This window comes from Cupressus sempervirens, chromosome 9, assembly GCF_028749045.1.
Source record: "Cupressus sempervirens isolate cs-2001-9-10 chromosome 9, ASM2874904v1, whole genome shotgun sequence".
Taxonomy (NCBI): Eukaryota; Viridiplantae; Streptophyta; class Pinopsida; order Cupressales; family Cupressaceae; genus Cupressus; species Cupressus sempervirens.
The window spans coordinates 86777246-86921424 of NC_143126.1; the positions used below are offsets into that span (position 1 = coordinate 86777246).

The 144179-nt window shown below is 35.8% G+C and overlaps 1 protein-coding gene across 2 annotated transcripts; it reads right to left on the reverse strand.

Moving 5' to 3' along the window:
* Positions 1-18713: 18713 nt before the first annotated feature.
* Positions 18714-107299, reverse strand: EMB2423 (telomere length regulation TEL2 family protein). 2 transcript variants are annotated; one of them, XM_089799120.1, is made up of 13 exons: positions 106952-107299; positions 106617-106645; positions 91986-92088; positions 91084-91267; positions 65909-66103; positions 60033-60190; positions 53048-53327; positions 36183-36397; positions 35980-36078; positions 35295-35866; positions 34202-35007; positions 33920-34118; positions 18714-19242 (listed from the first exon to the last, which is right to left on the reverse strand). In XM_089799120.1, the coding sequence occupies exons 1-13, from the start codon at positions 107103-107105 to the stop codon at positions 19075-19077; spliced, it is 3162 nt and encodes a 1053-aa protein (XP_089655246.1). In that variant the 5' UTR covers positions 107106-107299; the 3' UTR covers positions 18714-19074. The 2 variants fall into 2 exon arrangements, with proteins under 2 accessions (XP_089655246.1, XP_089655247.1); XM_089799121.1 differs by having other exon boundaries at positions 33903-34118; positions 106952-107260.
* Positions 107300-144179: the final 36880 nt, after the last annotated feature.

Consider the following 144179-nt stretch of genomic DNA (forward strand, 5'->3'; position numbering starts at 1 on the left):
AACTTGGTGAGGTTCTGATACTTAGAAACCATTGTCAACACTCAGCATCATCATGCTCTCAGTAGACATAGAATCTCAGTTCATACTAATCACTTCCAAGTAGTATGAACTTGGTCAACATAGGTGACTAAGTGAACACTACGAAACTCGACATATAAATTGAATTACTTGGTTGACACTGCATAGCTCAGTCAACACTATCACTATGAGCTCAATATAAACTGAATCACTTGATTGACACATCTTGGCTTGATCAACACTAGATTCACATAATTGATGCTACGAACTAGGTAAACATTGGAGAACTTAGTTTGCACTGTGCAACTCAGTAAACACTATGAAGTTTGCTAATCATCAACTCAATAAATACTACTCGATGCAAACTGAATACTATTTCTAGAACTCAGTAGCAAATGTAGAACTCGGTAGAACCTAAATTACTTGATTAATACAATAAAGTATAAGATAAGTTCAGTAGCTACTAAACATTTGATTAAGTGTGTGTCACTAATAAACAAACTTCACTATAATGTCAAAAAGGTTAGGGTTAGGTTTAGGGTTAGAGTACGATTTAGGGTTAGAGTTTGAGTTAGGGTTAGGGTTATAATTTGAGTTAGGGGTAGACAGAGCATTAGAATTAGGGTTAGAGTTAGAGTTAGAGTTAGTGTTTGGGTTAGAATTAGATTTAGGGTTAGCATTACAAATAGATTTAATGTTACAATTAGGGTTTGAGTTAGAGTTAATGTTAGAGTTAGGGTTAAGGCTAGAGTTTTGAGTCAAGTTTAAGGTTAGGGTTAGGGTTAATATTAAAGTCCAATTACGGTAGAGTTAGATTTACAGTTAGAGTTAGGAGTGGGAGTAGGGTTAGGGTTAGCATTAGGATTAGGGTTAGGGTTAAAGTATAATTATGGTAGAGTTACATTTAGAGTTAGAGTTAGATTTAGAGCTAGAATTAAGGGTAGGGGTAAGGTTAGGGTTAGGGTTAGTGTTATGATTAGAGTTAGGGTTAAGGTTAGGATTAGAGTTAGGGTTAGGGTTAGGGTTAGAGATAAGGGTAGAGAAAGGGTTTGGGTTTGGGTTTGGGTTTGGGTTTGGGTTAAGTTTAGGGTTAAAATATGAGTTAGGGTTAGAGTTTGAGTTATGGTTAGGGTTATAGTTTGACTTAGGGTAGACAAAGCATTAGAATGATGGTTAGCATTAGGGTTAGGTTTAGAGTTTGAGTTTGAGTCAGGGTTTGAGTTTGAGTCAAGGATATAGTTTTGATTTAGGGTTAAGGTTGGAGTTAGAATTATAGTTACAGTTAGGGTTAAGGCCCAATTATTGTAGAGTTAGATTTAGGGTTATAGTTAGGGGCAGGGGTAGGGTTATAGTTATAAATAGGCTTAGAGTTAGAGAAAGGGTTACACTTAGGATTTTGTTTAGAGTCACAGTTATAGTTAGGAGGGGAGTAAGGGTTGGGATTTTGGATTATATTTATTATTATATAAGGTGGGCTATATAATAATAAGTATATTATCATGATCATGGATAAGATTAGGGGAAAAAGTAGGACCATGGTTAGGATTACAATGTTCCTTAAGTAGTTTTATGATTTTATTAGTTACATTTATAAATAGACCATTGATTAATGCCATTTATGCTTAGATTGAATAGTGTAGAAAAAAGGGCTACTAAATATTATTTAGGTAATGATTACACTTAAAATGAGTATAAAATGAATATTATACTTTATAGTAGGTTAATAGTTAGAAATAGATAATGAACCCTGTCAGATTGTTGGAAAGGGAAAAGTTAGGATTAAGTTACAGAATGAAAATCATTGGCTACTAAATGAGGTAAGACATGTTCCAAGGTTGAGTAGGAATTTAATTTCAGCAGGGCAACTCAATGATCAGGGTTATGTTGTTACTTTTAATGATAAAAATTGGAAGGTTTCAAAAGGTTCCCTTGTAGTAGAAAAAGGTGTCAAAATAGGCACTTTATATCTTTGTACAGGTCATATTATTCCTTCTACTTTGATTTTTTTAGAGAAAAATGAATGTTTAGGAATAGTTCTTGCAGTTGAGCAGGGAGAACAAATGGCTATTGTAGATTCTAATATAGCGTTGTGGCACAGCAGACTTGGGCACATGAGTGAGAAAGGTATGAAAGCACTTCATTCAAAACAAGTTTTAGTAGGTATAAAATGTGTTAATATGGATTTATGTGAAAGTTGTGTGTATTGAAAGCAAAAGAGAGTGAGTTTTGTGAAGACTGGGAAGGAAAATAAAAGTGAGAGATTAGAGCTTGTGCATACAGATGTATGGGGACTAGCTCAGGTATCTTCCCTTGGGGGCTCTCATTATTGTGTTACATTTATTGATGATGCAACTAAAAAAGCATGGGTTTATTTCCTTAGACATAAATTTGATGTATTTCAAACTTTAAGAAATGGAAATGCTTGGTTGAAAATGAGACTGGTAAGAAATTAAAATGTCTAAAATCTAATAATAATGGTGAGTATTGCAGTCATGAATTTGAAGATTATTGCTCCAGTAGTGGTATCCATAGATAGAAAACTATTCCAAGGACTCTACAAGAAAATGGAGTGGCGAAACGCACGAATAGGACTATAATGGAGCGTGCAAGGAGAATGAGGTTGCATGCAGGGTTGCCCTTATACATGTGGGAGGAGGCTGTCAATACTATTGTATATTTGATTAATAGAGATCTCTCTACTCTTTTTGGTTGTGGTATTCCAAAGGAAGCATGGACTGGTAAGAAGGTAAGTTATTCTTTTGTCAAAACATTTGATTGTGAAGCATTTGCTCGTATAGATTCTAAAAATAGAACCAAGCTGGAAGTTAAGTTAAAGAAATGTGTATTTGTTGGATATGACACTTATGAATTTAGTTATAAGCTTTGGTATTTTGCAAATCATAAAATTGTAAGAAGTAGGGATGTCATATCCAATGAGAAAGTGTTGTACAAAGATCTGTTGTAGCAACATGAGAAGAAAGAAGATGATTATGTAGTGTTGGATGATACTCCAAAAGATGATGTTCTAGCAATTCCTCATGATATGCAACAACCACAACAACAAATACCGCACACCCTAGTGAATGTTAGACGATCAACAAGGCTATGTAGAACTCTACAAATATTTTCTCCTTCTGTATACTCTATTTTACTTACTAATGTTAGTGAACCTAAATGTTATGATGAAGCTGTGCAAGTGGATACTAAGATTCAGTAGAAGTCTGCAATGAAAGATGAAATGGACCCTTTGCTAAAAATAAGACTTGGGATTTATGTAAGTTGCCTATAAGTAAAAGGGCTTTACAAAATAAGTGAGTTTATAGGTTGAAAGAAGAGGATGGAGGTAAGAAAAGATTTAAATCCAAGTTAGTTGTAAAAGAATTTGTATAGAAAAAGGGAATTAATTTTGATGAGATATTCTCTCATGTTGTTAAAATTGCTTCCACTTGCACTATTTTAAGTATTGTGGCTACTAAAGATTTGCATTTAAAGCAGATTTATGTTAAAACAACCTTCCTTCATGGTGATTTCGATGAAGAGTTATATATGGCACAATCATAGGGATTTGAGGTCAAGGGTAAGGAGAACTTAGTGTGCAGATTGAAGAAAAGTGTATATGGCTTGAAGCAAGCACCTTGGCAATGGTATCTGAAATTTGACAGTTTTATGCACGAGAATGGATATAGTAGGTGTCATTCAGATCATTTTGTTTACTTTAAAAGGTTGAATGATGACAACTACATTATTTTATGTTTATATGTTGATGATATGCTTGTAGTTGGATCTAACATGGATCACATTAAGTGGTTGAAATGTCAGTTAGCACATGCATTTGCTATGAAAAATTTGGGGGTAGCAAAACAAATCTTTGGTATGAAGATTTGTAGAGATAGAAAGAATAGGAAATTGACATTATCTCAGGTTGATTATATTGCAAAAGTGTTGCAATGTTTCTCTATAGAGAATGCTAAAGTTGTCAGCACACTTTTACCTAATCATTTGAAGTTGACAAAGGAGATGTGTCCCAAGACACAAGAAGAGAAGGATAAGATGTCTAAGGTACATTATGCTTCAATTGTAAGAAGCTTGATGTATGTTAGGGCATGTACAAGGCCAGATATTGCACATGCAATGGGAGTTGTTAGTAGGTATATGAGTCATCTAAGGCTTGAGCATTGGTATGCAGTTAAATGGATTCTTAGATATTTGAGAGGAACATCCAGTAAGTGTCTACATTTTGGGGGCTCTACTACTGATTTACAAGGATATGTTGACTCAGATTTGGTAGGGGATATTGATACCAAGTGGAATACTATAGGTTATGTATTTACTGTTGGTGGGGCAGCAATGAGTTGGGTTTCTCAATTGTAGAAGGTTAATGTGTTATCCACTATAGAGGCAGAGTATGTTGCTGCTATAGAGGCAACCAAGGAGATGATATGGCTGCAGTTCTTCTTGGAAGAATTGAGACACCCATAGAAGGATAAGTATTTGTTTATAGATAGCCAAAGTGTCATTCATCTTACAAAGAATTCAGCTCTACATTCAAAGACAAAACACATACAGTTGTGGTACCATTTCATTCGGTCAATGTTGGATGATGGATAGTTAAAGCTAGACAAGATACATATAGATGAGAATCCAATGGATATGTTTACAAAGGTAGTGACAAAGGAGTAGCTGAACTCCTATTCAACTTTGGTTGGTCTTCTAGACTGAACAAAATAAAAGAACAACAGAGTCCACAGTGGTTTGATCCAATGGGAGCCTCATGCAGTAGTGGCATAGCTAGAAGACTAGTCTTCAAGTGGGAGATTGTTGTCTAGTGTGGAGCTTGATCAGTCTTCAAGTGGGAGATTGTCAGTTTGTGGTGACTAATCAAGGAAGTACTGTACATACTTCAAAATTCTTTGGGGCCCTATTTTATCAAGATTTTGGGCCGATATGTAATAATTAATTATAACCCTAAAGCGGTAAAAATACTTGTATAAAAGAGCTTAGGGTTAGGGGCTTTTCATAGTGTGTGATGTGAATATTGCTTCTTGCACAGTATTGAGTTGTAAGGGATTACGGATTGTAATCAAGTTGTAATCACTGGATCATAATATTATTGGACTTTTTGTTTGGTGGACATAGCCTAGGATTTGGGTGAACCACGTTAAATCTTGGTGTCTTGTGTTCTCTTCTGTGTGATTTAATATTTTCTGATATTGTTTATATTTGTGCGTAATTGTTATTTTTGTTTCTGGTTTTATCCTAACATCATGTATGTCACTTGGTTGTACTTTAACATGTACTTCACACCTTTGTCAATCTAGAAGGACCCTCTTAGAAGTATGCCGACGATTGTTTCTCTGTACATTTGTGTGCTCTCTTGAATCATCATTTTCTAGTTGTGCAACTGACACTTCAAACCTTCTTCTACCATAACTTTGTATGTTTCCTTGATTTAATGTTATTCTTTGTTGTTCTCTTTCATTTTCTATCTTTTTTTGTTGTTGATGTCAACAATATTGTCTTTAATATTGTCTTTGGTATTATCTTCTTGCCTCCTCTGATTCAAAATTTAACCTAGGTCTCACCATAGCTAGTACAGAAATAATATTAGTGAATTAACATATATATTTCATGACACTAAATAATTTGTCATATAAATTAGTAAACTTCATTTGTTATAATGTATATATGATTTATTTAAGGGATACTTGATTTAGTAGACATGAGAAAAATTATAGCAATGAAGATTAATATATAAGTAATTAAATTTATATATAATATTTGCATGAATGAAGAAAATTAATATTTAAAATGAGCAAAATCAAAGTATCCATGAATGGAGACAAACAATTTAAATATTTAAAGATTGTTGAAAAACATATTAATTAAGAAGAAACGAAGGAAGTATGAACAATAAATAAGAGAATACATTGAAAGATTATGAAAATGCATTTTGTTAAAGAAATATACAAACACAAGGATATATAATTGTTGGTCTCAGATTGGTTTTGACATTTGAGTGTCAACACACTTAACCAAATTCTCAAGATGATGCCAAGTATAATACAGAAGCCAAGCTATAGTGTGTGTCGAGCCAAAGAATTCAATAAATGCCAAGTGAACCTTCGATGCCAAGTGAAGTTCAAGTGCCAAGTGATAAGTGATGCCGAGCAAACTATAGGTGCCGAGCAGAGTATAGATGTCGAGCGAGACAGAATTTCTATAGGAGCAAAGTGAGACAAAATTCCTATATGTGCCTAGCATCAGCAACTAGTAAGTGTCGAGTAACACAGAATCAGCATATGAGTTTGTATCTTCACAAACTTAGATGTAAACCTTTTTTGAGCCAACATAGGATGAATCTTGAAGGATCTTGAAGATAAGATCAAATCTTTTGCATTACCTATGTAATCAGCATGCAGCCAATAAGAAAAATGGAGAAGGCATGTAACTAATAGGAAAAGTGCAAGAATTGAGTAGGAAATGAAGAATAAATATTGATCGTAGATTCATACCTAACCCTAAGTCTTTGAAGCCTTTAAAAGGAGGATGAAACCCCATTGTATGTGTGCATGAGAGAAGTATATGGGTTAATTATAGCGAAGTTTAGAGGGGTGTTTAAAGACGTGGAAAGAGAAGAATAGCATTGCAAAATTTAGTTGATCAAGAACAGAGTATCAGAGTTTCAAGGAGAAGAGACATATCAGATCAAGCAAGGATCAAAACAGACAGAGCAGAACGAGGATCTAGAATCAGCAATTAAGGATTGCAAGTCATCAGGTCAAGACTTTTTAATACTCTCTAGCAATTGTATTAGGAATGAAAATCTTATGATGATAGGTTGGTTTAATAGCCATGTTGTAAGCCTTTAGACAAGGTGCTAAATCCTTTAACAAGGTAACATTCCAAGTGAGTGTTTGTAAATGCTTTAACCAGGTCACTTTTAACAAGGTGTAAAGTATTTAACAGGACAGGTCTTTCACAGGGCAGACCATTGGAAGTGGTCAAACTTTGTAACCTTAAACAGTTAAATATTGTTGTAGTGATACTTTGTGGGTGTCATCCCCACCCCAGTTTTACCTTCTCATTTTGGAGGGTTTATGGGTTACCAAATTCTTGTGTTATCTATTTTCATGCATGTCTTTACTTTCATGTTTATTAGACGGATTAGATGCATGTGAATGTTTTCAGTTAAAAGGTTTTGAAAAGGTTAAAGTCAGTTACTTCTGATTCACACTCTCCCCCCCCCTCAGAAGTAAACCTTCCCACTTGTAAATTCCAACAATAATTATTTGTTATTTATGAAAACATTGGATACATCATGTAAATAAATTATTTTATGAAAACCTTGGATACATCATTTTTAAAAAGAATGGTCTAAAAGACCTTTTATTGCAAAACACGTGTATACATGATGTCAAACTTTGCAATACAAAATGTCAATACCAAAAATAATAGGTAATCCACTTTATGAGTGAATTCCCAGTTTCCAATACAATAGACTAATACCCAAAAAAGGTGTTGACCTCTACCAAAAAAACAAATAACATATTTAGTACCATTGTGTTAGTATCCACCTTTCGTTAACCCACTCATGAGATCAACCTAACTGCACTCGAGAATAAGGTTGAAGAGTTTCAATATGTGGAAAGTAAACTTCGTAAAATTATCGTCAAATAAGTGAAGACTTAAATTTATCAACAACAATGTTTGACCACCAAGAATCATTCTCGAAGACATCTACTGCCAAATCCAATGGGATATATTGTGGAAGAGGAACAATTTGAGGTCTAGGTCTAATATCGTCTGGAAAAAGCTCCTCTACAAGAAGTTCTTGTGTGAACTTGTCAGTTATAATTATCATATTGAATGAAAAACTTAGGCCTGGGAGCGTTAGCCACATGTCCAATAATAGTGCCCAGAAACCATGCTCACTGGAAACCATCCTCATCAAACGAACTTCAACTTTCATCCCATAATTGAAGTTCATGTTTTATACCTTTAGCATTAACACAATAAATAAAAAAGTATTTCATTATTTTATTATAAACATATAAATCAATCCTTAACACAAAGTTAAATATTTCTAAAATGTTCATAATAAAATGCATATGGTTACATAGATGTAAACGAAGTAATATTTATTATTTTATGAAATATTTACTTTCTAATGTTTCAAATATGGTGGCATTGCCATACACTTTTGATTAATTACAAATATTTTTAGTTATAGCTAAATTATAATAAATTGCTTACTATTATAATATTTTTAAAATGGTGGCATTGCCTTCCACTTTTCAAAGATTGATGTCTAAAAATATTCTTTTAAAATGACATAAAAATAAACATAAATTAAAATAAATATATGGTTACTCTAATTTTCAAACAACAAAATTAAAAGTATAAATTTGATTTTTCTTATTTGGAAACAAATGAATTGATACTTCAATAAAAAATATGGCAGCATTACAATCGACTTTTGAAACATTACAAATATTTTTAGTTATAGCTAACATTATAATAAATTGATTACTATTATAATATTTTTAAAACGGTTGCATTGCCTTCCACTTTTCAAAGATTAAGCCCTAAAAGTTAATATGTATTCTTCTAAAATTGCATATAAAAAATAAACATAAATTAAAGTAAATATATGGCTACTCTAATTTTTAAACAACAAAATTAAACGTATCATTTTGATTTTTCTTATTTAAAAACAAATAAATTGGTACTTGAATAAAATATTTAGAAAATGGCAACATTGTCATCCACTTTTTAAATATTAATAAGATTAATTTAAATGTAAATGTAAATTAAAAGCTATTATAATCAAAATAGTAATCTAATTCAAAATAGTAACCTAAATCAATATGCTAATCTTAATCAAAATACTATTATAAATAAAAATTACTTTTGTAAATTAAAATAGTACTCATTAAATTTATAGATCACTATTTTTTTTAAAATTATTAAAACTATTTATATGACAGCATTGCCATCCATATGAAATATTATGAAAAAATAATATAGCATTAATATAAAAAATACATTGCAAAATATGAAAGAATAATAATCTACGCAAATCATATCTGAATATATAACATGCAACTAAATCTAAATAATGTATGAAACATACAAATGTAATTTTGAATACAGCAATGTAAAAATTAACAAATCTCATTTAAAATATAAAATACAACTAAATGTAAATAGTGTAACTACTATTCTAAATGTGGATAGTAATCTAAATGCAAAATAAAACTTAATAAATAAAAAAATATTAAGAAGAAGCTTACTTTTCTCTTTGATCTCCTTGTTGATCTTCAAATTTGCAATGCTTCTCCAAATTATTTATCTCCCTCTCTTCTTCCTTAAAAAATAGCTATTCTACCTCTCAAAAGCAATCAAAGCTTTGCTCTCAAAACTCTTTTCTTTCTCTCCAACTCTACTCTTCTACAAATGCAAAGCAAAAATGAAAGGACAGGGTGTTTTATAATGATAGAAACAATTCATCATCTCCCACAAAAAGGCTCTTCATTGTCCACTAAAAGACCCTTCAATTTTCACGCCCTCACTCTCCATACAAATTCAAAAGAATTTTAAAAATATATTTAAAAACGCCAACAAGGCATTATGCTAAAATAAAAAAATTTTAAAAAAATAGAACGTTCACCACATAGTGTGGACGTAATTAACACAAAAAAATTATAAATTATAAAGGTGACAGGCCACCACCCGCGTGCGCACAATTACCTTGCCAGTCACTGTCACTGACAACGATGGCAATCATTATCGTAGCCCGCAGGCTTCCATATCTTTTAAGTTTTTTTTAATTTCTTTTTTTTTATTTATTTTTAAAAATTTTAAATATATATTTTTTATTTATTTTATTTAAAAATATTAAGATTTATTTATTTTTAAATTTTTTAAAAAATTCTTAAAAAATTTGTATTGTTTTATTAAATATATTTATATTTATAGTTTTTAGATGCCTAGTTTTTCGAGTCCTATTATTTCGGACTCTATTTGGCTTCCTCTTATTTATGCCAACTATTATTTTGGGAATGTTTTTTATTGCCTTTTATATTGGCCAGCTATTATTTTGGAAATATTTTTTATTTAATATAAAAGTTTGTAACTCCTCCCTTTTTCTTTTTTTATTGACAAAGAATCTTGACATATTCCCTTGCTAGACATTTGTGTTGTCATTGTATAGAATGCCTCTTAGCGTAATAAGTTTGTAATTAATCCCATCGATATCTCACATTACAATATAATTTTGCACAAATGTGCTATTCTAATATTTATACTAACAAACTTATCACAAAAGATCTATAAGAAGATGCAAATAAATAACTATTGACTTAATATTCATGATAGTAACAAACCATAACTAAATAACAATTTAAAAAAATTGAAAATGATGAAAGACTTGTTCAAAGGACAAGCTTTTCAAAACAATTATAAAACATATATGAAATGCAAGAATGCTTATACAAAATGTTGTAATATTTCTTAATATTTAAAAATTTAATATATCACGAATAATGAATATTGATGTATCACAAATAATGTCGAGACATCTTATATAAGCAATGATTGGAAGCTTTTTCTTTCAGACATGAGACAACATAGAATAAACATATCTCAAAATTGTGAAGATTTCATGTGTTTATGCAGTGGCCAAAATGCACCTAATTAGACAATTTATATGCATTTATTAATAATATTTTTGTAAGTTTTAACTTTTAATAAATTATCTAATTAGACCTATTTTGGCCCCAGATTCGACAATATTTTACAACCTCCTCTTTTCAAAATATACAACCTATCCCGAACTATTATATTTGAAAAAAATTGAACCACTACCAATGTTACATAGAGAGCATGGCAACTACTAGTCAGATTCCAAACACCAATCAAAAGTCTACCCTCCATTTTTGTTATAATTTAATTAATTGTAATTTAACAAATATAATTATTATACTATTATAAAGTATAATATACTATTATTTTAATTTAATAAATAATAATTTGCGTAGATATTACTTATAATTTAAAAACAAATAAATTTTGTTTATATCAAATGAATTTAATGTAGTTTTTAAAAATTATTATCCTTGCCCAAGGTCATAGTTTTATTGTTGCCCAAACTGAAGTCCAACTTTGTGTGACTAACGTCAAAGCAAACAAAGTAAGTATATGGCGCCCAAAATCCTTTCTATAATCATCATTCAAATATCAGCAATACATATTCAATAATGTTAAAAAGCTAATGGGACTGGTGCGCAATGGTGAGCCGTGGATGGCGCTGCATGTATTCCTGCTGAGAGCTTGGGCTTTCGTGTGTTAGGGCCTGCGTTTTGGCACGCCCTAGCATCATTCTCCTGCTCTTCCTCGCGGTTTTGGCTTGCGTCCACTGCATGCACGGGGTCCCTTTGGCGCTGTGTGGTGTTGATGAACAGGGGGGTCCATTTTATGGTGGGGTTTGTAAGCTTTTTGCATCTTGCTTTGTTTGCATCATCATTGGTCGAGACTTTGGTCTGGGGTCGGAGACCATGGGGTTCCTACCCCAATTTTTAATGGTAGGATTGTTGAGCCTGCCCCATGGTGAATCGGGGTTTAGGGTTATCTCAAATTGCCTCTGAGGATTTGGAGATGGCTGACCCGTCGTCTTCAGCACATGTTAATAGTGGAAATCAGATGAGTAAACCTATAATGGGAGATGGGGTCCCACCCTCAAATGGGATTCCTCGAATTAAAAAGGCAAATGGATGTTTGGAATCTGAAGACCAGCTAGTTCTAGTTATTCAACCTGAGCAGATTTCAGAGGATGTTGAATACTGGCAGAATCATGCCCTTATCTGCAAATTTTTGGGCCTTCGTCTCTCCTTACCTGTGTTGGATTCCTAGGCGCGTCAGGTTTGGAACCCCGAAGGTGATATGGAGATCATTCTAGCAGCGAATAATTACTTCTTCGTTATCTTCTCTGGCATGGCGAATCAGAATAGGGTATTTGAAGGAGGCCCTTACTTCTTTAACCAAGTGGGGCTTTTCATCAAGCCTTGGCACATGGGCTTCAATTCAACCGAAGAGATTCCATCAAGGGTCCCTGTGTGGGTTCGTTTGCTGAGGCTTCCGTTGGAGTTTTGGAGGGATGATATTCTTCATTCAATCTCATTACTTCTTGGAAAACCTGTGGGAGCGGCTACACAAACTCAGGATTGTAAGGTAATTTCTTATGCTTGTATTTGTGTTGAGGTAGATTTAACTAATCCATTACCAGATTCTATGGAAATACGCTTGGGATCTTCTACTTGGATCCAACAACTAGATTATGAGACTCTCCCTTTCAGATGCCGAATTCGCCATGAATATGGTCACTTGCTCTGCAAATGTCCTAGATTTAAGCCTACTACTTTGGATGCCTCTGGGTCTCTTAAGGGGGACAAGGGGAAGGCTCTTGCATCTACTAGACCTACGGATAATGAAGAATTTACTCAGGTTAAAACTAGGAATAAAGGCAAGGGTAAGAAGAGAACCTGGCAAGAGAGACACAATGATGGTACTTTTAACAGATTTGATGTTCTTGAAGACCTAGTACAGGAGGAAGGTATTCCAGTTGAACTTTCTTTTAGGGATAAGGGTCTGCATGAAGTTCAGGAAGAAGAGGCAAAGAGGGAGGATCAGTTACTATCGCTAGAAGATCCTCAAAGTGTACAGATTGATATGGATCTACCTCCTCGGGTTCAGGATACCCAGGAGCCCCAGGGATCACAGGTTATGATGAGTTCAATTGAGGTGGTACCAGATCCCCCTGCTCCTAAGGGGGCCTCAGATTTGGCCAAGGGCAACAAAGCAGCAAAGCCCATCCTACTTTAGGGTTACAACAGAAATCTTTTAAAAAGGGGTCTATGGAGATACTGTCAAGGAGTGGCAGAAAGACTGATCAAGAGAGGGTCAAGATTATGGGGGATACTTTGGTTGAGTCTGGGCCTTTGAAACCCATTGATTCCTATTTCACCCACCCTCATAAATGATTGTTTTATCATGGAATGTACGGGGGTTGAACAGCATCCCTAGACAAAAGGTTGTTCGTAGATTAATTGATTCTTAGTTACCTGATGTGGTTTTTATTCAAGAAACTAAGCTTATAGTGGATGGTTTGGCCAATTGTGCTTTGCAAATTTGGCCTAGGGCAATTGGCAGGGGGTGGGAGCTCGGAACAATTTGGGTGGGGTTGCTTGCTTCTGGAACCCAAGAAAAGTTCTTCCCTTATGGTGGATTTCTAGTCGATCCTCTATCTCTTTGGTTGCATCTTGTTTGGCAACTGGGGAAAGGTGCCTTTTATCTAATATTTATGCTCCTATTGATATTTCAGGAAAGTCAAATCTTTGTGCTCATATTAGCTACATTCGAGACATGTACCCATTTCTCCAATGGATCGTGGCTGGTAATTTTAACTCCATTACTAGCTTAGATGAAAAATGTGGAGTAGCTAGGTTGGACACCTCTGCAAATCTCTTCAAGGATATGATTGACTCCTTGAATCTTATTGATGTGAAGCCAACTAATGGTGTCTTTACATGGAATAATAGGAGGTGTGGTGTTGAGGCTATCACAGAAAGGCTAGATAGATTTTTGGTTTCTTGTTATTGGATGAACAGCAAGTTGATCACTAATTTAGAAATTCTAGATTGGAGAGGCTCTGATCATTGGCCTATCAAGCTCTCAGTGACTGCTTATAGAGTCACCAAGAACCCTTCTTTTAAATTTCAGTTAATGTGGTTAAGAGATCAGTCTTTGTAGGATCTTATGATGGATTGGTGGTACGAGGGGATGCCTACCCATGGGACGGCAATGTTTACTTTCTGCAAGAGGCTTCAACATGTTAAGTACAAGCTTAAGAAGTGGAATAAACAATGTATTGGGAACCTACAGGCTCAAAGGATAGATGCTCAGGCTAAGTTAGACAACATCACTCGATTGATTCGGGACCAAGGGAGAACCTTTGATCTAAGTGAAGCAGAGTCCTTGGCTCTTAAAGGATTAGAAGAGTGGGAGCTTCGGGAGGAGATCTTCTAGAAGCAAAAATCTCGTATTGACTGGCTTCAGGAGGGGGACAGGAACACTGCATTCTTTCATAACTCGATCAAGGCTCGGAGACAAGGGAATTCTCTTTCCTCCTTGGTCTCGCCTGAAGGAATTCATCTTTCTTCCAATGTTGATATTTCCAGGGCAGCAGTCAACTATTTTTCAAATCTCTTTTCTAAGGAGGATCTTGATGCTAGGGCTGAGGAGAGGGCAATCTTGGATTGCATTCCTCACCTAGTCTCTGTGGAGATGAATGAGGCCCTTTTACGTCCTATTTTGCTATCTGAAGTGGAGAAAGTGGTGTTTAACATGAAAAAAGGTAAGGCTCCAGGCCTTGATGGATTTCCGATTGAGTTCTTTCAAGAATTCTGGAAAATTATTAAGTTTGATCTCCTTGAGGTGGTACAAGAGTCTCATAGGAATAAGCAGATGCTCAAGTCTATGAATTCTACTTTTCTAGCTCTCATACCTAAGCAGGAGGGGGCCAATCAGTTGGCTCATTTTAGACCTAGTGCACTTTGTAATGTTGTCTATAAGATCATCACCAAGCTGATTGCGGAGAGGCTTAAGCCACTCCTCAGCACTCTGATCTCCCCAGAGCAGGGGGGTTTTGTTGAGGGAAGACAAATTTTGGATGGTGTTGTGGTTGCAATTGAAGCTATTCATTATATGGCTAATTCGAAGGAGAGGACTATGTTCATGAAGCTTGACATGGCTAAGGCTTATGATAGGGTGACCTGGGAATTCTTACAGAATGTTCTCCTGGCATTTGGCTTTGCTAAGGAATGGGTTAATTGGATTCTGAGTTGTGTGACCTCTTCTTTTTCTATCATTATAAATGGAGAACCATCAGATCTATTTAGTGCTTCTCGAGGACTTCGGCAAGGGGATCCGTTATCTCCTTATTTATTCATTATCATGGTTGAGGGTCTTGGAAGATTTATTAAATCTGGGTTATTCAAGGTTGGAGTTGGAATGACTCTCTTCCTTCCTATTCTCACCTTCAATTTGTGGATGATACTGCATTAATGGGCATGGCCAGAGTTAGCGAAGCTATTAATTTCAGAAGAGCCTTAGACATTTATCTTAAGGCTTCAGGTCAGTGTATTAATGATGACAAATCTTCCATTTTCTTCTTCAATACCCCTCAGCCTATTCAAAACAGGATTGCTAGGATCCTCAGATTTCATATTTGATCTATTCCCCTGTTATACCTTGGAGTCCCCTTGGTTTTGGGATCTCAGTATAAAGTGTATTGGCAGGGGATTTTGGATAAATTCCGGAGTAAAGTCAGTCATTGGACTTATAGGTGGCTTTCATCTACTGGTAGAGTGATTCTTCTTAAGACTGTGGTGCAGTCTCTCCCTATTTACAGGTGTTGTGTGCAAGTTCCCCCTTCTACCTTTGTAAGAGATTTTGATGCTCTTTCTCGATAGTTTCTTTGTTCTAGTACCCTTCTCTCATCGAAGTGGAGTTTAGTTAAGTGGGAGTGTGTTTGTAGGCCAAAGTATGTTGGGGGCTTGGGTCTTAGGTCAATGGCACTTGTTGTCATAGCTCTTGTTGCTAAGTTGTATTGGAGGTGGTGCAACAATCAGCACTCAGATTGGGCCAAGATTCTTACAAGTATTTTCCTAGTGGGGATAGTCCAGATGTGTCGCGCCTTGCTTTGGTGGGTAAAGGTTCTTGTGTTTGGAATAACCTTAAGAAAGGCGCTCAGCTGATTAAGGAAGGCTTCTTTTGGATTTGTAATGGAGACTCGAATGCTCTGTTTTGGCAGGATTCTTGGGATGGCCATCCACCCATGACCTCTAGCTTTCCCCAGCTTCAACCTCTCTGCAACATTTTCACTGATGCTGGTTGGTTTAAGGTGGAGCATTTTAAGACTGTCAAGCATTTGGGATAGGTGGAGGTGACTTGCTAGAAGGATTCTCAGGAGTGGCCTATCGGTGGCTCTGATGAGGATCGCACTCTTCTTGCTCAGGTGTTGGAGAATAGGTTTTGTAGTTCTCTTAAGGGGAGGGATATTCTGGCTTGGGATCCTTGCCCAAAAGGCAAATTCTCTGTGGCTCAAGGTATGCTATGCTGGACAGGAACCTCAATGGTACAGTTGAAGTGCACTGGTGGAAGAAGGTTTGGAATAACTTTTCTTGGCCCAAATGTAATTTCTTCTTATGGTTGCTGGCCTAGAAGAAATGTCTTACATGGAAGAATCTTCACAAAAGAGGCTTTCAGGGACCTTCTGTTTGTTTTTTATGTTCATATAATGAGGAGTGTATCTCTCACTTATTTTTTCTCTGCCCCTTTTCGAAGGAAATTTGGCATAAATGGTGGGAGGCTTGGAGTCATAGCTGTATTCATGCAACTTCTCTCATTGACTTCTCAGAAAGTCTGGGCCGACCTCCAGCGAAAACGTCTTTCTTGCAAAGTGCCTGGACGGTTGGGCCAATTTTTATTCTCTGGAACCTTTGGTTGGAGAGGAATCGCAGGATCTTTTGTGACTCTAAGTTAGATAGCCTACAATTGTGGAGGAAGATTCTTAGTAAGCTGTAGTAGAATTTTTTTGCTAAGTGTGACATGTCCGAAAGTATAGATCCTGGGGAACAAAGTATTGTGAGGAATTTGAGCTTGGATGGCAGTAATCGGGGAGGCACTCTTGGAAAACGGCCGTGCCATGGCAAGCAACGTGTTTGTAGGGATGGGCGATGGTCCCCTCCCCCAACTGGGTTCTTGAAGATTAATACTGATGGGTCTTCTCGGGGAAATCCTGGTCATGCTAGTATTGGAGCTATAGGTAGAGGTAATGATGGTGGTGCGGTTTTTACGTTGTCTACTTGTAAGGGTCAACCTTCTAATAATCTGATGGAGGCCCTTGCTATTAAGATTGTTGTGGAGAGAGGATGTTCTTTAGGCTGGAAAAAGATCATATGTGAGTCTGACTCGCAAAGTGTTGTTGAGATGTTGAATAACCAGAGCTTGGAAAGGGTTAATTGGAGATTAGCCTCTTTGGCCAGACAAATACTGAGCTTATGTAGTTCCTTGGACTCTGTTTCCTTTCGTCATATCCCTCGCGAATGGAAGAGAGTTGCGGATTGTTTGGCGAAGTGGGCTTCAGAGAACGTGGATAGTTGGGATATTAATGGAAGGGATGAGTTACCTCGGGAATATCGGGAGATTGTTGATCAGCTGATTTTGGACGATAAGAATATATAGTGCTGTTGTGGGCCTTTGGCCTTTGTTTTGTAATCTGGATTTGAATGAATAAATTTTTACCCATTTTTCAAAAAAAATATTAAAAAGCTAATACCATATCGTATGGCCTAAACAATAGATGATTTACCAATGAACAATAATATGACACTATCAAGAGCATGATTGATACCAAACGGTATGGCCTCTAATAACGATGATTAACCACTGAACAATGATACAATAGAATGAAATTATCAAAAATTTAATATCAGCTATGAAATTCATAAACTCGCTGAATCACCAACTGGAACTTAAAAACTGCAGCCTACCACCAACGGTTATCTCTGAATGAAACTATCGAAAGAAGTGGGAAATTTTCATCCAGTCCAAATACCTCAAGTTCGAATAGGTGAAAACGTAGTCTCGTATTTCCATAACTTTCAGAATTTAATAAACTAGCCAATAAATAATCCCTTATAAGAAGTAAGGACCAAATGTGTCAAATATATCATATATGTGGAAAATTAACCATTAACCCCACCAGAAGTCATAAAAGGCAAGTTCGGCAGCAGTGCCCAAGCTTTCTCAAGAAAGGCACGCTGCTATACTCGGCTCAAAAAGTCATTATGGAAGTGCAGAAAATAATGGAGAGAAAAGAAGATGAAACACAAAATTGATGGGAAATTTTATCAGCAGCAACAATTGTCATTTAGACTGTGTACGTCCACAATAAACACTAACCCCAATCTAGGCCAAATGCATCCAGGAATGGAGAATAGGATGCATAAGTACTGCACAATATGCCCATTATTATTCCATGTTACTATGGTCATTGTACTTTAGCAGAAAACCTATCTACATGGCGATATTTGCACACAGATAACCAAAAAGCTGCGAATGAAGACTGTCTTGCTGTAATTAAAGCAAGCTCTGATTTTTCCTTTCTCAAAAATGTGTCAGTATATGCAATAAAAGGAGGCCTGCCCTTGAATATTATAATTGTTGCACAAATAATTATGTACAAAGGAAAGAAAACTTGCATGCCTGTAAGAGAAGAGGATCAAGAGCTACTAATTAAAAGGATACATCACGAAAATGAGGGCCCTGTTTTCAGATGATTCAAGAGCTCTTAATTGGATGCCCAAGTTATCATTGTCTTAACTCCGTATAGTTGATATATATGCAACAATTTAATTATAAATCATTTTTTATTAAAAAATAAGTGCAATTTAGCGTGAATAAATTAGGCCCGTTATAATGACAGAGCCAATAGGGAGCACAACATTTGTACCCCTGCTCGCTTAAGATAGATAGAATTCAAATCATTGGCTCATACCGAGAATTAGAAGTGCTTTAAGGCTTAGTATTCTCAATTGGAAAATAAAATCAACAAGTAAAAGAGTACAAATCACAAATGTATAAGCATTGAATTATATACAAGATCGATAACTTTCTGCAAAATGAGCTTAACATTAGAACTCTGACTAGCAAAATCTCCTTGAGTCTTTATCACTAGAAGTTCAATGCGACCAAATATTGAAAATATTGTAATATGCTCCAGACCAAACTGCGAGTAGCAAGTCAAAACAATCTAAATTGGTGCAAACAATTTTACATGTACAAATTTGGCGATTCGTGTAAAGAACATATGATGTGACTCACATGAACAACTTTGTGAAGCCTGTTGATGCTGCTAATTAAAACTCCAACGAAGACACACATAAGTAAATATTAAAACCATATTACAGATTGAAAATCAAAGCATGTTCAACAGTGTCACATTTTGATTTGACTGGATATTTTAAATTCTGGCAGTATGACGGAGTGTTTAGGTACATTATTCGATATATTACCATGACAAACCATAGATTCATCTACAGAGTTCATTAGCCTGAAGGTCTGAAAAGCCATCTCTGAATGAAGTTCTATGCATGCCGTAGCCATCTGCAAAAGCATGATTCCTTAGATACCACTATAAAGTTAAAAATATATATTTCAGAAGTAAAACCAATACCAATCATAACAGGGAAAAGGAATAAACCGGAAAACTGAAAAATAAAATAAAATAAAAAAGGACTTAATCAGGAAAACGGGACTCCAAAAACTAGAAAAATATGTTAAGAAATTGTTATTTTTTAATCTGAAGGTTACAATATTGCAAAGAGAGAGGGTGGAGAAATGAGAGTATGGTTTGAAATTTATCATCAGAAATAAATTTTATTTAGAACCTCGAGACTACTTCCCTTGACTTCGGAAGACTTCCATTGTACCCTACACACCTCAAGACCTGAAAATGGAGTACATCTCAAGGCTCAAGCTTAAATGCCAACTCCTCTTTACATCATTCTTGAGTTTATCACTACTCGTAAAATACAAGACAAAAACTTAAAGATCAGATTTTTCAAATGGATAAATCTAAGGATTTAAATTTTGGTGAAGCCCAACTATAACAAGTACTAATCATATCATGAGTACCAAGCACATGGTGCTAACTTTAGCCATATGAGGCCGCCTTTAACCTGCCTGCATTAATGGATTTCTTGCCCATTCATCTCAAAACTTTCTAGGCTGACTTATATACATCTTCCTCTATATTGCCATTTATAAATGTTGTCTTTATTTTCATTTGATATAAAGACCAACCAAAATAAGATGGAACTAGAGAAGTCGTCTCACAATAATCAAGCTTCTCTTTTTGAGAGGGCAGAAAAATTGGTCTTTTACCTTTCTACACTCCCATACAATGCATGCCTCACCTTGTACAACAATTAGTTATTGACTTTCCAATAAGCCTTGGAAAATCACCCAAAGCATCAATCAATATAATGATATTAAACTCATCTGTCATGGCATCTTATCACACTTGTTTGAATTTGCCTCTCTAGAAGAATTTGCCTCTTCTACTTGGCTTGGATGGTTTTGCATGCCCTGACCCTCTTTCTTTCTTTTTATCTGTAGACAAATTTCTGGTTATATATGCCTTTTGAGGTACATTTTGACATTAAAAAGTACCTCTTAAGTATAGAATTTAATTTCTTGAAATAATTAGATTCTCATCTTTGGGTGTTGGATTTTAATTCCTATTGCAATTCTTTGGAGAATCTCAAACTTTGCAATTATTTTGTGCCTTGACCATTTTAAATCTAAGATGCATGAATCAGAATGTCCTCTCAAACTTAAGCGTTCTCAGATGCATTTCAGCATGGAGAAATTTGTGGACTTAGAACAATCTCCTTTAAATTTATGATTTCTCTTGGTACTTGCAGACTTACGCTCATGGGTGTCGATTGCCTTGTGATCAGAGGGTTTCCACGACTTAGTCATTTATTCAATTTTACACATTCTGAACCAAACACTTCTATGTCCCCTTTTCTATTAGTGCTCATCAGCTATAGGACAGTCTTGCCAAAATAGACTTACACAAATTTGCAATACTTAATCAGGAAAAGTTTCAGAATCAAAACCTTGAAAAAAAGGCAGGGGAACTATTCTGCTCCAAACTTAGCCAAAATCACCAGTTCTCACCTTGAACACACGGAACTTCGAGAGACTGACACCAAAACCAACAAGTGAACAAAAAGATAGGGGGTTCCGATTTGCTATCGATGATGTGTGAAAAGGTCACAACAGGTGTCAATAGTAAAGTCAGCCTGGTCATGGTTTAATAATTACCAGTAGCATGTACGGATGGCCGACTAGGATTTTCCAAATTATTAAGTGTATTTTGCTTCTACTTGTTTAGCCCTAGTTGGCCCCCGATCAATTTATCTTAAATGCTTTTATTTGTCTTTATTTGAGTTGGCCTCCTTCTGGGGATGTGATTTGTGGTATAAAGCCCTAATCTCAGACAAGGCATGACAGCTCACCCTTCCCAAGATTGCTTGTCCACAAACAAGTTTTAGGAGACTTGTAACCTTGAGATCCTCATTGCAATATAAGTAGCTTCTGTTGCACAACTATGATATTAAGTTGGTATTTGAAAATTTGAAAGCATTGTAATTTTAAGACAACTTTTCTCTAATCTTCCTTTTCTCATCATTGTAAATGTATAGGACCGATTGGGTTAATCGTAACACAAAGTCATGAATATCTATTTCTGTTGAACTCAAGAAGAAAAATATATACTAAGATTAAATTAGAAGTATGACACACATCTATGGCTTTAAACCCAATGTTTTTAACTGAAGTGAATATATATTTTTTGGTTCATTTTTGTTATTCGCATCCTGTTGACAGCTTTACTAGCGTGGGGTGACATAAGAAAGGTTAGTTGTTTGGAATCATAATGAACAGAGAAAAAAAGGCAGATAAATGGATAATGATAAGGTTCCCCAGAAGGCATGTATCACAGACACTAGCTTTAACATTTGTGGTGGTGACAGGAGAGATTTATCTTGCCCTATAAAAAAAATTATGTCCCAAAAATCTGGACAATACAAGGAATGCAAACAGAATGAGATACATACTGTGACACTGAGGAAAAATGAGATAGGATGAAATATATACAGTGATATTCTGTAAAGAGAGACCAAGCCTGCATTTTAGCATGAAGAGATCATAGAGATGATATTGTTGATACAAGTCTCTGTGTTATGTGGTGTGTTATCGATGCTTACTTCTTTGGGGTTATGATGATATGAATAAGTATCCATCTGGACTTCCTTCCCCATATGTTGCTTGCTCTTATTGTATCCTCTGGGGTATAAATTGACTATGTAAGATAAATTTGGATACAGTTCTCTGGACAATTGTTTTCCTATTTCTCTTGCAAACATTAGTAGGGTGAATGAAAAGGCAGTAGGCAATTAGGGAAAGATGAATGGAAAGTGGGTGGTATCTACAAGGACCATTCAGCAGATCAGAAGGTGTATATTCGAAAACATGACAAACACCAAAGGAAAGTCTTAATGGCAAAAGGCTTCGCTACCAAATTCAAGCCAGCAACTCGTACATCCAATGCGGATGTGCAGCTGGATGCGGTTCTGATGTGGTTTGCATCAAATGCATCCAGAGTGCATATGGGTGCCATAAGCACTTTTTCACTTAAAAAAAAAGTTTAAAGTGTTTTTAAATATTGTTTTCCATAAAACCCCAAAACGGCCTTTTATGGGGATCTTGCTAGACTTACTATCAAAATATTTTTAGTAAGTCACCCAGTCGAAACCACCCATCATCTTCTATCATCGAGATCACTCCTCAACTATCATATTTTTTATTCCAATATTGTTAGGTCATTTTTGTAAGTTGGGTGCACTATTGGTTATAATTTAATTATATTTACTAAGGTCACTATTTTAATTGAAATTGGTTAATGGACACCTTAGTGCTATAGCTCGTTGGTATTAGGATGAAAAGTTTTAAAACATGGGCACATGAAACATGAACCTTGTGTATCAGGATACTACTTTATCAATGAAAAGGTTGCTTTTGGAACAATGGGGGAGTTTAACTAATAAAGTGACTTTATTATTTGTCAACTTTAAATTTTAACATAAATTTGCTTTATGAGAAATGAAGTCTTTTAAGTGAAAGGTGTAACCAATAAGCTACATGGTGTTTGGTGTGAAGAACACGCTTTGGCTATAAAATATTATAAAAGTGCATTCCTTGCATGAAGTCGATTCATTCTATTGTGTTTATGTTTATACAAATTGAGAGAGTTCAAGGGTTTGGCATTGGGGTTTGAGCAATTGGGAAATTCCTCCCGTTGGTTATGCACTTTGAGTTGGCTTTCATTGCCAATGAATTGTGTTTTCTGATTTCATATCTGTTGTAAGTAATTCTAGAACTTTGCAAGGAATTTCGTTGAAAGATTGTGAACATATACAGTTGATGTTAGCAATTCTGGAGCAGCTGCCTGAGCTGGCTACTAATCTGCTGTTACAGAACATTTTTTATTGTATTATTGCAGCATTGTAAATGCACCGGTAAACTTAGTAGCAGACTGTTATTTTAATTTCAGACTTCTGATCTGATTGCTATGATAGGTCAATATCAGCGATCAAAATGCAATAATAATGTTTGAACTTGATAAGGAATTTCTGAATATGACATTTGACTTTGATCTGATTCCGAATGCAGAGATGGAACAATTTATTGTTTTCAATGGTGCTATCTCTTGCATCCTCAATCGGATATATATAATCCAATGGACGAGTAGACATGCCTATTCAAATGATGAGACATGATGGTTTATTATCATTTGTTTCCAAGAGGCACGATTATAACTGGTTGTTTTCTAGTTCACTATAAACTTATTTATAGTTAACTATAAACTAACACAGGTCTCATTAGTGTTTACTTTGTATTAACAAGATCAGATCAATCATTAAGGTAAACATAAATACAACCAATGCTAGATCGATATATAAGAGATAAACGAATGTTTCATACTTGTCAACAAGGTGATCAGTCAGATCGCTGAAGGAAGGACAGTCAATTTGGATCACGAATATAATTATGTACGTATACATGTATAACAGTTCACAAAGTGAACTGTTATACATGGTTATCAGTTCCACATTCTTCAAGGCTGACCGACACTATCACATTTAACACTCCCTCATAGCTAGGGAAGACAACAGAGTTTTAACTATCAAGTCAGCGTGATAGTTGACTTCACCTTACAATGTTGAATACAAGTGTACATTATCAAAAAGATCGCAACTTTCAGTACTATGCATAGGTGAGGCCCATGGAGTCATATGACAAAAGAGTTTACACATTAAACATCTTATAAATATATAATAGTACAAAATAACAAATTTTGAGATTTAGTATCAATGAATTACATTTCAACCATACCAAGTTTCTTTATGAGGTGCTCCACTTTAACTCTGGAAAGAAGCTTAGTAAGGATACTTGTAGTTTGATCATTTGTACAAATATATTCCAACTAAACTGCTTTCCTTTCAACCATATCCCTCACATAGTGATAAGGAATCTCTATATGCTTGGATCAATCATGGAAAACAGGATTAACTAGGAGCTTGATGCAACTTTGATTGTCACAATGAATAGTAGTAAGTTTCAAGAACTTTCCAAACAATCCCACAATCAATCTTCGAAGCCATAGAGCTTCTCTAGCTCCCATTGCGGCTGCAATGTATTCAGCTTTAGTATAAAACATTAGCTTTGCAGCTTCCACAATGGTTTTGTTTTTTCTCTCAGCTACCCCATTTTGTTGAGGATTATAGGGTACATTGAACTCCCTCTTAATCCCGGCATTAATACAAAATTCTCTAAAGATTTTGGAAGTGAATTCTTTCCCATTGTCAATTCTCATGGTTTTAACTTTCTTTCCATATGAGTTTTCTGTTAGGGCCTTGAATTCTTTGAATTTCTTAAGGATCTCTTGTGACTCTTTGCATTTCAGGAAGTAGAGTCGAGTCTTTCTGGAGAAGTCATCCACAAAAATTACATAGTATAGAGACCCTCCCATTGATGAAGTTGACATAGGTCCACATTAATTTGAGTGGACTAATTCCAATACATTTTCAGTTTTGCTTCAACTATTTTGGAAGGATCCTTTAGTGTTCTTCCCTAATGCACACCCCTTACATGTTCCATTATGGATTGCGTTTAGTTTGGGAAGTCCTGTTACTAATTTTTCTATGGATGTTAGGGCTCGAAAATGTATATGCCCTAATCAGCTATGCCAGATTTGATTGGAGTCATGGTTTTCATTAATGAGTGCTTGTTTTGACTCAGTGCAGAGTTTGTATAGATATCCATGTCTTGCACCTATTGTTTTAGCCTTCTTAAAAGTAGCATTCTTTGGCCATGCCAAGACTTTTCCATTCATGGAAGTGACTCTATATCCATTATCTTCTAGGGAAGATATAGATACTAGGTTTCTTTTAATTCCTAGTACAAATAATACATCTTGTAGTTGGATAGTAATGCCAGAATCTAATTTGATGTTACAAGTCCCCACTCCTTTTATAGGATGTGCAAAGTCATCTCCAATAGTTACCTCTTTCTCAATTTCTTCAACCATAGTATCTAGATGTTCTCGAAATCCAATGATATGTCTAGATGACCCACTATCAATCACCCAAGTATTGACTTTATTTGATACATGACTTGATAGTGCTGAATAGAATACAAACTTCTCAGGATCTTCTTCTCTATTTGTTTTCCTAACCATAGCATAGGATGCTTGTTTCTTAAGTATGTCAGGGCATTTGGCAACATAATGTTCATATTCATCACATCTAAAACACTAGACTTGGGAAGCATCTCTCCTTTCCTTGCCCTTTCCATGAAAAATTTTCTTCCTTTTGAAGTTCTTCTTTCCTTTCTTATGATGTTTGGTATTCAGAACATCAAGGTCCTCGTTTATGGATTTTTGTTTGATTCCTTTTGGTAACTGCCTTGCTTCTTCTTGTAGACAGTCAAACCTTAGGTAGTCCAACTTCGGGAGTTATGACCTTGCACTTATGCCTTGCTTGAATGATCCCATGAGTTTGGTAATCTACTTAGAGCTATAAGGGAAAATTCTTGGATTTCTATCTCATGCCCAATGTTTGTGATAGTTGATCCCTCAGTTCTATTATTCTCATGAAGTAGGCAATCATAGATTCTCCTTTATTCATACTTATGTGATTCAGTTGTGTTTTGAGTACAAGGGTTTCGCCTGTATTATTTATCTCAAAGACACTCTCTAAAGATTTTAACATGAGGTATGTTGTCGTTTGCTTTGCCGGTATTGGTACTATGTGGTCTCTCATAGAATTCACTATTAGTTTCATAGCTTTCTTGTTATTTTCAATCCATTCGGATTTTTCTGGCACATCTTCAAGTTTCGTCCTTTTATCTTTACATATGAATCCACTCTGTGCTCATCTAATATCATCATGATTCTTAATTTCCACTCTTGAAGTTGTTGGCTCCCTCAATGGGATTCTCAAATCTAAGTGGATTTTTCATTTTCATTGTGAATGGTGGAAGTGTGACAAGAATTTTATCAATGTAGGTAGTCTAATTTCTCAAGTTTATCTTTGATCTTCCTAACTTGGCTCTGATACCATATAAATGCATTGGTAAACTTAGTAGAAGACTATTATTTTAATTTCAGACTTCTGATTTGATTGCTATGACAAGTAGATATCAGGGATCACAATGCAATAATAATGATTGAACTTGATAAGGAATTTCTGAATATGATATTTGACTTTGATCTTATATCTGAATGCAGAGATAGAACGATTTATTGTTTTCAATGATGCTATCTCTTGCATCCTCAATCGGATATATATAATCTTACGGATGAGTTCTTATATAATCGGATATAATCGTGATTTCTGAATATATAACATTTATGTCAACCATGTCTCTTATGTAATGGTAAGGAGTCTCGACGTGCTTTGATCGATTGTGGTAGACAAGATTAGCAAAAAGTTTGATGCAGCTCTAGTTATCACAATGAATCACTATGGGACTTAGTTGCTTTCCAAAGAGTCCAAATAACAGCTTTCCTAGCCATACTGCTTCGCAAGCTCCCATGGAGGCTGCCATATATTCAGCTTCGATGGAACTCAAGGCAACTGTTGGTAGTTTTCTATTGAACCAAGATATCATTGTTGATTCAAGACTAAGGCAACATCCTGTAGTACTCTTGTGATTTATGGAACAACTAGCTCAATCAAAATCAATATATCCTTCAAGTTTAATCTCAACATTTTTGTACTTCAAACCAAGACCAATAGTGCCACGTAGATATCTCAAGATATGTTTAGTAGCCATCAAATGAATCTTCTTTGGTTCACACATGAAATGACTTAAAACATTGGTGGCATAGCACATATTAGACCTAGTATTTACTAGATACATAAGTGATCCAATGATCTGTTTGTAGAGAGTGGGGTCAAAAGACTTGAGTTCACAGCTTCTTTTTTTAATTTGTGTAGATTTGTTTCCATCGGAGTTGCTATACAGGTTTGTTGTCCATCATCCCAAATCTAGTCAAGATGTCATGTGTGTACTTCCCTTGATTTAGAGAAATATGATCTTTCTTTTGACATACTTCTAGACCCTAAAAATACTATAGTAGGCCTAGAGCCTTCATTTCAAATTCAGCTATAAGATCTTGTTTGCATCTTTCAATTAAGTGATCTTCACTTGTTATGAATAGGTCATCAACATATAAAACAAGTATTAACTTCGAAAAATATGATCTTTCTTTTGACATAATTCTAGACCCAAAAAGTAGTGTAGTAGGCCTTGATCCTTCATTTCAAGTTCAGCTATAAGATCTTGTTTGCATCTTTCAATTAAGTGATCTTCACCTATTATCAATAGGTCATCAACATATAAAACAAGTATTAACATGTCACCATTAAATATTTTGAAATATATTTTAGTATCAACTTTATATTTGGAGTATCCTAGTTTGGAGAGGTAGCTATCCTTTCATACCAAGCTCGTGGTGCTTGTTTGAGGCCATAAAGAGCTTTCTTTAGTCTACATATATATAGATTCTTATCTTTTATAACAAAGCCTTCAAGTTGTTCGATATATACTTCTTTAATAATGACACCATTCAGAAATGCGGTCTTGACATCCGAGGTATATTCCATCCTTTGGATGCTACAATTGCAATAATTGTCCTTAGTGCAGTGTATCGAGCAACTAGAGCAAAGGTTTCTTCATAAGCAATACCTACCTCTTGGGAGAAACCTCGAGCAAGATTTGTTTTTCAATACTACCATCTAAAGCATATTTAATTTTGTATAACCAATTTGATGAAACAACTAATTTGTCTTTTGGCCTAGGTACAATATCCCAAATATCATTTTGTAATATGGATTGGTATTCTTCGACCATAGCATATTTTCCATAGTTACACCGCCCTACGAGACAAGGGACAGTGGGACGAGGGGGCAAGTTTCTGAGACGGGGGGATAGAGGGGCCTTGATTTGGGGACGGCAGGGGACAGCAGGGAATGGGGGGTGGCAAGGGGAGTAGGATGTATATACTATACATATGGTACTTAAAATGCTCATTATGAAAAGATGTACTACAATCATACAATATAAGATATAAAGATGTAAAAAACTTAAACATTGAAGTTTTGAACTAGAATGTCATGATTCACAATTAAATGACAAACAATAAACATTGAACATGAACAAATGAAAGTGTCAAATTATATAATTTTAAATTTATAACATATATCAGTCTTCAGATATAGAAATGCAAATGTGAATAAAATAAAGAATAGAAGGCTTTTGAACAAAGGAGAAGGAAGGAATGGGCCCCACATCCCATTATAACAAAAATAGAACCAAAAAATATTAAAATAATGTCTTTTTTTTTTAAATTTAATGTCCCGCATCTTGTTGCCGCAAGAGACATCCCGGCATCCCCCTCGCATCCCCCTGCGTCCCCCTGCACCCACAGGGGACACGGAGACGTCTCACCGTCTCCAAAGGAGGTGGCGCTCTAAGTGGCACTGCCGGAAACATCGAGACGTCTTCCCCTCGTCCCAATGCATCCTTGTCTCCAGTGTGGCCCAATTTTTTTTTTAGGGGGGGCGGGGGGACACGTCCCCGTGTTACACTGATATTTCCATGCTTGACAAGACAGCACTTCTTCAATAGTTGATGGTTTAGATTTTGTAAGCTCAATTACTAGTGCATTGTAACAAGATTTATTTATGATTTTCTTGCTTTCTCTAGATATTTTATCTGGTTTAACTTTATTTTCTTCAATCATTTTCCTTGCCCATAAAGACCTTTTCTTGATATTAGGGATGTCTCCCTCTGATTTTCAATTTGCAGATTTTCATCTAACTTTGTGATGGGCTCATCTTCTATACTAGTGGATAGTTTTAAGGCAATGTTTTCTTCAAATTTGACATCTCTACTGATTTCAACTGTTCTCTACCAAGGTATATAGAGTCTATACCCTTTGGTGTTTTCACTGTACCCAACAAATATTCCTCCTCCCCGGATGGTTCTAACTTGGTTCTCTTTTCTTTAAGTGTGTGAATGTAAACGAGGCAACCAAATATTCTGAGATGACTTAGGTCAAGTTTAATTCCAATAAAGACTTCTTCAAGAGTTATGTTTTCTAGAATTGAGTGTGGGCATCTATTTTGAATATATACAACAGTATTAGTGGCTTCCGCCCAGAATGAGAAGTGTAAATTTTGATCATGCAACATGGCTTTTGATGCTTCAACAATGGTTCTATTTTTTCTTTCTGCCACCCCATTTTGTTGAGGATTATAAGGTACAATATACTCCCTCTTAATCCCAACAGAGGTGCAAAAGTCTTTGAAATTTTCAAAGGTATATTCACCCCTATTGTCTAATCTTAGAGTTTTTATTCTTTTTGACGTTTGATTTTCCACAATTGCTTTGAACTCTTTAAATTTTAATAGAACCTCATTTGATTCTTTGACCTTTAGAAAATAGATCCAGGTTTTCCTAGAAAAATCATCAATAAAGATTATGCTGTATGAGAATACTCCTAGAGAAAGTGTTGGCATAGGTCCACATAAATCAATGTGGACTAGTTCCAAAACTAATTTAGACTTGAATTCGCTGGGAGGAAAAGGTTTTTTAACATTCTTTCCTAGAGCACATCCTTTACAAATGCCTGTATGGTTTGAATTTAAGTTGCATGTTCCAGTGGTGATTTTTTCTATATTTGGTAGTGTACTAAATCCAATATGTCCGAGCCTTCTATGCCATATTTCATTAGGATTTATCACTTCGTGACTTAGGGCTTGCTCTTGAATGTTACATATTTATATAGGGTTCCATCTCTAGTCCCTATGGTGATAGCATTCTTGAGGTTAGTGTTTTTAGGCCAGTACAAAACTTTGTCTTCATTAAAGGTGACTTGATACCCTTCATCAGCAAGTCTTGAGATAAATACTAGATTCCTTTTTATGCCAGGTACAAAAAGAACATCTTTCAATTTTAAAGTAATCTCTGTTTTTAGTTGTATACAATAGGTCTCAATTCCTTTTACTAGATAGGTGGAGTTATCTCCAATGGTGACTCTTTCAGTGGTATAACTTCCAAAAGTTTAAAACTTATCTCTGAATCCTATTACGTAACCGGATGCACCACTATCTATTATCCACACATTTTCATTCGACTTCATCTCACTTGATAGAGCTGAGTAGAATAATAGATTTTCTTCCTTTTTTGTTTCGGCTAAGGAGGCTTGAATTTTTTCCCTTTCTGGACTAAGTCTGAAGGTATGACCAAATTTCTCACACTTGTAGCATTGAACTTTGAAGAAGTCATTTCTTTTGTAATTATTGTTTCCTTTTCATTTATCATTTTTCTTTCCTTTGAATTTTCTCTTCATCCCTCTGTTATTAGAGACTTAGAAAAGACCTTGATTTTCTCCTTCTTGATTTGAAATGATCCCTCTGGAAATTAGTCTTGATTCTTCAGAGGTGCAATCATTTTTAAGTTGATAAAAAGCTAGTATTGACAGTCTATTAACGACTTGGATGAATGCTTCCCAAGATATAAGTAGTCCTCTAAGTGCTATTATGGATGATTCTTGATCTTCTACTTTGTTTCCAATAGAAGATAGTTGAGTCTTTATTTCAGAAATTCTTCCAAAGTAGGATGAAATTGACTCTCCTTTGTTCATTTTTATATTCATATGTTGATTTTTTTATCTAAGCAATCTACTTGAGCTGTTGATCTCAATGTGTCCTTAATTGTTTTAAATACTTCAAATGCTTTCTTGAGATTTGATATGGAAGGAAGAATATGATCTTTTGCTAAATTGACAATAATTTTCCTACCTTTATTATTTCGCCTTTTCCAAGTGGCTTTCTCTGCCTCGTCTTCAGGTATTGAAATGTCAGTTTCAATGAACGATTCTAATTCCATTTCTTTGAGGATAGTTGTAATTCAAATTTTCCATGAGAAGAAATTTGTTGCTCCTTCAAGCCTGTCCTCGACTCTGACATTGTTTGCCATGATGTTATTTTGTTTATTTATGACTTGAAAAAGTGTTTTAAGTAGTTCAATGATCTCTCTACCAATTAGGCTCTGATACCATGTAAAGTTCATAGATTGAATTGGTGGAGATTCAAACTATCTTAGTTTGACAGAATTGCTGTACTGGAGTGTGTATGTAATCTGAGAGCAGATTTACTGAATCTATATCACTAATAACCTTGACTGAATTTGATTAAATATGACATATAAATCTGTATTCTGAAATATATATATATATATACATACATACATACATACATACATATATATATATATATATATATATATATATATATATATACCTGATTTAGACTGAGCAGCAGACATAGTATTCATTGACTGGGATATGCATTGCCTTTGTTATTGATGTTTCTCCCAGCCAAGAATAGAATTATATATAAATTGAAGAGGCTTAGCCCATGTAGGGGCAAGACCCTAGATGAGTATGATTAGCAAATACATGTTGTTATTGGGAGACATTAATAAGATCGCAGTTCTGTTATGAACCGATACCAGGCAAGATTAACATAACGTAATATGAATTTTATATATGTATATATATATATATATATAACCAACTTTACACACATTAAACTTTTATCAGCATATATATATATATTACAACATTAGTTGGACACCACTCTGGCACTATCACAACAACTAAAGCAGCTAGTATATAGCCTACAAGGGGGGTTTAGCCTCTTCCATAGACAACATCAATAAAGAGGCTAGAGAAGAGCTTATAAAGGAGAGAACTGATGAGTATAAAGAAGTGAAGTACTGCACTGAGCAAGTTGGAAAAAGGGATAAAGAAATTGAGACACGGCATCACTAAGGCTGGGTTGATCAATCATTTTTTTCTAAAATACTCTACAAGGGGCTTGCAGGACCAAGTCATTCTAGTGGCCCAATCATCCAATCCTATGATAGCCATGGATGGGGAAATTTGGCAACAATAGAGACCAATAGTTAGTTGTAGTAGGCCCACCTACAAACAGAGCACATAAAAAGCCAGATCAAACAGCTTTAGATGATAGTACAGTGAATACACACAAATCTGACACATCTCCAAGGGATACTGAGCCTAGCAAAGACACCATAAAGTGGTTGGAAATCCCTACTACACTAGTGAAGACATACGCAGCAAGCTCAAATACAAGAAGAAATCTCCATGAAAAGTCAAGAAAAGACTAATGGGAGAAAATTGAAATCGCTATAGTAGCTCAAGCTAACCGGGAAAGGTCTCATGCCCTGATTGTCATTTCTTGAGGACAAGACATTGAATTAAAAGAAGGGATGATGTTGGCAGGTTATAGCCCACTGATAGAGCCGACTTAGGCTACTGCATATGGTATGCTGTATAGAAATAGATCACCAACCAACAAGAGAAAGACACGACCCTTCATTTTCGCATGAAGATATAATAGAGATGATATTGCTAATCCAGTTCTATGCATTATGTGTTATAGATGGATATCTCTTTTGTGTTAGTAACGATATGAATAATTATCTGTCTTGAGATCCTGATGATATGAATAAGTATCTGTCTTTAGTTCCTTCTGGATATGCTGATTTATCTTAATGTCCTTTGGGGTATACACTTAGTACATAAGATATATTTGGGTACAATTCACTGGACTATAGCTTCCGTATTTCTCTTGCCAAAAAACCTCTTTCTTCTTGTGATATGGAATGACTAGTGTGGAAAAGAGTATATCCATCAATGTTAGTTAATCTCTATGGCAGCTCAATGCAAGAGCAATTTAACATGTGTCACCAACAACACAGACATATAAAGGCCGCTCTAACAAGTGTCAGCCTCAACCCAAACATGTGGGTTTGTTAACATGCATATGATCTAACATGTTATATTTATTTTGCAGTTTGACAAAGAACGCTGGATTTTCAAATATTTATATGGCCTAATATAGCACAATATCACAGTGATGTACAGGACTAACAGCAATTGATAAAATATACATGTACCACTTATTATAGCATGATGAATGTCAAACCTGAATTGGGCACACCTATAGATGAATATTAAGGTTAAGGTTGAATGTATCATTGCCATCTGAATACAGATGACATTAAATATGATTTTGCACACAGCTCACAATTGTGGAATTTCTTTTGCTGTTATCCCGAAAGATCTAAAACTGTAAATAGAGAGTACATATTTAATAGGTATTGTTTCTGTCACTTTATTGCTCAAAGGATTAATAAATCATAAAGTTCATGCAATTCAAAAAAGTTTATATTCGAGTGTATCTTTCTGGATTAAACTGTGTAGATTTTATTTGTATCAGCGTTTCGGATTATATGCATTGCGCAATAATCCATCATAAGGATGTAAGAGAGCTGTATGAAGATCCTCCTTTAGCTATGCAAACTTGTGTGCAGTTATGTTTTCACACTTGTCATTACTGATGATCTAGTCATAGGAAGAAGTCCTCCTTTAGTCATACAAACCATAGCATTATACATTTATGTACTATTTTAAAATTATTAGAACATTTTCTTTCAGTCTGTCAATCAAAAAAGAAAAAAAGAGTGAAGTGCACATAGATTAAGAAATAGTAGGTGTTAGAAAAGACTAATAATTCAAAAACAGTATACTGAACCTGATGGTGGTACATACCGCGGAACACTCAAAATCAGAATCAACTTCAGCAATATGAAGAGCCCAATTGCGAATCCATTCCAGCCCTTGTGTAATTTGGGCATCACCCCGGCTTAAAGATGCTACTACAAATGATGGATTGAGAGATATCAATATGCGAGATGCTGCAAAAAGAGCTGATCTTCTAACATATGCTTCTGAGTGATTAGAAATCTCCCTGCACATGGAAGCAATCAATTAGCAATATTCACCACAACAATTATTGAATTTACAGAAATTTCAAAGCAGTGTATTCCCTACCGAGAACTCAGCATATCCAGAAGAGCGGGAGCCAATACTGATGCTTCTGGATGCAATGCCACACACTCCATACAGACTCCAAGCATGTATATCAGTTTTCCAAGAACCACAAAGTCTCTTCCAAGGAGATCAACACCATGCCGCTTCTTATCATATCCACTCATGACTGGAAGCATAAAAGCTGCAGCATAGGGAGGGAATCTATTTATTGACCTTGTCTGAGACTTCTGCAGTTGCCTATCCCTAAGTTGCATGGAATGGTGACCCCATCTCCTAGATTTACCCAATTTGTTCTTTCCAGAGATTGATGGAAGCTCTCTCTCATAATGACTAGACCAGCTTAGCATTCCTTTTGAATCAGAAACTTTCCTCCAAGGACCAGCCCCAGGGGTTGATATTTTACTACTGGGTAAGTACCAAGGGTTGCTGCCAGATTTTGTGGGCAGCTCGGTGATTGTAGAGAAGCTGACCCCATCTCTAAAATTTTCTCCTTTAAGATCTCTACTGTTAGAAAGTTCCTGTGCTGCATCTGCCATGACATCAAGTATCAAAAGTCGCTGACTGACATCAATATTTGGTGAGTACAGTTCCTTTGTAATGACCTCCACAGACCTTAATGGGCAGGAGACCAGCAATGCAACAAGAGAGCGATGTCTTTTTTCTTCTGCAGATTGCTCTTCTCCCTCAACAGTTACATCACTGCATCGAACATGTACAAGTGCTATGACAAGGTCAACTGCAACAATGCTAAGTTCATCTGGAACTGCTCTGACAAGCTTTTCAATGACCTCAAGTGCTCCCTCAACCTGATAATTTAGACTTAGCTAGTTTAGCAACTAATCAGACTAAACTAGTACTCTCCTTGTCAAAAAATGAGAAATAAAACAAATTTGAGGTATGGGAACAACCATTGCAATCAAATTTCTAAATCGCCCAAAAGAGCTTACAGTATCCTTTCAGAAAATAAGATCGAATATAAAACCTCAAATTTTGTATCACCCTATTCTGAATGGGGATTAAAACTAAACAGAAAGATTCCTTTCATCTAACAAAATTGGAAATGATTCGGTCTTTAAGTAGTAAAAAGACTCACAGCATCTGGATCGTCTGACTTCCTCAATGAAGCCACACATTCACTTAAATGCGAGGGGAGCTTTTCTCTTTTCAAGTCAGATTCATCATCTGACATATCATAAGGCTGTAGAGAAGATTCACTCTGATTTTCAGACTCCGGACTTTCATTGTCATCTTCATCAGTCCAATCTTGTGTGTTTAAGGTGGCTAGGTCAACAACCTCATCAGGGTCGTCCACCTTGAGTTCATTAGATTTCCTTCTATTTCTTTTGACATTCAAGGAGTTTAATTCTCTATTATCCTCAGTCGAGCTGGTTATCTTATCATTCACATTGCCACTATGAAAACCAATATTTTGATTCTCCAGGATAGGCATCTTACCATTATTGTCCTCACCAACTGGAGCATGAACAGCAATATTTGCCCTTGTATTTCTTGATCCAGCTACTCCAAATTCCCAATCAAGAATCTCTTCTGCACAGCTTTCATCATCTAGAAAGAGAGGGTTCTTTGCATCAATAACTTGAGAAAAAACCAAAGCCACACAACTTGCCATCTTACGCACTGGAGAAATTGGGCTCTCTAGCCTGCCTGCACTAAGTATCAATTTATAAGATTAGCAGGAATCATTTTCACATACGTGAACCTCAAGAACGGAATATCTGAAAACGACTAATCTTGGTTCATGTGTACAAGCAACATACAACTAACTCCTTGAAGAAGTGAATGCAACAGGTCTCCAGATGACTCTAGTTCTTGTTTGGTCATTTTCTGCAGCGACATGCCTATTGCTGCTGTAATATCTATACAAGGTAAAAGATAACTGAATTTGCATGAATTAATAAGATATGAATGTAAGAAAGGATCTTAGAACTCATGACATTTAGCAATACACCAAAAAGGATACATGACTGTTGTTCCATGGAAGTCAATTGAATAAAATCCCTTTTGGCCCATACTTCAACAAGATGTCTCACAATATTAATTTGAATATTGTTTGTGTCCTCTTGGGAGTGCTCTTTTGATGCAGGTGAAGAACGGAAGACAGAAAACTGCAGTATCCACCTCAAACAAGAAATAGGAAACACTTTCCAAAGTAAAAACCTCTCAGTAAATAATGCCCTGGAATGCAAATATAAGAACGAATCAGATAAAATCTACTTTTTCTTGCTGGAAATATTCAGCCATGTTCATCGCCCTCCTTGCAGTTCAAAAATAAGTATAAAAATATCATTATCATTTTTTTCACTCACGGATAGCATTTGACTGATTAATAAATCACGAAACAACAGTTTCTCAATGTTTCCAGCACATTGTGAAAGTTAAGAAAATTATTCAAAAATTGGTATGTGAAAAAAATGCAATTCTTTATTAGGTGGAGCACTCTCTAAACTAGCAACAATCAAACAGAATAATTTATACCAATGTTGACATCTTCCAGCTTATTCTGAAAGGAATCTCCTTGATAATTCTTAATCAATTTCTTGCTAGGTTAAACAGCAAGAGAAGAAGAGAGTCACAATATGCAGCCTCAGACCAAAGTAGGCATCTCTAAATCAAGTCTCTATCCAATAAGCTCTCAAGGTCAGTAACCATACTACACAGTAATATCACAGAAAATTAGCCCAGACAGGTAGACGAGTTGGGTTGAGTTTGTGGGTAGTTCCCCATGGTCTCGGGTTCGAATCTCTCCCAAATTTAAGAGATGAGACAACTTGTGCACAGCTGATCTCACCTGTGGGGGACTAGTCTTGCCCTAGCTCGCACTGGCTGCTGGTCATCGCTGGGCTAGGTCACAGGGACACCCCCATCTTAAAAAATATATAATAATATACAAAAATTCAATGATGATGCTCAGCTAAAAGATGGAACTCCTGTATACAGAAAACAAGTAGCATTGTTCTTAAATATGCACACAAGATCTCTTAATACAGAAGCTTCATCGGTTGTTTGAATGATCCACAAAATTAGAATTTTGACTCAAACAATGAAAAGACAAATTCATCTATCCAAAAACTCCATTAACACTGCAAATAAAATTTACTCTCTGCTCGGATTTCTATGGTTGGCCATAGATATTGCAGACAGCTCTCGTTTCAATCAGGGCATTATCACAGGCTAGTTCGAGTTGTAACATGCATAGCAGCATTGTTTCACTCACCTATGGATACTGGTAGTTATTGATAACTATACTGGAACCAACAAAAGCTATAGTTCGTAAGCAGCATTGAAGGCGGTACTGAATGAGCAATTTTCTGCATGAATAAGCTGGAGAATAGGCCAAGGATTAACTGCTGCACATCTTGCCACAGTCCAGGGAATCAGTTATTGGTAACAGGCATTAATGCCACTGCAGCATCAACGAGCCTAGTGGTTCCCAGAGTAATTTGATTTGAATCCATATCTTCAGATTTTTATTTGATTTCAGGCATTTTTCTTTTCATTGTTTGTTTCTCTCCTTTGCATCCTTTGCAGCTTCTGTCTGCAGCTGCTGTTTGTTCTCTCTGCTGTAGCAACCAGGCATCTTGCAACTTACAGGTGTCTGCAGTGTCTGGTTCTCTCTTATGTAGCGGCATCACAGGGTTTGCATTTACTACAACTGGCATGGGTTTAGGAAGTGGAGACGGTGGCCAGCTGGATGTTGTCTCCAGCTTGGAGGTCTCCAATTTGCCGGCTCCTCTCCTCATAACCTATCACCGCAAATCTCCTTCAGACACTTCAACTCTTCAGGAACTTTTGGACATGACGGATGGGCTGGAAACTGATTACACAATGCTTAAGAACTCTCTTCATGCTATCCAATCTGAGAATATTGAACTTAAAACAAGGTTTTCCCACTTTGAACAGATCTCAGCTAATGACGTCGACATTTTAGAAATAAAAAACAAGCAGTCCAAATTCGTCGCTCTCCAACAAATACTGAAAAACGAGACCAAGAAACAATTTCAGACTTACGCTTCAGCGTGTAGCAGCAGCACAGTGGCTGCTCCTCTTGCAAAAGTTGAGGAACTTGTCCGTGCTAAACTCTCAGAGGAAAGCTCTCAGAGGGAATGTGAGTTGAGCCAGAGTTTGTGATCTCCCTCCTCGGATCCACTTTCAACGGCATATTCCTTCCTTAAGGATCAGCTAGATATCTCAGACCTGACTTTGGATAGAGCTTGGTCGGGTTTTGACGACACTCTTTACCTTCATTTCCTTTCCATTGCAGATCACTTGAGAGCTCTCAGAGCTAGGAGGACGTTGTTCCATCTTCCCACAAAGGTCTACTTAGATGAGGATCTCACTAGATCTCAGGTAGCTAAACTAAAGCATTCCCAAGAACTTGTTACCGCAGAGAGCCGTGAGGGCAAGTGTACAGCCATCAGGAACTTGAGGGCATTGATTAGAGACACCTTCACTCTGGGGTGGGATACCAGAGCAGTACATGCTGCCAAATAACGATCACAAGCACCAGTTGATAAGAAGGAATTTGGTGTGCATTCCTTGCTTGTCAACTACTGGAATGACAATGGCACCTTATGGTTCTACCCAACCTTTTTCAGGATGCTCTTGGTTCTCCAGATATTCCTATTGTCACTGAGACTCATGAGAGCCCCATTGGGCCTTTTCCTGGCCTCCCCATCTGCCAGTGGTTATCTGCGTTTAGAGATGAGGTCAAATCCTCAGGTGTGGTTGCTTATTTGGTCCGCAACTGCCTTTTCAGTATGACTTTCATTGTTTACTTTGATAACTTAGCTAGATTCATGTGGATCTACGTTGGTCGTACGTCGTCACATGACAGAGATATCTACATCACAGTTTGCTATTTTCCATTGGCTTCCTCATATTATGTAGTCCACAACTTAGAGGATGGTGTCCCCTTTGGTGACCTCCTTGACTATATCACCAGGCTCTCAACCATTGGTGACATCATCATCATGGATCTGACATGGCTTGTACAATTGAATCGGATTCAGTCACCCTAGGTTGGCAAAGTGCTTTGGAGGACAGTCAGGGACCCCTTACTAGATACTGAGGTTACCAGGAGACAGGGAGACTTGGAGGTCTCTGGTATTGGTCCTGGTACACTGGTATGGCTATTTTTCAAAAAATAGTAGGCAGGGGTACTTGGAGACAACAATTCTTTTTAATAGTTTCAATAGTCTAATACTAAATACAAAATAGTAAAACTGTAAAACTAAGAGACTAAAGTAAATACTAAAATTAATGTCACATTATTATATAGTCAAATAGTTCAAAACTCACATAATCACATTACTGCATCTCATAGTCATATCTGATTTCTGAATATCACATATGATCATCATCATATCATATTTATAATCGCTGATATTATCATTACATTTTCAAATTTTAAATTCAAAAAAATATAGTCTGATGCTAAATCACTTATATGCAAACAAAGATGAAAAAACCTAGTACTGTAAACAAAAATCAGAAATCTGTATAGTATCTAAGTATGATGATGATCGTATCATCTACTCCACAAGGCTGCAATCATCCATCTCAAGGTCTTCAGCTGTCATGCTTTCCAAAACATCATCACTCTCCATATTGGATTACATTTTATTATCTAAATAAAATTTTAAATATTTCTAATTATTGTTGGTCAGGTTGGATTTTGGAATAAAAATTAAAAAATTAAAAGTTTTTCTAATGCTTTTTAAGTTATTAAATAAAATATTAAAATGATTAAATCATTTAAATTGTCATTGGTTTCAATTTTTGCATTAAAAACATTAAAATGGGGGCCAAAATACATAAAATAATTTAATATTATATTTTAAATTTATTTTTTATCAAGAGACTCCAAGGAAACTTCACTTTTTGGATTCAGAGACTTCATCATAAGTCTCCAACCTTTAAAAAAATTTGAGGCTCGTCTCCATCTCTAAGACATGCCTCCTTGGGAGGGAGATGAGTCTCCCTGCAACACTACTAGATACGGATGTCATCTACTACAACTATGTGAGTCCTTAAACTTGGTGATCCTAAACAGTCTCCCCTTCTTTTCTGGTTTCAATCTTTTCACATGCTGTCCCCATTGCGGTGGTGTGATCATTGTTGACTACGCTCTCTCTTGTGCCGCCTCCATCCAATCCATCAGTCGCTTCACCATATCTCATCTCCCCCTAGTTGATCATGCCCTCCTTAGCCTCTCACTCAGGTGCTCCCCTCTCCCACTTGCCCCCACCACCTTCCTTCCCTCTCATGCTACCACTTCTCGCACCCCCTCCACCCGCATTTCCTTTTGCTTCACTGACAGTGACTATGACCTCTTTCTCCACCACCTCTCTTGGCTACTCCCCTGGGATTCTTTCATTGATTCCGAATGCTCCCTTCATGTTTTCTCTACTCACTTTCGCTTTGTGGGAGGCCACCCTCTTCTCCATTCCCCATTGCTGCTCCTCCCTCTTTCGTAGTTCCAAGCATAGGAGCACCTGCCCCATGAATCAGTGATTTGACAAGGACTGCAAGTCCTTTCATTGCTTGATTTGCTTCGCTTTCAGCACGCTTTCCCCTCTCCTTTGCCGAGTTGAGACTCACCTACCACCACTTTCTTTGCCGCAAGAAGTGACCGTTCCTCGTTATTTAGTGTAGATACCTCTATGCCTCTCTTTTGCATTCTCTAAAACTTTTTTGGTGCACCATTTTCCCTCGCCACCCTCCCTTCACCCTAGATCTATGATCCCTCATCTCCCACACCTTCACTCTCCTTGACTTCCCTCGCTAACCCCCCATCCACCTCACCCCCAACCCCATTGCCACCTCTTCACTTCCTCCAACATCAATAACGCTATCAAATGCATGAATAGTAGCAAGATAGTGGATGAGAAAAGGTTCCAAGCATAGCTCTTCAACCTTGGTATTTCGACTTTGGATTCCTTTCTCACAGTACTCTTTAACAGAGTGGTCTACAATGGCTTTCCTGAATCTTGGTTGTGGCATATTATCTATCTAATTCATAAGTTAGGGTTGGCCTCGGACCTTGGCAACTATAGGACCATCGTGACTAGGCACACCTTTGCCAAACTCTATGCCAATGTGTTGAATACTATCTTATCTTGGGAGCTTGATTAGAGACACTGTCGGGCTAGGGGGCAAATTAATTTTCATAATGATTTCAAACCATGGACTATATTCTAACCATTTGGACTATCACTAAGGAGGCTCGACACCGCTCTACAAAAGTCTATTGGTGCTTTGTAGACTTTTGTAAAGCTTTTCACTCTATTCCTCGGATAGCTCTCTTCCAATAGATTAGGGACATTGGGATTTATGACTCTCCTAGTGGCTATCATGGGACTGTACAAGAGTCTTGTGGGAAGATTTAGGACTTCGCAGGGGTTCTCGGATCCTATTTTGAGCACCATTGGGGTGAAGCTGGGTTGCCCCCTCTCCCCTACTCTTTTTGGTATCTACATTGATGAGCTCAAGGCTTTTCTTTGAGACTTCTCCCTAGGGATGCCTGCTACTTGCACTAGGTTTTGATCTCCATTTTACTATTGATGACAATGTGGTTATTTTGGCTTCTTCCACAAAGGGGCTCCAATGATTTCTTGATGGTTTGGCTTCATTCTGTGACTTGTGGTACTTAGTTGTGAACCTAGGCAAGACCCAGGTGATGGTCTTCAACTGCTTGATGACCTGACATTTCCACTTCTACATTCAACGAGTCGAGGTCAAGATCACACCCTCCTATAGTTACTTCGGGGGGGGGTATGTTCTTTGGACCTCGTTTCAATATGAGACTTATCACACAGTCCCAGGTGAATAAGGGACTCGATTCCCTTGCTATGCTTAATAGACAGTTCTTTAAACATCACTTTCTAGACACCACGACCAAGATGTCCCTCTTGGATTCCTTGGTAAAGCCCAATGCCCTCTACGGCTCTATTGTGAGGGGCCCTGTCTAGGAAGGGCTTCAGTGATTTCTTGATGGTTTGGCTTCCTTTTGTGACTTTTGGTACTTAGCTATGAACCTAGGCAAGACCCAAGTGATGGTCTTCAACTACTTGATGACCTAACATTTCCACTTCTACTTTCAAGGTGTCGAGGTCAAGATCACACCCTCCTATAGTTACTTGGGGGGTATGTTCTTTGGACCCCATTTCAATATGAGACTTGTCACGCAGTCCCGAGTGAATAAGGGACTCAATTCCCTAGCTATGATTAAGAGACAGTTCTTTAAACATCACTTTCTAGACACCACAACCAAGATGTCCCTCTTGGACTCCTTGGTAAAGCCCAATGCCCTCTACGGTTCTATTGTGTGGTGGCCCTCTGTAGGAGTCTGACTGGGCTTCAATTGAGAGAGTTGAGACCCTCCTTCAACACATCAACAGATGTCATCGGTCTTCTCGCCACAATGTTATCTTAGAGGAGTTCAAGGCTCATCTTTCAAGCTCGAGACTATCTTTGACTTGGTTTGGTTTCTCCATCGGCTTCAAGGTATTGTACAGATTGTTGAGGGTCGTCATAGGTATTCTTACTTGGTTTATTGCTCTTCCAAGGTGGTCGTTGGGTCCAATCTTGTTGGAAGAGCTTGTTGTTGGTTCACCCAAGCCTCTTCTCTCCTTGGATCAATTGGGATTGAGATGGACTATCTTCCACCCTTTCAGTTCTCTTTCGATGCCCCCGCTCACCTCCTTCCCTCCCAATAGGAGCTGAATGAGCACATTAGCCTTGATATCTATAGGGAGTGTATTACCACGATATGGAGGAACCATTCAGGGTGACTACGCCCAAAGTTGACCTTTTGTGCAAAGCACTACATGACTCATGCCCCTAGTACCTTGCTAGTTGCTGGACTCATGCCCTCAGTATCTCTTTGGGTTCTTTTAAAGTGGGCTCTCAACGGCTTCATATTTAGACTAACCATCAGATTGACAGGGATGACAGGATTTGTTACCTCTACCCCACTAGGGAGGCGGAATCTGAGATCCATTTTATCTTTCGGTGTCCCATCTACTATGAGATCAGGGGACATTTCACTATCTTTTTCAGAGAGTGGAGGTCCCTCTCCTCTTTCTTCAACTACATTGATCAATGGTGTTTTTTCTCTATCTCCAGGAGGCCCAGCAGCTTCATGACCATACCTTGGAGTCCACGTTTTCGTTGAGGCAGACCCGTAACCTACTCAATACCTCTTTCTTCACAACTAGGTCTCCTGTCAAAGGAAGAAGCGGTCGCTCAACCCAATCTCTTTGGGTCATACTAGGTCTATAAGGCCTTACAGAGGATGCACTCAACAGCTTCACTCTTCTTCTAGCAGATCCTCCAAATGGTCTAGGACGTAGCCTTGCATCAAACCGTATCCTTCAGTTCTAGCCTACTTCTCCCCTGTGAAGAGTATCTAGTCATTTGTGGCTCTGTTCTTTTACTTTCTTGCTTGTTGTTTTCACAGACACTTTTGGTGCTCTTGTTGCTAGTTGTTGCCTTGTTGTACATTCTCCAGTCCCTTGGATCCTTGTGGTCTCTCGTTGGACATTAATAAATTTATCTTATGTGCACTGGAGCAACATGGTGGCATAAAACTTGAAAGCTCAATGCAAATATCCTATTCTAAGGGTGAGTAATAAAATGACTTTGAGAACGCTAGGAGACGTGTCTAGTCTACATAGTTGCAAACAACGTTGAACCTAAAGCTTGATCAATGAAAACTCCTACCTTTATGTTTAGAGTCTAGAGAAAACTCACAATTGTTTGTATTTTTCCTTGATTTTTTTAATATATCATATAACTTTTTTAATATATAACTTGGCAACTAGTAGAGATGCTAGTGCTTGGATAAAAATGTTACAAGAGGAATTATTGTTGCCACCAATGGACTAGTACTCCTTCCATTCCCTCTGAAAGCTTTGGTGAAGCGACAATTTAATGAATGTAGCATAAGAGCAAAGGCAAATGCCAAAGTTGAGTCCACAAGAAGAGGTTGCATTAACATTGCAATATAATATTGAAGAGTTCAACACAACACATACATCATATATTACCAGAGCATTGAAGTGCCTTGTGCTAACAAAGATGTTGGTCCAAGAAAACCATGTAGGCCCCCAACCCTTCACAGTATGGAAGGAGAAACCATGTTATTTTGATAGGATTTTTATACCTTATATTGAAACAAGCTATATGCGAACATAGAGAAAAATTGATTTGGCATGCGAAGAATATAACACTTGTGCTATGTTGTTGATAATGATGAGCCATGCTTGGATCCAAAGAATATTCATGTAAACTAAGATTGGCCTGAATTAAGGACCTTCACAAGGCTCCATACCTTCCTAGCCTAGCTAGTTCTATAATAAGCTCATCCTAGGCTTCTCTCACATTGCATAGGTTCTAAATCAGGTGAAGATGGCACAAAAAAGGGTTCAACAAGGAAAAGGGAAAAGTCTACTCATGATAAATCTTTGTTCAAAGATGATTTCAACTTGGCCATAGTTATATAGAAGTGATCTTGACTTTGCTAACACATAGCAAGCATTGGCTAATGGCATAATTACCAGGCATTCACTACTGTTACTGGTACAGGAGACAAGGATGGGTACTGCAACACCAGTTTCAAACAAGGTCAGAGACAGATGCATGAAGACAGCTATACATACATGCATACATACATACTTCAAATTAAAAATAAACTAATATTTTAAAAATATACAAAGCATGTTTAATCATACTGATATTTGATAATCATCATCATGATAGTAGAGAATATCTTTAAAAGTTAGAGCCATAATTACTTTAGATGACAGAGAAACTAGGAGGGGAATCCTATTCTTTTTATTTAAATGTAGTACGGACCATGAGGAACCTTGGAGATGACTATATTTTCAATGTATTGATAAAATTCTATGCATGTACACCTCTTAAACCTTATTATTGTTTTGTTGCATATTCTTATATCTTATGGACTTTATTGAGAAATTTCCGCCAGCTAGAAAACTTGTAATCTTTATGACAATACTAGAAAGCTACGAGTCTATTCGTGAATATGTTCAGTTCTTTTAACTTTTGTCAAGCGCATATCACCGCTTTGTAATGTCCCTCATTGACACTTTCCTCTACTTTTCCCTGGAATCCTCCAATAAGGTATGATTGATGTTGGGGAGTGTAATTGTCAACTTAATTCCCTAGTTTAGAGCCTGTAACCAGGTTGGTTTCAAAAGATAAATAAACATATAATCCAACAATGCTATGAATATAAAGTCCTAATTCAATATTCAAAGTGCACATAAGGGATTCCTTTAAAGTTCTACCAAAACAACCAACTCTCACTATGGAGCACCACTTGGGAGATCATACAAGGTGTCTTAAGCTGTTCCACCCAGCCCAAGAGCATAGTTGTACAGAGCCCCTCTGGATCAAAAGGCCTATTAAGGGTCTTTGGACTCTAATTTGTTAATCAAGCATGTAGTGTGTTCATTAGGACCATCTACGAGTTATTTTTCAAGCTAATGAAGTCATTTTACAAGGCAATGACCCAAATTTGCATTGTGAGACCAATAGATCAATTCTGGTCAATGTGGTCAACTGTGATAGAATAGCATAGGAATGATGTTTTTGAGTATTTAAGTGATAGTTGGCACATTTTAGATGTCACAAGGTTCATTGTGTGGTCAATGTATTAAGATGTCAAAAGTTGCAAGAATGTTGACAACTTTTGCAACATTTGCAAAAATGTTGTTAATTAAGAAGCCTACCTGATCAACCCATAGTTTGCAAACTCGGACTCAAAGAGTAGTCGGCAAGCCCAAAATTTTCAACTCGGAAAAAACTCGGCATATACTCAACAAAAACTCGGGGGAAACTCAGCAACTCAGAAAGTACCAAAGTTTAAAATCTCTTAAAGAAACATTTTTTTTGTAGAATACAATTATAAAATGTATTAAATTAGTAATTGACATTTCAATAGAGAAAATGTATACTTTTATAGCACTAAAATGATGTGACAAATGCATCTAATCCAATGTTTTCCCTACATCAGCATTTAACGGCTATAAATACACAAGAGTTAAACTTGAGAGTACTAACTCGGCACCTCTGAGAGTACTCAAAGAGTTTGCAAACTATGGATCAACCAAATTAAGAATTGGTTAGAATGAGTATAACTATTAATATTCTTCTTTGGGTCGAGGGTAATGGACATGGGTAGATTAATAGGAAGATACTTAATAAAAATGCTGCTTTTTACCATTTTTCTATCATTCTTACAGACCTGAAACTTATAACTCTTTGCCATGGATTGAATTTGTTCTTAGATCAATTGGAGATCAAAGTATGATGAATTTACTTCATTTTAAACTTGGTTTGAGATCTGGCCGTTAAGCATGGAGTAAGAATGGTTATTTTCTTTCAAACCCGTCAATAAACCCTCAAAATACAATGGTTAGGCAAAGATTGATAACTTGTAAATGAACCCTTGGATAAATCTGAAACCTTGGGGATTGCAAGTGTTTTTAAAGCTCTTCCTAATGGTGAAGGTGTCAGTTCAAATGGATTTGATTGGAGAAAGATTTTTGAAGCCCTAAGTGGGCTGTCCAGTAAGTTTTGCTGTTGGTGACAGCTTGTTTAATTGTTCTGAATAGTTCTTGATATATTCGAAATTTCCAATGTTTCAAGGGGTTGAATAGGGTTAAGACAAGTCTCATTGACCCCTTTTTGGAAGGCATGACAAAGATCTGTATATACTTTTAATTCTCTGTCTAGTTGATCTCTGTCAACTGTTTGCGGCAGTGACAGTTACCGTAACCGTTGGGGTTCTGATACATTTGAAGATGAACCTATATTGATGAGAAACAAAGTTGTAACTACCCCAAGTATATTGTGGTCCTTCCTAAGACTTGTATTGTACATAGAAGTAAAGGAGAATGGAGATTGAACTCTTTTATGTGCTACTGCAATGTCACAGAGAAACATGACAGCTATAATCAGAATATGTTATTGGTTCTGACAAGAGTTTGTGTACTCATTTGATTTGCTAGGAAGGGTGCAGGAAAGAGTACTTGAAGCCACATTTAGTGTTTCAAACTAGTTCAGGGGTTAAAAATCAAGAAATGGTAGATGGGCTCCTGCCAGTCTCCTGCGGCTGGGCTAGAGTAGAGGGATGAAGCTTACGTGAAGCTAAGTAGAGGTCCAAGGGGGCATATGGTCATGAGATGTCTTACAAGCCTTGTTTGCTGACTGATCAGTTATTGTTACTTTAAAACTCACATTTCAAATGAATGTCACACTTGAAACTATGATGTGAGACATTGTGAACATGGTGGTACTGTTTGGGCACCAAAGTGTATGAAACTTCCAAGTATTGGTAAGGTTATTCTTTGTGATCAGTCATTGGCCATTAGTCCTACCACATGAAGGGAGCTGCTTTGTGATTAGGACATTGTGGGAAGTTGAGGTTCTCTGAGGACTGATCAGTTGGATCTCTGTTTGTGTCTGATAAGACCAAGTATATAAGGTGTTGAGGTTATTGTGATATTGTTCCAATGGAGGTTGTTTTTTGACAACGCTAGAAGCCCTATTATATGACTTTATAAGTGACCTATCAAAGAAGGTTTTCTCAAATCCATCAATAGTATCTAGTGGATGTAGATATAGTTGGTTCCTCTTGAAAGGCTCAATTAGTGAGAGTTGTTACAAAACACATATGAAGAATGACTGTGTCTAGTTGAATGTGTGAATCCTACTAGCCTCCACATCACATGGAAAGAAAATCATCAGTCAACCTCCCAGCCCCACATGGGGTGTCACTACCAGAATTGCTCAATTAGTGAGAGTTGTTACAAAACACATATGAAGAATGATTGTGTCTAGTTGAATGTGTGAATCCTACTAGCCTCCACATCACATGGAAAGAAAATCATCAGTCAACCTCCCAGCCCCACATGGGGTGTCACTACCAGAATGGCTTCCCAGCTACTTGCATTCCTCATTTGCATTATCTCCCCTACAAAATGGGATGGCCAGGATCAAATAAACACTATCTATTTTTCTTCAAGTCACTAATGCTAAGACAAAGATTGCTCAATAGTAACAATCAAAGTAATCTTGGAACGATGCATCAAAAGAAGCAAAGAAAATATCATCGAGAACTACAACTTCATATTACATTTTAACCGAAACAGAGAATTGATTCAAAATCTGTAACATCTAGATTTTCCAGGTCTAAATTAACATCTAACATAAGCATAGAATACAATTATAACTTCAATTTCATAAGAAGGCAGTTACATCATTCATGTTCATGTGAAGAAGATTTACCGTTAAAGTCAGTTAAACGAAAAAAAATTCTTAACTAAATACTTGAAATACCTTTTAATGAAATTACTTCAGAAATTGAAATCACATACCTCGGAAAACTGAGATTGAAAATCATCTAAGTATGCTTCTGCAACCACCCGGGTTAGTCCACAAATACACTATAACAATTTCTCAAATCGACTACTATCTCAAAACTAAATATCACTATAACTTAAAATAGGGCATCACACATCATCTTACCAATTAGGGCATCAATTACGATCGATTTATTTAGGACTTTTGATACCGCTTTACCACTTAGGGCTTTCGCGACCACAGATTCAATTTAGGGCTTTCGCGACAACGGATTTTATCTTGGGTTTCCACGACGACGGATTCAATTTAGGGCTTCCGCAACCATGGATTCAACTAGGGCTTTCAATACCACGGATTCAGTCAAGGCTTCCAATACCACTGTATCAATTAAGGTTCCAACTGTCACACAATCAATTAGGGTTTCGGATTTCTTTTCCTTCCAATTGCTTATCTGTGACAATTTCTCAAGATTAGATAAATTCTTATATTCAATATTCATTTATATGAATGTAAAATGATGATAACAAAGAGATGCTTCAATTTAATCTTACCTTCTCATAAACAAAAATGATATTACCTGTTTCTGATAAACAATTGAATGCATGGCTTATCTTTGTCTGACGCATATCCGACATCTTGAGAGAGGTGAAACATTGTTAGGGGCTTAACCACCCAACCTCGGACCACAATATATCCCCACATGATCTCTAACGAGAAAGGCCCTCCCTACTCAGAATTGACAAGGAACATCTTACCATCCACTGGGTATCATGATATAAAACACGCCATACAACTTGGCAACAGGAGATCACCATAACAAGAATATGCATGAGCTATTAATTAATTCATAATAAATGATAAATATTGAGATGCCATAACTAAATACGGGTTCATATTATTGATGATTCCTTTCCCACACCTTATCACCCATCTTCTCAGCCACACAGTCGGGTGAGTCCCAAGTATCCGGAATTCTCAGAGCAGATAGCTCTAACAATTATTTAAGATGATTACATACAATCATTATTTCACATTCTGTGATTATCTTCTTTAAAGATCTCATAATTTGACAACATTCTCAAGAGTGAAACATGCATAAGCTATAGAAATGTTTTATGTATGCATCTTAAAAGTAACCAAAACTAGGAATCCATCAGTAGCATTGGGAAACAAGGTAGGCATACAAAGGTCTACTATACCATTAGCAGACTAACATTTTCTAGTTTTAACCTTGGCAAGAAGAATCTAAGTAAGATTCATCCTCAACCATTTCTCAAGAAAAATTCTAGAAGTTAAGGGTGCCTTTAAATTGTTTTCACTAGAAAGAACAAACCAGTGGTCAATATAAGCATATGCAGCAAGGAATTAAATAATTTGGTTCTTGTGCCTTTAAGATCAAATGACTATAGCCAGTAAAGAACCTTCATCTAGAAAAGATACATTCTATGGCAGCCACAAGATTCCTTTTCACTCAAATCAAGTATCAACATCTGAAACAATCAAATAGACCGGCAACTCTGATATTTATACCTGCTAATACATCCATGTTCCCTATTTTCTCTCAATTTAGACAATCAAAAGAGATGATACTATTCCAACATGGAACTTAAATTATGGAAACAAGCTCAACCCCTCCTATGGAATTCAACGAGAAACATTTCTTTAGATAGCAAATTGGAAACATATAAACTCTTTTAAAAAACTTACATTTTTGAGAAGATACTTAAGCCTAGCAACAATATCCTGTAAGTACTTACGAGCAATATATCTTGTACATTTAACTCAGTTGTTAGTTTTTCTTTTCATAAAAATGAATACCGACAGATATTGGAAAGAATATGCATCGGTTACCATTTTAAAATCCTCTGCAAGAATTCTTCTCTTTATATGGTTTACAAGTCTGCATTAAGTAAGTTCCAAAACTAGCAGATACAGCTCAAGGAAAGCAAAGCAATTGAACATGCAACTATTGTATTTGTAAAACAAAAGTGGATGAAGCTTTCGGCCAACCTATTTAGTAAAGGGAATGATTTTCGAGTCCATCCGGACCTAGGCGGCAGTTTTCATGGGAGTACAGAAATGAAAAATCATATCTAAATGCAAGGATATTACATGTAAGATGCTGTGGACGTAATGCACAAAATACAAAACAGGTACTAGTAGAAAGTGCCTCGCTCTTTTGGTTCTAAGGAAGGACAGACGTGCTGCAGAGAATAACATAATATTTCCGCTTCCTCCCCCTAATAATGCAACAAACCATCTAAGTTATTATATTCCGCTCACACACCACCTTCGAAAAAGAAGAGGGACAGGGATGGTTAAAGAGAACTGAAACTTCTTGACTTCCACACGTTATCAAGAAACTATACGTTTTCCAAACTTTAATTCAATGTAAATCAATTAAAAGCAAGAGCATAAGTTGGAAGATTATAATCGTTTCAAATTTCCAAGCATTTAATCGATTATAAACAAGGAAAACATAAAAGAATGGAAAAAGAAAAAGAGTTGAAAGATTATGACTCAAAAATTATAATAATCAAATGTTATTATAATTATTAAAATCTTTTATGTACAAGCAACATCATGTTATTAATTATTAAATTATAATGGTGCTAAATCATTTTATATTTAAAAGAACATTTGTAAACAATTATTAAAAATACTACGACAAAAGATAATTTAAAACCCTTTAAGATACGTTTTATATTTTAACTCAATTATTTTATTTAAATAACTCATGCAATTCCACAGGTGTATCCTGTTTTCAAATCGCTAGGTCCTTTACCCGTCTACCAGTGATGGTGATGCCCTGCCTAATTCTTTTCTAACAATGCTTCCACCCCTTCGACATGCTCCCTGCAAGGAATTTCTCTGTAATTAAATTATAAATTATAAATAATCATATTAGTTAACCTTTCATCTTAATTCCATGAATTTGCGATTAACGATCAACTAACATGTCATTTGCACTTGAAATCATAACGACCAACTAACTTACCATTTCACCAAATTATATCAAAATACACTGTCAACTGACTTCATGCGAACCTCAACGGCTATATTTCAAACTAGGTCAAAAATTGGGATGTAACAAAATCCCCTTGTGATGTAAGTGGGTTTTCCACTATATCCTCCTACGGTTGCTCAAGAAAATCATTAAGCTCTTATTCTTCATCCAAAAGCTTCTCATATACAAACTCAGTAGCCTATTTAAAATTACTACTATTGCATTCACTGGTTGCAGTCCATATTTTTCTCAATCATTGACAAGCTCAGAATTTCAATGTTAAGTCTTCCTTAATTAAACAATTTCCTTCACAAGACATCATTTAAGTTGTTGCAAACCTTAAATAAACTTGTCCTTCTCAACAAATGCCAAAACTTAGGTTGATTAGACTAAAGTGACCTTTCGAAAGGCCCGGCATTGCCCATAATTTTTTTATAGAGAAGCCTTCCATAGTGTCAGCATATCTTTAGGCCATCCTAATTTTTGAATAATATAAGTTCATGCCCAAAATGCAATGTAGTCTAAGAAATATAAAGGATTATATGAACTCTTAAGAGTTGGAGAGATAATGATCAAAGACAGTCCCTTGCAAATTATCCTCCCTATAGTCATAAATTTCATAAATCTTCCTAACCTGTAAAAACAAGAAACACTTCAACCTAGGTGATTGAAGATCCTGACAATTGTTCAAGGACCTATACCATCTTGTAGAATGTTGTATTTTCAAATACTTCTTCTAGCATATAAATTGAATGTGAAACTTTTCTGCAAAATTCTTCCAATAACATCGGAAAGAAAATACTGATTTTAATTCAAGTGGTTGAAGCAAGACAGGAGATCTTGTTTTGCTTCAATTATGTTTACTAACAGTGAAATTTCAAAACAAATACATTGTAGAAAACTCTTAGAAAAACTAAACAGAGGTGAACATAAATCCAGAAATAGACAGCATGCTGTTCACCATTACAAACAGAAGTTGCAATGCCCTGAATTTTGAGAAGCTAATAACCATGTATGGTGTTCCTGTAATGGATGTTATTCCTAGAAGTTATGACAATATGATGCTCAACGACCATCTCTTTGTAAATATTGATTGTGACAGACCTAAATCGGGAACCATTGACCTATCACTCATCACATCAAAGTTCTTGAGGAAAGACACTTAAGCATTTAATTTTCAGAATGTTTGTTTAAATATAAAAATGGGCACATATGCATTTTTAGCTCAAGGCAGTGATAATTGCACTGTTTCTTCTCTGAAGCTACAATAAAGATGAATCCTTGACTAACTGCAAATTCAATGGATACCAAGACAAACTAAGACCAACTTCACTAGCAAGGAGCTGTCATACCATTAAATACAAAAGCTGTCAGGAGAAGGAAAAAGAATAAAAAATAGTAAGTTAGAAAGAGAGCAAGACAAATACCTGATATTTTCTTGATTCATATATATCTTGTCAAATAATGTCCAAATCATCCAATAACCTTCTTTGTCGTTGAGCTTTAAAGCAGCCATCTCTCGTAGTAAAGCTTCAGTCCATCTCTCTGTTGCATGGGAATCTTTTATAGCTGTAGTGATAACTTGCCAAAATGTCAACCCACAACCTATCTCAACTGGTTCTGCGGAACCATGCATCACATTTTCTGAAGTAATGCATCTCCTAACATGTTGAAGAAGTGCTGGAACCATTTCAGATGCAACAATATCTGTAACAAAATATATAACATAATAATGACTCCCGTGTTACATCAGATTAGGTATAATTTTTTAAAGAACAAAGAAGAAAAACCTTCTAGAATTCTTAGAGGTTGTCCTGTGTATAGAAGATCTGTGAATCTAAATAAAGAAATTTAAATAAAATAAAAAAATTCGTGATTTATTAAGTACAGAATAAATAAATAAGTTTAAAACTAAAGTGTAAATGTTGATTAAATTTGGCCCGTTCATGGGTGTATTGGGGTTAATCCAATCTCAAAAAGGGAGAAGGCGTTATGGATACCTCTAGAGGAGGGATGGATCAAAATTAATTTTGACGGGGTGGCAAGGGGTAACTCAAGTGTAGCAAGGTGTGGATGTGTGGCAAGAGATCATAAAGACAACATAATTGCATTTATAGCCAAACAATTGCCGGATGGTACTAATAATATTACAGAATGTTTCGCTGCCAAGGAAGCTTTGGGGTTAGGAGTAAAAATTGGATGTCAACGAATAGACTCGGAAATCATTATCAATGGCATTAAGAAAGGAAAGATAGAGGCATGGCATCTGGATCAAAGTATATGGCAAACCAAGGAGTTGTTTCTGGACTTTGAGGATTTTAAAGTTTCAAGCTACTTCAAGGAAGCTAATAGAGTGGTGGATCGGCCAACCAATTTAGGCGCCAATTCAACATTGGGTCCTCAATATGAAATTTTGAGGACTTCTGTCACCTTGGAGAGTAAATAAAGAGAGGAACTTTGATGGCCATTAGATTTAATAATCCACTCATGGTACCTCAATTTGAAGTCTGAAGCATTATGATTTCGACTCACAAGGACATTAATCATATCAGGGTAAGCAGAGATTTCCATGATATCAATGTATCCCTCGCGGATATCAAAGGAGTGTTTGGTTTGCTTCGGTACCTTGTTCCAGAGAGTTCTGAGGATGTTAAATTCAAGCAAAAGGTAGGGAAAGATCATTGTTTTTCTCTAAGACAGAAATGGAGGCGAATTTTTCTCTTGGTTCGGATTCGCAAATACAGACTTATGAAGGCCAGATATCTACGTGGCGCTTGAAACACATTTTCGTTATCAATGACTCGAGCTTCTTGGAAGGCGTTCAGCAATTATTCGAGCCAGAGTATCTAGATGGTTTTTGGAAGAGGTCAAATTTGGATGTGGCATTGTTGTTTGTGGCGCTTGCTTTGATGGTGGGGGGATCAAAAGATGAGGTTCAAAAAGTTATGGCTACAAGTGTCGACAGAGAATGGCTTATGGGACTGGATGAAATTATTGAGCGAGCTATTCTAGGTGTGGGAATTGAAATGGTTACTGAACCCTAGCAACTGATTGGCAGTGGGGATTCCTCCATTCAACCGTTGGTGGTGTGGCCATCTTCAAATCCGCAGGGCGTGCATATCCCTAAAGCAGAATAGGGATGGAAATTGATCATGGAGTACCTAGCTGAGAACATCTGGGTGACGAAGGAGGAGGGGTGAGGTTTTATGAAGGTCATGCCGAGGAAGAGCACTTTGGCCCCTGGACAACAACTTTGCCATTAGATTGTGAAGAAACCTCAGATGAATGAGGGGGCGTCCACAATAGAGGGAATGTGGGTAGATGCTTCTCTGCTTTCGAAGGAGGGAAAAGACAATGGAAAGCACCGTAGGAGGGGTCAGGGATTATCGGTGGAGGATGATCGCGCAACCCCAACTTTTACTTGCGAGGAAGCGGCAAATTGGTTCAAGGAGTAGTTGACAATAGAGGTGGCAGCGCTTCTTTTTGTTATAAAGATCAGATAATGTATGGGTGGGTGTTAGTACTATCAGAGTGTTAATACTCTTTTTTTGTTTAGTTTATCTAATGGTATATGTAAGGGCAAGGGTAGTTTAAAATGTAAGGCTCAAAGCCATATTGCCATAATGTACTCTCTTTCTCAATATTGATACAAACAAATATTACCAATCAAAAAAAAAATGTTGATTAAATTTATTTTAGATTAGACTATGGAGGTCTTTTCAATTTCAGAATTTAATGATTACTCATTTGCAGAATTTTGACCAGAGTGTGTAGATTTTGATATTATGGCAATTGTGAATGTGATACCGATTCACTATTAATAAATAATGAATATTTTCGAGTCTGAATTTACTTCAATAGTACCCGATCTACTCTAGATAAGACATTAATTGATTTCGATGTCTTCTAGGAAGATCAGATTGAATATATATATTATGTTGAATGGGTGTGTCCATGAATGGACATGTCTACACATGGTGGAGACAAGTCCATTCAGGACATACCCTTTCTTAAGCACCAATTCATTACAAGGAGACACCAGATCACTTAATCGGGTTTAGTTAAGAATTTAACCTTGACCAAATGATAACATATATATGAGATAGCCGATTCTAAGGGTGATATAATCAGACTAAAATCTGATTTATTTCCTGCATTCGATCATCACCAAGAACATGAAATAATCATTGCTAATTATCTATAACCTGCATATACAGATTAGTCTATATACTTGGGACTGTTATGACGTTATGTGAATGATAAGTATAATATGCAGAAGCATATAATTTATTAATCATATATCTGACCATAGCTAGCATACGTAAACACTCCCTCTTAGCTAGGGAAGATAAAGATCTAACCAAGTATGTATGTGTGTGCATAGTTGGAAAACTCGCCAAATCCAAAAACTCGCCGAGCCCCCCAAAAGTTTAATCGGGAAAAACTCGGCCATTTTAAAAAAAAACTCGGGAAAACTCGGGAACCTAAAAAAACCGCTAAAATTTAATTCAAAATACATTTTTTTGCAAATTTCAATGAGAAGATGCATCTAATGAGTTCAAAATCACATTCTCATGCTGAATGCTGATGGTGGGAAGCATAATAGTAAATAATTTGTGTCAAACTAGAAGTAAAAACATCATTACAATCACATTTTCCTCTTCCTAGCTCTACTAGCATATTGTAACTCTCTATCTTACATAATATATATAGGCTTTTTGCCTTTTTTTTTAACCAAAAAAAAAAAAAAAAAATTTGAAAAAAAAAAAAAAAAAAAAAAAAAATTTTTCTGAAAAACTCGCCGATTTTTTGCAAAAACTCGGCGATTAGTCGGCGATTTTTCACAAAAACTCGGCGATTTTTTCTGGCGATTAAATCTGAGAAAAACTCGCCAGTCCCAAAAACTCGGCGATTAGTAAAAACTCGCCGATTATTCGGCGATTATGCCAACTATGTGTGTGTGTGTGTGTGTGTGTGTGTGTGTGTGTGTGTGTATATTACAATAGGTTCATCTATAGTGACAAGACTCGTCATATCTGAGGATATAATATGCTCAAGAATATCAACTCACGTGACATTCTTCTTATTAATCCATGATATGGTAAGTGCATTGACATCACATCTCATGATATCTAACACAACAAATCATGGCATATCCACAGAAACACTTATCCACCATAATTGTCTCACTAGCACTTGCACCCGAAAGAGGTTCAAGGGACAAAGCCGATAGAGTATTTTATAAATTTTATCATTGTCTGAAATTGCACAGATCACTAAAGGGTACAACGTATTTTTACTATGATTTATGGCATTCAACTTCCCAAATTATCTCCCTATCATGTACTATTGATTTGATTAACTTTTACATTTTAATTATGTAAGAATTTTTAATCACAATTTCGAATTATATTTCATGACGATGAATTTTTTTGTCAACATTTTGAAATATATTTCATGCTCATAAGTATATTATCTAGGTGAGTTTTTAACATGTGTTTGGAGTAATGCTATCAAATCTGCTAATAAATGGAAACTATTGCTAATAAATTCATTTTTATATGACTTTAGATTGTTAATTAAAATGAAAAATATATGACTTCCAACAATAAAAGGTATATTCTTTTTTATTTTAGAAATTATAAATTTGTTTTGTATTTGTTGAAACCTAGACTTGAAGCAACGAAATATTTGAAATGCTCTTCTAAATAGTCACCTTAAATCATTAATATAATAAATTAATTTAAATTTGTATTTAAAACTTTGCTAGATGTTATTTACTTCAATTAAATTAATTTCCATAAACTAGTTACTTAACCTTTTTTATGAGTTAAAAAATATATTTCATTTTTTAAAATTCAAATTTATTTTTCAATGGTTGAGAATATTTCTATTAGTAATCATATAATAAATAAAAGGTAAGTTACATGAGGTTTAATTTTTTTATTGAAAGTGTTCTTTCACTAGTAGTAATTGTTTTTAATTATTATTGATTTTTTGTATAATATTTGAAATTTTTTAATTTTTTAAAAGAAATATTGTATTTCAATTAAATTTTAATTAAATATTATTCATTCTATAAATTAATTGTAATTATCTAGTTTAAATTAAATTTCAAAAATATTGAACATTTTTTCTTGACTAATAGTCTTATTTTTACTATAATTTTATTTTTATATTTGAAAGTTAAGATACTTTAATTAATTTAATCAATCTTCATAAACCATCTTGAAATGTCCTCAAATTTTCAACAGAGTTCAAAAAGATTCTAGTTAGGCTCATTGACATTTTATCAAACATTTAGTAGAATAATAGAATAAGCTACTAATATTATTTGGGAGTTTCTATATCGTATATCCTATTCTCCTAGCTGATCAATGAGATGGTGTTATTTAATTAGGCCTGAATCTTAGATCGAAAAGTCAAACACTGGGACCCAATTTCTATGATTTATCAACTACACAAGTCTCTATGCGTATGGAATATATTTTATAAAAATATAATCTTGATTAATCTGTGACAATTTATTGTTAATCACATTAATGTTTTATATTGGCAAACATTAATGTTTTATATTAGCTGAACAAGTCAGTAAAACCAACGATTTTGTCAAAGAAAAAATTAGATGAACAAGTCAGAAAAACCGATGATTTTGCCAGAGAAAAACCGCGTGAGATAAAAATACAGCAAGTTTGGATGTGAGACACGGTTTGAGTGTGAGACAATAAATGATGCGTACGGTAGCGAGTCCGCTCCAAAGGAGAAGCCTATTGGCTTAATAAAGAACATAATAATCTGCAACTGATATCAAGTCTCGTGATATCTATCAAAATGTCCAAGAGATTACTAACTATCATGTCATGTCCATGACTAACAAGTCACATGATTTTCATCATGATAGAGAACCAATCATTGTCAAGTCGTCACCTTACAACGATAAATACAAGTGTTCATTATCTAAAAGATTGTCACCTTTCAATAATGTGTTGCTGATGTCACAAGAATTGAAAAATGAACCTCTTATTGTGTTTAGGCACTTGAGAGGATAATTTCATAATGGGCACACTAATTGTACTTAGGACTTCAATATGAGTTCTCATTAATAATGTCTAAACTGCTAAAACCCAATGTTGTAAATACAAAGATCTAACATTAGAATGGCTTATGAAAAAAGAAATAACACCGGCACCAGGGAATGCCAGGACGAGTTCCCATTCACCTTATGTACAATACTTCGTTATATAAATGCATCCTTCCTAATTTGTGTGTTTCTGACACACATATTCACCCAGCAACCAACTCGGGAAATTCCCACTGTTACAACGTATCCTAATCCTTGGTATCAAACCATGATTTATAAAGAACATGAAAGTCAACATTGAGGATAGGTGACTAAAAATTGCCCCCAGGAATTCTCTGTGTTAGTTCAGCCAACAAGGTTGCAGATTAACCCACTCTGACATGAAAATGTAATTTTGACTGTCTTCATATCCTCTACATTGTTTACAGTGTAACACTGATGCCAGGGAATGTTGGGACACCGGGAAGAGTTTCTGGGAGGGGGGATAGAGTGCCTCCATTTCGGTACGGCAGGGGGGTGGGGGGTCAGGTGTGATTGTGTTTTACACTATACGTATAAACTTGAGATGCTAGTTATGAAATGTTATTTCAGTATAACATAATTGAAATACTTGAACATAGCGAAACGCCAACATGAAATAGAACCATTGAACAGTGAACATAGTACATACCCAATAGTAACATTTAGAATTAAACTACCCGTCCCACTGATGGCGTGGTTGGGGCATGCCAGCTGTGGGGGTACTCGGCTATTGCAAGCACCCAGTGCAGGGACGTCCTGGGGACAGGTACTTCAAGGTTTTGGTGGGTCTGATCCCCAGGTTTCACTGATTATTTAAAAACTAACATGATTTGTGGATAATCATTCGCATTGAATCTAGTTGAACAAAACAATTACAGCTGCTTCAGAATCCAGATATGGTTATTCCAGGCACTGTATCAAAAGGGATATTTATTTACAATAGAATATATTAGAGATTTCTTTTGGCTTTTTTAAGCTCAATGTTATGTAAGAATGCCATTGCTAGTTTATGCTTTTCTGCAAAGAGTTGTGACACATTTTGCCTTCAAAAATTTCTAGTTTCCATGAGCTTAGTCCCAACACTAGAGGAAGAAACTCATTAGAATAAACCCTGTGGGTTGGCAAACAACTCCCCTATCGACCATTATTAAGAAAGCTTTTACCTCTACCTTATATATCATTTACATCAGCCATCGATATAACTATGATATTGATTAATAATTAAACATGGATAAGCTGAGTGTTTTGGAAAATGTGCATTCACAGAGAGAGAAAAGGCACTGCATGGATAGGATAGCTACTAAATATACCTGCATGCCCACGCCTACAAATCCTTGCAAAAGTTTCACCAGTAAATGTAAACACGCCATCACCCATGGTTAGATTTGAATTTTCATTTTCAGACATTTGCTTAAATCTTTCTTCTGCTGCAGCAAGTAATTGTGTTGTGACCTGCTTGAAAAGCTGACTGCAAACTCAAGTCAAGAACAAACACCTTTCTAGAGAGAAGCAATAAGCAATCTGTTCAACATAGAACCATAACAGCCTAAGTAGGATTTAACTTTAAACATTAAAAATGACATAACTGTGAGATTTGATGAAATTTTCAGAATTCTAGGCCAATTTAAATATAGATCTATAAAGAAGTATTGTAAGTTAAAAGTTAAAACCAACCATAAGTACTTGCAGATCACAAAGTTAAAACCAGCTGTAAGTTAAGAATGCTTCCACAAAGTTCTACTGTAATCATTTCAACTAAAATTTACTTGTGAATGAAAAGTCTCTTAAGGGTCACATGAGGAATTGTTTAAATGGAAAGGATTACATCCGACAACTTTTAAAGATCATTTTCAGCCAACTGTCAATCTAAAAGATAACTGATCTAATTAAGCATAGTATATCTCCACCTCAGGACCTACAGACATCTGAACAAAAAGATTGACTTGCGTGACCATTCTCACTCAAGCCTTTGCTCAAAAACAGAATAAACATTGGTCAGTTTGTGTTTATCGTAAAAGAGGGGAAATTTGTGGCAAGTCACAATTTTCACCATTTGTGTCGTCAATCAGAACAGGTCACCAGGATACTTACATGAATTATGATCAAGAGTATGCAATCCTATTCATTCAACCTTCTATACAGTTGATGCCGTACCAGAAAGATGTGTTGCAAGGGCTACTTCCTTTGGGAGTTCCAAACAAGTATACATATTCTAAACCTTCTCAAGTTTTCAGTTCTACTCAATTCTTTTCTTAGAATCTCCTGGTTTTCAGATTGTTCTCTAGCTAACCTTCCATACCACTTTAATCACTCTTTCACTTCTGCATGTGCATTCACTAAAGTGGCCATATTCCATGAGAATATTCACTTGCTTATAACTCTGTGAATAAAATGATTAAGAAAGTGGACCTCAGCTATAATACCCTGTAGAAAATGGCTAAGTTGCCGGATTCGGACCCTGAAGCTCAGGTCCAGGTCCGAATTCGAGCCCGCACGGACTCGGGAGGACCCGCAGGCCAAAATGCGGACCCTGCCCAGACCCATTGCGGACCCGCGGCAGGTGGGGCCAAAAAGTGGCCCAAAAAAGCATTAAAAACATGTTTTTTTAATTTTTTTTTTTGCCAAACTCTAAAGTAAGGCCTATTAGATGCATTTCATTCATCTAATCTCTCATTTGCTTTGTCATTTTGCTCTCTCATTTTGGTGTGGCCATTTTGCAAGTTTGAAGAGAAGGTTGTAGAGATTGTTTGTGGAGTCTCAAATCCTTCAAATAATCAGTGTTGAGTGTTCCAGGTATGCATTTGATCCTTCCTTTTGCTTCTTTCATAGTTTGTTTTTAGTTTTTTAATATTTATTGTTCTAAATTTTTATCAAGTTTTATATAAGTTTTGAAATATTTTTTTAAATTTGTTTTTATAGATTGCAAGAATCCAAGAATGAGTAGTCAGGGTTCAGTGGGTGGGGTGGGATCCCAAAGATTTAAAACTGATAAAGGTTCTCCTTTGTGGAAGTATACAACAAGAATTGAGCAATGTGCTGGTGGGGGAGGGTATATATGGAAATGCAATTTTTGCCAGAACCAATATAGAAGCTCCTATTTCCGGGTTAAACATCATTTGATAGGTCCACCAGGTCAAGGGATTTCCATGTGTGAGGGGCCCCTAGAGGGAGGTAAAAAAGGGTTGCCGGCTCCTCAAATAGCAGGCATGTTAAAAGAACAAGAAGAGGCTGATAGGTTAGTGTCAAAGGCAAAAAAAGATAAGTCAAAGCAAAAACCACCAACACCACCCTCTCAAACAATTAGTAAACCACATCCATTCCTACCTACCCCATCTATGGATGAAGATGAAATAGAAACACCCACATCCCGCAAGAGAGGCCCATTAGATACGGCATTTGAAAATGACAAGAGAGAAATTGCTGACATAAAGATTGGGCGTTGCCTCATTACAAATGGTGTTTCATTCAATCTAGTGAGATCCCCTTATTGGAGAGAGATGGTGACAGCAATAAATGATGCACCTCATGGTTACCAATCCCTTGGATATGAAAAGTTGAGAACCACCATATTGCATAAGGAGAGAAAGAATGTAGAACAGTAGAAAACCTCTTCAAACCAATAAGAGATTCTTGGATCCAAATGGGGGTGAGCATTGTCTCTGATGGATGGAAAGATTGCAAAAACCGTCCATTAATAAATGTGATTGTTGTTTACCCCAAGGGGGCAATGTTTTTGAAGGCGGTTGATTGTGAAGGACAAGTAAAGGATGCAAATTTTATTGCCCAACTTCTCATTGAATCCATAGAGTCCGTGGGAGCTGACAATGTTGTCCAAGCAATAACGGACAATGCTAAAGTTTGTAAGGCTGCAGGTGCTTTGGTAGAAGCACGATATGAGCATATCTTTTGGACACCATGCACTATCCACACCTTGAGCTTGGTGATGAAAACAATGGACAGCCAAATTGAATGGATGAAAAATGTGTATGAGGAGGGTGAGCAGATCCAAATGTTTGTGACAAACCACCATATGTCACAAGCAATTTTCAGAAATTTCTCCCACTTGGAATTATTGAAGGTAAATTTTAAACTTTATTTAGCTTCATTTATCATTTTAATTTTTGTGTCATACTTTACAAAATTTAATACATATTCTTAAATTTTTGTGTTATCAACATATCATATTAACTTACAATTTGAATTAACATGGTAATAGGTTGCTGAAACAAGGTTTGCTTCACACACAATCGTCCTTAGACGACTTGTGAGGGTGAAAGAGGCATTGGGTCAAATGGTTATTAGCAACAAATGGGGTGGATGGAAGCAAGCTGATACAGAAAAGGCCAAAACTGTAAAGGATTTGATCTTGAGTGATGATTTTTGGAATAGGGTGGAATATGCATTAGAACTCACCGAGCCCATCATGTCTATACTTCGGTATGCTGACACGGATGAGCCTTGTTTGGGGAACATATATGATGCCATGGACTCCATGCTAGAAAGAATGAAATCAGTAAGTTTAAATTTTTATACAATACTTTATCCTTGTTTATTGAGAGATTTTGATTTTTGATTTTAATTAAGTTATTAACACTACATCAAGATAACTTACATGTACATTACTTGACATCCCAGGTCATTCAGATGAGAGAGCAGGATCCTGATACCTTGTACACTAAGGTGGAGAAAATTGTTCTACATCGTTGGAACAAGATGACTACACCTTTACACCTCCTGGCATATGCACTTTCTCCTAGATATTATAGCAGTGAGATACTTGCTATTCCTGGTAGAGTGGCACCATATAGAGATCCTGAAGTTGCTGCTGGGTATAAGAGGGCACTTAACAGGCTCTTTAGTGTTCCTGATGTGGCATCAAATGTTAGGAGAGAGTTTGTTGATTTTGTCTCAAGCAAAAATGCAGAGCCTGATGCAATCAATGACCAAAGTAGATTGGATGCCATTGGATGGTGGTACTTACATGGGGAAAGTTACATGTACCTCCAACCTCTTGCCATTAAAATCTTGTCACAAGTATGTATTTAAATTTGCTTTCCTTTTCTTATGGCCACTTAGCTTCTCGAATTAGCACTCTTAAATTCCTATTGTATTGTAAAATTACTTAGCTAATTTTTTAAAATTTGTTGGTTGTCTCTCTAGGTTGCGAGCTCTTCTGCTGCTGAGCGGAATTGGAATACATACTCCTTTATCCACTCAGTGAAGCGTAACCGGTTGGGTTTGAAGAAAGCAGAGGACTTGGTATTTATTCACAACAACTGGCGCCTCCTATCACGCAAGGATCCAGGATATAAGAAGGGACCAGAGAAGTTGTGGGATGTACTCCCTGAGACTTCTGACTTGGATATGACTGTCCAAGATATATCTAGAATTGCCTTGCTAGATGTTGAGGAGGACGAGGAGGATGTGGCTACATCTGGGGCTAGTGGAACCAGTTTGGATTCCAGTTATGTGGAAAATGTCAATGATATAGATGAGGATCAAACCGTTGATCCCTCATATTTTGATGACCCATTTGACCCTTGAAGGGCATTTGCATCTTTGATAAACTATGTTTAAACATTTGTCATTGACTCATTGAGTCATTTATGATTTATCACTATGTTTCACAGTTTCAAACTTTATTAAGTCATAATTTATTATCTATCAATTTGATGAAGTAGTCTATGTTTTGAAATTCCATTTTACATTTTAGTAATTCAATGTATGATTTTATTTACAACATTAGCATAGATTAATGAGTGAGTATTTAATGTTTATCTTTGACATTTGGCATGGATCAATAATCAAGTAACATTGATATATTCATACTATGGAATGACTTAGTTTTACTTCTACAACTATGTGAGTTTTTTTTTTTTTTTTGCATATATATATATATATATATACTCACGAACCCACCCACAAACCCAAATGGGGAAAAAAAAATTGCCCGAACCCACGAACCGAACCCCGAACCCGAACCCGTCCCCGAACCCGAATCGGCGACTTAGGAAAATGGACTTCTAGGAATTGGTATAAACATGTTGATGGATGCTTCCTCGTTGAGTTCACTTCTACTCTTTTATTAGTATGAAGCATCATAATGAATGCTCCTCTCTTGTCCCATCAGGAGACCAAAATACTGATTTAATCTCTACTCAAATTCTCACTTGAAAAATTATGATGCTGAAGCATATTGTAAGACATTCAATTCAGAGTAGAACCCAGACTGATTGAAATCTTCCCTTGGCAACTTAACATGAGCATTAGCACTGACAACAATTTCGACTGACAACAATTTCGACACCAATGTCTATTTCCCCCTACAGTTGTGAAAATGATCTAGAATGAATTAATTTATACTACGTTTCATGAGCATATATCATTGGCTTTACACTTGCTCAGCATTTGTGAACTTATTGCCTACATCAATTTTAGAAATGGCATGAGAAATTTTGGTAACTAATTATACGAAGGTATAATAAATGGATCTAAGTTAAGACGCAGACAACAAATTGTCAAACGGCATCCAGCTTACAAGAGACAAGATTGACCAATTATATTGAAGCAATGGGCCAAACGCAATCTATCTAAGTAAATATTAATCAATAGCTGTCCTCATCAATAGGCATGAATATCTAAACAATAATCACAGATTGATTCAGGGTAACTTTCTAACTGATGTTGAATGCAAAATTGATCTAGTGAAAATTTCACAACATTTCATACCTATAAGTCAATAAGAATAGCTCTATTTGTTCCAGATCTGAAGAATTCTGTATGTATAAGACTACATATACTTACAAATGAAATAGATTTGAGTGAAAAAAGTATCCATCACATGAATTTTGTACAGATATTTTTTCAAAATATGGACATGGATGAATAATCTGAAATTCTAAATTCTAAGGGTTTCAGGGCTTACCATAGATGAGATAAGATAATAATATTAATGTCCAACAAAAGACCACAAAAGGTCTATGGGACTGAGAGTTTACAACAAGACAACAGAGAACAGCAGGAGCACCAAGTCATCAATTAAATTTAAAAACAAGTCATCAGTTAAATTTAAAAACAATGACAACCATTAACAAAGAACCTAGGTCAGTGTCACTATAACTGAAAATACAAGAAGCATCATGTTTGAAGCAAGATTATCTGCAGGAATAATATGAGAGAAGGATACTGAGCATGTAACACCCTCGGCGCTTCCAATCTCACTTTATCAGGAATGGATGCTACCAATTGTGCCATCCTTGAAATCTCCATATTTGCAATCCCTTCCTTGTTGTCTTGTTGTGTTTTGAACTTAGACAAAGTGCTGAGATCTAAAGCCATCCTCTTTATCCCATGATTCTCAACAAAACAAAGAGCCAAAATCCTGTTGCAATCACAAATATGTAATTAAAAACAGATAAAAGAAAATTTTCATTAACATTACATGATAAATATTATAATTTCATTTTGGTAACCCAAATCATATTTCCACATAAACACCACTAATCTCAATACCATTAATGTACTGTAGAAAACAACAATTTGTGATCAACGAACCTAAAACCTTTTTCCATTTTTAATGGAAATCTACAATGGAAAAAACAACAAATGAAAAATGCAACTTATCAACATCAGCCATTGTAGGCTTAACAATAGCTTGAATCTTATGATTCAGCATGATGTTACCAATTTCGGCTCAGGTTCCAGATAGGGTTTGGGGGTTCAGTGTGCAGACACAGTGACAATCTTTTAGAGTTAGGTTCATTGTTTAACTTAGTCTATACAAATAATTAAATATATATCTGATTTAACATTTATAAAGACTTGACATTTTCATTTGTATATATGTATAATGTTATTAACTAATAACAATATTCACTAATATTACATAATTGGTTATATTATTATAATATATATTATTATATTAAAGATTAAGTGATATCATTAAAATTTAAATATATTCACTCATATTTTTAACAGTGTGATATGAATGTGACAGAAAAAATAGTGAGGGCAAACTAAATATAATTGCACAGGAAGAAACAATAAAAACATCAATAAAGACTTCTGGATTTTTGCAAACATGAACTAAAATAAGTTTTGCTTTGTGGTGAGGAGTGTTTTTTAGGTAAAAAGACATATAAAGTGGGAGTGAGTTGGCAGAACTCGGGGAAAATATCCAGATGTGGTCTGTTAAAATTGAGGTCTGCACCATGCTTACTCAGATTAATGGAGAAACCATCAGCTGCCAATCCATCCTGTAATGACCCAAACCTACAACTCCTCTCAAATCAATATGCAGCCACTGGAATGAATCCATATGGTCAGCTGGGTGCAGTATGGTAAGTTTGAAACGCTTGTACGGATCCCAAACAGGGGTGTCCAGGCAAGGATGAAGGCCGTACGGTATTCTATTGGACACCAAATGTGCCGTACGGTGGGAGAGAGATGGTGTACGGTTAGCACTCTGGCCGTACAGTGGTATAAGGAGGCCATACAGTGAATTGAGGACAAGGCTGTAGGGTGGGCAGAGTAGCCATACGGTAGGGAAGCTATGGAGGTCGTATGGCAGGGGGCTATGGAGGCCATATGGTAGGGGCTATGGACACCGTACGGTATGGACTAAGCTGCTGCGAAATAGAGGGCCGTATGGGTAATGGATGGGTCTGGAGTAAACGGAAATGCAGTTGACAAGTTGTACGGATGGTACACCAATAAGCAGAGAAAACACCAATATTTACCAGAGATTGAATACAAGAGAGTAGATCAAATAAACAAGTTATTTCTCCAATTCGCAATATGATGGTGCTCTGATTTGCCAAATCTGAGGGCAGTATTACAGGCGATAGAATAGGGTGGGAATCCCACCGAAACCAGAAACAAGCCAAATAGAGAAGATCTTTCACTTCCAAAATGACGAACAATAGAGAATCCCAACAGGAATTCGCAGTACCAAGAAGTATAATCAAATCACATGCTGAATGACTACCTACAAGCCATGCTTAAATACCTATCAAGCAAACTTTCCAAGGGTGTACAAAGATAGCCGACGGCAACACAAACTACAGAAACAAAACAAAAATGGGTCCGAGATATATTAAATCAATCGGCCCATTTAACAATAGTTTGATTAATGATTTATTTTATAACAAGAACATTACACATCCACTCAAAGTGCACATAAATCTATTACCTACACTCAAGTCACTGATACATATAAGTCAAAGTCTTAAAAACGATCCAAAAAATCAAAAATAAATTAGAAAACATGTTCTTTTGATCAGCTTTGCTGTTAGCTTTTCTTGGTCCTGTTGGATGCATCCCCGATTTGTCCTAGAAAAATAGTCATTTTGAATGCATCTAGAAATATCCCATCACATACCGAATCTTGAGGGGTATGAACAGGACCTGGATCAGGCCACATACCCTGATAAACTAGTAGCAGCAGCTCAATAATTAAACTTTAAATATGCACTATATAATAAGACTTAATACTTGGTAATATAACAAGAACTAAGTAGCTGTGAGAGGAAACTGCTATTACGATGTAATTGGTAAAATACTTGCTTTATATTAATGGAGACCGAGAGGTCAATTTATACAAGAGATTGAACAATGTTTTCGTAGGAAACAATCGTAAAGAGTAGAAACATTCTATCCTAGAAACAGAAAACTAAATATTAGAAACATTCTAATATTTACAAGAGATTACAATAGATAACCATTAGATACTAAACAAAGATAATAGAAACTATCTATTATTGTAATACCCTCCCTTATTGGTTATCTATCCAGACCGCTAAGCTGTCAAAAAGCGTATAAAGCAGATAATGTATACTTAGAGTGCTCTGCATTGTTCGTTGTGGGGTTGCGAACCAGATTGCTTAGATAGGGCAGCTAAGCATTTCCAACATTCAACCTTCATGTGCCCATACTTGTGGCAATAGTTGCATTGAATGTTCTTTTTCCTGGAGCCTTCTGAAGCTAGAGCAGAGGACCTCTGCTAAGAAGACTGTTGTGAACTAAAACCACCTTATCGTTGTCACAATATTCAAAGATGGTTAGCATCGTTGTTTCCATGTGCCATAATTGTGACCATTGAGCTTTTGATTTCCCTCGAGCAAAATATTAGTCAGAGATGCCATAGCACGTTTTTCAATGAAAAAAGCATGAAAAACTGTGAAGGCATGTACTCCAAGGCAAAACCCAGAAGACCCGAAAAAAATGAAGAGCTGCAAAGAAGAGAGCTCAAAAAACCCAGAAGAAATATGTTGTCGGTTTTTGGATTCACTAGCTCAAAAATTAAGGCATGAAAAATCGAGGCACCCAAAAAAAATAGTCAACCCAGTTGAGCTCTCGAAAAATTCACCAAGAATCTATTTAAAAAAAATTGATCTGATACTAAAATTTAGGGTTTCAAACAAAAATGGTCCTGGCTGCAAAAAAGATTAGAAAAATGGCAATCTGAGCATGAATAACCAACAAAGGCTTGTAAAAAGCCTAGACACCTCCAAATAGGAAAAAAACAAACACTATTTTTTTTATAAAATGGAAAAAACGGACCACAAAATAGACACAATTTTCAAAGAAATTTGGACACGAATGGCAAAAGAATCTGGGCGTGAGTTGCAGAGAAATGGCGTCCAACAGACCTCCACGTTAACAGTAGAGAATAACCATCGATTTTCAGAGGATTCAGTCACGCTAGTTGCAGATAGAAGGGCGTGATTTTGCAGACCAGAAAATATTGTGGAGTCACAAACAAAATGGCGCAATTTTTTGGTAGAAAAACCTAGTCAAACTAGAGGTTTTGGAAGCAAATATTCATGAAAATAATTTCGAAAATAAAAGGAAGATAAGTTCAACCATGAAATTATAATTATTTTCGAAAAAATTTAGAGTATTGGCTTTGATACCATATTATGATGTAATTGGTAAAATACTTGCTTTATATTAACAAAGACCGAGAGGGCAATTTATACAAGAGATTGAACGATGTTTCCATAGGAAACAATCATAAAGAATAGAAACATTCTATTCTAGAAACAGAAAACTAAATATTAGAAAAATTCTAATATTTACAAGAGATTACAATAGATAACCATTAGATACTAAACAGAGATAATAGAAACTATCTATTATTTTAATAATTGCCTTGTTCAGTACGATGTCTGCAGTTTAACCTTGGGCATTCATCTTCCTTTTGCCAAATAGTTGCAACCACAAAAGATAGGATTGTGACAAGATAGAATCATGTAGCCTTGACAAATGCAGTGTTTGCCACTTGCAATGCCAAAATAGAAAATTGTGAGCTATACATCGTATAGGGAAAGACAAAAGAAAGGATATCAACAAGGATATTATTAGAAAAGAAATAGCATTAAAACACATGATAAGCCAATACCGCTTTTGTGCATCTAGGAGGAATATGTTACTAGACTAATGACTTGAATAGCCAAGTGATGAGTTTAGCAGTGTTTCCTTTTCCACTGAGTATATAGTTAGGGAAAACCTTCAAAGATGAATTTCTTTCATTCTTCTTTTGTTAATACCATACAGGAAACACAATTCTGTGAGAACTGCTTTGTTTTGTATCAGATTTATAAATGCAATCCAACTCCAGTAAACAAGTGCCCCATTTCTCTGTACATTTCATTTCAATATTTTTTTAGTGAATGGGGTTTTCACTTCCAGAATAGTTTTAAGAAAACAAGACTTATTAAATATTCAACTAGTTCTCAACGGCAACAGAGGTTTGTCTAAGAAATACTTTAGTACATGAAAATGGAACAGCTAGTGGGGCTGCTTGCAAAACTCACAACAAATATCAAGGCAACCCTTAGGGTGATCTTGATCACCTGTGGTGAACCAGAGGGCAAGGCATAACGAAAGCAACAAAAATCCTCTTGCAACTCACATATTAAGCATGGTTCTCAAACTCAGCTGGTATTCCCTGGACTTTTTGAGTTTTCCTGCTGGGTGAGTAACTTGCCCACAAGTCGCAAGCTGATCTGCTGGAGAACTCGTAAAGTAAATCACTGAGTTTCTTGACAAGATTCAGTCAATCCCAGCAAGTCCAACAAAGATACTCAGCTAGCACAAATCCACTAAAAAAAAGCATTTAACCCCTAAAAGCTGACATTGTTATGCTTGTCTTCAGAAATTTAAATCTCAATTTTGTATGTTAAGAACTTTAAAAATATATTAATCAACCTTAGGGTTAAATCATTAACATATATTGTGCAGAAAACTTTTTAAAATGGGTCTCCAATTTCTAACATTAGTTTTGTCACCTTTTGAGAGAAGTTTAATAATTACTCTATCTAAATTATCACCCAACGAACCTTTTTGGATAGCCTCTTTGTAAGCTGAGAGAAAATCTTCATAGACCCTATTTTACTAGCTCTTTAGAATTTGCTTAGTCCATCTACACCAAAGGATTTCCTAACTTAGATAGCTAGAAAAGGTTTCATCTTGACTAATGTCTCTATCCAGATTGTAGCCTCTTAAAGACTAATTTACATTGGAATAGCATTCTTACAAAGACTTCGGGCATATTTACATGTGCTAGATTTATTATCAGTCACAAAGTGATCATTATAAATATTCTGTATGTTTTAATTATCATCATCATTATCATTATATTAAATATTATTAACAATCAATATAGTCTTCTTACACTAAGTGGTTTTTAATATTTAATTAAAAAAATTGAGCTTTACGAGTTCTCCATATGACCTTCTAGCAGCTCAGTATTAAGCTGAAAAAAATCCCTTTTCTAATCATTATCCACATTTTTCGTACTTTTCATCAAAATAGCCTCAATTAGATAATAGTTAGACATAGAACAAGGATTGAATTCAACGCTGTTATTTATAAAATCACTTTCAAAGCAGAAATGATTTTCATGGGCATGAAATTAATCTAGTCTGGAATAGATTATTGTTTTTTCCTCAGACTCTTGTACCATGATGACTAGATTACCCTGCTGTTTTTCTTGTTATTTGCCATTAAATCAATTTGTGTCAGCATAATTTTTGCCCTTGATCAAAATATTTTTCATTGCCAAGGTTGCACAGAGACAAGAATACTTGGGTACTTAGGATACGGGTATGTGTACAGCTATTTTTCAAAATAGGGGACAGGTACTTGGGTATATCAATTTGTTTTAATATAATTTAATATTCTATGGGAAATCTAAAAAATGAGTTATGACGACAAATTTTCAAAACTAGAACAGTGATAAAGTTTGGAGATGTAATGTATTATTTTCAGTTTCAAATTTGCAATATGTTTGTGATAATAATATATGCTTAATGTTTTAGATGCATAACAGATAAGGGAAACTTTAAACATGAACAAGAAGATCATAAATCATATAACAATGACATAATGCAAATGATAAACTTCTGGCTTGAAGAAAAATTAAGTTTACTGTTAATCAGTATTCTATCAAAGTTTCAAATTGATTACATATTGATTTAAGCTTGATAAACAGCAAGCTGATACCCAAACAAAAATCAGAAATCTTAATCAAGGTCCTCAGTTATGATGCTCTCCACTGAGTACCCACTGAATACCCAGTACTTGGGTATGTGTGCCTGGTACCCAGTACGTTTCCCAGGGGTATGGGTACGAGAACCAATGCAACATAGTTCATTGCCCTTCCACATCTCAGAGTGCCTTTAATTAATGTAGAGCACTAAACAATTTACCATCAATTTAATATAGGTGCAAATTAATTCAAATTCAAACAGCTAACTTGCCAAAACAAACGTAAAGCTAGGATAAAAATTCCAGCCTGCCCTAAAAGACTACAATTCAATGAATAACCTAGGGGAGCCTACAACAATTAAGACAAATAACAATGCATAATACTAATCAGAAGTCAATCCAAGCCAATGAAGCAACTCACAAATGGATAATGGAGGAAGATTGTTGGTCTTCCTATTTAACTTGGAAGGTCCTCATTGTCTCTCATACTTGAAAGTGGACACTACTGATTAATTTTTCTTTCCTAGTTCTCATCCCAACATATTAAGTTTTCTTTCCTAGTTCTCATCCCAACTTATTAATTTTTCTTTCCTAGTTCTCACCCCAATGGTAGTTAGGGCTTCCAAACCAAAGAATATTAGTCCCATCTCTTTGTCCAAGAAATCTACAAAGTGATTGGCAACAGGTCAAAACTCATTCTCTCAAATATTTCCTTCAAGGAAGAAGGAGACTTTGTTCAAGGAAACAAATAGTAAATAGCTGAACTTGATCATTCCCTATTGCCTGGCATGAAAAAAGGCATGCTCATCAAATTGCCAAAGACTACAATACATTTTATTGGTCCTTCTAGGACAATTTGTAGAGAAGTTTAGGTCAAACAAGGCATAAAAGAATGAATCTGAGGGTGGGTGTGCTACCCTCACTTTTATCTCACTATTAATGGCTCGAAAGAAGGTTTTTTCAAGTGCTTGATATAATTAAGACATAGGGGTATGTTAGCATCTTACCTTGTTGTTATTATGAAGATAAGTGGCATTAAAGCATCTTCTGACATGAACCCTCTCAAGCATTAGCAGCTTGCAGATCATAGTCTATATTTCTCAATGCCTTCTTAGACAAATGCAACATGCCTATGAGAGCCCTACTTAGAAACTGCAGAGTTGTCTTTAGACAAAAATTAACCAAAGTCTAGAATATGCTTCTCATTAGATCCTTCCTTCATTATATAACTATTTTAACTACTTAATTAGAGATACAATATTACTATTTGAAATATGCTTCATATGTATAATGATGGATATTGATGGATCAATGTAATATACCAAATGGCACAACTCAATAGTACAAGCCTACCAATCTACTCAAGAATACACCGCCACCATACTAGTCAGTACAGCCACCATACTAGTTAGCACTCCCACTATACTAGATGGCACTACAATTGTACCAGTTAGCACGGCCACCGAACTAGTCTACACAACCATTGTACTAGTCAACACTACCACCGAAGTAGCCACCATATCAATTGACACTGCCACCATACCAATCAGCATTGCTACCGTACCAGTCAGCAAAACCACTGTACTAGTCAGTACTAACATTGTACCAACTCCATACCACCTCTATACTAGCACTTTACCACCATCGTACTAGCTCTACATTCCAACATACTAGTTCCTTGTTCCACTATAGGTGATCTTTTCGTACGATGAATATTGCGCTATCCATACTCGGGTAAGGGATGCTAGTTGTGGATTAGATTGTCAATGACAAGAAGATAGATCTTCAAGGGAAATGCACATGCAAGAGAGGAAATTCATAAATAATGATTTCGCTTCGGATTGCATCAATTAGATATTCAATAAAATAAGATTGGACCAAGAGCAGAATAGTGTGAGGAATTCTTCCTTCAAACTACAAAATCAAATAGGGAGGATCTTTCACCTCCGAAAAGGCAGCTAACAGAACTCCAATAGGAATTCGTAGATACAAAGAAAATACCCAATTCGCATCCTACAATAATTTACAAACTAGCCTTATAAAGGGCTTCAGGGAAGCTTCCCAAAGGATTACAAAAAGTGCCAACATGGCCAACACATTATGAAGAATAAAATAAAAAATGGGCCTAAGAGACAAATAAATTAATTGTTAAGGCTAAAAATACAAAATATTATTATAATAATTTATTTAAAGATGTTGGGGGCATCACAGTCAATGGAAGTCTTAATGAAAATGCTTGCAATTAATGTTTGTTATTTTGATGCCACAATGGTAAGAAGATAATGTCTAGCTGCTTTGTGTGCCAAGTGGATGCAAGAGGTTGAAACGCCCTCAAAGAAGCGAGGGAACTTGTTATGTGCCAAATATGGAAGTGATATTGTTACATGCAAGATATGGAAGTAGTATTACCACCGTGACTTTGTACTAATGTAGCAAGTCTATGATTAATAGAGGAACAATATAAATAACATCATAGAAAACACACAACAATGGTAGAGAATTACTTTATTGATTGTACCAAAGTATTACATTACCAACATGTTCTTCATTGTTCTGGACAACCCTTACACATAGCACTCGGATCGGTTAGGAATACCAACCGTTGTAACTCTTCAATACATCTTATTTCTTAACAAGTCTACTGATTTATTACTAATTACTTATTATTAGCTTACATTATCCCCCCTCAAAAAAGTCATCTTCTAGACGACCAAAAGAAAAATAAGCTAGTTTAGCAAGAAAACTTTCTACCCAGATGAGTAAGAAGACATCCTTAGAGTAGTGAATGTAGTGACTCCCACAAGCTATTGTCGAAGGAGTTTCAAATCCCTCTTTGTTGTTAGTTGCTTAGCTCATGTTGCCTACAAGAGTCTCAATGTATCCATTATGCCCTTTGTCATGGTCAAGTTCTCTACCAATGTGGCTCTCTCTTGTTCCATCTCGGCTTCTAACTTATGTACTCTTGTCTCCAAGATAACTCATTCTCCTTCCGTCTTAACGGTTTCCCATGTCACCCTCTAGAGCTTCAAAAAGGTAACCCTGAATATTTCTTCCATTTGTGAGCATATGGCCATTATGGTTAGGTATCTTGGGTATGCCAATATAGCCTATGGTACTCTCCATCCCTAGGTCTAGTCTTCCATATCTTTGTTGGGGCACCCATGTTCAATAAGAGCTTTTCAAATTCCTTATAGAATCCCTCCTTCATGAATTGTAATAGTAATTCAGATGTTGAGACTTCTGATCTCATGTATGCTTCTTTTGCCTATCTGACCATTTCCTGTGTGGCACGAGTAATGACTTCTAATTCAGCTAAGAATCTATGTATCGAGTCTCCAAATGGTGGTATGCTTTCTACACTTGCAATGGCCCCACCCTTTAGATATCTTGTGTGTTGGCTCTCTACCTCTGTTCCTCCCATTTCTGGTTGGTGATCCATCTCCTCAAGTTGTCCTATTATCAAAGTTGGCGAGGGTGGGTGTATCTCTTCTACTCCCATCTGAAACTTGGTCAACAAATAGTTAGCCTCATTCTCTGTATCCATTCCCATAGTGTCCTCCTCCTCAATTTCTTCTAAGGGCATGATTCCTAAAGGGACTAATGGTACTAAAGCAAGAATGGATGGGTTGGCCAAGGGCATCGATATTCTTGTTGGCATGACTACCAGTAGTATGGGTTGCGTTGTCTCCACCCCTTGCGAAGTAGTGACCAGTATGGTGTGGCAATTGTCTTGTGTGATATAATGTCTACCACCTTGGCATGGGGAATCTACTCTGTAGTAACTAAATGCGTGACAGACAAGAGTTGGGATGGCATAAGTGATATCCTCTTCACCCCCTAATCTAGGAAGGAGGATGTATTTTCAACCCCTTTCTCCACCATCTTGGCTACCCCAATCATTCTGTCAATCATACTAGTTATGCCAACTGTGTCAACTGTTGTGCCAACTCCACCCACTATGCCAATTGTGCCACCTATATCCACCTCCATATTTCCTTCCCCATTGTCATCCATACAGCAAGGGATTGTAAGACTACCCTCTATGTGTGCGATGGCCTCTTTTGGTTGCATCCCTCTATTAGATTCCTCCAATGAACTATTTTCTATGGGTTCAAGTAAGGGCCCTTCCACTACAGGCACACACGCAATGTTTTTTGATATCTCCAAAAAGTCTCCTCTCGTGCAGGTGGGCGTCGAACAAAACTCCTCCCTTCCTTCTAAACTGGGCTCTAAATTGGAAGACATGTCATCCCCAATGCTTTTCTCTTCTTCCTCTTCCTCCAAAAATCCTTCCTCCTTGTTTGTGCTACAAGTGTTGGTCGAAATATCCCATCTTATCCTCTTCATTTGTGGCTCTGCATTCCCTAACGAAATCATGTCTAAGGGTAGTCGGTAAGAGAATAGGATTATAGGGATCCAACCAATTGGCTGGAATGAATGCTCCCCAATACTGTGGTGTTACTTGTGTGCGAAGCAAAAAAAATATTATGGCATGGTGAGACATATAAAATCTCTCATGCTTCAGCTATAGGAACTCCTTTATTCTATCTAATTAGAGTCGAGCCCAATTGTAAACCTTACCACAATTCAAGTTGTTCACCTGCGGTAGCATGGAGATGGCAATGTCTGAAGTTCTACTAACCCCGTTGAATGTACTTTTTATTAGGTCCACTCCACCTCTATTGTGTGTTGGCAATGAAAATTTTCTTCACAGTCCTGCTATTATTTTTACTCCATATGCTTTCCCATTGCCTTTTCATAAAGTCTTGTCTACACATAAGCTCCAACAATAGTTTCTTGTCACTTGTGCTCATCTTGGAAGAGGGTTTTGTTGACGGGTGCCCACTATTTGGCACTCCAAACACTCTGGTGCAGTCTTTTGGAGAAAAAGACACTACTATATTCTACTACGAACACAATATGGTAAATTTGTGTCTTTTTATCATAACCATGCACCATGGTTCTTAAAACTGGTTCAAATTCCTTTAAATCAGAAATGGGCATAAAAAATTATTTTATCTACCTCAACCTTTCATAATGCAACCTTCAATGGGTGGTTTTAGTCTAGTGTGCCTTCCCACTAGTTCTTGCATTTTGTACCAGAGACTCCTTCGGACGTGATATTGGCAGCTATAATCCTCTCCTCTGTGCCTTTACCCTTGCTCTTCAATTTTGTAGAGGTCATAGTCTATTTGATTTGTTGATATTTATCCTTCCCTCTTTTACAATTGTTCATGGTTGCGGCCCTTTTAGGGTTCCCAATACTTTTCTTCACCATATTGGATACTTTCTTTAATAACCCTTCTAGTTTCTTCACTTCCCTACTTAACCCTCCAAGTCATACTCCCACCAACCATGTTGTGTTTCCTTCATACTTGTCCTAGTTTCTAATGGCTCTTGTTTTGATCTTTTCCTCTTCTTTTACAATTGTTTGTGGTTGTGCCCTTTTTAGGGTTCCTGATACTTTTCTTCACCATATTGGATACTTTCTTCACTAACCCTTCTAGTTTCTTTACTTCCTAGCTTAACCCTCCAAGTTCTACCTTCCACCAACCCTGTTGTGTTTCCTTTGTACTTGTCCTAGTGTCTATAAAGCTCTTGTTTTGATCATTTCCTCTTTGCATATAGTCTTTTATGCCATCCCTTATAGTGTACACACCGTGCATATGATAGTGTGTGCCTTCTACTCTATCACATACACAACAGCTCATTCCTGGAGTTTTCTTCCCTCGTTGCACATACACCAAGATTGATTGTACGAGTGACCTTCATACAGCAACTATTTTGTTTGTTTAACTTTGTGCAGCGGCAACAACTGGCCTTTCATGTACAGTGTGTTTGGGCTAGAGTTGAGTGGCACGTATGTCGTTGGCAACTTGGCATCAACATACTAGAGCTCGCATACGAGACCAATATGCCTTCCACCTGTATAACTTGCTACGAAACCTCTCTTCTATACAGCTATAGACTTTTTTCTTTCCTCCTTGTTCTGTTCTAACAGTTTGTATGTATCCATGCAATCCTGTAATTGTGTTTTCTTAGGGCTAGGTTAATAAGAATTGTTCTTTGACCTTCCTTTCCCTTTTCCTCCTTCCCCTCCTTACTATTTATTCGTTTCCTTATTTTTATTTCTTCTATTTTTCTACTTTTTCTAGTTTGTCTTTATATTTTTCTTGAATAACTTTTATGCAACTCTTTGTACCTTTTACTTTGTTGTGGTTGGTACTCCTTGTTGTTTCATTATTCGAACTCTTTCTTGTACATAGTAGCTTGCTTTTGGTTCCATCGTCTTCCACTTTTTTAAATTTATTATGGGATTCATTCTCTTTTTCTAGTTTCCTTTTTGAGCCTTTTCCTCTTTGTTCCGAATTTTAACTTTGTATGCATACTGACACATAAGTGCCTAGATAGGTCTAATAGCACTTATTTTCACAAAATGTTCCTAAATATTTGAGATCCAAAATTTTGTCTACCAAGGGGGTGGGTCACACTACTTAAAAAATCTCGTGTATATACCTCCCTTCGTATTTCTAGTACCACACTGCCTTGTCCCAATTCAATGTTGGAGTTATTTCTAGTACCACCCTCCACAAAGCATTTGATTTCTTCTTATAGGGCGCTACTTCCCCTTCATTCTTGTAGTTCTTGATTACCTTGTTCACATAGTCATCTCCTTCGCAAATGAATAAATTATTTGTCTTTACTACTAGCTTCAAGGGTGGTCCCAAGGCTTTTGCCCCATATTCTTGTAAATCAATTTCTTCCTCTGCTTCTTCCTTAGGTCTACCCTCCTTGGGTGCCTATTTCTTTGCTTGTTTTTTCCTCTACCTTTCTATCAATATCACATGCAATAAATCCCTCTCTTCTTCCCTCATAGAGTGCTCTTAATTTCCAATAACCGTTAATCCTTACCCAAAGTGCAAGGGAACCAAACAGAGCATTGGTTAGATGTTTGTATACTCTTGGAATTATTATTCCTTCAACATGTTTTCTTACTACTTGCTCTTCAGGATACATTATTGGCTTCTTCTAGTTCTCATCTGGTCTATAAGGTTCTTGAACTATCATTGGATCTTCTTCTATCACTTGTTGGTGGTTGATTGTCTAGTCATTTTCTCCAGCGATGGGCTACCTCAGTTGCCCATTGCACTGGCATTCATCTTTCTTCCAATTTTACCAACTTGATTAACTGTTCCTTCAGATTATCAATATCTCCCCATCTATTCTCACCTTCTTGTACCCCACATGTCTTATATAGAACTGATACCAGTATTTTATTGGTGGCTTCAGCTTGCCCGTTGACTTGTGGGTAGTATGGGCTTGACAGATTGTGGAATATGTGGTACTTCATGGTCATATTCCGAATTACCTAATTAACAAATTGTACCTCCTATCACTCGTGATTAAAATAGGGATCTTGAATGTGGTGACAATCTGTTCATACAAGAATTGGGCAATACTTATTGTGGTGTTCTCTAGAAGTGCCATAGCCTCTACCTATTTAATTAGATATTTTGTCGCCACCATAATGTACCTACAGCATCTCGTCGTACTTGTTCTCAATGGCCCTACAAAATATATCCCCCATCTTTCAAACAATTCCTAGGGTTGCAAGGGAAATGGGGGCATGCATTTTCTTTTTAGAGGTTTTCTTGTCTTTGGCAAGTGTCACAACCTAACACCCATTCCTTTGCATCCATACGTAGTGTTGGCCACTACAATCCAACCAGTATCACCTTCGAGGTTATGCCATCAAGACCCATTGATGGAAAACTCACTCGGCAAAAACCCGCCAAGCCCAAAAAAAACCTAGGGAAAAATTCAGCCAATTCTTTAAAAAACATGGGGAAAATTTCAGGAAACAGCTTAAATTTAATTAAAAATACATTTTCTTTGCAAAATTCAATGATTAAGCAACATCCAATGAGTTGATTAATTAGAACACAAAGAAACAAGAAGAGTTTAGATATAAATATAAATGCAACGTGGGTACAAAATCACATCCTCATGTGGAATGCTGATGGCGGGAAGCAAAATAGTAAATAGTTTCTATAAAACTAGAAGTAAATGTATCATTGTAGTTAGTTTCTATAAAACTAAAAGTAAATACATCATAGAAAATAGTTTCTATAAAACTAGAAGTATATAGATCATAGCAAAAGACTGAGAGTGAGTTTCAGCTACTTTTTGGCCTACCAAAAAGATGTGTGAGAGCATGTGGCTGAGCTAAGTCTGTCAAGACTCGAGAATACAAAATTGAAACCAAGTGATTTGTGAGAAAATGAGTTAGAATCATTAGAAAATCCTTGTTCCAACTTCAATTTGACCTCAAATAGCTAGGATAGGTTGTGGGAGATAACATTGTTGAAGGCATGTTGAATTTTGAAATTCGGCTAAGCCTAGAATATTTTGAAAACCCCCAAAATCAAGAATTTGCATTTTAACTCCTATGAAGCTAAAACCTATCTCAAACATCCTGACAATATTTGTACAAACATAACTGAAAGTATATTTAAATGTTATATTTGTATAAATCCTCCTGCCCCAAAGCTGGAAAAATGACTAAATCCACGTGCAAATAAGTAATGAGCTTCAAAAATGACATTTTTTGCTAATAAACGCTAAAAGAAATGTTGGTGAGAGTTATTTTCAAAAACTTGCAAGTTTTTACTAAAAGCTTGCCAGTTTTTCGAGCAGGTTTTGTCAAAAACTCATCACTCTTGATCCAGTGAGTATTTCCCAAAAAAACTTCAGGAGCTGAAAAACTCAGCAAGTTTTTAAAACTCAACAATTAAACTATGATTTTTTCATCTATGTCAAACCACATGTGTCCTCTTGTAAGGCCTTCATGTGATTTCCAGTATACACTAGGAATTTCCTCCTCCAAGACACATCTACAAAGTACGTGGTCTAGTCCCATTTTCTAGAGCAACCCTTGGATGAGTTGAAATGTCTTACATTTTAAAGCCAACTTCCTTCGTTCATTTGGTGGCATCTTAGGTGGAAATGAGGCTATAGAGAGCTATTTGTCAATGTGTTCAAAAATGCGGGTAGAATGGCTATCTCGAACAGGTAAGTGTCTAAACAATATTTGTTCAACCCTTTTGTTGGCTCACCTGATTTTATCCTTAATAGATGGTTTGCCATGACATAGCTCTTGCCAAGTCGCACAATAATAATGAAGATGAATTCCTGAAGTAAGAGAAGCCCTCTGCTGACCCTCTCTTGTATTGTCCGCTTATTCACAAGGTACAACAAAGCATGATGATCTCATAGAAGGTGAAAGGTGTGGCTCGAAGATAATGTTGAAACTTTTGAACTGCATACACCATACCTAGCGTGTAACAAGTTATTATTCCCATCTCTAATTAAACAATCAAATATCAATAAAGGATACATTACTATTCATATTCACATGAATGACAGGCACTTATAACAACTACTTTTACGCATTCAAATGAAAGGGCTCAATGACTATAACAGAATAACTAAATCCTAGTCCATGGAAAGAGAATAACTGATTTAACAATATTAACCAACATATCTTCAACTGAAAATACAATACATCAAAGTAAAGTACCCGCTAAAAAGAAGATAGCTTGAATGCAGATCATATCTCTGTCTTGTGCAAGTCTTGGCATCTAGTGGAGGGGAGAAGCATTATCAAGGGCTTAACCTCCCAACCGCAGATCCTTAAGTATCCCCACACAATCTCAACCAAGAAAGGCCCTCTCTACTTGAGATTAGGCATGGGACACCCCTATCCTCCCACTAAGCATCCTGGAGTGTCGACTAGGCAACCAACTAGGCTATGGAGTCCTTCCCATCATCCCATCTATCCAACTAATAGCAACCCTGACCTCTAGTGATCACAACAACAAGCATGCCACTAAACCTGTCACTAGACTTAACAACAAGATTAGTACTCCTTGATCACCATGAGCTAACTCAGTCTACAATATTTGTTTAAGTTCATTAACTATTTATTTTATTTCTGATTTCTTCCTCTTATCTTGCAGGTATAGCGCATTGTTCATTTACTATCAGCCCACACTCTTCATCTCAACCTTAACGGTCATCCTTCATGAATCTCAGTATGGCTGTCTGTATCCTTAAATAATCATTGTTTATCACAATCAATTACTTTCTACCTAGTATGGGCTTATGACAAATACTTACATAATGATTCCATGATATTTATTATCAATTTCCCTAACTCACTGAGAGTGCTTCCTCTTATCTCAGAGGCATATTGAAGATGCCCCTATATAAGTATCACACGGGGTTAGAGATCCTTCCAATTCTGATTTATGTTCTGAAAGAATAATCATAACAGTATGCAATAATTAACGTTGATCCTTATGCCTGCTTAATGCAATAAACTTACGCAGACAATGCATTCAATTCGGAGCTAATCCGTCTGGCTCTATCTCATATATATATATATATATATATATATATATATATATATATATATATATATATATATATATCAATATTTCTTTCAGAATTCCAAACTAGAACTTTCAGAGCCTTTTAAAATAATAAAATGGCAAGAAAAACTTAGAAAGAATGCATGACCTAATAGAGGTATTATCAACCCAAATGCTAATAAAAACTGGATTGCCCAGTATGGCTCCTTGCCTGTAGATTCTACCAACACTAGTACAAATGAATCGCAGTCGAGGAGCACGTTAATTATGAAAGAAATCACATGTGCAAACCCACAACACTGTAGGTGCAATCTCAAAAAAAGGCCAAGAGAAACACGTCACTGAATGTGCAATTTGCAACAGAGCTTATGTAGTATAAAAATGCTATTGCAATTATGGTGCATGAGACTATATGAACAAATTCACAACGGAGCAAAATGAAATGCTATTGCGGATATGGAGAACGAAACTACAAATGAAATCTGGAGAGATAAAAGAAATCGCCAAAAAAGGCCAGCATATGCAAACGCCCCCTTTGATATATAATCAAATTGCATAATAGAGATTGCCTTCTTGTTCTTGCGAGCATTCTCATTTACAAGCAAGATAAAGAAACGTGGCAATGTCATGAGTTACGCTCAAGAGCCATTAAAAGGTCAAAAATACATGTGGCTATTTCAAAAGAAATATCAATTAGGCCGCTAGAAATAAAGAGGCTCGATGACATGAAATGATATTATTATTAAAACATTGCCAAAGGTTGATAAAATAATAAAACATTGAGATAAGATGGAAATAATATATTTACTCCTTACGTTTATCATAATGATAACTATATAGTTCTTAGTTCATTTCATGCTCAAGTGAAAACTTTTATTATCTTATTAAATGTGTTGACCCAATTAGCTCATGGTGATCGCTTGGTATACCCTTGTTTGCCTAGTCCAGTTTTCCCCTTGACCAAAGTGGTTTAGAACCCATACTTGTTAGCTCAATGGTAGGTGGTACCCTCATGCCCTTTCCTTCTCTAACAATGCTTCCCCCACTCGTCATGTTCCTGCAAAAGAAGATTATCAAGGTAATAGCATATTTCCAAATTGTTTGATCAAAATCAAATATTTATGTTAGCTAAACCATTTGCCATTCATATAACATCATAACGAAAACCATTATTCCAAGTTCTCGTGAAATTATAACGAATGTCCAACACTTCCATTTCACATAAAAGCATAACGGTCAACTCAACTTCGCATTAAGTCACAACAACTATAAGGAATATTTTATGATAAAGCAAAAATAGGGATGTAACATAATGCTTCCCTTTCCATGATGTTGTCGTTTCTTTCCGCTTTTGACACTAACCGACTAACAAAATATATTGGATGCTCTAGTCCTCCTGCATCTGCTTGAGCCAAACTAGCCCCGTGGTGTATTTAGAGGCATCCATGTGTGAGCGGAATTCCCTGTTCCAATCTAGGTAGACAAGGATTGCTGCACCTACCAAACTTGACTTCAATTCATTGAATGTAGAGGTTTGTTTTGTCCCCCATGTGAACGGTTCCCCCTTTCGTGCAAGTTTCTCTAGTAGTAAGGAAATTTCTACAAACCCCTTAATAAATTGCAGGTGGTATCCCACATGACCCAAGAAAGACTTGACCCTTGTTACATCTTCTAGGTCCTCCATCTCAATAATTACTTTTATTTTATCTAGGTTGTTCTTCAATCTGTCCCTACAAACGATGTGGCCAAGCACTTTTCCCTGTAGGAGCTTGAACTGACATTTCTTTGGGCAAAGTGCAAGGCGTGCCCTCTGGCAGCACTCCATGCACTCCCGTAATGTTGTGGGGTATGTTTCCTTTCCACTGAATATTGACCAACCATCCAAAATGCCTTGAAATTCCCTATAGACATTTTATCAAAAATGTGTAGTATAATTCTCTAGAAGGTGGTCGGAGCATTGCATAAGTCAAATGGTATTCAATTATAAGCATACATTGTCTTCTACCACAAAGGTCATTTTTAACCTATCTTCCTTCGCAATATTGATCTAGTTGTATCCAGAAAACTCATCCATGAACAAGTATATTTCATGTCCAGACACCTCCTCTGGAAGGTGGTCGGAGCATTGCATAAGTCAAATGGTATCCGGTTATAAGCATACATTGTCTTCTACCAAAAAGGTCATTTTTAACCTATCTTCCTTCGCAATATTGATCTGGTTGTATCCACAAAACTCATCCATGAACAAGTATATTTCATGTCAAAACAACTCCTCTAGTATGCTATCTATGAATGGGAATGGAAACGAGTCTTTAATCGTGATTGCATTTAGGCATCGAAAATCTACACAAATTCTAATTTGATTCGCTTCCTTCTTTAGTGAGATGACAATTGGTAAGGCCCACTCACTTGTTTGAACTTTAAAAATAATTTCAGCCTCTAGCATCTTAGCAATTTCCTCTTATACCTTTGTCACATAGTTTTTATTCATATGGTACTACATTTTTCATACCGGCCTTGCTCCTTGCATTAGGGGTATTTTGTGCACACAAAATTCGGATGGCATCCCTTTCAAATCCTTGTACATCTAGGTGAACATGTCTTTGTATTCGAGAAAGATGTTGAATGCAGCTACTTTTAGTACAGGTTCCCAGTCATGCCCCACTAGGATCACCTTCGGGTCTTCCTCTCCACCCACGTTTATTTTTTCTATATTTGGTTCTTTGTACTTTACTTCCTCATCTTTTCCAAATCAATGAGTAGGAGTGTCATCCACAATTGCTACACCTTCCCTATTCTCCTTGTATTCCATCAGGTACATATCCCCATCCTCCATCTCTATTATTTCCAACATATGGCAACCCAGCTGAAATATCTCATAATCCTCCATCTGCCAGTGGAGTAATCTATTAAGGGAGCTTGTTTTGTCCTTAGAGAAGCTACCTAGTCTTAGTACGCCTTCCTCATAAGGTTCCATCCTTCTTTCTTCATTGTACTCCTTCCTCCAACTCTGAGTCCAATGCCAATTCCTAGCTTATTGTCTCGCTCCAAAGATCAATGACATATTTTTCCCTTTACTTTCAATGGATAGCGTGTTCTTCCAATTATGGTTAGCCTTTGTTGTGATCAGTCATTCTCTACCAAGTAGAGCATCGTATCCCTTCTTGTCTAGGATGATGACTACAAAATTTAAGAACTGCTTTGATCCAACAGTTACTTGCTAGGCCATCAATGTGCTGAGTGGCTTTATGCCATGTTGGTCTGCACCTACGAAATGGAAGGTTAGCGGCCATAATGTTGGTTTGCCAAGAGCCTTTCATATCTCTTTGGGGAGTATGTTTACTCTAGAACCTCCATCCACAATAGTATTAATGAGCTTATGACTCATGATCTCCATTTCCACTATTGTAGGAGTCCTTCCTATCCTAACTGTGAACAACATCGGATCTGGAGGTGGGGGTCCCTCCATGGAGTAAGTCCTCTTCCAGCTTCTCCTTTCATGCCTTGTCTTTCTTTGTACTATTATTGTTCTCCTCCATGTTGGAGATTACTCCCCTTGATTGGAAAAATGTTTCCAATAGATCTACTACCCTTACTAGTAATATTGTGCAAAGAAAGTATTGATTACAAGGCAAAATTAGAAAAGGACAAAATAAGGAAAAGACAAATGGGAACTTTTCCTAGTATTGGGTGTTGTCTGTGTGGCAACCTGATAATAATGAAATACTCCTATTAAAGTTTTGGTGACACGGTAAAATATTGGAACACTGCAATGGTTTATTATTGGTGACATGTTTCGTATTAATATATTTAAATTTTGTTAGAGGATAGTTTTATTACCGAGCAATGGAAGTTAAAACGAATTTGAACTAAATCAACCTCTATATATTTTGTATTATTGTGTCCATTTGTAATCGAACGTGAATAGAATATGTTTTGAAGAAGTTGATTACATGAGCAGAAAAAGTAAGAGAGTATATATTATTACTAGAAGAGCATATGGATGTAAACAAGTTTTTGAGACTATATAAAATCAGAAAAGCAGATTGATAAAACATTCTGATAAAAGGATACATCAAGAACGGAGAGCAACACAGAAGTTTAGAAGAAGATTTGTGACAATATACAGGGCAAGTATATTTAATTTAATTGTATGTTGAATTTTGACATGTCACAAGATTTGAAAATATTATGTTGAGATTTTGAAGAAAATGTCTGTGAAACAATTGTCCCTGATTTGATAATCATCAAAAGTTCAATTACAGTCTGAATTTTAAAAATGAGATGTTTCGGTGTTCAGTACAATGATATTAGACTTGAGCCAAACTTTTAGAGATTCAATTCAATCTTTATATAGAGATAACAAAATGTTTTAAAGCAACTGGACTGTGCTTTGGATTCTAATTTGTCAATGAGTTGATGCTCATTGTAATGTCCCCACTTTAGCAGTCAACCAAGTGTGTGTGTGTGTGTGTGTGTGTGTGTGTTAGCCTAGTTCTACATGGTCCCGAGGCCTAACAAAGGGTTTAAAGGGATCTTAGTGTGTTTTAGCCTAGTCATCTCTAGTTTGGGCCAAAACAAAGAAGATTTACTCAATCTCAATCAAGCATACTTACTATTTTTAGTAAGTCAACAGGACACAAGGGAGGCTAGTTTTGGTGATTGGATTTTATACTCCTTGACGAGAGCTTTCCAACAAGCTATCCCTTGTGTTGTTCAGAGTTCGATAGCTAATATATTTCTATGCTTGAAGTACTATTAAAATAACATTTAATTTAGTTATAAAATATTGAAGTGTTACTTTAATATTAAATTTTATGGGAATGTGTGCAAATCAAATGGGGCGCCTAAGGGAGACATAAGCGATTATTTTGATATGTTTTATATTGCACATCTTTTATCCCACATTGCTCATGTGAGTTGAATCGATCCTTGGAGAAAGAATAAAAAGGAGCGTTAGTGGCTTCATTAAGCAAGTTGAATACGAGAAAAAAATTGATATGTGAGCTGCAGATCCGTTCTTGGCATTAGAGGACGTCTATCCTCTCTTGTGACATTCTAGACGTCATTCCCTTGGGGTTTGGCCTTTGGAATCCATTGTTATCAGCTTCATTATCAGACAGATTGGGTGTGTTTCTAGCTACAGGCAGATTTGATGTTTTGCTCGTATCTTCTTCTTTACTCATCCGACGCTTATGTTACTTTGAGGGAATGATTTTATGAAGATATTGGGCTGTTTGGAAGACAAAATACTATGGCAATACTATTCACACGGGTACTGTTCATGCGGCACTATTCACGCGACACTATTCATGCAGCACTATTCATGTCACTGTAGCAGCACGTTTAAATAACATTTGTTGGAGCATTATGTCAATAATAGTGGAGCAATTAATGAGTTAATAATCTGCCATGTATTTGATTTATTTAATTCTGAAAATGACATCTTATCAGCTGTAATACAATTCCCAATCTGCATATCATTGTACTTTCTTTTGTTCATGTTGAGTGATTTTCAATTTCGTGCAAGCAAACAATATAAATGTCTCATTTCCGAAGTCATAAGGGGTTAAATTAGTAAAGGGAGGAATAAGGAGTTGGATGCCAACTGTTTGACAAAATTCTTATCAGCAGTTATTTAGTTTTTGGGCATTTCTAGGATGCCAATTACAATGGTATCAAAGCTGTAAGTCCTGTCGTCCTGTGGAAGCCTTACAGGGAATTTGGAGTAGTCGGATAGAGGGAAAAGTGTTTGACAAAATGTCAGAACACTAAAGTCAAAAATCAAATAGGTTAAGAATGTATGTTTGAGCATGCAATAGAGGCCATTAACTTCCGCCATACCAGAGCAAGACAACAAAGATTCGGACTCACAGAGCGAGCAGTCTAATTCATCTGTGTAGGTGGACATAGAATCCAATCATATAGACACAGAGGAGATATTCTTTGAACAAGACAGCAATATGGGTGACCAAGATGATAGTAATACAGGACTAGGCAGAGGCAACAATGTCGGTTCAGATCAGGAGGAGGTAATGTTCAGACGGTTACTGGGTACGTCAGAGTAGGGGCAACGTATACAACAGAAGCAGAATAGGTGAATGGATATGATGTTGCAGCTTATGGCTAGACAGATGGGCGTCAATATTAATCCAGGTGATGCAAACTATGGAAATGGGGGCAATGATAATAATGGACGCTAAGGCAACAACAATGGTCCTAAGAATAACATTAATGGTAATAATAATGGACATGGAAACAATGGGAATGAGTCATATAACTTTACACACGTTGCACGCCCAGTTTGGACAGTGAGCTCGAGACCTCTTCTACCCACCTTCCCACCCAGAGATCCGGTTCAACCAATAAACGAACCATAGATTACTGAGTTACAGGATCAGTTCAGGAGGGACCGGGAGGCTAGTGGACTGAAGTTTCAGGCAGATATTTCCCTCAAAGATTATATGGACTTGAGGATGAGACATGTGCCTAGAGCGGGAGGGAGAAATCAAAACTTTGAGCTAAGAAAGAAAGTTGGAAAACTTTCTTTACCTTATTATGATGCTTCAGGGAAGATGACTGCACGAGCTTGGGTGTAGAAGGTAGATACACGCTTTCAGCGGAATGCGAGGCCTGAGGAGGAGGCTATCAAGTATGCAGCTATTCATCTAGATGGTCCAGCGCATGAGTGGTGGCACCATGGCATGGTAACCTTGGAGCATAATCAGATCACATCTTACAAGGAGTTCATTGAGAGATGCATAAAGAGATTTGATACCAAAGATCCTAAGTTACAGTTTAAAGAGTTGGCACAGCTCAAGCAGTGGGCATTAGTTGAAACGTATATCAGTGAATTTCAGAGGTTAGCTGTGTTGGTTACAAAAAATTTAGAGAGGAGATTAGTAGTGCTATTTATGGATGGACTCTCAAATCCCTTGAGGGGTTGGGTCAAGGGGCATGACCCAGCTACATAACAAGAGGCAACTAAGAAGGCTCGTGACTTAGCACCTTCTTCTTTTAAGAGTAGATTTCAGCCTAGGAATTCACATATAAGAAGGACAAGGACAAAAAACCATTTTACCAGGATGCATAGCCAAAAGGGGATAATAAGAAGTTGGATAATGACACCCTGAATGAGTTGAGGAGGAAGCTATGTTTTCGTTGTAGAGAGCCTTGGGACTTATCTCATAAGTGCCCTCTCAAGGCTAAGGCAAATCAAATGGAGTATTTTTCAGCTGAGGAGTCACAATCAAAGGGGGAGGATCAGCACTTTGATTCGAATGAGAGTAGCACTCCACAGGAGAACATCATTCCTAAGGATGATAAGTCGTTGGCACAATTGGTAGGGGCTCAAAAGGTAATCACATTTAGGGTCAGGGGTACTATCCAGGGGCAGAAAGTGATCTCTCTCATTGACACTGGGGCTACACTTAACTTCATAGATGCACGCTTAGTAGCCATGAGAAATTTACAAACCCAGGAGCATGCTGGGTTTAGAGTCATGGTAGCTAATGGTGACAAATTATTATGCACTCGGAAGATATCTAATCTTCACATCAAGTTTGGAGATGGCTATGAGTTGGAGGATGAGTGCTCTCATCTCAAAAGATTCATCTCTTTGTATTGAAAATGCAACAAAGAGTGCTGTTTTTAACCTTTTTTGTGTTTCTTAAGTTAGTCAGATTCAGAAGACCAATCCCTCTCGGATAAGCGGGTGCTCTCATTTTTCTGCATAACTGTTCAGAATTTGTAGTTTCTGAGTTTTCTTTTTGTAAACAGCTGAAAAATGCAGGAACTGCTTGCAGTAGTGATGCGCCCTCCTCACTAAGATAGATCTGAATAGACAAAACTGTTTAGCTTGATTTCTCCACACATTTGTTCATACAATTTGAAGTTTCTGATTTGCTTTTCGTAAACAGTTGAAAAATGCAGGCACTGCTTGCAGTAGTGATGCCCTCCTCACTAAGACAGATCTGAGAAGACAAACTGTTAAGCTTGATTTTAAAATTGTAAGCACTGACTTGCTGTTGATTTCTGCCTCACAGAATCATTAGTAGTAAATCTCTACAAAAATAATTTTATATTCCACTAAGTGAATGATTTCATGTTCCTCGATAGAGTGTTCAAAACAGGTCAGTTAGAAGAAGAACTTAAATGTGAGAAAAGATCTTATATAGTGGCACAATTGTATTGCTGTTACATAATATAGACAGAAGAATGCATAATCGAGGAAAAGGCTATAGAAACCCGCAATTACATGGTAAAGGTACCACAACAACAAAACCTATTATAGAATTTCCAGAGTCGATCAAACAAGTCCCTTTACCCTCAATATATATTTGTAACTATATTATTATTCACAACATATTGGGTATATTATTATTCAAGGCATTTCCTGACTTGAACAATGTTCAGCTTATACAGTTCAACTACACACCTTTCAGCATTGGAACTGACTGCACTGACATCAATCTCTTCATGGCTGGCATAACTGTTGTCATGAGGCAGACCAAGCATCAATGCTTGCAGTGCCTCAGTTGCTGGTGCATATAGAAAAAACTTGTCGAACACAGATATGCGAGCTGACGAGGGGAAGCAAGCTAACCAATTTGAAGCAACTTCTGCAATTGCAAGTATCATCAATGTAAGAGAGACAATGGCAAGAAGCCACACATGATGTCAGGCAAAGACTTCTTTTTATCTCCTAAACTAATAAGTGAACATCCTAAAAGAATAGATCAACTCACAAACTATACATAAGTTTCTGCTACTATGAATGTCATGAAAACTTTACCTATACTCAAAACCTCATCTGAAAGTGCATAAAATTGACACACAAGGTTGCATTTAGCGAGCTCTAGCAAATTAGTACTAAGAATGGAAATATATATGAAATATTGTATTATAATTTAAGTCAGAGTCATCCACCGTATAAATGAGTCCTGAAAGATGATCTGCTAGCTGATGTTTTTTTTAAAGATTTCCTTGAGGTGTGATTGCAAGTTGGTTTTCAGAGTCTCAGAAAATAGTTTATTCTTTGGCAAATAAAATAACATATGACAGTTTGAGGAGACTTTTTGCTTGGAATTTCTTCCAAGCAACTATATGATAAACTCCCCTCCCAAAATGTTTTCACAAAGCATAATTCCAATTACAGTTTAGCCAATACCATTAGGAGATAATTGATAGGTTGTAACAGTGTTCAATCTTCTTGTATTGAACCTAAGAATGCTTGTTTAGATAATGGCTAATGTGTCAATAGTTTGTCATTAGACCTACCTCAGTACTTGTGAGGGATGAAAGAAAGACAACTCATTTTCTATCAAAATTGTAACTTACCAAAAAGTAACACTTTCGACAAAGTTGGAAAAGCAACACTGGTATAGAAGGAATGTCTGAAGTCTTCCTGAGCAATGTCTTTCCATCTTCGGATCCCAACTGCCTGGACATCAGGTATCACATAAGTTTATTTGTCAGCTTCATAAAACCACTAGCACCTATAATTATTAGCATTACAACTTCTAAAGGTCAAAGAAACAAAAGGAATTCATCTAAAATAAATTTTCAGAAATCAGCCGTATGCATTTTTAAAACCTAGGATATAAAGCTATCATTTAGCCACAGATATCAAAAACAGAAAAAAAAATAAAGCAAGATAAGAATCAGTGTTATAGAAGCAACAAATATCTAATGGTATCAACTTAGATGGAAAAACAAGGTAAAAAGAATTGATAAACTACCTTATGAATCATCAGCTTGTAGCAGATAATAGGTCAAACTTACACGAGACTTCACTGTACAATGACAAAAACTTCCAACACGACCAATTTCAACAAACTGTGCAACTGTTACACAGTGGTGAAGAGGAAAGACACATTTAAAACTATTTAGTAAGAGTAGGATTCTGTGACAGTGAAGTTAGGGCATTTCAAAAAAAAATGGATAGCAAAAGACAACACATGGCAGCCAGTCTTCCCCAAGATCAACCACTTTAAGTCCCTAGATAGATTCATGATTCATATCCTCGGGAGGTTTTCAGAAAATCAAAGGGATATTAGAAAACGTTATGCAACAATGAAAATATAAACCAATTCATCATCCCTTTTTCCCCCCTCCCTCCCTCTAAGATCTTATATTGGAGAGTTTTCACTCTTTATGCATCCAGTTTGGATGAAAATATTGGATGCATCTGCAGGACGAAAAGTTGAAGTGAATGAAAAAACATAGAATGTTCAAGTTTGCAACATAAGAACCTAGGATCAAACAACAAATGAAAACAACTTCCACAAGCAAGGGTAGAACGAAAATAATTGTTGTATTCCTCAAAAGAAAAAAAATTACAATATGTAAGATGAATTACAATGAAGAGAACAATTGCTTTTGTAAAAAGCAATAGTTTTAAAAATTAAAAGAACTTACTCCAACTAAAAATAGTTAACTAGAGCTAGATATAAAAATTAAAATACATGATATGTACAATATGTAAATTAGAACCTAACTAGACTATACTGTCTTAACTTTAGGCTCAACTAAGTGAACTTAAGCTAGAGCATGAATAGAGCATGAATGTGCAAACATGTGCTCAATTTTTGCATAATAATATGCAATGAGAATATTCATTAGGATGAACACAATTAATTAATGCCACGTATGCAGATATGCCTAATGCAACTAATATGCATGCTCTAAGATTTTTAATAAGGGTGTTCTTTTTTTAAAAATTTTGCTAGAAACCCTACAATGGTCCTTAATGAAGCTATTCAACCTAAAAACATATCATTTTGTTTACTCTTTTGCTATTTTTGTCTTCATTTTCGCATTTCGAAAGGCAAGTGATTTTTTTCAAAATAAATCACTTGTGGAGTGTCAAATAGCTTCCATAAAGGAGATTTAAGCATCTAATGTAAGCATTCAATCTTATTCTTTAGTCTTTTGATGAATTTTTTTTAGATTTTGATAAATTATTTCAGGTTTTTCTTCTAAGTTCACTTTTTTTGGGAACAAATCAAGTTTAACTCTTTGTTATAATATTTTTGCATCTTCATTTTGCCCTTGTATGCTTGCATTTATAAAAAAAATCTAATTTAAAATCATGTAATTTTCCTTTAATAGCAAAAAATCAAGTTGCGAAAATGGTCAATGGTAGGAGTCAAAGTTAGTGGACATGGAAAAAACCAAAGAATTGAAATTAATAAAGGATCTTCTATATGGAGACATGCCACAAGGTTTTCACAAATTCCAAGAAGTGGGTGGATATTGGAAGTGCGATTTTTGCAATATACAATTTAATTGCTCTTATTCTCATGTGAAAATTCAGTTAATGGGTCCTACTAGTAAAGGGATTGAATTGTGTGAGGGTCCCAATAAAAAGGGGTAGTTCCCTCTAGAAATAGTGGGATTCATGAAAGAACAAAAATATGTTGACAAACTAGCTGCAAGAGCAAAGCAAAGTGTTTATACTTCCAAAAAGAAAAAAATTAATGAATTTGCCTACTAACACAATGCCAGCCTCCAAACATCCCTTCTTGCCTATACCCTCTAAGCAAGTTGAACATGAAGTAGAAATTCCCACTCACAAGAGAGGCCCATTAGACAAAAATTGCATGTTGCATCTATGTCAATGGTCTTGTTGTGAGTTTTTCACACCATCGCCCCAAAAAAAATTTGGGGACCCCTTTTTTTGGGTTGCCTTAGCAAATTTTTTGGAGTTGTCCAAAGGTTTCAAATTTGAAAATTTTATACCTTGGACGCCTTCGGGCCAGAAGGGGATTTGGTTTGTTGTTTTTTTCACCCGGTGCGAAACTTGATTTTTTCCAAAACATGTAATTTTATCCTTAGACCAAACAAAATTCAAAACAACATTTTTTTGATGGTTAGAACGATATCTAGTAGGATAAATTTGCAAATTTTAGACTTAGATGGAATTCTGAAAATTTGAAATAATTGTATAAGCTTGAGCATTTTCAAAATGAATTTGTCAAATTTAGTCATTTCGGAAAATCTTGAGTTTTTTGGTGAAAAATGAAATTTTTGATAGTGAAATTGAAATTGGAGTTTGAATTTTGACTGCTAGGAAAAGGATTTACTTTGTTTAAAAAATAATAATAATAAAAATTGTATTGCAAATTGAAATTAGATTAAATTGCAAAATCTCATTAATTTGGTTGAAATTTAGCCTAGAAGATTTTAGAAACGTTAAAAGAAATTGGTAAATTGGAATTGAAAATTGATTTTGGCTCGCTAAATTCGATCTTAATGATATTTTAATTGCCAAAACATTATTAAATGAAAATTTTGACATCTCCTAGGCTTACCTTGTTTCTATTTAGCAAATTTTGATCAAAACTAGCAATTAAATGGGCTAATTTCACTATGGGCTAAGTAATTTTAATGTTGCATTTAAATCTGGACCATTAATTAAAGGGCTAATTTAATTTTGTTTTTTTTCTCTAGGCAGGGCAGCCCACTTGGAGAGGCAAAAAGTGTGGTATAAGAGGGGCTTCCCCTCCTCTTATTTTATCGTTCTTTTTTTCCTCCTCCTTGGGTGTGTGATTTTCCTCATAGGAAGGCAAATTTCAGCTTGGGTGATTTTTGGGGCAGATTTTTCCTTTTTTTGTGGCTTTTCCTCCTTCTTGCTTGGGCAAATTTCAGCTTGGGTGATTTTTGGTGCAGATCTGATTCTATCCAGCTTGGGCGATTTTTTTGAAGTCTGATTTCTCCATCTTTGGCTGCGATTTTCTCCTTCTAGAATTTGGCGATTTCATTTGGTGAAGAGGACAATGTGATTTAAGGTCTGAACTTTGGCAAGTGTGGACGATCTCAAGGAAGTCGAAATTCTGATTTTTGCTAGGGCATCATTGTTTGCAAGAAGGATTAAAATTTCTGAGATTTGATCCGAACTTGAAGAGGGCCCAATTATTGGTAAAGGCAAATTTAAGGTAAAATTCTATTCATTTTTAGAGGTGAAGATTGGTTTTAAAGGCAGATTCTATTCCTTGTTCTTGCTTGGTTCGTTTCCCTTATATTCTTCTTGCACTCATCATCCACCACTTCATCATTTCCATTGATAGGCTGAAGTTGGGAGATATAAGTGTAGATTTCATGATAAGACACTTGGAGAGGCAGAAATAAGCTATACCACCCTAGAATTGAAGTTGAGAGATATAAGTGTAGTTCATCTTAAGGTAACGAAGAGGCAGAAATAAGTGGTAGTCCCACCCTTAGGAAAGAAGGTTGGAGATTGATAGGTGTAGAGATAAGACTTGGAGAGGCAAAAATAAGTTAGATTCCATTGATAGAAAGAAGATTGGAGATTGATAAGTGTAGTCCATATCATTTAGAACTAAAGGGTAGAAATAAGTGTTTAAGATGGTAGATGTTAGTGCACGCAAGAACCCAAAGAGAACGAATACCAAAAAAAACAAGGAAGACATGATGCCTAAGACCACCTTCTTCTCGAAAATGAGGCGAATAAGTGATACCAATATCGGTACAGTGAACATGATATAGTTGAAGGACAGATTGAAGGAAGGACAATCCCCCATGGCGAAGAAGATCTACAAGAGCGGAATTGTACATGCGGCGGGTTTTCCTCCTACCTTGCGTTGTCCGAAATTGGTAATAGAGTGTGCATCCCAGTTTGATATTGTTACCAAGTCCATCATTTTTGATGAAGGGAAGAGGGTGTTGGCTAAAATCAACAAACAAGTGGTCAAAGAAGTATTTAATATTCTCCAGTATAAAGGCATGACAGTGGTAATGATGGATCCGGCAGCTCAGTTATTTCAGGATAATCAAGAGGCCTACTTCATTCATCTATAGCAGAATTGGTTACATGAAGAAAAAAAGGGAGTTACAAAATCATCAAAGTTCACCGAGTCAGATTCAAATCAGGATATGGCGATCTTATTGTGCTTCTCAGCCGAATCATGGGCATGGCCCAAGGTATGCAATTCGAGAACTGGATGTACTTCTTTATTGATGAAATTGAAAATGGAAAGAGAAAATTTGATTGGTCTAGAATTATAAGCAAACATTTAGAGTTGCAACTTAGGACAATGCAAAATCAAAAGCAATTCTATATGGGATCCTATCTTTTCTATCTAATTGCGAGACTATATGAAAATCCTAAACTTAAGGCCTTAGGAGTGATTGGCAATGGGCTGGGGCAATGTTTGGAGCATGAGTGCTATCCACAGCTTCATTTGCACAACACCAAAGATTATAAGATGTTTTATGACGCTTTTGCCATGAAGACAGTAAGGATGTTACAAGGGACACTTGCTAAGAGGCTCTCATCGGAAGCGGAAGCAAAAGTTAAGAAGTATGGGAGTTGGTTCATCCAATTTCTGCAATTTACGTATATTAGAGTAGCAGAAGCAAAAGTTAAGAAGTATGGGAGTTGGTTCATCCAATTTCTGCAATTTATGTATATTACAGTAGTAGGAAGTATAGTTTGTCCCAAGATAGTTTTGATGGAGTTGGCTAGGCAATTGAGCATTATGACAAAATGATGAAACTTAAAGGTGAGATAGGGATTACTTTCTCATTTGGAATAGGCATTGATACTTGCCCCAATCCCGTTGCCCTTTGCAGCTGCAAAGAAGTTAGAATGGTATAATCTAGGATGGTATAGAGCAAGACAAGGATTCAATCCTAGTGGTCTTATCAAGGGATCTCACGACAACACATTCAAACATATTCCTACTATAGAAGATTTTTGGGCCAATGCACATGATGACTTTCATGTGAGAAAGCTAGTTTTTTCAAGATTGTCAATGGATATGATAAGGGCAATCAGATGAAGAGGCCTTGATATTCCTGATCAACTAGAAGAGGATGAAAATGTGCTAAGAGAGGATTATAATACAGTGGATGGAATAGAATTGGGTCCAGTGGACTAGGATGATCATCAGGATCCTTCCTTGGAGGCAATTACAAGGACAGCTGAACTACAGACTGAGTCGTGGTACAATGGGAAGTTAAGGCAATTACAAAGTCAGAAGGTACGCCTTACTTATGAGAAGATAAAACCAAAGGAAGAAGGTCCAACGGAGTCAGTCGGACAGAGAGGTGGGGGTAGTAGCTGGCAACAAAAAACAATTAAGGGCAAGAAGAGAAATTTGGAGGTTGAGAAAAGTAAAGAACAGCAGGAGCCTCCAGCAAAGAGATGGAATGCAGCACCGTCAAGGGAGAGCATAATTGAGGCCAGGAGCCGAGAGGTTAATACAAGTAGACAAGGGGTCGCAGTAGAGGTGAGCTTTGATTTGGAATCAAACGATTACAGTAACAATATCGAGTACTCTCCTCTCTCGGAGAACCAACATGGAGATGATGTGACAATCACTAGTGGAGAAGAGGATAGGCCAATTGATATTGAGGAAATAAGCCAAGCGCCTGAAGTCGTTGGTGATGCCTTGCTAGTCAAACCGAATCCAAATTTGGGGAGATGCACTGCACCACTATGGTTAAGGCAAATGCTTATGCCAAGAGGCGAGGTGGTGACTGTCCAAACAGTTGAAGATATTCAAGGGTTAGTGGAAAAGGAGGATAGCAAGAAACAGAAACAAATTACAAAGACGATGGCAAAGGTAATCAGGAGTGATAATGAGGGTCATCAAAAAGTTCAAATTGCTATACTAAAGGTTAGCAAGGCAGTGGATGAGATTGTAGCTCAGGAATATGAAATAGTAGAGCATAACTTGGGAAGAGTCACGGATGACATTGAATGTGAGGAGATCCAGGAAGGTATGGTTTCAATTAGAGAAAGGTTGAGGAAGGCAAACGAGAGGATTGTAAAATTGGAGGTCAAGAACAAATATTGGAGAGATTGCCAGCCTATCCAACAATTGCATCAGGCAGCCCTTCCGCAAGACAACAGGAGCAATATAGAAGAGATATCGGCTCAGCTGCACGAAGTCAAGGATTGGATCCATGCTATAATTCAAGATGGGCGAAATTTCTTGCCTTCCTTTATCTCGACATTCAAGTCATTGGTGGCTATTAGAGACAAATTTAGAACATTTGAAGGTGAGTGGAAGGATATCCTTCTAGTCAAGGACTTATCCATTCCTAGGCTACAAGCATTTATCGAGCTATCGAAGAGATATTTGGAGAGAGCCAAGTTGGTGGATGAACGAGGAATGAGTACGATGGAGTCTTGGTTTGTTCCCTTGACCATCAGATTGAGGATACTTGAAGAGATATGGAATGAGATTGCACAGTACAGCCCAAGCACTGACACTTCCATTTCAACCATGATGACCAATGTTGGGGCTGCACTTGATTTTGAAGATATCAAAGAGGAGAATGTAAATGAGACAGAGTTTGGATCGAGATTGGATGAGTTGGGGAAGGTTGCCATCAAGAAGAAGCATTTGGGCACCCTTGCCTCCCTCAGTGCCTTTATCAGATATGCGAAAGAGTGTGAGAAGGATCATGAGAAGACACTGCAAGCGGCGAGCAAAATGATGAATTCAGTTGAGCTCAAGATGAAGCACGCGCTTTGCCCTTCCATGAAGGAAGTCAACGACAGGCTAGCCAAGTTCATTGCCTTGGCAAAAATGATGAAATAAAAAGGTAGAATTATATTAGAAGATCATTTGATGTAAGCCCAAGTGGGAATTTCTCCCTCTTCTTGGGTAGGATAGGTGTCTGATTTTGATTGGCTACCATTTTGGTGCCTTCTCATTGGTTGCCACTTTTCCTTTTTTTCATTGGTTCATTGATGAGGTGGCATCTTCTCATTGGCCGATGGGGTGGCAACCCTAATTAGGGTTTTTGGGATCTAATGTGGAACGTTGATTTTGCCTCTTAAACTCTACCGTTGGTTGTAATTTTGGCCTCTATATAAGGCCATTTGCTCTCATTTGTAAGGGGTTGAAGAAAATTGTTGCTTAAGATAATACCAAAATTGCTTCTCTTTATCATTGTTGTGACTTGCATGGTGATTAAGAACATTTGGTGTTATTGCATGGTTTCTACTTCCAGTAGTTAGAGTAAAATTTCATTGAAGTTGTTAAAGTAGATTTCATTTTAAGAAAGTTGTTAAGAGTAAGAGTAGATGGATAGTTAAATGGTGATATTAGTGGATGTTTGATAGGGATTTATAAACTAGGTCACTAGCATCCTAGTGGCTTGATAGGAAGCCTTGCGTGGTAATCTAGTCTTCTTCCCTTGAATCATTGCATCTATGGAGGTAGAGCCGCTGGTAAGATTTCATCAAATTCGATCCCCGTCCATTTGCTAATCTTTCCATTCATAGGAGGAGTAGAGCAGCAAGTAGTTTAGTAGTTGGAGCTTTGAAGAAGAAAGTTAGAAAAAGGGAAACATCATTTCACCATCACCATCAACATCATTTGGCACTCATATACTTTACCAAACCCAGACATCATCACCATCACAATGAGAGTTCGACAATCCTTGAATGAACAATGTAAGGCCGCCTACGTGATTAACCAGCAAATCACATCAATATAACTGAGTTAGTATCCACAGGTGTAAGGAACATTGGAGTTTTTCTCATATCTTCATGAGTATTTACTTTTCACGACAGGGATTGAGTGTTTTATATTCCATATCAAGTATTCAATCACTATATGTTATGTAGTGGTACAAAACTGACATCAATAGATCTTCCATTCAGCTTGGTGAGATCACCATACTAGCAAGGGATGGTGTTAGTAATTGATAGTGAACAACCTCGTTTCCCAAATCCTGGGTACGAAAAAGTGTGTACAGTCCTATTGCAAATAGGGAAGAATTTTGTTGAGGCCTCACTAAAAACAATTAGAGATTCTTGGGTTCACTGAAGTGTTTTTATATCTTTGAGAGTGGTTGATTGTGAAGGGGAAGTCAAAGATGTAGAGTACATTTCCAGAAACCTCCTTGAGTCCATACAAATAATGAATCATGAGAATGTGGTCCAAATAATTACAGACAATGCAAAAAATTGTAGGGTTGTAGGTGTTTTGGTAGAGGCAAGATGTAAGAACATTTTTGGGACACCGTGCACTATACACTACCTCAATTTGGTGATATGCAAGCAATTGGCACTAAATAAGAGTGGATGAAAGTATTATACCAAGATGGCAAGGTTTCCAAATGTTTGGAACAAGCCACCATATATCACAAGCAATTTTAAGAACTTTATTGAGACTGAATTGTTTAAGGTAAATTCAATTTATTTATTTCATTTTATTAATGTCACATTCAAAAACAATATGTATGTAAATTTGTAACCTTTTTTTAATGTGTTATTGACTTACTATTAATATGATCCTAGGTTGTTGAGAATTGGTTTGCATCTCATACAATTGTTATGAGATGACTTTTGAAGGTGCGAGAAGCATTGGGTCAAATGACTATTACCAACTAATGAGGTGTATAAGAGTCAAATACAAGGAGGGCCCAAAAGGTCAAGTCAAATATCTTGGTTGACAATTGGTGGGCTCATGAGGAATATGTATTAGATTTCATCGACCCTATCATGAATATGCTTAGATTTACAGATATAGACACACCATATTTGGACGATGGCTATGATGGCATGGCCACAATGATAGACAAAATAAAAGTGGTAATACAAAGAAAGGAGGACACTAAAGAAGCATTTTTTAAAAAGGTGGAATCAATCATTCATCGTCATTGGAACTGATGATCATGTCATTGCACCTCCTTGCATATGCACTACATTGGAGGTATTATTGCAATGTTGTACCTTTTTGTTACCACCATATAAAGCTTCTTAAGTTGCTAATGGTACAAACGAGCATTTAGTAGACTCTTCTAGGATCCAGAAGAGAAAAAACGTTAAGGAGAGAATTTGGATTGTTTGCCTTGGGAAGAAATCATATTTCTTGTGTTTTTAACGACCATCTGAAATGGATGCTAGTATGTTGGTACCTCCACGGTCAAGATTATAGTTACCTCCAACCTAATACAATCAAAATTCCTCACACAAGTTGTTTTTGTTTTGTTATCACTTGCTCTATAGACTTTGGGACTTAACATTCTTTAGTTTTTTTTGCATTTTATTTTATTTTATGTTTTTAATTTTCTCTCCAGGTTGCAAGTTCTTTTACTGTTGAACGATAATGGAGTGCATACTCATTTATCCACTTGGTGAAGCATAATTGGTTGGCTTCAAATAGAACTGAAGACTTGGTTTCTTTTTGTTCCAATTTGTGTCTTTTGTCATGTAAGGATCCCCAATACAAGGAGGGTATTGTGAAGCTTTTGAATGTAACCACTGAGTGTACGAACTCGGATGCAACTGTTGAGGATCTTGTTGAAGTCACTATGGATGATGATGATGATGACATATTTCACATGACGCATCTAGTGCGAGTGGCACTGCTTTGGGTTGAAACAATCTTGAACTTATAGCAGCCAAAAATGCAATAGATGATGATTTTTTTGATAACCCTTTTAATGGTTGATGAACTACATTTAACACTGAAGACGGAAGACAATACTATTTTTTATTGCCAGATTTGTACTTGTAATATTTTTCACTATTTGAATTGTTAACCTAAACATATATGAAATGGCTTATTTGAATATTTTTGATCTCTCAATTGGCATTTAGCATTTATCTTTGGCGTATGGCATTGATCAATGATGAAGAATCATACTGTCAAATGATTTAATTTTACAAATCTGAATATTCATTTAATTCTTTTGTATATCTATAATTCTACAAACACACATACCCAAACCCCAATATAATTTCCATGTACCGAGTTTTCATACCTGTACCCATACCCGAATCGATAACTAAGAGTTGAACCAAACTATAGAGCGGAGACAATAGGAAATCATAGACCAATCGAGCTATGAGTCCAACGGAGGTAGCACAAGGCCCATTGCCCTCTGATCTGAGTCTCATGGTATTTAAGTTGAACAAAAGTATACAGCAGAGAAAATGAGAAATTATAGACCAATCGAGTTATGAGTCCGATGAAGGTACCAATGCCCTCTGATCTGGGTCTCACAGTATTTAAGCCTTCAGCTTGTTGCTCGGTACTGGTGTAGTGGGGAAGGAGGTGGGGTAGTGGTTTCTATATCAGTTGTGTAGTTTAGGTCAAGGGGATAAGGGAGATAAACAAAAGGATTGAGGCGCACGAAGGATTTATAACTAAGATAAGTGGTATTTAAGTTACAAGATCCAAATTGTATGGGACTGCAACTTTCAAAACTCATATTTTAACATATAGCTATAGTTTAACGAGTTGGTGACCAATTCTAACTCCCATTTATTCAACAACAAAAAATAGAATATAATCCATATGTTTTAGCTTTTATAGGAGGAAAAGGTAGAATCTGACCTTGTCCAGTTGTTAGGATTTGAGGAATGCAGCCTTCTTGTTTCCTTTCTGATTTCTGATAACCCAACAGAAATACATAATTGGGGCGGGATAATCTCAAGGGTTGGGTCTCATTTCAGCCTAGCCCTTATTTTGGTGGGGTTTATCACATCCTAGCATACCCTTGCATTCCACGACTCTGAGCTTGGCTGTGTGCTTGGCCTCCAGTTTCAGGAATTTTCTATATGCTTCCACATTCTGCAGGAACTAATTTTTGACAAATCTGCAAAAAGCTATTAGATATTCAGTTTCTGGATCTTCCTACCCTGTTCCACAGTACTATTTTTGGAATAGGCTGAGGTCAATGAATTTGGATATATTTTTGTTCTTCTGTCAACTGCATCTAAGTAAAAGTCACAAGGAGCTTTTCATCAAGCCCAAATGTTGCATGCGTAACAACAATTGCAGTCTATATATCAGAGGTTAAAAAACCAGCTCCTCAAAATCTTTGAAGCTTCATCAAGAATATATTATCCTGTTGTCCCTAAAAACTTTTAGGCAACATTTGGATAGAACATCTAATCAACCTACTCCCTTGATTTCTTTGACAAAGCAATAGTGTGGCTATGTCATGTTTCAAAATAGAGGGAGAATAAAAGAGAAGGCAAACTGATTAAATTGGACACATATAAATTACAATTGGTTAGACAATGCCAATGCAAAAACAAAAAACAAAAAACACCTCAAAAAATACACTTTAGAGATGTTTGGAGACCTATCTTCCACGGAATTTTGGGGATGTGGATGATTTTTAGGGCCAATTTTTACGGGACAACAAGGGACTGCTATTAAAATAATAGGGGAATTTTAATAAATAGCCAAAAATTTCAAATATGCATATCATGACATTGATAAAGCATTCATCATAGACAACTTAGAAGCTTAATAAATAGCATTAGACTTAAATTGAGATTCCACATATGAATTAATAAGTAAATTAACAAAATTAAAATGCTTTCATTGTCAGTATATGGCATATGTAAAGCACTAATGCCCAAAGGCTCCAAATTTCAACCCTGAAATGACAAAAAATATCAAAATGTAAATAGTATAACTAAACTACTAAACAGTAAACATAGAAGTCTGGACAATATATAACTGTTCATGATCAGTAGATAGTAGGTCTAAGAATCTAAATCAAGTAGATTTGATGCCCTAACCTCCCTTTTCAACTATTGCTCACTCCTTGACCAGCTATTCCTTCTCTTGCTTCTCTTCTCCCTTCCAAATGTGAAAATGAAATTCTTTTTCTTCTTTTTGGTTATTTTATGCTTAGATTAAACTTTGGTATCGTTAAATGTGGCCTGGGTCTCCTTGTGGGCAAGCCAGACTATTTTCAAATTTAAAATGCTTTAGTTTTTAGCATTGCGATCCAAAACTGGCTTGAGCCATAGGAGATGGCCAGAAGTGTCTAGGACAGGTAGGGGACTTCTAGTCATCCCCTATTCGTCCTAGGGATTTCTAGTCATACCTTGTTGCTCTCAAAATGGTATCTCAAGGACCCCTTTTTGGGCCTTTTTCGAATGCCATTGAGGATGGCAAAAGGTTGTCCCCATACCTTACCAGGGATGGAAGTGGACCTAAAAGCCTAGGGGACGCGTTCCCGTGGAGCATAGCTTGAAAAGGGAGACATCCAAACATCCTCAAAATGCTCAAGGGATGCTTGGGCATACCCAAGACATCCTAGAAATGCCTCACCATCTCTGGATGTCCCAATGGCAATCTTGAAATGGCAGAGGGACACCCCGTTCCTGTCCTCACATCCAAGAGATGTCCCCATCTCGTAAACGTGGGGCTTGGGGGGTAGGGGGAGCATCTCCCCTTGATTCACTGATGCAAACTGACTTTGGATAGCGTAAAACTTTGATGGAGCCTCTAAAGGCAATCCACACATTGCAAGGGTTGGCTCTGTTATAAGGAACACAAAAGGTGATATGATGATGGACAAATCTGAGTACATTGGGGCTCTCCTAGCAGGATTGCAGGCAGCATATGTGGATGGCTAAAGAACAATTGAGGTTGAAGGTTATTCAAACTATATCAGTCACAGTAAATTAAATTACAGTCCTAAATGGAGGCTAAGATCATATCTACATCTGATCATCTGCCTATATCCAATTGCTATCAATAAGCGAAAAAAATACTGTGTCAGATCTCAGCTAACCGAGGTGTTTTTTAAGTTGAGTTTGTTATTATTGAAAGTAAAGATGCAAATGAGTGACCAATTTTGCATTTTCCTTCTCGATCAATCCCCTTGATCACTTCTTTGTTAATGTAAGCAGGATGGTAATGAGTTTAAAAGGAAGTAGTAGTTATGTATAGTGTGCAACAGTGATGTGATCTGCCACCATATATGTGAATATATTTATTGTTTTCATTAACATTCATGGAGTGAGTGGTACCAACGTAAGGGCAATGCTTGTTAATATCCAAAAGCAACAATGTGCTATGACTCTAGATGACTGTCTGTGTTCTGCTTATGCTGTGCTATTTCTCTGGACAGTTGTCTGTGTTCTGTTTATGGTGTGTTTTGTTTTAGGTTTAGTAGGTGTGTTTTCTCTGGATAAGTTCCAAAGGAAGTGCCAAAGATCTTTTCTGCCATGGGCAAATCTCTAACCATCAATTAGAATAGCTTCAAATGTTTGTCACCTGGCACCCCCAAGGTCATCAAGGCAAATCTGGGACCAGATGAACTATGTGACCATGGTAGTGTTCAATTGCATGGGTTTAGTTTGAAGGATTTTCAGTAAAAGCTCAAGAGGGCTGTGAGAATGTAGAAATTGGGTCTAGCCTGGAAGAGCTGCTTCTTGGTAGGGAGGAGGTAGAAATGTCTAGGACTCTCAACAGATAAAATCAGCTTTATCTTTGTCAGACAGTAGAATGAAGGCAATATGTAGGACAGGGTATTGATTTCCAGCTTCTCAATGCTGAGGCATCAGCTTCGATGGAGTATGTCCACTCTTTGCATGACAGTAAGAATTTGAATCTTATTAGGAATAATTTCACAGCATCCCACCATATTGGGTTTAGGATTGTTAGTGCTTCTACATTATCCATACTGGGGGAAGATAGGATTATTCATGCAGAACTCTCAATGTGGTAAAATTTCCTGAATTCAATAATGCTAGTGGTCCTCTAATGCTGCCTGTGGAACATCTGGTAGTTGAGTCTATAGTCATTGGCCATTGGAAATCTCCTCCAAGGGGTCCGAGCCTAGTTCACTGAGAAGTGCCAGATGCTCTCTAAACCCTGAGCGCTAGTTTAATTTCAACTTTTTCCAATTTTTTAGTTATGTGTTATTGCTATAATGCTTCTATGAAAACTATCTTTTAAGCTTCTTGTTTCACGCCTGTCTATTGGTTGTTCACGCAATGTTATTATTTATGTAGTTCTCTATCTATATTTAGAAGAAAGGAACCCTTAACTTGAACCCCATTATTATATCCCAAAAAACATGAGATGCGTTCCTCAGAAATAAATAATTAGCCGCTAGCATTCAGAGCAAAACAAAAAACTCTCTTCCGCACCAGGGACCCCACTTTGACACAACTCTAGTAAGCAATTTTTTCAGAGAGAAATGAAAAAATGAGGACAGAACAATCACCTGCGTTGCATTGTCCTGCACAACATAACCTGCACAGTAAAAACAAGCAAGCATTAATTTATATCTCAAAAGTATTTAGTAAAACTAGCAAGATTTTAAAAAACCGTAATATTAACCTTCAATTGATGAACTCAAAATTAGAATTAAGTCTAGTATTGACCATCTCTGGCACAAACTCAAGACCTTCGAATAGAAGGCTGAATCCCATAATATTTTTCTTCAAGAAATTTAACAATAATGATTACGAAAAATATTCACTACGCATGTCATGACCTGATGACAAATTTTAATAATTCGCAACCAAAAAATATTTGAAAATCTAAAAGTTAAATCACCTGATTGGTTTTGAACATTGAATAACTTAGATGCCAAGGGCTGGAGTGCACTTATAACTTCATTGACGTGAGTTGCAGAACGAATGGTGGCATCGAGCTGTTTTATATATTCCAAAATATCCGCTTCCAAATCCTTTGCTTTTTCGCTTTCCATGGCTAAATATTATCCCGATTCTTCAGAGTTCATCTGGATTTTTCTCCAGGTTAGTGCAGAGCTTACACTACAGGTTATGATTAGCAGCAGTTGGAAATTAGTGTTTTAAGAAACATAGAAGAAATCTGAAATTTAAAATCGCTTTAAAAACAGTTAGTGCTCAAATTATTAAATGAAGTCCATATTGAAAATGCATTTAGAAATTACTCTCGCCTCCAACATCATAAAAAAGTTGACCTAATTTGTAATATATAATTTTTTGAAAATAAATAGCAGTAAAAATATATATATTTATGAAGAAAACCTATACAATATTGTAAAATAAAATTTTATTCATTACCACTCTTTTAATCAAATTTTCTATATAAGAAATTTAATTGCGTAATATTAAAATTGGATATTTTAAGCTAATTAATTTAATTTATTCAAAAAGTTATCGGCTCTATGTAATAATAATGATTGAAAAATCAAAGGAGTATATATATAAAGTGTATATAAGAAATGTATATACATATATAAGAAATATGTATATATAGATCATATATATAAAGAAATGTATATACATATATGATCTATATATACATATTTCTTATATATGTATATACATTTCTTTATATACATGATCTTATACACACTTTATATATATGTGTGTGTGTGGGTGTGTGTGGGTGTGAGAGAGAGAGTGTGTGGGACATAATAATAATAATAACAATATATATATGGAAAAAGATAACCCAAATAACAATAGTAAATAATAAATAAGAAATATACAAAAATAATAAGGAAGGAAATAAATACATAAGAGAAAATAAATAGAAATAACGAATAAGAAATAAAAATAACAAGGGGAGAGACGAGGGAGAGAAGAGAGAAGAGCCCTAACAAATACGACAAGAAAATAAAGCGCAAAGAGATGACCTACAAAAAACATAAAAAGAGATAAGGGGATAAGAACCACAAGACTAAAACAGAGAGGAGAGCGAAGGCCTCAACCCAGGGTAAGAAGACGAGGGGAAGAAGGGAAGACAAGGTATGAGGAAGAGGGGGGGGAGGGAGAGAGAACCAAGGAAAAGCTCGAGAGGGGAAGAGAAACCAAAGAGATGGAGAAAGGCAACGAAAGACGGTCAGGGCACGGGGTTGTTGTTGCGAAGGGAAGATAATAACGGATGCCAAGATGTGCTTAAGCTCCAACCCTAGTCTCGATTGAGGTTAGAGGGGTTGTTATTGATTTCGATGGCCTCTTTGAGCTTGCATTTGAAGAAATTGTCCTCCCTATACATAATCTAGGTGTCCTCCAAGCATATGTGATGCTTGGTCGAGGAAGAATGCTCAGCAAGTGCTGACTTAAGAATCTATTCGTGTTTAGTGATGAATGAGCGACTAGTTTCTCCAATGTAAGGGGTTCCACAAGAGCGCATGACTTTATAGACCCTAGACTCAGTAAGAGCGTCCCTGTGGTCCTTAGTGGGAGAGATGCAGTGCCTTAAAGTGGATATGGGTTTGAATGCCACTCTAATGCCCTTTTTGTTAAGAAGTTTAGAGATCTTGTGGGAAATCCCAGCTACATAGGGGATGGAGAAGAATAGGGAGGTCTCAGGGATAGAAGGAGCACTACTAGGTGGCACAAGATGGAGAGATTTGGCCAAGTGGAAGGCTTTACCGATTTGTCTACTTGAATATCCATTCCACTTGAAAACTTGACGCAAATGTTGAAGTTCTTGGTCAAGGTTATCCTTATCACAGATCCTATGTGCTCTCAGGGCCAAGGTTTTGGGGATACCAACCTTTTGCTCAGGGTGGTGGTGTGAGGAAGCATTAAGATAAAGGTCGGTGTGGGTAGCTTTGCGAAATACCCATCGACTCCACTAACTAATTTAGCTTGTAAACTAACTAATTTAGCTTGTAAGCTCTCCACTCTAATCTAATGATTAAATCAGGATAATTCATATTAACAAGCCTATTGTATCAAGCATTTAACACAAGATAATATTTAGAATGCTATATTTTAAAGCACCACCATTTTCATAAATGAGACATCTTTTGCCTGACTATAACAAATTCATCCTCAACCTCTATCCGTTTGGAAACTTTACCTGGAGGGCTGCGACCATACGACTAGGGATTTAATTCTTTAGAAGATGGTCCAATGTTTACTGCATAATTTGTTGGGTTTACAAATTGTGGGTGATTCTTTGGATTCACTGGATAAAAGGCAGTAAGAGTAGCATGTGGGTGCAAAATATTATAATAAGGGTTTTCAATAGGAGGGGCATTGAATGAATGTAAGGAAGCACTCGCATTCAGTCAAAAGGAAACCGGTGGATTGAAACATTGAGCATCCAATAAAGATCATCTCAATCAATTCTAAATCAATTCGGGCAATCAAAGAATTCAACAGGGAGAGAATTCTTACCTTCAAGCTATGATAGTGTATACCATTGTATTCTCTTTCTACCACTTGTCGTTAAGTCCGCCAATATTTGATTATAAATTTTAAAAAATCAAAAATCAAAAGGCTCGATTCAATTTAATGTATCTGTATTTGAATTGATTGATGAATTTAATCTGAAATGTGGAAGAAAATTTTATCTAATCAAAGATCAAAAATTGAAGGCTATGAAAAAAACTGTGATTTTCTTTCAATATCCCTCCCCTCCAACCAAAGCAAGATGTTGTCATGAAGATTTAGTCTAACTTACAAATTTCCTTCCATTAATTCCTCTATGCCTTTGCCAGCTCTACATAGCAGTCTTATTGTACTTGCCCGTAGGCTAGTACTATTGCATTCACTTTGCACAATTATTCAATTAGTTTGAAATATATCCATCAATCACATGTAATAATTTTTGAATAATTAAAATATTTCTAAAGTTTATTTATTTATTTATAAATTTTATATTTCATACAAATTATATGATTGGTTGAACTCATTTTGTGTTATAGGAGTTGTTTTTTGGGAGGTTCTCCATAATGCAATATTTTTGGCTAGAATCAAGGTAAAATACGAGATAGTTGCATAAGGTTTAGTTTCTCGCTACATATGTTTTGGCTAATGCAAATTTACACAAAATCAAATCCTACTATAATGAAATCTTAATAAATATAATAGCACAACCAATTTTAATTTACCTTGTAAAGATTTTTAATATATATAAGTGAGATAGGACAGGTGAAGTTGTAGTTACACAAGGTATATTTTATATATGAGAATGTTCTTACAAGATGTATGAAAGTAAAATGTATTTACAACTACCAATGAGATAATGAGAGTATAATAATTTTTACACTATTTTATTTATTCATTTATATTTATACTTTGAGAACTTACTAATTTTTATTTTTATTTCACTTTTCTTAATTATTTTTTTGAGTTTTCTAATATATGAATTAGATTAGATTAAATTTATTAGAAATTTATTTAAAAATCTACAATTTCTATTAGATACTTACAATTACAATCAATAACAATAAGGCAAGTACATGCCACTATGTGGCACTTGTTAAATCTTTTTTTTTCCTTCAAACGACTTCCAAAAAGATAAAAATGAATGTTTTTTTATTTTTTTGGGAGTTTGACAGAATAATTTTCTTTCTTACTATTTTTCACTGAAGCCAATGAGATTTTAGATTAATAAAACTTTTTAATTGAAAAAATATATTAAAAATTCATACTTTATAAAAAAAAATTGAAGCTCTAAAAAATTCTTTGATTTCATTGGATACGGTAATATTTTTAATCATTTTTTATTGCACTCAATAGTATTCTCCTTTGGCAAGAACTAATAAATATGTAACAATTACACCATGTAAAGAGTATATTAAAACTTTGAAATTTATTTCTTTCTTATGAGATAGTAGAAGACAAGGAATTTTCTTTAAATAAACTATTGTAAAGCTCACATGGTGTGATGAGAAAAGGACAAGCCAAAACAAAGGCACTTCATCTAGTGACATGAAAAAATTATGACCTCCAAATGTCTTATTTAACACACACACAAAGGCACTTGGTCGAATCATTGCATGTTTACACTCTTTAGTCACTCTGTCTAATTGAGAAAACATCTACAAATAGGTTGTTCTACTTGCACGATGTTGTTCTACTTGCACTTTACCAAATATATTGAAGAAATAGAGTGACATGTAACATTTAGTTTTGTACCCAAAGAAAAACTCATACAAAATAGTGTTTCCATACAATTTAGGATTACCTGTGTAGTGTTCAAGAATTGCTTCTTTACGGATGACTTACTATCCTATATCCATCAAATTTAATATTTAAGAAAGGATACATTGAAACATTGCATGAAACATCATCCCACTTTTAAAATAGAGAGGCACATATTAGACACTTGCAACAACCTAAAATTAGAATCTATATCCAAATTGGTGCCCACAATTAATAGTTATAAGGAAATGGGAATCAATTAACATGACCTTGAAACACAAAAGAACCCAATGACTTTCTAACAATAATAATAATGCAAAATCTATGTACTTTAACTATGAAGTAGACAACACAATCAATTGCATGGTTGTCGTTGCATCAAAAGACATTTAGTATATGGTTTAATAGAGAAAATAAGTTTAATAAAAATACTTTCTCCAAGATATATATGTGCATGCATGTAAAGATGTCAATTGAATGACTTTTGCATCCAAATTAGCAAAAAGAGGGGTAAAAATTTATTAAGACAGAAAGGAATACAACAAGGAGAGCTCAACAAGGAGCTCGATCCTGAGCAACAAGATCATCAAATTCTTGCACCATCTCAAAGGACAGTTGCCTCCTATCCCTAATATTCCAACCCGGATCATGACTAGATGCCCATTTGGCTAAACAATCAACAGTTCTATTCCATTCACGAGGAATATACGTGAACCTAATGAACTGAAAAGAGGAAGAGAAGAAAAGAATCTGCTTAACAACAGTGGCCAGCTGCCAACTAACATCCTCAAGCTCTTGCGAAGAAAGCATGTTCACCACCACCTAGGAATCAAACTCACAGATAATCTTACTCCATCCTCGCAAACAACATTGTTCCACTGCATCCAAATTAGGCATACATAACATCCATCTAATATACTTTGAAATTCTTATAAGAAATAAAAGCTATAAGTGACAACATTCAACTCTTTGTCATCCACACAAACTCTCCACTTATCTCCTTTATTTGGAACAATTACTTGTGGTGAAACTTGTTCATTATTACAGATAGGATAAATGAATCCAACATCCAACAACTTCGATAACTCAATCTTGATAATATCCCTTGAGGTTGGGTTCACTCTTCTTTATGGTTTGCTAACTTTGTGCCCTTCATTTATATAAATTCTATGTGTAACACCCCACTAGGGAACCAAGAGAAATTAACCTATAATGTCACTAAGTTTGCTAAACATTTTTTTAAGATTTAAACAATCAAGAGATAAGAAAGTGGAAGCAATAATTCACATACATACATGAGCAATACAATAGTTGTTACATCTCTGAAGGGTTCCATAACGTTGAATCACACAAAAAAGTTTTATTAAGATTAAATATGACAAGTAAACAAAGTCCATGACATAGAATAACCATATGTACAAGATCACATGGAAGAATATACAAATACATAAGATGCCACGTGACATAAGCAAAATGCATAATCATCCTCTGCACAAGTCATAGGGTATGAAATGCTAAAAGAATATACATCATGATAAGATACAACATCCCGTAGGATCTCAAATAACCAATGTACAAAATACCAAAATATGACCATAAAACATAATCACAAGAAAAGTAGAATAGAACAACTGCACAAGGTACATCCAACATCAACATCTAGATGTCATATATCTCAATGGTATAAGATACACTACCACCTAACCTCACAGAACCTAAATGACCCACTCCCACCATGCTGAGGAGATAATCTCAAGTCCCAAATGGATAACAATCCAAAACTCATAACAAGAATCTAGGTCAAGGAATCCCGATAGCAATCCATCTCAAAGGTAACATAAACACAAGTAAAATCTAATCCCAAAAGCAACAAAGATGCACATGTAGGAAACCTAATGTGCATGTGGGCAATTGTCATCAGATGAGTCAACTCTAAGGTTACCCTAGCAGTCTCTTTTCGGCCCCCTAGTGACTCTATGCGGCATCAACATCTTTTCTTACAAAAAAGGCATACTAACAAGGCAAGGTCACAACCAAGCATCCTCTCTACTCCCATCCTAGCCTATACTAGCACTTGAAGCATGGGCGAGGTAACAAACTAACTCTTGTTAATTCATTTTAACCCCATTAATGGAATGTTATCACTTATTAATACAACTTACAATGGGTTACCCAAGTAGTCTCTTTAGGGCTTCAACCTCCATTGCAAGCCACTTCCCAACATACACATAGATAACCTACCCTAAGCTCATAAATGTATATCTCATAAAATCACAATAATCACATCAGCCCTGTACAAGAATTGGAAAGCACCAATAAATAATTGATCGACCTCAAAGGTTATATCACAAAAATCACAACACATGAGCTTACATAACCAAACTAGTTTGCACCACAAGAACACGTGAATACATTGCAATGGTTGGGAATGAAATAATCGTGACTAAACAACATCACATAACAACATGTCATAAAAATAACCACTTCCTAAGCCTCTGGTAATCATGCCTATCTGGTCAAACTACTAGGTTTCACTAAAACCCATCATAAGATAAAACATGACATCTCGACATATATTTAAAACAAGTGTAGTTATTTAGTCATTTTGGTTTTTTATATAATTTCATAAAAGTTGATTTGTGTCAAATTCAATTTGTCATTTCATAATCGTTTCACAGTTGGATAAAGGTTTCAAGTTTAGATTTAAAAAGAAGAAGAAAAAAGTTTCATGTTCATATCTTAAGCATCTATGCTTTCCAAATAAACTACGTGTTTATTATAGTCCAATGATAATCCACATGGAAAATTATTTTATCTAAACTTTATCTATAATTCCCAATTTAATAATATTTAAATCTAGTCTTTAGTAATTAATTAAAAAATTAATCACATTTGAAAAATATATTAAATTAAGATTAAATTTACTATGATTGAATTATAATAAAACTTAGTAAATAAATTAAAATTAAATTAAAATTAAATAAATTTAATATAATTAATAATAAACATTTATTTTTAAGAATGTTTTAATAATAAATAACCCCCAAAGGGGATGTTGTTGTGGTAGTCTTGATGACCGCGGCAATAGTGTATTGCCTTACAGTGGTTCTTGCTGCAATGACATCCAGTCTGTTATGTAGCCCGCGAGTGCAACCATGTGGGGTATTAGGGGTTGGGATGGTGGTGCCCCCCTCCTATATATAGACAATAGTACCTGTTGCTATGGCAACCAGTCTATTGTATGGTAATTTTATATATACTTTCTCAACCTAATTCTGATAGGGAAAATGTGTTCAACAAATTGAATTAATTAAACAATAATCTTTAATAAACATTTATTTTTAAGAAAAATAAATTAAAAACATTAATAATAAATAGCCTCCGAAGGGGATTTTGTTGTGGTAGTCTTGATGATCGCAACAATAGTGTATTGCCTTACAGTGGTTCTTGTTGTAATGGCATCTAGTCTGTTATGTAGTCTACGGGTGCAACCACGTGGGGTATTAGGGGTTGGGATGGCGATGCCCCCGTCCTATATTTATAGACAATAGTACCTATTGCTATGGCAGCCAGTCTATTGTATGGTATATATATATATATATATATATATATACTTTCTCAACTTAATTCTGATAGGGAAAATATGTTCAACCAATTGAATTAATTAAACAATAATTTCTTTTATTGAGTTAGAACCCTACCCATGAATCCATTTCTTAAATTCAAGCTTTTTGAATAAGGGTTTTCAATTTCATTTTTATAGATATTTCATTATTGAAGAACAATCAATTTTCAAACAAAGGTTTCAATTCAAGATACGTTTTCCATAAACAAAATTGATATATTAGGCACAAAGAAGACATAAAATTTTCAAGAGATTTCTTACAATGAATTCTACAAGATTCCTACCTTAGTCTAATGTTGCAAACTAACAATAGCTCAACGATTGCAAAATTCAAGTCTCCTAGATCCTTTAGAAATTTTCCATCTTTCAAACTCAAAAATCGCTCCTCCAAAATATATGTGTGTAGAAATGACCTCAAATCTCTTAATAAAGAGTTTAACCCTACCTAGGGTTTCCAAATTTTTAACATACAACGGCCTCTCCTCAAAATAAATTGTTATTATTGTAATTTATTTAATTCCTTGTGCATGCTTCTTGTCTTTAATTAGAATAAACCTTATTTAAATTATTTCCATTTCGTTTTTAATAAGAAGACATTTTTTAGAAATATTTCTATTATTTTAACTAGTAATAATATTTAAAGTCCTTTATTTAAATTGAACTTCTAAATTTACTAGAGTTAATTAAATAAATATAATTACACCAAATTTAATCATTTAATTAAATCTTTAAATTTAACTCTTCTATTTAATTAAGTTCTCAATTAATTAAATATAATTAAAATTAATATTTCTTTATAATTTTTGTATTTAATTAAATCATTTAATAATCTCTTAGGCCGATTTAATTATACTTGAAAATCACAACATACCCACAAACTGAATAAGATAAAACTTGACAAAAAAAGGCAAGGTACAAATCAAACTCAAAGGTTAAAATCTCAAATTCACATCACTTTGACAAATTCAAAAGGGTAAATAAATCAGATACTTGTCCTTTATCCAAGGACAATTGACTTGGGTTTAGGATTTGGACTTGAGATTTATCTCCCCTCTTTTACCATTAAGATGTTGTGATAGGGCACACTCATCCTGGCAATTCAGAGAAGTTGTTGCCCGATACCTGCAATCTGTATAAAAGTTGAACATGTACATATGCATATATATCTAAAGTAAACACACAATAACAAGGAGTAGTACATCATGTAGATCCCAACTAGCAAGTGACAAAAACTCCCTCCCTCAACCACATCAGATATGTCAAACATAAAGTAAAACATACATGTACACCATACACATGTAAGTACCATAAAACCACATATAAATCATCCACATAATTATCATTATGAAAGCAATTGAAATCACTATATGAAGTATGAAAATCATCATCATCAAAAGAACAACCATGAACACTTCAAATATTTGAGTATAAAGTAGCTCATCAAATATATAATCTAAGCATGTAAATAGTATTGACCAAATCAGGTAACCAAGTACCACTAAATCAAATCACATAACCATGAAATATAGCCTAAAAGAATTCAGAAATATAACATAAAAGAAAACCAGGGGTAGGTACCACACTATGCATGCACACATTGAGAACAAATTCCTTTTGTGTCACCATAGTCCCAAGTAAAAGCTTTACTATGTTATTACAACATTGTTAACAAAGCTCTCTTTGAGATTTAACTAGTTCAACACTAATATTTGACATCTTTCGTTGACTTATATTTTAATTGAAGCTTCTATAACAAAGGCGACATCTAGATCATTTATATTCAAGCTACAATTTGTAGGTGATAAGTCATACGTCATTGTTATCATGAAATCATAATCATGAGCAAGTAGCTTATATAATAGGCATATGAGATGATTTAGGAACTCCTCTTCTTCTAGATCTAACCTATAATAATTCTAAATTATATGTTGTAAGACATCATCTTCATCTTAAACTCGTCAAAATAAGGCTTTGATCAATCATCATTAAAGTTTGCAAAGAATATTGTTCTTAACTTTCTATAGTTGGCAATATATTTTGTTCATCTTCAACATGTGTTTGAGCTAATGGATAGAAGATCAACTTATTTGTTGTTTTTCCATTGATATGGTCATGATACCAAAATGAAAACTAGTAAAGGTATCTTTTGTACCTAACTAAGGGCACCCAACGATGAGGAGATATTCACCCAAAGTAGCATTAGGTTGGAGCACATCTATAGGGTATTCCTGTAAATCTACATTAATAACTAAATCTTCTATAAATCCTTTGGGATTGGAAGTGGAGCAATAAACTAACTGCAACATAATAGGGGGTAGGTCTTGTATTATCTAACTTGAGAATATAGGTTATTTCGTTTGTCATGGTATTAATTGTTACCCCCAAGTCAATGATATTATTTCTAGTGAGAGTTCCGTTTATGTAAATAGTTACAATGGGGCTTCCAAGATCAACATACTTAGGGACAATGAATGGTACATGTAGATCTCTCCTTGGTATAGGGACATATTTGATTACTAGAATACATGGAATTTTGATGGAAATATCCTTTAGTCAGGCCATGAAATCAAATGAATTGACCTATCACATGAATAGTTTAGGTATCTCTTGTTTTTATTCTCGATTTATTGAAGCACAAATCATGAAGTACCTTGGTATAGATAGAAACATATGTGATTACCTGAGTAAGTTGAATTTTGATACAAAAATCCTTTAACTGGCCCATCAAATCAAATGTTGACTCAAGATTATACTTCTCAGTGGCTAATTGTTAGCATGAATGTTCATGATATTCTTTTGGGGGAGTATCCTAAGAATTGGAAAGCATGTGGTAGTATTGACATGTTGCATTCATGATTTTGTTTGTCATTGATGTCAACATAGTAGTAATTATGTAAAGATTGGCAAAGTAGCAACAAGAGATTGTGGTTGTGTGGATGGAGTTTTGATGGTCAAGTGACGCACAATTAAGGACATGTTCCACACAGTGTCCTAATGACGAGGTTAAGTGTGCGTAGCATAAGTCAAAGAAATACGGAAGATATATGCGATTTACAAAGATCGATGTAGAGACAAAGTACCCAACAAGCAATTTCTAATGATTGGATTGTATCTCCTAATAGAGATATAATTAGGGTACATAAAGTTATATAGTGATAGAGGACAATCTAATGATGACATCAATGAGTGTGCAAGTCCTAAAGTTGTACATGGGGGAAGTTGTATAGACTGAGAGCCTACAATGTTACGTGATTGTGAAATAATTAATTATATTTTTGTGGTCCTATTATAATTAATTGAGAAAGCCTCAAGGTCGACTCAAGGAATTATTTTGAGGATTTGGTATTAAGGAAAGTATTTTCCTTGATTGTATTTAATGTGATTGAGATGTGAATCAAGTGTGAAGTGTGCAAACAAAAGTAGAGTGTTTAGTAATGCAAGTAAGTGATCCAAGGGATTATTGGATGTGAAGTTTGTGATATGGTATTGAGATTAGAAAGAGCAAAAGTACAGTTGTTAGAATAAAGGAAGAGGAAGGAGAAGTATAGTTCAATTTTATTATTCTACAAGGAGTAATACATAGATCATTTGGACAATGGGTTCATTGGTCTTGCCCCTGAAGCTATTTGGATAGTGGGTCCATCTACCTTCTACAACTCCTAATGGAGTTAGCAGAACTCGTAACAGGGTTGGAATCTCCTAACAAGAATTCAAAGTCTCCCAACAAAGACTGATATATACTAAATGTATTTCATAAGACTCTTAATAGGGTCTATCCTCTAACAAGGAATATTTATATTAGTACTCCATCTTGCGGGTACCATCCCCACTGGGGTTTTCCCTCTGATCAAGGGTTTCCCTAGTTAAGATATTTGGTGTTATTGTGTATGAGTATCTTGTTATGGTTATTGATTATACTACTCATATGGTTAAGGTTTAATAAGGTTGATAATTATTTTAATAGTTCTATAATTTATTGACCCCCCCCCCCCCCGACCCCCCCTGTCTCTCAATTATATTGGTGGACTATATATTCTAACAATTGGTACCAGAGGCCTAGGTCCTTGAAGGGAAAGGTTAACAGCTTTGGGAGATCAAAGGGGAGTCATTTTAGAAAAGATAGTCCTAAGTTTGATGGGGTTAACTATGATAGATGGAAAGAGAATATGAAGACTCATCTTCTATGTATGGGTCCAGGATATTGGTTTTTGACAAAGTATAACAAAACACTTGTGGAAAAAAAATAAAATCTTAAAGAATGCAATGAAGTAGAAAGAGATTTATTTATGTGCAATATGAGAGTCAGAGAAGCCTTACTATTAGCTTTTCCTAAGAATGAATATAGTTAGGTAAAGTCACTACAAACATCTCATCATATTTGGAAAGCTTTAGAATCTTCTTTTGAAGGTGATACACATACAAAAAGAATAAGATTACATAATTGGATAAGCTTATTTCAAGATGCTAAATGATGGAATATGAATATGTAAGAAGTTATGTTGGTAGGATATTTGAGATTTTTGTAGGAATCAAGTCATATGGTGGATCCAAGGAAGAATATGCGATTGTATGGAAGATCTTGAAAACTTTGACACCACCATTCAAGCAAGTAGTTTAGACACCTAAATCTGATTACATCACTTAAGTAATCCTATTTAGTCATCTCTTAAGTCATCATTGATTAAATATTTCATATTTAATTAATTCAATGTCATCTTGTAGTTAATTAATTAATTTGATTAACTACAACCCAATTGATAAAATTAGATGACAACTCAAAGTCTAATTATCAATTAAATCCACATTCTATTATTAAATTAAATAAATTCATAATATCTAGTTAATTTAATCCTAAAATCCCCTTTCATTTAATAAATAATTTTAAATCAAATCCCCAACCTCTAACTATTCCTAAATCCCTACCATTAGCTAAATCCAACCCATTCACCCATGCTAACCTCACTTAGCCAAATAATTAACCCACCTCATTAATCCTAACCCACTTGCATCCTAATCCCCTCCCAAGCTAAGCATAAGCCCCTTCCTATATGCATACACAACTTTAACCAAGGGTTAAGACTTCCTAACCCAAAGAAAAGTCAAACTCTCATCCCATCCCTCTTACATTCTTATCCAAGAGAGTTTAAGGCTGTTGGAAGGCATTAATAACTCTTTAAGGCCTCTCACATCCCTCTTCCACACTCCTCCTCCCTCATAACTCCCTTTGGCCACCCATTTTGACCCTCCTTTCTCATCCAATCCCCTTGTGACACTTGTCACAAGGCTATGGATTTGAGAAAGCACAATCCAATTAGAAATATATAATACTACGAGGGGGGGAGAATTAGTATTCTATAAAGCTTTGTCCACAATTGGATATTGTTAATTACTTTATAACTTGCATATGAAAGTAAACCAAAAATACTGAACAATAAATATAACCATACACATAGAGAACTCATAACACTATTATTTGTTAACTAGGGAAAACCTGGCCAAGGGAAAACCTTGGTGGGGATGATACCCACTAGATGATTCACTAAACAATAGGATCTAGTTAAGGATATTGACCTTGTTAGGAGTTTATGAAGTGCATATAGTGTCTCGAGTCCTTGTTAGAAGCCTCAAACTTTTTAGGAGTTGCTATAACCCTATTAGGAGTTGGTAGATCAATTACAATGTATGCAAGAAGAGCCCACTATTCTAACATGCAATTATACAATTCAGTTCCTTCACATAATAGATATACACACAATACTTGCTTATTGTTGTAACTCGTACTTGCTTTGATCTAACATCAAATATTGCATCACATAAGGATCACAGATGATTCTTATAATAGTTCACATGCCACATCTAATCACACAACTTCCACAATATCTGTGCATTACACACATTCACTGTGCAACTCACATTTCTCATTATCTATGCAACATAAGATCTTTACTTATATCTCACACATTTACAAATTATTTCTTAGTTAGCTTCCATGTCTTTACACGCTTGATATAATATAAAATATTATCCACATAATTAGTTTAACATGACTTAGTAATTATTTTGAAACCAAAAACAATTCCTAAATTCATACAACTCTATTTTCTACTATGCTCTATTCTACATTGTTAAATATCAACACTATTAAACTTACTATAACTTGTGTCATATTGACCGTACACACATGCACACTGGTACACATCATCATGAAAATGTCACAAACCTTTCCTTAACTACGCATAAGGTAACTCTTTGTGCATCATCCATACTGTTAAGATCTGTTCCCTGTATTACTGCAAACTGTAAAATACTTAGACAATTTTTTTGTCTCTGAATGCATAAATAAAATGCTGAGTATATATTACCATAAATGACAACTATCAAGACATCTTAACTGACCATATTGCCAAAAATCTCCCCCGTTGGCATTGATGGCAACATTTGGGAAAATTGGCTAAGTCCCAAAATGATGTCATACAAAACCAAAACAAATAAAATAACTACACAAAAATTGTCTTCAAAACATAACAATTTTATTGATGTTTTGATGGATCATTACATTCCTTATCACTCCTTTACACAGATACATATATAAGCTCCCCCTTACATATACATTAACATATATACAATTTTCCTCTACATAATAACACAATACTCCCCCTTTGACATCAATGGAAAAGGTGTCAAAAACTGTATCACAAAAACTTACTACCTGTTGTTGATCAACTCATCATTTCGAATATGCAATCTGCAAAATCCATCTTCAGTATATCAAAGTCTTTCTTCCAGTTGCCTTTGACTTTATCTAATATACTAATGAGTGCGAAAAGTGCATAGGATGCCACTTCAATTGTGCTCAAGTTAATATAGGCAAATTTGTCATAGGAATTCTTTGTTGAAAGACATTCCTCCAATTGCCTCTGTAAAATTACAACTTTAGGTGCCAGATATTCTCTAAGAATAGAGAATCTTCTTATTACCTTCTCCTTATCACATTCAATGATTTTGATAGTATTGTGGTTCTTCTCAATCTCATTCTCAGAATCTTCAATTGAAATCTTTGGTTGCTACAATCTTGTAGTGAGTGACTAAAGCTCACACATATGGCCTTTAATCTTTGCATCAAAATTAGATAAGTGTAAGACATTGCACATTGTCTATACAACTTCTTGCCTTCAACAATACATTGTCTCAATTCCTTGATGTTTCCATCAAGTGCCTTCAAATCATTGTGCACATTAGTGGACACTATGTTGAATAGGGCTACATCATGATTATGTTGTGCTTGCACTACTACTACTTCAACTAAGGTTGTGACTTCCCCATCAAAGGTCTTCACCAACTCTTTTGCCTTGGCTTGCAAGTCTGAATTAGCTACAGTTGTGGAAACTGTCTTCTGCATGTGCTCCAAGACTTCAACAAGGGTCTTCTCCAAAGACTTTACAGATTTCTTTTTCTCAAACAATTTGCTCAAAGTGCCCATTAACTCTTTTTGATCTTCATCATCAAATGGAATAGGTATTGTTGCTGATGTTCCATCTACTAATAGTACTAAAGATACAATAGTCTTTTTCATCTATTCCTTTGCACTCTTCTTTTCCATAACCTCTTTCTTATTCTTCTCTTCTTCTTATATCTTTTTATTTTCCTCTTCTTCTTTCTACTTCTTCTTATATACTTCTTTATGCTTCTTTTCTCTTCTTTTCTTCTTCTTCCTTCTTGTTTTTCTCTTCCTCTTCATCATTAGAACTAGTATAGGTAGTGATATTGCCAACAATATTTTCCCCATACACTGCAAATAGATTCTCCTTTGTATCCATAGTTATGTGTGTACTATCCACTTGCATGGATTTAGTACCCATAACAATGTGAAGTGGAGATAGTGCTTGTTGTGTCCCTTCTGCGTTTTCCTCTTCATTGGAAGGTGTATTTTCTTGTACATAAATTGGACTATTAACCTTTGCTTGTGCACTCTCCTTAGGTACTAAGGACATATACTTCACTATAGCTTCCTCTATTGCTTGCCCTACTTCCTCATAATTGCCTCCCATCAGAAGAATTTCTCTTCTTTTGTTCCTTAGTAAGGGCTCAATACCCTTTAAAATTTTCTCAGATTCCTCTTTTGATCCAACATCACATAACTTATTTATGGATGTGATCCTCATACTCAAATCTTCTTCTACTACTCTTCTCTTCCTATTGATCAATCTATTGTATAGGTCTTCAGGAATCTTATTATGAATGATATCAAATCTCTTATTTCTCATAATCATGTTTCTTATTATAGCATTTTCCAATTGTCTCCTATCCACATTGCTATACATGCTATAAAATTTATTCAACAGTACAAAATTGTCATCATTTATAATTTGATGTTCAAATTCTCTACCTTTGGTTACCATGCCTTCTTGCCTGTGGTTGTCTTGGCTTCCTGTGCATCTTGCTCAACAGGTTTATCTTCATCATCATCATTTGAGCTTTGAGTTAAAATCTTCATTGTACACTCATTGCTATCCCAATTAATTACTTCAGGAAACTTCTTTGTAACATAAAAGAACAAATGAGTCAATATGGACTCAAATCTAAATATTGCACTCTTTGTTTTCTTTATCTTTGCAATTTTGTCCAATAGCTACACTCTGACAATGTCACACAAATTTATTTTTCTCCATTCAATGGCCATCACATATGCTATATGAAGGAATCTGGCTGGTATAAAGTTTAACCTTGATCCATGGTTCAACTTGTTCCCTAATATTTTGCTCAACAATTTGACTCCTTTATCATGAATAGGATCAGTCCTCATATTCCTTCCATCAAACTTGGTTTTCAAGTTTGTCTCCGCTATTTTCCTAACACTTCTCTCATTAGTAGGATCACAACCTTCATTGTTAAATCCTTTGACCTTGTGGATTAGTTCATTTTCAATGATAATCTGTGCATCACGTAACTAAAACATATCATCATGTATTCTACTCAATATAATTTGGCTCTACTCGTGATTGTCAAATTTTGTGTAGAAGATATATTTCACCAAATTCAAATCTTCAAGGTGCACATACTTGGACTTCAGGGATAATTCATTATTGCGCATGACTCCTAAGTCCTTGTGAATTTCCTTATCACCTATACTCTCAATTTTGCAATGTATATAACTCCTTATACCTTCTACATGTAACACATTTTCCAAAACTTGTGAAAATGTGCCTACATGATCATCTAGTAAAGAAAAAAATGGATGTTTCTTGAACTCATATCTTGGTCTATCACTAACATCATACACTCTTTGACTAGCCATTCCTTTATAACTATAAATACTTCAAGACACTAGATTCAATACTCTATAAAATACCCCAAATTTGTGATTTTAGGGCTTCTGCAACTTTTGTCTTCACAAGCTTACTTCGCACTTCAATTGTTGTCAACTCACTCTTCAATCTGCTCAAGACACTTTGCATGAACAAAATGGTACATCAAATCTTGTTTATAGTCCTTAAATCATTTCAAATTACACTGTGCAATAAATGCATATCTACTGCAAACTCAGAATACTATCTCTATTTACTAGTGACCTTGATCTTACAATTTCCTCTTACTGTGATCACATCAAGACTCGCGTACTGAACCATAGCTTTCTCTCTATGTCTTCTACCTTTTGTTAACTGCGCAATCTCTAACTCACTCTCTAACATTAGTTCTGACCACTGATGCTCTATTGCTTTTGTAATAACTTAATTCAGATAGGTTGAGCCATAAACAATCTATGACTTTAATTTTCCATCATGTGCATTAAAGAATTATTCTTCCAATACTGTATGTAAACTCTCTAGATTACGAGCCTTCACAAATACTTCTTTGAATTCCTCAAAATGTTCCTTGATTGCTTCATTCTGACTATTGTTGCCTCCATTTCAATTCCTTCTATCATTCATGTTGTTGTTCCTTAATGTGATTAGGGTTCCTATTAAAGTTCCCTCTATCCATTTATAGAATCTTGTTGTTTGTCCAAAGTTATTGCATAACTATCATGTATAGGTGCATTTCTCCTCTGATTGTTCCCATTCTGACTTTCAAGTGCTCTGCAATGTAGGAGTTGATGAAATCCAACTCCACAGCTCGCCAAGAGATCACCTGCATGCAAATAACCTGTCGAAGGGAAACCAAAGAAGGAAGAGGTGGAGCTTGGAAAAACACTAAACGGACTTGATAGAGAAGATATTGCAAAAAAAGAAAAATGTATTTACAATAAGTTGTGTTTACAATGAAGGAGAGACTGAATATAAAGGCCTCAAGGAAGCTTGTAGAATAAGCTGGAAGGTGGTAGAAGATAAGGTTGACAACTAAGCACACTTCCACAAAAAGGTGGAACATGCTAGAAGGGAATAAACTCCCATGTTGTTAACAACTCATCACTACAACTATTAAATAATGCATTAACCTAAGTAAACTTAAGTAAAATAATAAATAATTAATAAATAATTATTTACTCTAACACCCCCCCTTATGTGCAACTTAGGGAAATGCCTTAAGCTCACAACAACTAAGATGAAATGCAGAATGGGTCCTGACAATGAGGTCATGTTAGGTACCCATGTACAATGCAAATAAATGCAACCTCTAAAAATGTGGAAAGAGAGAAAACCACATGGGAAAACCCTTCCCCAAAAAGAGGTAAGAAACCCTAGTGAAGGACTGAAGAAGCATCCAACTAGAGGAATGTCCCATAAAACAAGAACAAAGAGTTATCATAAAGATCATCACTAAAGCATGAAGAAGCCACAAATTTTGTCATAAAAAAGAAGCTACTGATTTGAAGAACCTCCATGGAAGAAGAAGGCACAAACTGAGTGTGTCTATATGGTAGATGATCCATCTCATTGAAATGCATAGGTAGCCAGCCACTGCAATCACCTAGTATATAGGATCAACCACTAAATACATAACTCACACTATCGAACCATCAAACCAAGGAAGCATTATAACACCAGAATAACCCCCCTTAATGCAGACAGGGTGAGATGATAGGCAACTAAACAAGTAGGCCAAAACCCTTTGCACATAGAACCAAGAATGACGAGAGAGGTGAAGAGGTACAAACACCTATAAAGGCATGGTCACACTGACACTACATGGGGCAAAAAATGGCATAGGGCACAAAAGTGGGAAACAACTATCCCCTCATGGTGCTTTATAAAATAGTGCAAGTACAACTGTCTCAAAACAACATTCATGAACCCAAAATTCAAGAGTGGCACTTTATCTCAGTGCATTTGCATAAGATGCTTACAAATGATAGCTACAATTCTAGAAAAGGAAAAAATCTGATACAAAATATAGTATAGCCTAAAACAAAAGATCTCATGCCATGAAAACAATCCTCAGACATGGAATACCCAAGATATCCACCATAGAGAAAAAATGCCAAAAACATGATATAAAGAGCATGGGGTAGAATCTGAAGGAAATGATAGTATTTCTAAAAAGATGACAAAACTAGCTTTCCAAAAATATAACATTTTCAAAAAATGGAGATGGGACGCAAAAGATATGTTTGTCGAAGTCTAAAACAAAACTTTAGATTTCAACTAAAAAAATAAGCAATAGAATTGCATCAAAACCTAAAAATACCTATGTTAATGCCTTCGTCTCGGAACTAGCTTTCCAACACTTCTTTTGGATTGGAAAAATACCTTCGTATGCTCAAGATATGGCCAAAAAATTGCAAGTAGGTCAAAAAGGACCCTGGAGAGCCTGGCAAGGGTGCTAATGCAAGGTGATGTCATGTTGACATCAGTAAACTATGCCATTAAATTTGATGTCCTCTAAGCTATTGTAGCAAAAAAAAAAGATGCCACGTGGCATCCATGTGGCAAAAATGTTGACATGGTGAGTGATGTGGCAAGTGCCATGTGGCACCCATGCCATGTGTCACCCACAGAGTGATGTAGTTGTACTGACTATGCAAAGGAATGCCACACGAGTAGAGGTTGTAGGTAGGGCTGTAAACTGGTGTTGGCCACAGACACTGGTGGTGCTGCGGCTACGGTGAGCGGTGGGTGGTCCACCGACAGCGATCGCGCTACGGTGGTCGGAGGGAGGCACGATCGGCTATGGTGGGGCATGGGTTGTACATTGGAAGGGTCGTGGTAGCACAATGATGACCCTACAGTGGTGTGGAGGCAGCCCTATGAAAATATTTATTTTTATTTTTTTTGCTCTGAAATTTCCTACGGCTGCCTATAGGGGACCAAAAAAAATTCCTAGATGCCTAGAAGCCAAAATTGATAAATTTTATATGAATCTTAACTGTAATCAGCCTTTCAGATCCAATGGCAGCTTCCATTTGGGCCCAAAGTGCTTCAAAAAATCACTCTACCCCCAAATTGAAGAAAAATGCATAAATAAACTAGGGTTTATGTCTCTGAATTACGGCTTCAAAAATCCTTCAAACAAGAAGTAGCAGGGAGGCTCTGATACCATGTAGGAGTTGATTAAATCCAACTCCATAGCTCACCAAGATCACCTACATGCAAATAACCTGTCGAAGGCAAACCAAAGAAGGAAGAGGTGGAGCTTGGAAAAACACTAAACAGACTTGAGAGAGAAGATATTGCAAAATAAGAAAAATGTATTTGCAATAAGTTGTGTTTACAATGAGGGAGAGATCGGATATAAAGGCCTCAAGGAAGCTTGTAGAATAAGCTAGAAGGTAGTAGAAGATAAGGTTGACAACTAAGCACACTTCCACAAAAAGGTGGAACATGCTAGAAGGGAGCAAACTACCGTGTTGTCAATAACTCATCACTATGACTATTAACTAATGCATTAACCTAAGTAAACTTAAGTAAAAGAATAAATAATTAATAAATAATTATTTACTCTAACATGCAACTCCTTGCAATATATCTAGGATTATTACATTTGTAACAAACAAACTACTTTCTCTCACCATTAGGTTTCTCTCCATCATTAGATCTGCTCTGTGATCTACTTCTTCCATTACCTGTAGGGTTAGTATTCCTAAACATTCTACTATTCTTATTATCATCAACAAACTTAGGTTTCTTACATTCTACTACCTTATGTCCATAACCATAACAATTATAACAATAGAAATTAGTAATAGGTTTAAAAGACATACCTGTGCAATCTCTCTTCATATGTCCAACTTCATTGCATATGAAACATCTACCTTTGAATTCATGTCTTACCTCTTTGGATGAATCATCTTGCTTAGGTTTTTCAACTTGCTCTATTGTTCTAAGTTCATCAAATTTCTCTGTCAATTTAGTTTTCTCAACTTCATCAGACCACTTGAACTTTTCTTTAGGGATTTCTACTATAGAATCTGGTTCTATCCCAATCTCATCTTTCTTTGTTGACTTCTCTCCAAGAAGATATCCAAAGCCTATCTTGTCATAAGAAGGTATTTGATGAAATATCTACTCATCAATCTTCTCAGAACTTGTGTAAAGTTTCTCTAACAGTTGTTTTGCTTGTGTCAATTCTCCTTTTGGAATGATGTTGTATTTTTTCAACTCTGCATGTTCTATCTTAATAGAATCTAATTCATATTTCACGTGACTTAACTGGGATCTAAGGTTTGCATTCTCATATTTTAGATCAGGCTCACTCTTATTGCTACTAGTCTTAAGACTCGACTTTAGTTCAACAATTTTCAACTCATGTTTCAAGATATCATTCTCCTTCTTGAGATTTTGTGTATCATCATTGCCACTAGTCTGTGCAAATGGTTCCTTGCTAGATTTAAGATCATCAATTTCATCTTTCAATTTGCTAATGTAAACTTTTATATCTTTGCATCTATCTTCCAAGTTGTCTCTTTCTTCAGTAAGAAGGTCAATCTGTTCAAAGGCTTCTTCATGATTCTTCTTCAAATGTTACATATTCACTGAGATCTTACTTAAGTTCTTAAGCCTCTTCAAAGTAACTATGCTTTGATACCAATTGTTAGAAATAGATAATACTAAGAGTGGGGGGGAGGGGTTGGATCAATATTATACAAACTTTTTCCCACCACTGAATATTGTTAATTACTTTATAACTTTCATATGAAAGTAAACCAACAATGTTGAACAATAAATATAACCATACACAGAGAACTTATAACACCATAACTTGTTAACTAGGGAAACCTTGGCCAAGGGAAAACCTCAGTGAGGATGATACCCACTAGATGATTCACTAAACAATAGGATTTGGTTAAGGATATTGACCATGTTAGGAGTCTATGAAATACATATAGTGTCTCGAGTCCTTATTAGAAGCTTCAACCTTGTTACGAGTTGCTACAACCTTGTTAGGAGTTGGTAGATCAATTACAATGTATGGAAGAAGAGCCCATTGCCCTAACATGCAATTATACAGTTCAGTTCCTTCACAAAATATATATACATACAATACTTGCTTGCTGTTGTAACTCACACTTGCTCTAATATAACATTAGATCTCGCATCACATAAGGCTTTCAGATGGTTCTCATAATAGTTTGCATGTCACATCTAATCATGCAACTTCCACAATATTTGTGCAATATAAGATCTTTACATATATCTTAAGCATTTACAAATTGTTGCTTAGTTGGCTTCCATGTCTTTACATCCTTGACATAATATAAAATAATATCCACATAGTTGGCTTAAAATGACTTAGTAATTAATTTGAAGCCAAAGTAATTCCTAAAGTTGTATAGCTCTGTTTTCTACTATGCTTTTTTTTGCACTGTTAAATACCAGCACAGCTAAACTTACTGTAACTTGCATTGTATTGACTGTATATACATGCACATTGGTACACATCATCATGAAAATGTCACAAACCTTTCCTCAACTGTGCATAAGCTAACTCTCTACGCATTGTCCTTACTATTAAGATATGTTCACTGTACTGCTACAAACTATCTAATACTTAGACAATATTATGTCTCTGAATGCATAAATAAAATGTTGAGTATATGTTGCCATAAATGACAACCATCAAGATATCTTAACTAGCCATATTGCCAACAAATCCATGTGCTTCCCTCACCTTCATCTATCCTTCCATCCGGTCCCTCCATCCTCACATTCTTGGCCTATAAATTGGGCATCCACTTCCCATGCAAACTTATAATGCTATTTTGATAGCTCATGTACTATCAAAGTACCATCTATAATGCAAAAATCCATCCATGCCCCATTGTTGAACTCTTTGCTCATCCTCATAATTGACCATAATCCATCACTTGAAGCTTGAGCTCGTTCTAAGCACACATCCACCATCATTTGGACACTTCAAAGTATCAAGGTCACACTTGGGGAACTCATCATACTTGGTTTGCTTTCTCCTTACGTGTCTCCTTCATCCTCTCATAACATTTGTTGTATTTCTTTAGTTTGTGAATATTAGATTTATATTAATGATATTTTCACACAAAGATCTTACAACATACAAGTAGCACATATGATTAAATTATTAATACCCTGTACTAAAAAGTTCACTAGGGAAACTTTTCTTGGAAGATTAGAAGCAATAGAAGTTAGTTAGAGAGATAGTTTGGAGAATTGACAAGAGTGGAAGAAACTTTTAGTGCCTTAAGTGTTTGTCCATGCTTATCTAGAAGTACAAGCACCCATGGAGATTTTTCTAGCAGCAACAAAACCAGATTTGAAGAAGATGGAATGATTGAAGAAGGTATAGCCCTTCTTATAAGAAGAGAACCAGATGGTAAGATAATCTTTAAATGTTGGACTTGTAAAGAATATGGTGACTATGCATCTAAGTTTCCTAAAAGAAAGAAAAAGTATAAAGAAAATTTTAAGTCTAGAAGACTTAGAAATTATTTATATGCAAATGAAGATGATGAATTTGATAAAAGAGTTCAGAGTGAAAGTGATGTTGAGCTAGGATTTGTAGCCATAAAAGACAATGATCTAGATAAAGAAATTAGAGAAGAGAAGGCTTTAGTTTTCCAAGTAGAAAAGAAATTTGATTGGGTAATATATAGTGAATTTTCACATCATATGATTGCCGATATGAATAAGTTTTTTTAATTCAAAAATCTTGATGGAGGTATTGTTAGAGTTGGTAACAATGCAGCCTGTCACATCATAGGGATATGGTCTATTACTCTTGATGGAAAGACAAACATTGATGATGTTTAATTTGTTGATGGTTTAAAGCATAACTTAGTAGGTATTGGATAGTTGGTGGATAAAGGTTACTAGTTGAAATTCACATGAAAGACTTGCATTATCAAAGATAAATATTAACATCATAAGATTTCCACAATCCATTTATAAAAATGAAATTTTCTGGATTCGATTGTGTATGCTTCTTTACCATCAACATTTTGTAATAGGATTCGATTGTAATAGGATGTTTTGGGTGCTTTTTAGTTTTTGATTGTATATTCTTATATTATATTATATTATATTATATTATATTATATTATATTATATATATATATATATATATATATATATATATATATATATATATATACACTTTTTCGGTGCTTTTGGTTTGTTTTCTCTTAGTGTAGGTTTTTAGTATTTAGATGGTTGTTAGAGTACTTTTTTCCTTAATAGTATATAGCATTTTGCACTTCATTTTTGTTTTTTCCTTGGTTTTTCTATATTCTCATATTTTTGTGCTTTTGCGTGCTCAGGTTTCTTTGTTTTGTTTGTGTCTTGTTGGTTCTCTTAGGTTTTTTCTTTCTTTCCTTCTTCTTATTTTTTCTCTATTATTTTAAATCTTTTTCCCCTTTTTTGCCCTCCATCTCTCATGTCTCATTTATTTCCTTAGGTGAGGCAGTTCTCTTTTTTGTGCTTTTCATGTAATTGTGTGCCCTCCATTTCTCTTCTTATATCTCTTGAGTTTGGCTCAGTCTGCATATCTCTATTATCCTGCTCTTTCACATCCTGATGATGGATCATCTAGTATGATATGCAACATTGATGGTAAAAAAGCATACACAATCGAATCCAAAAAATTTCATTTTTTTAAAGATAAATATGGTAAGCTAATTGGAACAAGTACAAGATCTAGAGGTAATTTATTTTAGTTGAATCCTACTAAGAAGACATGTTTGGTTGCAAAAGTGGGCAACAGTTGGTTTATGGCATAGAATATTTTATCATATAAACTTTGATAACATTGTGAAGGTTAGCAACACATTTGTAGTTAGAGATTTGCCTAAGATAATGATGCATACTAATGTTGTTTGCAAAGAGTGTATCATGGCTAAGCAGAAGAAGGTATCATTTCCCAACAAGAAGTTCACTACTATAGAGACATTATATATTGTTCATACAAATTTAAGTGGCCCTACCAGAACAAGGGGATACTATGGAGAAAGGTACTTTATGATTTTTGTTGATGATTTCACTAGAATGATGTGGGTAGCATTTCTTAAAGAGAAATTTGAAGCATTTGAGAAGTTTAAGATATTCAAGAATAGAGTTGAGAATGAATCTAGTGTTAAGATGAAATGTTTGAGATCAGATAAAGGAGGAGAGTTTACTTCTAGAAAATTTAATATGTTTTGTGAAGAGAATTAGATTAAGAGATAGTTATTATCACCTAAGACCCTTGAGTAGAATGGGATAGCAAAAAGGAGAACAAATTAGTATTAGAAGCAGTAGGAGCAATGATGTATCCAAGACATTTTAGAGAGAAGCAGTCAATAAAACATTGTACAGCATGAACAAAGTATAGATTAGAAAAGGTGTGAATAAAATTCCTTATGAATTATGGTTTAGTCATATACCTTCAGGAAAGTATTTTAGAATCTTTGGAAGCAAGTGTTGCATAAAGAGAGAGATGATGATGTTGGTAAGTTTGATCTAAGAAGTGATGAAGGTATGTTCCTTAGTTATTCATTGAAAAACAGAGCTTATAGATGTTTTAACCATAGAACCAAGACAATAGTTGAGTGTCCAAATTTAAAAGTTGATGAAAAGTTTGGAATTAAGGAAAAGATGATGGATTGCAATTCTGATGATGAAGAAGAAAATCCTAGAATGGTTAGAGAAAATATAGAAGTTTTCTTTGAGACTAACAATGACTTGTAGAACGATGTGAAAATTGTTGACCAAAGAGGAGGAAAAAGATCTTAACCAAGAGATGAGATAAGAGTTGAGTTAGCAACTTCTAACTCTAACATGAATCTAACAAAGAATCATCCTCTAGAGTAGATAATTGGAAGCAAGAACAAAGAAGCAATGACAAGAAATAAAATAAATGAGGAATTATGTTTTATTTCTCAAGTTGAACCTAAGAGTAAAGATGAGGCATGCAAAGATGATCATTGGATTCAAGCAATAAAGGAGAAACTTGATCAAGTTGTGAAGAATGAGACATGGGAATTGGTTCCTAGACGTAGAGACAAGAATGCTATAGAAACTAAATGGGTATTTAGAAACAAGATGAATGAATGAGGAGAAGTTGTAAGAAACAAAGCTAGACTAGATGCAAAGGTTACTCATAGTAAGAAGGAATAGATTATGAGGAAACATATGCCCTTGTAGCCATAATGGAACTAGTGAGAATGTTCTTGGCTTATGCAGCAAATAAGATATTCAAATTATATCAGATGGATGTCAAATCAACCTTCCAAAATGGAGAACTTGAAGAAGATGTATACATTGAGCAACCTGAAGGATTTCCTATGACTGAAGACAAGGATATGGTATGTAGGTTGAAGAAAGCTTTATATGATTTAAAGCAAGCACCTAGAACCTAGTATACAAGGTTGGACAAGTATTTGGCAAAGCTTGGATTTGCTAAAGGTACGATAGATAGTAACTTGTACTTGAAAGAAATTGAGAATGGTTTGATGATAATAGTAATATTTTTTTATGAAATAATTTTTGGAGGCAATGATGAAGCAAGTGATATGTTTGCTGAAGAAATGAAGAATGAGTTTGAGATGAAGTTCTTTCTAGGTTTGTAGACTGTGCAAAACATTGATGCCATTTTCATTTCACAAGCTAAGTAATTGAAAAACTCGTTGAAAATATTTGGCTTAAAAAATTGTAAGTTGTTAGTACACCAATGATAACTGGGAATAATTTATCTGCAAAGGATGAGACACCTATAGTTGAGCTGAAGAAGTATAGATCTATGATTGGAGGTTTACAATATTTGACTCACAATAGACCATATATAACAAATGTAGTTGGGATAGTTGCTAGATTTCAAACTAATCCTAAGGAGTATCATTATGTAGTAGTAAAGAGGGTATTCATATATTTGAAGGGAACATTTGATTTTGGGATATGGTATGATAGATCAAGTGATTTCACCCTATGTGCTTATACTGATGTAGATTGGGTAGGCAGTATGGATGATAGAAAAAGAACTAGTTGTGGAGCATTTTTTCTTGGAGGAAGATTGGTCTCTTGGCTAAGAAAGAAACAAGATTGTATTTCATAGAGCACAATTGAGGCATAGTATATAACAGCAGTAAATAATTGTAATCAAGTCATGTGGATGAAGCAGATGTTGAAAGATATTGGGATAGAATTTTAAGAACCTATTATCATATATTGTGATAACACAAGTACAATAAGTATGCCTAAAAATCTTGTATTGAATTCTAAGACTAGGCATATATCTATTAAGTATCATGTTTTGAGAGAGAAGGTAGCAGAGAAAGAGATTAGATTGGAGTGTGCCAATACTAAATATCAAATTGTAGATATCTTTACAAAGCCCTTGCCTAAAGATATGTTTGAGTACTTGAGAGGTATGCTTGGGGTTATGCCCCTACCTACTTTAGAGTAGATGATGTAGAGATTGCATCAACCCAGTGGTAGAGAGCACTATTGTTTGACTGGACTGAATGCTAATGTTTCCTGTATGGGAGAGTACCTATGAGGAGAAGAGTCACTAAGGACTCTTGGTAATTGGTCTTGAATGGTGTCTTTGGACACTTGAGTTGGTTGAAGACTTGGTGTAGATAATTGACATAATGAGGCCTTTGTCATTGATTTTAGTGGGGGAGAGCATGCATGAACAAAATCTCCTAAAATACGGGGGAGAGAAGTGTGAAATATGGGGGGAGAAATGTGAAAACATCCTTTAGATGAATGAGGAAGAGATAAATGAGCATATACACATTAGGAATATTTAGAAAGATTCATGTTAGTAAGGAGAAGGGATATCTCTATGGAGCATGAAGAGTTGTTAATGCCTAAAGGGTTTGAATCTCTTAATAGTGATTCAAAGTCTCCTAACAAGAACTAATATGTACTAAATGTATTTCATAAGACTCATAATAGGGTCCATCCTCTAATGACGAATATTTATAGTAGTGCATCATCTTGTGGGTGCCATCCCCATTGGGGTTTTCCCTCTGATCAAGGGTTTCCCTAGTTAACATATCTAGTGTTATTGTGTATGTGTATCTTGTTATGGTTGTTGATTATACTACTCATATGGTTAAGGTTTAATAAGGTTGATAATTCTTTTAATAGTTGTATAACTGATCCCCCCTCCTCTTAGTTATATTGGTGGACTATATATTCTAACACTAATATTATTGGAAAAGACATATTGATAAACATAAAAAAATTGTTCAACAACAAATTGAGATGGTTTTTATATAACAATAGTGTGAGATGGTTCTAGGTTATAGGCATCACTAATTGGTTATGTACCAATTACTTTAGTTATTTGTGGAGTGTTTGAACCATCAAGAGTTCATCTTGAGTGAAAGTGGAGATCGCTCATTTTAAATGCATAGGTTGGATATTGAGAGGCATCATTAGTATAAGCTTGGTAAACATTTTTATTGTTAGGAATGGGTGTAGGTTAAGTAGGAAGTTGGGGAGGTATTGGGTGTAGCACAATAAGGGGGTTTTCATTTGGCATTACATCTTTCTACTATGGAGCAAGATTGGGCATTAGATCAAGTGGTTGGTTAAAATTTTGTTGTTGTTGTTGTTGGAAATATGATTGAAAAGCTTATTGTTGTTGAAGATCAAAGAGGGAGATTGTTGTAAAAGAATGTTTTCAATCATTGTTTTGCCATTGATGTCAAACCTGCTATTTGTAGGGATGATATTTTCTTATAAGATCCAAACACTATCACTTAGTTGATTGATAAAGAGGATTTGATCAACAAGATGTAACAAGAGAACCTAAGGGAAAGGTTGAGTTATGATGTTGTAATGAAGTGCAAGGATCAGATAAGACAATGGTTAAGTAGTGTATTGATAACATACTCAAAGATACAGAGGTTGGTCACACTTAGACATATTAGAGGAAGCAGTTGTAACAAGGTTGATTGCAAAGCTTTAACTTTGATCATCAGAAGGTGCCGAGAAAATCAGTTGAAGCCGAGCAAATTCTTAGTAGAAGCCAAGCAACGAACATTTTTAGTTGGTGCCAAGTGATCTTCAAGTGCCAGGTAAAGATTAGGTGCCGAGCATCAGAAAGTTTTCAATTGGTGCCGAGTGATCTTCAGGTGCCAAGCATTAGGGAAAACATAGTTGATGCCGAGTAACACAATATGTGTTGAGCACCAGTATTTCAATAGTGCCGAGCTGCTGCATTATTTCAAATGATGAAGATTCACCAAATCTAAGCTGACTTAGTGGTTACATTGAATTTAGTGAACGAGTTGGAGGATAAGGATGATGAGTTGTTGGCACAGAATCCTATGTAAACCATTTCTAGGTGAATTCTAAAGAATTATTCAAGAAGTTTCTAGAGGAAAAATAATATGGGGTAGATACAATGTGTCCTACCTAATCCATGCGAATTGAAATTGAAAAATGGAAGAATTGAGTGGGAAAAGGAACTCCAAGACTTCTATTTAAGAAGTCATAGACCAAGAAACAAGAAGCTGTTGATACTGTTGTTGCAAAAGTGTCAAATCTACGAAGTGATTGAAAGGGTGTCAAGAAGGAGATATCTAGAAGAAGGAAGAGCATAGAGGCTCTGCTTCTATGAGTGGTCATTAAGAGATGATTGCACTAGTACATTACGTAAGAAGACTCAAGGAGACAAAGCTTGAAAGATAAGGCAAGCTGTTAAGAGTTGCAGAGTTTGAAGACCAGGCAAGAGTATGAGCTGAGAAGTGAGCTGAGATCTACAAGATAAGTTGTATGTTGTAGTCAGGTCAAGGTTTTCTAATACTCTCTAGCAATTGTATTAGATCAGAAAATCCTATGGACTTAGGCTGGCCTAACAACCATTTGTAAATCCTTTAACAGGGTGGCATTCCAAGTGAATGTACTGAAGTTTTCTAACCAGGCCCACTTTTAACAGGGTGGTTAAATCCTCTAACAAGGTCACATTTAATAGTGTGTTGTAAGCCTTTAACAAGGTAGGCCTTTCATAGGGCATCACTTCATAAGGGTGAGAATTGAGTAGAATGTTATTGATGGTTTTCCCAAATTGGGTTTCCACGTAAATCACTGTGTCATGTGTTGATTTCTTGAGCGTTATACTTGCATGGTGATTTTCAGTAACTTGCTGATTAGATAAGTTAAAGCTTGGATGAATAAATGGTTGAATTGGTTCACTACACTTGAAAAAAGTTTGAATAGGACATTTGGACCTTGAATAACTGATTCAACACCCCCCCCCCCCCCCCTGCTCTTAGTTATTCTAAAACAATTCTAACAATTGGTATCAGAGCCATCTACTGATTTAGTTTCAAGTTACTAGAAGTAGGAAGATCAAGATGTCCAAGAGAGAAGTTCCCAAGCTTAACAAAGACAACTTTGCTGCATGGCAGATTTTGATGAAATTGCACCTTGGATCAATAGGTGACTATGCATAAACCTCAATTGGAATAAAGCATGTAACTCCAACATGACCCCTCACTGCAGATGACTTAAACAAAAAGGAGCATAACCAAGTAATGTTGGAGATTGCATCTACACTTAGCTATGCTGAATATGATGACATCAAAGACTGTAACACTGCATTCAAAATGTGGAAAACCTTATCAAATATCTATGGAGGTGATCAAAATGTCTAGAGAGTAAAGAGAGAAAGCCTAAGAGGGAAGTTTGATGACATAAAGATGGAGGAAGGTGAAAATGCTGCTCCGTATGCTACAAGAATAAAAGAAGTGGTGAGTGCAATAAGAAGTCTAGGTGGACAATTGGAACAAGAAACATCCATCAACAAATACTTAAGAACTCTACATCCTATCTATGCTATAAGAGTTTCAGCCATTCAAGAGTTGAGGTGTGTACAAGGGAACACACTAACCTTTGAAGGAATAGTTGGAAGACTTATTGCATTTGAGCTATCCAATTTTGACAATTACAAACCTGAGAACTTTGAATCTACTTTCAAGGCCAAGATGACAATGAAAGATACTGAGGAGGACACATCAAGTAAGAGAAGAAGAAAAGGAAAACATGCATCCAATGATAGCAACACAAATGAGGAAGATGTGGAACAGTTAGAAGCACTACTGGCTAGGAGATTCCATAAAGGTAAAGGAAAATTCAATGTTAAGCTCCCTGTCATATGTTTCAACTGTAATGAAGTAGGTCATATAGTTGCAAGATGCCCACAAAAAAAAAAACTCTAAAGAAGGAAAAAATTTTAGGAACAAAAGAGAAGATGATAGCAAATATTGCAAAGAGAAAGGCAAGAGATGCTACATTGTTGAAGAAGACTCTGATGAAAATGATGATGAAGTAGTTTATGTAGCCATGAAGGATGAATCAGACAAAGATGAGATGAAGCAATAGCATTGGTTAACTATGTGAATAAGAATGACAAGTGGATCATAGACAGTGGATGCTCACATCACATGATAGGAGATAAAAGTAAGTTCGTTACCTTTACTCAATATGATGGAAATAGTGTTAGTTTTGGTAATGATGCTCCATGTCAAATCAAAGGAAAAGGATCTATCAAACTTATAAAAAAAAATTCATGTGATAATGCATACTATGTTGAAGGATTGAACTACAACTTGTTGAGTGTATCACAATTAAGCAATGTAGGTTGTAAAGTTGAATTTGGAAACAAAACTGCCAAGATCTATGATACTGATGGAAATCTGATAGGAAAAGGTGAACAAACTAGGAGTAATTTATTTTACCTAGACATGGAAGAACCAACATGTCTTATTGTCAAACTTGATGATGTGTGGTGATGGCATAAAATGTTGTGTCATGTTAACTTTGATAATTTGGTTAGTATCAGCAAGAAAAAGAAAGTCAACGGATTGCCCAAGTTGAAGAAACCTGAAAAAACAATGTGTAAACAATGTCAAATAGGGAAAATGACTAAGTCTAGTTTCAAAAGCAAAACATACACTTCTAATGCAGTACTAGAGTTAGTTCATGTAGACTTATGTGGCCCAATAGAAGTGCAAAGCTACCTAGGAGATAGATACATAATGCTATTTGTAGATGATTATTCCAAGATGATGACTACTATTTTCTTAAAGAAAAAATCTGATGCATTCCAAATGTTCAAGTGGTATTTGGCTAGAGTTGAGAAAGAAATAGGAAGGAATCTGAAATGCCTAAGGTCAGACAGAGGAGGTGAATTCACATCAAGAGAGTTTCAAACATTTTGCAGTGACAAAGGTATCAAAAGGCAAACATCAATACCAAGAACTCCACCACAAAATGGTATTTCTGAAAGGAGAAATAGGTCAGTGATTGACTGTGCAAGAACCTTGATGATGGAGAAAAATGTTGCACTAAAATACTGGAGAGAAGTTGTAAGTACTGCAGTCTACACATTGAATAGAGTTCAAGTCAAGAAAGGTACAAATGCAACACCCTTTGAATTGTGGTATGATCATTCACCTAATGTTAAACATTTCAAAGTGTTTGGTTGTAAATGCTATATTCTAAAAGACACTAGAAATGGCAAGTTTGATGCAAAAAGTGATGAAGGCATATTTCTTGGATACTCCACTAGAAGTAAGGCATATAATTGTTTGAATACTAACACTAACAAAGTTGTGGAGAGTGCAAATGTAAATTTTGATGAGCATGCAAAAGTTCAAGTTGATAAGTCAAAGCAAGTAGAGTATTATAGATCCTTTATATACTTCTACGAAGGAATGACAATTGAAGACAATGTTACAAATCAAGTTTTGAATCAACAACAAACTTCAGTATCTGCTGAGTCTCAACTAGTGAATGCTGAGTTGCATTTAGAAGCTAACCTATAGAATGTAGAAAATGCACATTCTGATTCTAAAAATAGTATGCAAGAAAGAAATGATGAAATACCAGATGTAGAAGAACAAAATGACTTTGAAGCTGAAGGATCAAATATGGAAAGAAGGACTAAACCCATATTAGCCAAGTATGTAAGAAGACACCACCTTGTAGATCAAATCATTGGTGATAAGGATGCTAGACCAATGACAAGGAATAGACTCAGGAATGAATCATATCTACTGAGCAAGGTTGAACACAAAATAGTCAAAGATGCACTGCAAGATGATGACTAGTATAAGGCCATGTGAGAAGAGATAGATCAGATTGAGAAGAACAAAACTTGGTCTCTAGTTCCCAGACTAGCTGATAAGAATGTGATTGGTACCAAATGGGCATTTAGAAACAAACTTGATGAGAATGGCAAAATAACAAGAAACAAAGCCAGATTAGTTTGCAAAGGCTATGCACAAGAAGAAGGATCAGATTATGGAAAGACATTTGCCCCTGTTGCAAGAATGGAAGGAGTAAGAACATTACTTGCATATGCTACATATAAATGTTTCAAAGTCTACCAGATGGACGTGAAGTTAGCTTTTCTAAATGGTATATTGGAAGAGGAAGTCTATATAGAACAACTAGAGGGATTTGTTGATGAAAAGAACAAGGACATGGTTTGCAACCTACATAAAGCACTATATGGATTGAAGCAAGCACATAGCGCATGGTATGAAAGGTTGTAAAAATATCTTGTGAAGATAGGATTTGAAAGAATAGAAGCAATTTGTGCATCAAATATGAGGAAGGTAAAGACATTTTGATTTCATAAATCTTTGTTGATGACATAATATTTGGAGGAAAAGATGTTTTATGCAAAGATTTTGCTGATCAAATGAAGCATGAATTTGAAATGTCAATGTTAGGAGAAATCAAATTATTTGTTGGATTTCAAGTACATCAGTTGAAGCATGGCATATTTGTGACTCAATCCAAATACATCAAGAAAGTACTCAAAGCATTTGGGTTAGAAGACTCAAAACCAGTTAGCACACCAATGGCAACAGGTCATAAACTATCTAAGAATGATGAATCTGTTGAAGTAAATCAAACATTGTATAGGTCAATGATTGGAAAGTTACAATATGTTGTACATAGTAGATCTGACATTGCATTAGCTATTGGAATAGTAGCAAGATTTTCTGCCAATCCAAGAGAAAATCATTTAATGGCAGTAAAGAGAATATTGAGATACTTGAAAGGAACTGATGACTTTGGTCTATACTACAAGAGGAATGAGAAGTTTGAACTGAAAGCTTACACTGATGCAGATTGGGGAGGTAACATTGATGATAGAAAAAGCACCAGTGGAGGAGCACTTTTCTTAGGAAAGAGGTTGATCACATGGACAAGTAAAAAACAAAGTTGCACCTCACAGTCTACTGCTAAAGCTGAATATGTGGCAGCTGCTATAAACTACACCTATATTGTGTGGATCAAACATTTGCTACAAGGTATGAAGGAAGAGGTAATTGAGACTATGACACTTTATTGTGATTATACAAGTGCTATCAACACATCAAAGAATCCAGTAATGCATGCTAAAACTAAACACATTGTAATCAAGTATCATTATGTAAGAGAACTAGTGGAAGAAAAACAAGTGAAGATAGAATATGTCAGCTCAAAGGAACAAATTTCTGATATCTTCACAAAAGCACTACCTAAAGATGCTTTTGAGTATCTTAGAGATAAGTTAGGGGTGATACCCCTAGCTAAGGCTACTTGAACCAAAAAGCAAGTATGCCCTGCATCAAATAAGCAGAATGTTGAAGATTTTACACATTGATGCAGAGGATGTTTACTTTGGGATCCATGCCTAAAGTAGTAAAAGTGTTGAAAAATTCAAATCAGTCACAAGCAAGGTGACAGAGGGAGACATTAAATGAACCTATAAGAGCTACATCTGCATATTAAGATGCTAATATGTCTTTGGCATTGTTGTCAAAGAGGGAGAAGTGAACAACTGATCAACAACTATTAAAAATAAAGGATCAAAGAAGTAGAGGGAGATTTCAGAGGTTGATCAGAACAACAGAAGATGAATAGTATAGAGGAAGAAAGATAAAGATAAAGGATACAACAACAAAGAGGGAGAAGTGAAATGAATCAATTAGAATAGTAGTAGGAGATGTGATGTTACAAATTACTTTTTGGCATTTGACTTACTATTCTAACCTAGTAAGTTTTTGGTATAATAGTTTAGTCTAATGGTTGATCAGTTTGGTTTGCCATCAATGCCAAATGGGGAGATTGTTGGAAATCTGATTGAAAAGCTCATTGTTGTTGAAGATTAAAGAGGGAGATTGTTATAAAAGAATGTTTTCAATCATTGTTTTGCCATTAATGTCAAACCTACTATTTGTAGGGATGATATTTTCTTATAAGATCCAAACACTATCACTTAGTTGACTAATAAAGAGGATTTGATCAACAAGATGTAACAAGAGCACCTAAGGGAAAGGTTGAGTTATGATGTTGTAATGAAGTGCAAGGATCAACTAAGACAATGGTTAAGTAGTGTATTGATAACATACTCAAAGATACAGAGGTTGGTCACACTTAGACATATTGGAGGAAGAAGTTGTAACAAGGTTGACTGCAAAGCTTTAACTTTGATCACTAGAAGGTGCCGAGAAAATCAGTTGAAGCCGAGCAAATTCTTAGTAGAAGCTAAGCAACAAACATTTTTAGTTGGTGCCGAGTGATCTTCAAGTGCTAGGTAAAGATCAGGTGCTGAGCATCAAAATTTTTTCAGTTGATACCGAGTGATCTTCAGGTGCCGAGCATTAGGGAAAACATAGTTGATGTCGAATAACACAGTATGTGCCGAGCACCAGTATTTCACTAGTGCCAAGTTGCTGCATTATTTCAAATGATGCAGATTTGCCAAATCTAAGTCAACTTAGTGGTTACATTGAATTTAGTGAACGAGTTGGAGGATAAGGATGATGAGTTGTTGGCACAAAATCCTTTGTAAACCATTTTTGGGTGAATTCTAGAGGATTATTCAAGAATTTTCTAGAGGAAATAGAATATGGGGTTAGATACAATGTATCCTACCTAATCCATGCAACTTGAAATTGAAAAATGGAAGAATTGAGTGGGAAAAGGAACTCCAAGACTTCTATTTAAGAATTCACAGACCAAGAAGCAAGAAGCCACTGATACTGTTGCTGCAGAAGTGTCAAATCTACGAAGTGATTGAAAGGGTGTCAAGAAGGAGACATCTAGAAGAAGGAAGAGCATAGAGGCTCTGCTTCTATGAGTGGTCATTAAGAGATGATTGCACTAGTAGATTGAGTAAGAAGACTCAAGGAGACAAAGCTTGAAAGATAAGGCAAGCTGTTAAGAGTTGCAGAGTTTGAAGGCCAGACAAGAGTATGAGATAAGAAGTGATTTGAGATATGCAAGAGAAGTTGTATGTTGTAGTTAGGTCAAGGTTTTCTAATACTCTTTAGCAATTATATTAGATCATAAAATCCTATGGACTTAGGTTGGCCTAACAACCATTTGTAAATCCTTTAACAAGGTGACATTCCAAGTGAATGTTCTGAAGTCCTCTAACCAAGCCCACTTTTAACAAGGTGGTTAAATCCTCTAACAAGGTCACATTTAACAGTGTGTTGTAAGCTTTTGATAGGGCAGGCCTTTCATAGGGCATCACTTCAGAAGGGTGAGAATTGAGTAGCATGGTACTCGTGGTTTTCCCAAATCGGGTTTCCACATAAATCACTATGTCATGTGTTGATTTCTTGAGTGTTATACTTGCATGGTGATTTGTAGTAACTTGTTGATTAGATAAGTTAAAGCTTGGATGAATAAATGGTTGAATTGGTTCACTACACTTGAAAAAAGTTTGAATAGGACATTTGGACTTTGAATAACTGATTCAACCCCCCCCCCCCTCTCAGTTATTCTAAAACAATTCTAACAGTTGTAGGTACTATGGAGGAGCCTAGAGCCATTGCTAGTTACTTTACCATGGTTAAGACCATAGATTTTGATTCACTTTCCATTAATTATGATTGAGTTTATGATAAAGAGATGAAGGAGACCATCCCCCATGTTGT

Excerpts from the sequence above, each read along its gene's own strand:
- EMB2423 (XM_089799120.1), bottom strand. The coding sequence starts at position 107,105 with ATGGAAAGCGAAAAAGCAAAGGATTTGGAAGCGGATATTTTGGAATAT. Across the intron at positions 106,646-106,951 it reads CAATGTTCAAAACCAATCAG|GTTATGTTGTGCAGGACAAT; the intron begins GTGATTTAACTT and ends TTTACTGTGCAG. Across the intron at positions 36,079-36,182 it reads TTCCATGGAACAACAGTCAT|ATATTACAGCAGCAATAGGC; the intron begins GTATCCTTTTTG and ends TACCTTGTATAG.